The following is a 119,391-nucleotide window of genomic DNA, read 5'->3' as shown; positions in this document are numbered from 1 at the left end:
AGCGACAGCCGCCTGCCTCTCCAGAACGCGGGCAAGAGATTCAGGATGTCGTCCACCCGGCGGGGAGACGGACATGCTGTCATGTTTGTAGTATCCAGGGCAATGCCAATGAATGTGGTGGTCTGGGATGGCGTTAGGCAGCTCTTTTGTGCATTTACCTTTAGACCCAGGCAGGCCATGTGGGACAGGAGCCGTGCTGTATCCTCGGCTGCCTGCGCCCGGGATGGTGCGCACACCAGCCAGTCGTCCAGATAAGGCAGGATCTTCATTCCCCGAGATTGTAGAGGCTTCAGTGCCGCTGCCACAAACTTGGTAAAAACCCTCGGAGAGAGGGAGAGCCCAAACGGCAGCACCCGGAACTGCCAGTGGCGGCCCCGGAAGGCGAACCTGAGAAATGGTCGGTGTTGGCGGGCAATGGGGACATGGAAATACGCATCCGTCAAATCTATGGAGGTAAACCACTCCCTGTGGGCAACGGACTGCAACACGTCTGCCGTGGTCAGCATGTGAAATGGCATGACCTTGAGGTACTGGTTCAGTCCCCTCAAATCTAATACGGGCCGAAATCCGCCGTCTTTTTTCGGAACGAGGAAGTATGTAGAGTAGAAGCCCCTGGGGTGTAACAGGGGGTCTACTGCCTCGATTGCGCCCTTGGCCAGGAGGGCAGATAGCTCCTGGTCCAGTGCGAGGGCCTTTGCCGGGTCGCCGATGATGGTCCTTTTGACCCGGCTGGCTGTGGGGGGCCGGCGTCGGAACTGAAGCTTGTACCCGTGGGTTAAGGTGGTAACCACCCACGGGTCCGAAGCTTGAGCAGCCCAGCGCCTGAGCTGCTGATGGGAAAAATGTCCGACGGCCGGCCCCGTGGGCTCAGCGTCTGCCCCCCCGGCCCCTAGAGGCCCTGGGTGGGGGTCTGCCAGGGTCCGGGGCTCGAAATGTCGGCGAGGGGCCGGTGTCTCGGGAATCACGGACCTGCCCCTGCGTAGGACGCTGGGGGAAGTGCTGGCCCCTAGGACGAGCTGGTGGTAGGCGAGCCCGGGGGGGGTCCGAGCGTTCCCTGCTCCTGTCGGAGGGAGGCCTGTTGGGGGGAGGCATGCGCCCCAGACCTGCTAGTTGCTGCCTGGTCTGCCCGGCCTGAATAGTACGCTCCAGCGCTTCCTGAGCAGCTGGGCCGAACACCGCTCCCGGCTCCACTGGGAGACTGCGGAGGGTTCGTCTGGACGCCTCAGTGAGGTTTGACTGAGAAAGCCAGACCTGGCGCCGAGTCTGGACCAGGATGGACATCATCCTCCCGAGCTCCCGTGACATGAGGCCAAACGCCTCCAGCGACGCGTCACAGAAGGCGACGGAGTCTGCGTCCGCACTTGCACTGCCCTCCTGCAGAGATGCTGAGAGGGCCAGCATTAGATGCGACAGGGAGTTGCCCAGTCTACCGGCGCGCGCTCCCGTGTTGTAAGCCCTTGTTAGCAGGTCATCAGTGAGCCTGCACTGTGGCCGGGGGCATCTAATGTCCCGCCGCAGAGCCTCATCGGGGGAGACGATGAGGGATGCGATGCCAGGTTCAACAGGGGGCATACGGTCCAGGCCCACTGCTGCGGCGTTATGCATGGCCGCCAGCGTACGCCCATCGGCCGAGAGACGGGAGCAGGCCGTCGTGTCTCTCCAGCAGGCCTGTAGCTCACTTATGTAGTCCCCCGAGTGAGGAACGGCGAAAGAGGTGGAGGCTGGCCGGCGCCTGAAGAAGGCGCTAGCAGGGGCTGACTCCGCCTGCTGCGGAATGGCCAGCCGTTGTTGGTCTAGAGCCAAGCGCAAGACGACCCGCATGGAGCTGTCCTCCGTCTCGCTCAGTGAGGCCTGGGCCGAGGAGTGGGAGCCCGGCTCCGAGGCCTGGGAGACATGGTCTCCCCCGTCCTCCCCATCAAACTCACGAAAGTGGGTGGCTGATGCCGCCAGAGAAAGTGTGTCGTCTTCTGGGGTCAGGTGTGGCATTGGAGGCGTAGGCGCCTCTGCCTCCTCCGAAGGGGGATTGGGCTGGCAGGCCATGAGCATGGACTTCATGTGGGCCAGTTCAGCCGACAGCTTCTCAACCTCAGTTGACAGACTGCGGTCCGACCTCTTCTTGGGAGGGGGGGCGGCAGCCGACTCAGCCCGACGTTTAGAACGCCTAGCCTCGGTTGTAGCCGGCTGGCCCGATGGGGGGATTTCGCCCGCAAGCCGTGGCGGTTCCACCTCTGCCAGTCTGGCCGCCCTCAGTGCCCGAGGCATGTAGCTGCAGTTCATGCAGGCGTCGCCGTCCAGTGCCTCCCTCAGATGTTCGGGGCCCAGGCACCTGGGGCAGAGATCGTGTCCATCATCTGGCTGGAGTGCAGCCTCACAGGAGGCGCAATAATGGGAGTTATCCATAGCCCAGAGCGCGGACGCCACTGGTTGCTAGGAGAGAGACCGTAAGCTGGGGGGAGGGAGCGCTTACGCTGCCTGTACCAGCAGAGGCTACTAATAGCTTGGCCGTAGCCCGCTTATGCTGGGAGAAGGACGAATCCAGCAGAGGCTAGTGGTAGCGAGTTCAGGTGACCAGAGCGCTAACACAACTGGTAACAATGAATATTAATAATTAAAGAAAACAAACAGCTATGAGCAGCTGGGCAGATGCAACACAGTCGCTGAGCAAAGCTCGAGAGCTGCTGTAATCTAGCTATGCTTATTTAGCAGGGGCTGATCAAAAAAGCCGCAAAAGAAAAGCACACTAATATAAAATAATAGTGCCAAATTATGCCGTGCCGCGGGCAGGCAGCAAGCTTGCTATCGCACGGGCTAAATCGGAAAAAAAGACGCACAAAATTACACTAGTATACAGAACAACAACTAGCCGTGGATGCTAACCGGAGCGCTCACGCTACCGTTAGCAACATGCAACCTAATGCAGGAGGGAGGAGGCGCGCACGCGACCTTTACCAACAGAGGCTGATTTGATTTATAACTTAATCTTACCTTACGAGGAGTAGGCCGAGGGAATTTAAGAGCCGTCCCCGCCGATGGAGCGACGGACGCCCACAGCGTCCGTGCGGGCTTAGCCCCGCTCAGGGAGAGAAGTCGCAGTTCTTAGAGGGCGAAAATAACGCTACTCCGACCTATGGTCACAGAACTACTAGCGACCTCTAAAAGTAAAGATGATAAAGCAGGTTTGTAATCTGGCTTAGAGCAGATATTTTCGAAACCTGCGCGCGAGAAGAAAAAAGGGACTGACCCCCTGGCGACACCGGAAGATATAGCCTCTTCCGGTTCATCCCGGGGTCACAAGTGACGTCGTTGGTATACGTACTCGAACTGCGCATGCGCGAAGGGAACCATTCAGTGCTTTAAGCACCGCCTCTGGCGGTTAGCAGGGACGAAATAGAACACCCTTCATAATAATCCTTTGTTTCCTCTCTTACAACATGATGGGGTGTTTGATGCCTGGCTCCAAACAGGTATCTGAACAGTTCAGCATTGTTTTTATGAATGGATATTTCACCTCTTTTCAACAACTAGCTAATCTCAGTTTACCAGCAACATGACTGGAGCTGCTCATTGATATGAGACTGACTGTCAGTCACTGTTATTGAGAACGATATAGTCCCAATAGTTGTTGGTGTGACGCCCACGCCCATGGGAGCGCGCGCACAAGTTGCGCGGCACACAGTGCTTTTTTTAATAGCCAAAGACATCTTAAAATAACACAGATGAGTTCCCGGCCTTAATGGGTTAATTCAGGTCTGTTTCACTAAGTATAGAGGGTTTCATTGGTTAAGACTCCTTCAGTTTGTATTCTGCTATGGTGAGAACTTGATGTCAATCTGAAAACATATTGGAGGCCATGAAGTAGAATTGATTTAATACTCACCCCGCGCTAGTTCACGTTCACATTCATCATTCATGAAAAGAGAAAACACATGGTTGGAATGGTTAGAAAACCAAACAGAAAGATTACTAATAATTAGCAAATTGTTAAAGAACCTGAAATATGGAATGCAATAATAGAATGGGTTAAATTAATCAACTATATCAATTATTTTACAAAGTAATAGCTTGCTTCATTAATCATAATGATTCAGCATTCTAATTACAGCATTCTAATTTCATTTATGAAGTGACTAAATGTCAGCTTAGAGATACAATTCTACACTATAGTATATTTTAAGAGTGACACATTTTCATCTGCTATGACAGATTGGTTTATAGTAATATGTTCAGTTTCATAGTAAAAAAAAAAGCAAGTGTTCAGTACTTGAGTCGATCTATTGTCTGATGTCAATATTATTTGCTATTCATGTCAACTGTTTCTGCAGTGCATGCCATTTATTATTAACCAGCCTTGTGGGCACCAACTTGTCATATCTTTAATGTTTCTACAAAACGTTCACCTCCAAACTACTCAGGAATCAAGTTTATCCTCCATAATAATCATCTGATTCATTCATTTAATCTTCCTCAGTATGCCATCATTTATATCTGGTATTAACATGCATTCTGTATCTGTATATGTTAACCCTTTAAGACCGGGAAAGCATCTGTCATTTTAAGATTGTTTTGGCTATTCAAAAATAGCAGATATACAAGCTCATATCGCGGCACCGAGTGCCGCGATATGAGCTTGTAGATCTGCAATTTTTGAAAAATTGTGAACATTTGTGCAAATCTTTGAATATGTATTTTTTAAAGCGAACATTTTTAACTCTGTTACAACTTCCGGGGGTCAAACTCCTGGAACAAAATATTTTGAGGTGGGAGTCCACGGCCAAATACATATCATTTTGGGTGGTCCTTGACATGAAAAAGATTGGGAAGCACTGATATTATAGCAATATATGTTCAAATATTTGAGATAAAAATGTTCACTTTAAAAAAACATATATATTCAAAGATTTGCACACATTTTCATGAAAAATAAATCAATATATTTATATAAATGAAAAAATGGCAGATCTACAAGCTCATATTGCGGCACTCGGAGCCGCGCTATGAACTTGTATATCTGCTATTTTTTAATAAACAAAGAAATCTGAAAGTGAAACGGATGCGTTCCCGGTCTTAGTGGGCTAAGAGAGAGCACATGTTGTGTAATATAGGATGGATTATTGTGATGATTGGAATGTAATCACATGTCTTCGACATACAAGGTTTCCACCTGCCATCTACAATATCACGGTTAATGATAATTAACGATGTGAGTTTGTACATCGGCTATTTTTAATGAAGATATTTGGTATAGAGGGGAAAAGTGGTCCAAGTACAGAGTTAACTCAGGTCTGTTTCACTAAGTATAGAGGGTTTCATTGGTTAAGACTCCTTCAGTTTGTATTCTGCTATGGTGAAAACTTGATGTCAATCTGAAAACATATTGGAGGCCATGAAGTAGAATTGATTTAATACTCACATCCAGCTAGTTCACGTTCACATTCATCATTCATGTAAAGAGAAAACACATGGTTGGAATGGTTAGAAAACTGATACTTCACAAACAGAAAGATTACTAATAATTAGCAAATTGTTAAGGAACCTGAAATATGGAATGCAATAATAGAATGGGTTAAATTAATCGACGATCTCAATTATTTTACAAAGTAATAGCTTGCTTCATTAATCATAATGATTCAGCATTCTAATTACAACATTCTAATTTCATTTGTGAAGTGACTAAATGTCAGCTTAGAGATACAATTCTACACTATAGTATATATTAAGAGTGAAACATTTTCATCTGCTATGATAGATTGGTTTATAATAAAATGATCAGTTTTATAGTAAAAAAAAAAAGTGTTCAGTACTTGAATCAATCTATTGTTTGATGTCAAGATTATTTGCTATTCATGTCAACTGTTTCTGCAGTTCTGGCCATTTATTATTAACCAGCCTTGTGGACACCAACTTGTCATATTTTTAATGTTTGCACAAAACGTTCACCTCCAAACTACTCAGGAATCAAGTTTATCCTCCATAATAATCTTCTGATTCATTCACTTAATCTTCCTCATTATGCCATCATTTATATCTGGTATTAACATGAATTCTGTATCTGTACATGTTAACCCTTTAAGACCGGGAACCAATCTCTGTCATTTTAAGATTGTTTTGGCTGATATACAAGCTCATAGTGCAACATTTGTGAACATTTGTGCAAATCTTTGAATATGTATTCTTTTTAAGCAAACATTTTTAACTCCGTTACAACTTCTAGGGGTCCCTGGAACAAAATATTTCGAGGTGGGGGTCCACGGCCAAATACGTATAATTTTGGGTGGTCCTTGACATAAATGTTTGCTTTAAAAAACCTATATATTCAAAGATTTGCATATATTGCGAAAAATAAATAAATATATATATAAAAAAATGGCAAATCTACAAGTTCATAGCGCGGCACTCGGTGCCGCGCTATGTACTTATACATCTGCTATTTTTGAATAGAAATCTGAAAGTGACACGAATGTGTTCCCGGTCTTAATGGGTTAAGGGAGAGCACATGTTAGTGTAATATGTAAACACATAGGATGGATTGTGATGATTGGAATGTAATCACATGTCAGACCACATCAGAAACTGCTCTGACACACAGAGTGATGTGAGTGGGACGTAATGAGTCCAAGAAAATATGTGTTCTTGTTCCTGAGGTTGTGTGTATGCATTTGTCTTTAACACTTTATTTATAGTTTGTGGCTACAATAATTAGAATATGTTTTATTTGATGATCATTTGTGAGCCTAACTACCATTTAACTGGGTCTGGAAGATCCTATAGCACAGTGTCATACAAACATACATGAGAGATTAACATGATCACATTATTGATGGATACATGCAGTGGTGGAAAGTAACTAAGTACATTTACTTAACTGTACTTAAGTAAAATTTTGAGGTATTTGTACTTTACTTGAGTATTTCCAATTTCCAATACTTTTACTTCTACTCCACGACATCTCGGATCAAAATATTGTACTTTTAGTCCACTACATTGGTTTGAAGACTTTAGTTACTAGTTACTTTGTAGATTTTGATTATTATTATTACAAAACCTACATTAACCACTTCAGCTCTGTATACATTTCGGCCATTTGAAAATAGCCGATCTACAAGCTCACAATGCGTCACAATGCAACACATTGTGAGCTTCTAGATCTGCTATTTTCAAAATATTCTGCATAATGGGTACATTTACTTTTGGTACTTTAAGTACATTTCGATAAGAATACTTTTGTACTTTTACTCAGGTAGATTTTGAATTCCGGACTTGTATTTGTAACAGAGTATTTCTACATTGCAGAATTGAGACTTTTAAAGTTAACACTTATGGCCGTTATATGAAAGCACAGTGTAATGTAAACATGGAAAAATAAACATGATTACATAATTATAAATACATATTGTTGTTGTCGGGCAGAAACCTTGTATCTCCGTATTTTAACTTTTATGTTTGTTATTTCGTAACTGAATGCCTTACTGCATCATCCTACAATGTCACACAACAATTGCAAAAATAGCCGATCTACAAGCTCACAACGCGTCGCACCGTGACACGCTTGCAGATCGACTATTTTTGCAAGTTTTTTTCTTTTTTTTTTAAGTGGTTAAGTTTGGGGTTTTATATTTGATGAAGAGTATTAACAATAGCTTGTGACTAAATAATAACTACATTAGATCCTTTAGAACACAGTCATGTTCTTTTTTTACCATTTCCTGAAAAGTAACAGTTTTGGACATACAAGGTTTCCACCTGACATCTACAATATCACGGTTAATGATAATTAACAATGTGAGTTTTTACATCGGCTATTTTTAATGAAGATATTTGGTATAGAGAAGAAAAGTGGTCCAAGTACAGAGTTAACTCAGGTCTGTTTCACTAAGTATAGAGGGTTTCATTGGTTAAGACTCCTTCAGTTTGTATTCTGCTATGGTGAAAACTTGATGTCAATCTGAACACATATTGGAGGCCATGAAGTAGAATTGATTTAATACTCACCAAACACTAGTTCACGTTCACATTCATCATTCATGTAAAGAGAAAACACATGGTTGGAATGGTTAGAAAACTGATACTTCACAAACAGAAAGATTACTAATAATTAGCAAATTGTTAAGGAACCTTAAATATGGAATGCAATAATAGAATGGGTTAAATTAATCGACTATCTCAATTATTTTACAAAGTAATAGCTTGCTTCATTAATCATAATGATTCATAATGATTCATCATTCTAATTACAATATTCTAATTACATTTGTGAAGTGACTAAATGTCAGCTTAGAGATACAATTCTACACTATAGTATATATTAAGAGTGAAACATTTTCATCTGCTATGACAGATTGGTTTATAGTAAAATGATCAGTTTCATAGTAAAAAGAAAGTGTTCAGTACTTGAATAAATCTATTGAGTATGATGTCAAGATTATTTGCTATTCATGTCAACTGTTTCTGCAGTCCGTGCCATTTATTATTAACCAGCCTTGTGGACACCAACTTGTCATATTTTTTTATGTTTGCACAAAACGTTCACCTCCACACTACTCAGGAATCAACTTTATCCTCCATAATAATCTTCTAATTCATTAATTTAATCTTCCTCAGTATGCCATCATTTATATCTGGTATTAACATGCATTCTGTATCTGTATAAGTTAACCCTTTAAGGCCGGGAACGCATCTCTGTCATTTTAAGATTGTTTTGGCTATTCAAAAATGGCAGATATACAAGCTCACAGCGCGGCACCGAGTGCCGCGCTATGAGCTTGTAGATCTGCTATGTTTGAAAAATCGTGAACATTTGTGCAAATCTTTGAATATGTATTTTTTTTAAGCGGACATTTTTAACTCTTTTACAACTTCTGGGGGACCCTGGGACAACATTTCACGAAAAAAATAATAATATATATATATATATATATATATATATATATATATATATTAAAAAATGCCAGATGTACAAGCTCATAGCGGGCTCATACTGGGTGCAGCGCTATGAACTTGTATATCTGCTATTTTTGAATAGCCAAAGAAATCTGTAAGTGACACGAATGCGTTCCCGGTCCTAATGGGTTAAGGGAGAGCACATGTTAGTGTAATATGTAAACACATAGGATGGATTGTGATGATTGGAATGTAATCACATGTCAGACCACATCAGAAACTGCTCTGACACACAGAGTGATGTGAGTGGGACGTAATGAGTCCAAGAAAATATGTGTTCTTGTTCCTGAGGTTGTGTGTATGCATTTGTCTTTAACACTTTATTTTTAGTTTGTGGCTACAATAATTAGAATATGTTTTATTTGATGATCATTTGTGAGCCTAACTACCATTTAACTGGGTCTGGAAGATCCTATAGCACAGTGTCATACAAACATACATGAGAGATTAACATGATCACATTATTGTAGGATACATGGTTACATTCTGAGCTGAATCTATGTTCTGTCATGTAGACCTGTAAGCTACACTATGTAACTTTATTAGTGAATAAAATGTTATTTTGACCAATCGGTATGGTAGAGTATGTTAATACAATATAACTGGTGGTTATATACACAATGGTGGTGGTTGTATTTGGTCTCCCTGCTCTTATGTTGAGAAATAGTAAGGTCCGACCTACTGGTAGACAAGTGGTACTGCATGAAGGTCAAAATTAAATGTCTCTCCTGTGTAAGGATACAGCTTTAATGTATCCTTTAATATGATTGGATGACTTGTCATCAATGAAGTCATCATCAGGTGTGAACTGGAGCCAAATCACACTGTGATTAGGGATGTCCGATATTATCGGCCGATATTAGCATAAAAATTGATATCGGGAAAATATCGGTATCGTTTTTGAAAAAACATTTTTTTTTTTTTTTTTTTTTTTTGGCTTTATAAATAAGTTACAGGAGTTCTTACTGTATATGGTGTGTGTGATATGAAATTTGAGCTTACCCTAATCACAATAATCCCCGCATATATCGTTATCGGTTGATATCGGTATCGGTAATTAAGAGTTGGACAATATCGGTATATCGGTTATCGGTAAAAAAGCCAATATCGGACAACCCTAACTGTGATCATTATGTTTATGATCAAAATGTCTCAAATCAAATCAGAAAGACCAATAATATAGTCATTATATGAAAGCACAGTGTAATTTATACATGGAGAGATAAACATAATTATAATTATATATACATATCGTTGCTGTCGGGCAGAAACCTTGTATCTCCATATTTTAACTTTTATGTTAGTTTGTTATTTTGTAACCTGGAATAAGAAATGAAATGATTAAATAAATTAGTCTGTGAGTTTGTACATTGACTTTTTTTAATGATAGTCTATATCTATTTGGTATAGAGGGGGAAAGTGGTCTAAGTACAGATTTATCCCATTAAGACCGGGAACGCATCTGTGTAACCACTTTAACCTTTATTTTATACTTTGGCTATTCAAAAATTGCAGATCTACAAGCTCAGAGCGCTGCACCGAGTGCCGCGCTATGAGCTTGTAGATCTGCTATAGTGAAAATATGTGCAAATCTTTGAATGTATATATTTTTAAACAGATTTTTTTTTTTTTCAAATCTTTGCTTCTGGGGGTCCCTGGAACAACATATTTTGAGATGGGGGTCCGCGGCCAAATACATATAATTTTGGGGGTCCTTGACATGAAAAATGTTTGAGAACCACTGATTATAGCAAGTTGTTTTAAAAAAACTGTTAGGATTTAGAAGAGATTTGTAGAATCCCCAGATGCAAAGATTTGAGTTCAAATGTTCGCTGTAAAAAAACTGTATAAAAGATTTGCAAAAACGAATCATGATTTTTCAAAAAGTTGTCACTGTCAGATCTACAAGCTCATAGCGCGGCACTCGGTGCCGCGCTATGAGCTTGTAGATCTGCTATTTTTTAAATAGCCAAAGACATCTTAAAATGACACAGATGTGTTCCCGGTCTTAATGGGTTAACTCAGGTCTATTTCACTAAGTATAGAGGGTTTAAATGGTTAAGAATCCTTCAGTTTGTATCAGGGTTGCATTGCTCATGGGACGGCCTTGCACGCCGTGCAAGAACCTATTAGAACAGGAACACGCGCAGGCACATGCATACATTTAAAACTACTTTAAATTCACACCTCAACAAAGTTAACAAAGGCTGCCGACAGCCGGTTGTCACACCAGCATTAATTAACATAGGATTCACATAGGAATGAGTCTAGATTCATATCCATTGTCCATTGTGTGACCTGTTGTGTAGGTGTTAAGCGACGTGCGAGTTACGTCATTAAAGTAGAGTGCAACCATATACCAAATCAGCAATGCAACACTGGTTTGTATTCTGCTATGGTGAAAACTTGATGTCAATCTGAAAACATATTGGAGGCCATGAAGTAGAATTGATTTAATACTCACGTCCGTCTAGTTCACGTTCACATTCATCATTCATGAAAAAGAGAAAACACATGGTTGGAATGGTTAGAAAACTGATACTTCACAAACAGAAAGATTATTAATAATTAGCAAATTGTTAAGGAACCTGAAATATGGAATGCAATAATAGAATGGGTTAAATTAATCGACTATCTCAATTATTACAATTACAAAGTAATAGCTTGCTTCATTAATCATAATGATTCAGCATTCTAATTACAACATTCTAATTTCATTTGTGAAGTGACTAAATGTCAGCTTAGAAATACAATTCTACACTATAGTATATATTAAAAGTGAAACATTTTCATGACAGATTGTTTTTTAGTAAAATGATCAGTTTCATAGTAAAAAGGTGTTCAGTACTTCATTCAATCTATTATCTGATGTCAAGATTATTTACCATTCATGTCAACTGTTTCTGCAGTCCATGCCATTTATTATTAACCAGCCTTGTGGGCACCAACTTGTCATATTTTAATGTTTGCACAAAACGTTCACCTCCACACTACTCAGGAATCAAGTTTATCCTCCATAATAATCTTCTGATTCATTCATTTAATCTTCCTCATTATGCCATAATTTATATCTGGTATTAACATGCATTCTGTTTCTGTATATGTTAACCCTTTAAGACCGGGAACGCATCTCTGTCATTTTAAGATTGTTTTGGCTATTCAAAAATAGCAGATATACAAGTTCATAGCCCGGCACCCGGTGCCGCGCTATGAGCTTGTATATCTGCTATTTTTGAATAGACAAAGAAATCTGAAAGTGACACGGATGCGTTCCCGGTCTTAATGGGTTAAGGGAGAGCACATGTTAGTGTAATATGTAAACACATAGGATGGATTGTGATGATTGGAATGTAATCACATGTCAGACCACATCAGAAACTGCTCTGACACACAGAGTGATGTGAGTGGGACGTAATGAGTCCAAGAAAATATGTTTTCTTGTTCCTGAGGTTCTTTAACACTTTATTTATAATTTGTGGATACAATAATTAGAATATGTTTTATTTGATGATCATTTGTGAGCCTAACTACCATTTAACTGGGTCTGGAAGATCCTATAGCACAGTGTCATACAAACATACATGAGAGATTAACATGATCACATTATTGTAGGATACATGCAGTGGTGGAAAGTAACTAAGTACATTTACGTAACTGTACTTAAGTAACATTTTGAGGTAATTGTACTTTACTTGAGTATTTCCAATACTTTTACTTCTACTCCACTACATCTCGGATAGAAATATTGTACTTTTACTCCACTACATTAGTTTGAAGACTTTAGTTACTAGTTACTTTGTAGATTTTGATTATTATTATTACAAAACCTACATTAACCACTTCAGCTCTGTATACATTTCGGCCATTTGAAAATAGCCGATCTACAAGCTCACAATGCGTCACAATGCAATACATTGTGAGCTTCTAGATCTGCTATTTTCAAAATATCTTTTTTAAATTTGAAAAATTTGAAATGGGACATTCTGCATAATGAGTACTTTTACTTTTGGTACTTTAAGTACATTTCGATACCAATACTTTTGTACTTTTACTAAGGTAGATTTTGAATTCCGGACTTTTATTTGTAACAGAGTATTTCTACATTGCAGAATTGAGACTTTTAAAGTTAACACGTATGGCCGTTATATGAAAGCACAGTGTAATTTATACATGGAAAAATAAACATGATTACATAATTATATATACATATTGTTGGTGTCGGGCAGAAACCTTGTATCTCCGTATTTTAACTTTTATGTTTGTTATTTCGTAACTGAATGCCTTACTGCATCATACTACAATGTCACACAACAATTGCAAAAATAGCCGATCTACAAGCTCACAACGCGTCGCACCGTGACGCGCTTGAAGATCGACTATTTTTGCTAGTTTTTTTCTTCTTTTTTAAGTGGTTAAGTTTGGGGTTTTATATTTGATGAATAGTATTAACAATAGCTTGTGACTAAATAATAACTACATTAGATCCTAATGTCATGTTAGTTTTTTCCCATTTCCTGAAAAGTAACAGTTTTGGACATACAGTACAAGGTTTCCACCTGACATCTACAATATCACGGTTAATGATAATTAACGATGTGAGTTTGTATATCGGCTATTTTTAATGAAGATATTTGGTATAGAGGGGAAAAGTGGTCCAAGTACAGAGTTAACTCAGGTCTGTTTCACTAAGTATAGAGGGTTTCATTGGTTAAGACTCCTTCAGTTTGTATTCTGCTATGGTGAAAACTTGATGTCAATCTGAAAACATATTGGAGGACATGAAGTAGAATTGATTTAATACTCACCAAACACTAGTTCACGTTCACATTCATCATTCATGTAAAGAGAAAACACATGGTTGGAATGGTTAGAAAACTGATATTTCACAAACAGAAAGATTACTAATAATTAGCAAATTGTTAAGGAACCTGGAATATGGAATGCAATAATAGAATGGGTTAATTAATTGACAATCTCAATTATTCTACAAAGTAATAGCTTGCTTCATTAATCATAATGATTCAGCATTCTAATTACAACATTCTAATTTCATTTGTGAAGTGACTAAATGTCAGCTTAGAGATAAAAATCTACACTATAGTATATATTAAGAGTGAAACATTTTCATCTGCTATGACAGATTGGTTTATAGTAAAAGGATCAGTCTCATAGTAAAAAGAAAGTGTTCAGTACTTGAATCAATCTATTGAGTATGATGTCAAGATTATTTACTATTCATGTCAACTGTTTCTGCAGTCCATGCCATTTATTATTAACCAGCCTTGTGGGCACCAACTTGTCATATTTTTTATGTTTGCACAAAAGGTTCACCTCCACACTACTCAGGAATCAAGTTTATCCTCCATAATAATCTTCTGATTCATTCATTTAAAGGTAGGGTAAATGATTTGCTTTGGTTAAAATAAGTGTTAAATAGCTCTATATTCTGATAGTACTCATTGCTATAGAGTGTTTGTTCAGTAACAGGAGTCTCCCCGTCTCTCCAGCTCTTTAATAAACAGAAAATGCATTTTCGTTTCATTTCCAATTTTATCCAACCAGGACAGAGAACTCAATCAGGATACAGATTAAACAAGTGAAATTGGAAGTCATGACACTAAGAAATTAGCAGGCAAAATTGGAACTGGAACACTATACAAATGAAGCTTAAAAATGGGTACTTTATCCTGATTGGCTGAGATTTGAACACCTACCGGAAAATGTATTTTCTGTTTATTAAAGAGCTGGAGAGACGGGGAGACTCCTGTTACTGAACAAACACTCTATAGCAATGATTACTATCAGAATATAGTGCTTTAACCTTTTAACAAAATGCTTTTTGTTTTAACCAAAAAATATCACTTACCCTACCTTTAACCTTCCTCAGTATGCCATCATTTATATCTGGTATTAACATGAATTCTGTATCTGTATAATATTAACCCTTTAAGACCGGGAACGCATCTGTGTAATTTTAAGATTTATTTGGCTATTCAAAAATGGCAGATCTACAAGCTCATGGCGCGGCACCGAGTGCCACGCCAGGAAAAATATTGCCTAGGGCACCAAATTACCTAGCACCGGTACTGGATGTGAGTGGGACGTAATGAGTCCAAGAAAATATGTGTTCTTGTTCCTGAGGTTGTGTGTATGCATTTGTCTTTAACACTTTATTTATAGTTTGTGGCTACAATAATTAGAATATGTTTTATTTGATGATCATTTGTGAGCCTAACTACCATTTAACTGGGTCTGGAAGATCCTATAGCACAGTGTCATACAAACATACATGAGAGATTAACATGATCACATTATTGAAGGATACTTGCAGTGGTGGAAAGTAACGAAGTACATTTACTTAACTGTACTTAAGTAAGATTTTGAGGTATTTGTACTTTACTTGAGTATTTCCAATTTCCAATACTTTTACTTCTACTCCACGACATCTCGGATCAAAATATTGTACTTTTACTCCACTACATTAGTTTGAAGACTTTAGTTACTAGTTACTTTGTAGATTTTGATTATTATTATTACAAAACCTATATTAACCACTTCAGCTCTGTATACATTTCGGCCGTTTGAAAATAGCCGATCTACAAGCTCACAATGTGTCACAATGCAACACATTGTGAGCTTCTAGATCTGCTATTTTCAAAATATCTTTTTTAAATTTGAAAAATTTGAAATGGGACATTCTGCATAATGGGTACTTTTACTTTTGGTACTTTAAGTACATTTCGATACCAATACTTTTGTACTTTTACTCAGGTAGATTTTGAATTCCGGACTTTTATTTGTAACAGAGTATTTCTACATTGCAGAATTGAGACTTTTAAAGTTAACACTTATGGCCGTTATATGAAAGCACAGTGTAATTTATACATGGAAAAATAAACATGATTACATAATTATATATACATATTGTTGCTGTCGGGCAGAAACCTTGTATCTCCGTATTTTAACTTTTATGTTTGTTATTTTGTAACTGAATGCCTTACTGCATCATACTACAATGTCACACAACAATTGCAAAAATAGCCGATCTACAAGCTCACAACGCGTCGCACCGTGACACGCTTGCAGATCGACTATTTTTGTTAGTTTTTTTTTTTTTTTTAAGTGGTTAAGTTTGGGGTTTTATATTTGATGAATAGTATTAACAATAGCTTGTGACTAAATAATAACTACATTAGATCCTTTAGAACACAGTCATGTTAGTTTTTTCCCATTTCCCTGTTTCACTAAGTATAGAGGGATTCATTGGTTAAGACTCCTTCAGTTTGTATTCTGCTATGGTGAAAACTTGATGTCAATCTGAAAACATATTGGAGGACATGAAGTAGAATTGATTTAATACTCACTCCACCCTAGTTCACGTTCACATTCATCATTCATGTAAAAAGAAAACACATGGTTGGAATGGTTAGAAAACTGATACTTCACAAACAGAAAGATTACTAATAATTAGCAAATTGTTAAGGAACCTGACATATGGAATGCAATAATAGAATGGGTTAAATTAATCAACTATATCAATTATTTTACATAGTAATAGCTTGCTTCATTAATCATAATGATTCAGCATTCTAATTACAACATTCTAATTTCATTTGTGAAGTGACTAAATGTCAGCTTAGAGATACAATTCTACACTATAGTATATATTAAGAGTGAAACATTTTCATCTGCTATGACTGATTGGTTTATAGTAAAATGATCAGTTTCATAGTAAAAAACAAAAAGTGTTCAGTACTTGAATCAATCTATTGTCTGATGTCAAGATTATTTGCTATTCATGTCAACTGTTTCTGCAGTCCATGCCATGTATTACTAACCAACTTTGTGGACACCATCTAGTCATATTTTTAATGTTTGCACAAAACGTTCACCTCCACACTACTCAGGAATCAAGTTTATCTTCCATAATAATCTTCTGATTCATTCATTTAATCTTCCTCAGTATGCCATCATTTATATCTGGTATTAACATGCATTCTGTTTCTGTATATGTTAACCCTTTAAGACCGGGAACTCATCTCTGTCATTTTAAGATTGTTTTGGCTATTCAAAAATAGCAGATATACAAGCTCATAGCACGGCACCGAGTGCTGCGCTATGAGCTTGTAGATCTACTATTTTTTTTTTAAACTTGTGAACATTTGTGCAAATCCTTGAATATGTATTTTTCTTTAAGCAAACATTTTTAACTCTGTTACAACTTCTGGGGGTCCCTGGAACAAAATATTTTGAGATGGGGGTCCAAAGCCAAATACATTCTGCATAATGAGTACTTTACATAATGAGTACTTTTACTTTTGGTACTTTAAGTACATTTCAATACCAATACTTTTGTACTTTTACTCAGGTAGATTTTGAATTCCGGACTTTTATTTGTAACAGAGTATTTCTACTTTGCAGAATTGAGACTTTTAAAGTTAACACTTATGGCCGTTATATGAAAGCACAGTGTAATTTATACATGGAAAAATAAACATGATTACATAATTATATATACATATTGTTGCTGTCGGGCAGAAACCTTGTGTCTCCGTATTTTAACTTTTATGTTTGTTATTTCGTAACTGAATGCCTTACTGCATCATACTACAATGTCACACAACAATTGCAAAAATAGCCGATCTACAAGCTCACAACGCGTCGCACCGTGACACGCTTGCAGATCGACTACTTTTGCTATTTTTTTTTTTTTTTTAAAGTGGTTAAGTTTGGGGTTTTATATTTGATGAAGAGTATTAACAATAGCTTGTGACTAAATAATAACTACATTAGATCCTTTAGAACACAGTCATGTTAGTTTTTTCCCATTTCCTGAAAAGTAACAGTTTTGGACATACAGTACAAGGTTTCCACCTGACATCTACAATATCACGGTTAATGATAATTAACGATGTGAGTTTGAACATCGGCTATTTTTAATGAAGATATTTGGTATAGAGAAGAAAAGTGGTCCAAGTACAGAGTTAACTCAGTCAGGTCTGTTTCACTAAGTATAGAGGGTTTCATTGGTTAAGACTCCTTCAGTTTGTATTCTGCTATGGTGAAAACTTGATGTCAATCTGAAAACATATTGGAGGACATGAAGTAGAATTGATTTAATACTCACCATACACTAGTTCACGTTCACATTCATCATTCATGAAAAGAGAAAACACATGGTTGGAATAGTTAGAAAAATGATACTTCACAAACAGAAAGATTACTAATAATTAGCAAATTGTTAAGGAACCTGAAATATGGAATGCAATAATAGAATGGGTTAAATTAATCGACTATCTCAATTATTTTACAAAGTAATAGCTTGCTTCATTAATCATAATGATTCAGCATTCTAATTACAACTTTCTAATTTCATTTATGAAGTGACTAAATGTCAGCTTAGAGATACAATTCTACACTATAGTATATATTAAGAGTGAAACATTTTCATCTGCTATGACAGATTGGCTTATAGTAAAATGATCGGTTTAATAGTAAAAAAAAAAAAAGTGTTCAGTACTTGAATCAATCTATTGTCTGAAGATTATTTGCCATTCATGTCAACTGTTTCTGCCGTCCGTGCCATTTATTATTAACCAGCATTGTGGACACCATCATATTTTTTTGTTTGCAAAAAACGTTCACCTCCACACTGCTCAGGAATCAAGTTTATCCTCCGTAATAATCTTCTGATTCATTCATTTAATCTTCCTCAGTATGACATCATTTATATCTGGTATTAACATGCATTCTTTATCTGTATATGTTAACCCTTTAAGAATACATCTGTGTCATTTTAAGATTTCTTTGGCTATTCAAAAATAGCAGATATAAAAGCTCATAGCACGGCACCGAGTGCCGCGCTATGAGCTTGTAGATCTGCTATTTTTTTTCAAACTTGTCAACATTTGTGCAAATCTTTGAATATGTATTTTTTTTAAAGCGAACATTTTTAACTCTGTTACAACTTCTGGGGGTCCCTGGAACAAAATATTTTGAGATGGGGGTCCACGGCCAAATACATATCATTTTGGGTGGTCCTTGACATGAAAAAGTTTGGGAACCACTAATATTTTAGCAACATACGTTCAAAGATTTGAGATAAAAAATGTTGCTTTAAAAACATTTACTGTATATTCAAAAATAGCAGATATACAAGTTCATATAGTGCGGCACTGGGTGCCGCGCTATATGAACTTCTATATCTGCTATTTTTGAATAGCCAAAGAAATCTGAAAGTGACACGAATGCGTTCCCGGTCTTAATGGGTTAAGGGAGAGCACATGTTAGTGTAATATGTAAACACATAGGATGGATTGTGATGATTGGAATGTAATCACATGTCAGACCACATCAGAAACTGCTCTGACACACAGAGTGATGTGAGTGGGACGTAATGAGTCCAAGAAAATATGTGTTCTTGTTCCTGAGGTTGTGTGTATGCATTTGTCTTTAACACTTTATTTATAGTGTGTGGCTACAATAATTAGAATATGTTTTATTTGATGATCATTTGTGAGCCTAACTACCATTTAACTGGGTCTGGAAGATCCTATAGCACAGTGTCATACAAACATACATGAGAGATTAACATGATCACATTATTGTAGGATACATGGTTACATTCTGAGCTGAATCTACGTTCTGCCATGTAGACCTGTAAGCTAAACTATGTAACTTTCATGGTGAATATAATGTTATTTTGACCAATCTGTATGGTAGAGTATGTTAATACAAAATAACTGGTGGTTATAAACACAATGGTGGTGGTTGTATTTGGTCTCCCTGCTCTGCTGTTGAGAAATGGTAAGGTCTGACCTACTGGTAGACAAGTGGTACTGCATGAAGGTCAAAATTCTATTTCTCTTGCTCTATTAGCTCTGTGGTAAAATTGTCAGCCCTTGTGCAGGTGACCTGGGTTTGAATCTCGGGTAAGACATGAAAGTTACCGAGTGCAGCTTTAATGTATCCTCCAACATGATTGGATGACTTGTCATCAATGAAGTCATCATCAGGTGATAATACTGATACTATATGGAAAATAATGAAGACTTAGATTACAGTAAACACTTATAGCCATTATATGAAAGCACAGTGTAATTTATACATGGAGAGATAAACATGATTACATAATTATATATACATATTGTTGCTGTCAGGCAGAAACCTTGTATCTCCATATTTTAACTTTTATGTTTGTTTGTTATTTCATAACTGAATGCCTTACTGCATCATACTACAATGTCACACAACAATTGCAAAAATAGCCGATATACAAGCTCACAACGTGTCGCACAGTGACGTATTGAGAGCTTGTGGATCGGCTATTCTTGCTAGTTTAAAACATTTGGAAAGTGTCTAAGTTTGGGGTTTTATAAATATTTGATGAATAGTATTAACAATAGCTTGTGACTAAATAATAACTACATTAGATCCTTTAGAACACAGTCATGTTCTTTTTTTTCCTGAAAAGTAACAGTTTTGGACATACAAGGTCTCCACCTGACATCTACAATATCACGGTTAATAATGCACAGTGACAGTAGATCACTTACATATTAATCCCACAGCAATCTCCTCCTCCTGTTCTCCATGTTTGACCTGACAGATGTAAACTCCTTTATCTGTATATCTGAAGTCTCTCAGTGTCAGAGACACTTTGCCTTTCTGCAGATCCTGGATGTTCAGGGTCAATCTGCCCTCGTAGCCCCTCCCCTCTATCACCTGACCATTCTTATAAAGGTAAATACACTCTGACTCCTTAAACCACCTGATTGTCATGGAAGACGCGCTGGTCTCAGGAGAGAGGTGACAGGGGAGGGTGATATTATCACCTATTCTACCCACAGCATAGCCTTCAGTGACGAGTTTAAAGTCACCTGGAGTGAAGAAAATACAAAGTTAGTGAAGAAAGAATTACTGTTCATTTAAACATAACCATAATTAAGAAGACATGCAGTGATGTAACCAACACTTTACAATGGCACACGCACACACATTCAACAGGTTATAAAGTCAAAGCAGCTCTTTGCTACAAGGAACATAAACATAATTATGATCAAGGCAGAGTTTTGCTTTATCTAATTAAACACTGAATAGGACTGAAATGATTAGAACATCTGATAAGCTTCTGTCTTGGTCTTTATGACTTGAACCAAGTTATGTTATAGTTACTAATGGAGCTCAGCACCTTCTCATATCCTCACTGTCTGACAGAAACCTTGTATGTCCAAGTAGTTATTATTCAGTCACAAGCTCTTGTTAATACTTTATAAACACGTAACAGATCTACAAGTTCACGTTGTGAGCTTGTAGATCAGCAATGTTTTGCTACCTTTGTGTGACACTGTAGTATGATGAAGTAGGGCATTGATTTATGAAAAAACATAAAAAGTTTAAGTATAGAGATACAAGGTTTCTGACTCAACAGGGAGGATATATTAGTGGACGTTAGGGTGTTCATTTAATCCATTTGCCTAATGAAGACCTACATGGTCAAAACGTTGCCCTTATAATACACTTGTTATGGGAGCTTTAACTCAGTGTTTTCTTATTTATTATATTTGACCTCTCTTTGATTTCTGCCTTTTTATCTGACACCTGGCCTAAATACAGACACAAGCCTCAAAGCTGGCACAAGCAGACTGAAGAACACTTTCCTCCCCCAGGCTATAAGACTGATACATAAGAAACAACAATGAACATCTTCTGTGGTATTACGGCCTTGTATGCTGTTTGTTTTTAACTGTTTTTAACTGTTTTTAACTGTTTTTAACCTGCTACTATGAATGACATCCTGTCACATACAGGGAATGTTTTGGAAAAGTTGATATATTTTACACATTTTCTGCCAAAACGTTCAAAGGGATTTGATACTATATGACATGACCTCCAATTACAGCAATTCATTATTGTCTGAGAGTACACATAGAGGATGAAAATGTTGAGTGCGCACACACAATCACACACACACACACACACACACACACACACACACACACACACACACACACACACACACACACACACACACACACACACACACACACACACCTGACAAATAGCATCTTTAACCAACCCAAAGCATATTTTTCATACAACAATATACAGTCATTGTGTTTATTTGTCTAATTGCCAAGCAGCATCTTAACCCATTAAGACCGGGAAGGGAACGCATCTGTGTCATATTAAGATTTGTTTGGCTATTCAAAAATAGCAGATCTACAAGCTGCCGCGCTATTAGGTTGTAGATCTGCAATTTTTTCTAACTCCTATCTTTGTTTCTGGGCGGTCCCTGGAACCAAATATTTTCAAATGGGGGTCAGAGGCCAAATACATATAATTTTGGAAAAAGTTTGAGAACCACCGATATTATAACATACATTTTTTTTTCCAGAAAAAAAAGATTTAGGTAGAAAGCCCAGAAGTAAAGATTTGAGTTACAAATGTTCACTTTAAAAATATAATATATCGAATGACCGACGTCTTTTCCAAAAAATAGCAGATCTACAAGTTCATAGTCAGGGGTGCAATGCTCACAGGACGGCCTTGCACGCCGTGCATGAACCTATTTGACCAGGAGCACGCGCAGGCACACGCATAGATTAAAAACGACTTTAAATTCACACCTCAACAAAGTTTTCAAAGGCTCCCCCGACTCACACCTGGCGAATTAACATAGGAATAAGCCTAGATGCATATCAATTGTCCATTGTGTGACCTGTAATGTAGGTGTTAAGCGACGTGCGCGTCACGTCATTAAAATACAGTGCAACCACGTTCCAATTCAGCATTGCATCACTGTTCATAGTGAGCTGTGAGCTTGTATATCTGCTATTTTTGAATAGCGAAAGAAATCTAAAAATGACAGATTATTTCCCGGTCTTAAAGGGTTAATCCACTGACCAAAAACAGTGTTCTCATGTGAACCCCTTACCCTGAATTAAAAAAAGTAAAGATTTAGAGATGTAAATTTAAGCAAAGGTCTGGCTTGTCTGTCTGTGAATGATAATGTTTATGTATTATTGCTTGACGTGTGAACCACATATCTCCCTCCTCCTCATATCACTATATGATGGTTCATCTATCAGGGAAAAAAACAATAAACTGTGTTGTGACCTACCATGACCTTTGGCCTCTGCCATGTCTCCTGTATAGAAGAGAAATAACCAAATTACCACACCTAACATTCATCACATTTATCTGTACATAGTTTGTGATTTGTGAGCTGCAATCTTCTTCATGAGAATGGAGATTACTTTCTTTGCATTTGGTCACAAGCAGTGGTGTAAAGTAACTAAGTACATTTACTCAAGCACTGTACTTAAGTACAATGTTGACTTGTTGAGGTATAATTACTTTACTAGAGTATTTCCAATTTCCAGTACTTTTTCTTCTACTCCACAACATCTCAGAGATAAATATTGTACATTTAATCCACTACAATTACTTGACAGCTTTAGTTACTAGTTACTTTGCAGATTTAAATTAATATCACAAAACATACATTAACACCTTCAGCCCTATATATATATATATATATATTTGAATAGCCGATCTACAAGCTCACAATGCGTCTCGATGCAACGCATTGTGAGCTTGTAGATCTGCTATCTTCTAAAGATTGTTCATACATTTTGAACTTGTAAATGGGACATTATGCACAATGAGTACTTTTAATTTTTGTATTTTAATTATATTTTGATGCCAATACTTTTGTACTTTTACTCAAGTACATTTTTATAACCAGATTTTTTTTTTTTTACCTGTAACAGAGTATGTCTACAGTTCATACCAACTGTTGTTTTTTGCTCACAAAGCCTGACACCTACAGTGGTTCTGCAGACACATTTCTTCATTATTAAAGGTTGAAAAAAAATAGAATCTCTTACCTTTCACTGCTTGGCATACGCTTTAGACTTGAAAAACAAATTCATACAATCCTCACACATTACTGACTCCTATACAACTAACCAGCGTGAACACAAGTGAGAGTATTAATGTTAGATTCTTATCCCTAGTTAATCATTAACTTCCAAGTAGTCAAGTCATAAAGTGACTGAGGGTTTAAGTCCACTGCTCCACTATGAGTCATCTTAGAGCAGTAAAAGGTGATAATGATTGATGTGGCCTGCGGTAGATGTAGATACATTATAGACACATTGTAGATACATTATAGACACATTGTGCAGTGGATGCTTTGTTAGGTGCAGAGCATCATTTGAAAGTACATTTGTAGAACCTGCACTGCATTGTTCATAGCAGTGATATCTAAACGTTTGCCATGGAAGGCCAAGAGTATTGCAAGTCCTCTTTCCAGCCAAACGCTACATCAGTAATCTGTAATTAGTGACATAAACTGCATGCTGAGAACAACACTGTTTATTGCATTGCTTTATGATGATAGTTTGTACTCTTCCTGTCTGTTTCAGGCTGGTGTCACAGGCAGCTGGCTTATTACTTCTCCCTGCTCTGCTTTCTGATGACTCTGGTCACACTCCTACAGACCCTCTATAGTGAGTAGTGAATACTGTACTTCATGTCTCCTATGTATGTTATATATACGTATGTTACAACTGCATGAATTTGGTAGACATGCCAGTCTACTTTTTTTTACAGCTGTACTGTATCACTCTGGTGTACTCTGGCCTTATAATAAAACGATGACCTGCATAAAACAATCCACGTCAATGCCGTATCAACTTTTAAATGAGCCTATAAATTCATACAGTATCTTATCTTGTCTGATATGCACCACTCCATAGATGACTGATCAAACACATTGCATTATGTTATAAATATGGACTCAATGTTGACTGTTTCACTGTTACATTATAAACATAAAACATTTGAGTACATACGGATGGAGGAATGCAGGTATGGTACTTAAATGGTAAATATGAATTACTATTAATTGGAGTCAAGTAAAAAAAATCAAAACCATTAACATACTGTACAGCAGCCTTTTAGAATGTATTTTTTTTTTGGGGGGGGGTGTCATTTTGTTTTTCTTCGAGGACTTGGCGGGCCGGATTAAGATGGTCAAAGGGCCGGGTCCAGCCCCCAGGCTGTATGATGCCCATGTGTGCTCTATAGTGAGTACTGTACTTCATGTCTCCTATAATAGACTCTATAGTGAGTACTGTACTTCATGTCTCCTATAATAGACTCTATAGTGAGTACTGTACTTCATGTCTCCTATAATAGACTCTATAGTGAGTACTGTACTTCATGTCTCCTATAATAGACCCTCTATAGTGAGTACTGTACTTCATGTCTCCTATAATAGACTCTATAGTGAGTACTGTACTTCATGTCTCCTATAATAGACTCTATAGTGAGTACTGTACTTCATGTCTCCTACTTCTAATCAGGTCATCCTTGAGTCCAAGTTGACGTTTGTGCCAAATGGCACATATCCACACACTGTGGCTGCTACGCTCCACTGGCCTTGATCTCTCTCTCTCTCTCTCTCTCTCTCTCTCACACACACGTTTTAGGACACGTTTTACAACATGATGGGGTGTTTGATGTCAGTCACTGTTATTGAGAATGATAGTCACACACATACACAGGGATGTGCACAGATAGACTCTAGGTGGTGCTAGAGCACCTGCCCTTTGCCCTCTTGACCAGAAGAAAAATGTTTTTTTTTTTCAGTCTACAGCAGGGGTCTTCAACAGGGGGTCCGGGACCCCTAGGGGGTCCTCAGAGTTACTACAGGGGGTCCGCCAAATCTTTATGTGATATGATTTTTCTTTTTACCATAACCGCTCCAAACCTAGCATCCCTTTTCTGAGGAGAACTTTAGCCAAAAATAGCTGATCTACAAGCCCACAACGCCTCGCAGCGCGAGGCGTTGTGAGCTTTTAGATCTGCTAAGAGAGGTATAGGTGTAGAGGGAAAAAAGAGCAGACCAAGTAAACAAAAAAAGTATAATTTACTTGAGCACCTGCCCCTCAAAATGTTTGTGCACACGCCACTACACACACACACACACACACACACACACACACACACACACACACACACACACACACACACACACACACACACACACACACACACACACACACACACACACACACACACACACACACACACAAAATTATGATTAGCCATCAAATTATTGGCTTAGAAATGCGACAAAAACAAAAGAATATCTCCATGGGGTGACTAATCGATAGAAAACAAGTCATTTTGGGGGGTGAACTATCCCTTTAAGTACAATGTTGAGGTACTTGTAATTAACCTATACAGGCCTATGCCATTTTCTTTCTATACTAAATACTTCATCTCAGAGGCAAATATTGTACTTTTGGGGTTTTGAACCAAGAGCCTTCAACTAATCTACTTATACCTCTTGTGCCACAGAGGCATGAAAGACAAAAGTGAGAATGATAAACTTAACTTTATAGACTTTAGATGGAGATTGTAAATGGTCAAAGGGAGGTCTTGAACCAAGAATCCTCTGCTTACAAACCCCTGACATATCTCTTGTGTCACAGTGTCATGAAAGATATGAGTGAATACCACGTTTTTACTGTAACTTCTTCCATTTAAATGGAGAGTGAAGATGTTCCTAACAGTAGTGTTGAACTGCAGACCGCCTGCATTGTCACGCCTGCAGCAGGCCTTGGGTTTATAAAGCCCTCGACACATCTCTTGTTCTACAGAAGCATGCACGCCTGGTGCCAGTGAGCACCAGGCAAGACGTTTGGCGCTGATTAGCCTCAGACAGACACACAGAAAACATTAACAATGTTTATAAAGCAGTGAAATTGTTTAATATTGACTCCAGGCACCAGGCAGAACAAGTGTGCCGTGCCAACACACCTCTGGATGAACATCCATGGATGGATCCATCGATCCATGCCTCGTGCAGAGCCCTGAGTAGAATAGATCGTCTCGCTAAATCATCAGAACATTGGATTTGGTCCCCGGCCTAGGCCTGACTGATTAAATTCCACCTCATGTGTTTGACTGCTATCTTCGTTATGAAAAACACCTTTCATATTTGATACAAACAAACAAAAACGATACTCATTAATTAATTATGATCTCATGACAAATGGTGTTGATTACCGTTAGTGATCAATAGTTCTACGGTTTCAGTCTTGGCAACCCAGCCAGCTGCCAGGTTTCTATTGTACAACCATGATGATGTGTTTGCATCCACCTGGTGCCCCAAGATTAAAATCCAATCCATCCCTTCTAAAACGTTTTCAGGAAAATGACAACTTAATTTACTGTAGAACGATTAAGTTTCCTTTTTCTATGGTCCCCTTTTCTGCAACCAATATGTCTGCCACTGTAAATACGAGGGGAAAACAAATCCTTCTACACCGCTATGCTAAATAAACAGCGTAAAAAGCATACTTACTGTCATTGTCTCCGAGATGTTGTTTTGCACCCTGTCCGTCCGTGTGTCCTTCTGTCTGTGAGCAGCTATTCTCCGGCACCGTTGGCCCGGTCACCGCAAAACTGTGCACACACACTCCCTGGATGCCAATTCAGAACCTCTGGCCCCATTTTTCAGATTTTTTTTTATACTACTCCTACAGATTTTGTACAAACATCACACAAATCGGTGTTAAAAACATCAACTGAACCTTAACTCCATAAAAGTAAATCTAGAGAAGGATAAGGTACCTGGTTCAGTGGTTCCATAGTGTGAGGAGTTAAGCCCTTGAAATAATTGCTACACAGGTGATTACAATTGTAAGAATCAAAATGGTTTATTATCCTTAAACTAGTTTACAATTATTGATGAGCCTATTAACCAACCAGAATGAATTGTCATATACAAAAATAATACTCTACCAGCGGTTACAGTTCAATTCAGAGCTCTGAAGATACACTCCTCTCGAGCTAGTCGAGAAGTTTGCAATGCCCTAATATTATTTTCCAAGCGTTTATATGACTGGCATCTAGATACTAAAACATGAATAAAAATCATCAACAGGAGTCGCTGTTGGTCCACCGTAGGGGATCGAGCATGCGGCTCCCATCCCTTCTCGCGACCCATCGTTGGGTGGGCAAGGACCCCCTCCCTGCTGTCTCACGGTCTCTCACGGCTGCCATGGGAGACGACCTTGGCTCCCTTCAGGGCACCTGTGGGCTGTATCTATCCTCCCTAAAACTCCTGCTCGATAAGAGTTCTATGCAACTTTCATCTGAGTTTGGCTGAAGCACTGAGAATATATTTTAATTGTCTGTTTGCTTTAAACTGGCCTGACTATGGATGTACAGAGAAACATCCATTTCACTTGTTAGCATTACAATAATAATATAAGATAGTTAAGACCACAAAACATTACTAACTTTATGAAATCATTTAAAGCACTATATTAACATTACAGCAGTAGTGTCTCCCTTTGAGGAAGTGTGAGAGATTAAGAGCCTCAAAGGTGATGACCTCATCTCCTAATGCTAGAGTCTTGTCTGCTCAAATGAACAAGATAGCTGAGCTCAAAACAGTGTAACTATATATATATCATTTTGACCTATAGAATTTCCTTTCAGTCCCCCTTCTCACCTACCAAAAAAGGTAGGTGAACTCCAATAAGGGAAATTATGAAGAACATCTACAGTGTTATGTCACAAGTCATTTTCAAGTGTTCATCATGTGTGTCTGGGTTAGGATAAAAGGTTAGGTTAGGCAAATGATTAAAACACACATTTTCCCATGCCAGCTACCAACTGCGAACAGCCAACGCCCCAAAACACCCAAACTGCTCCAGTGTCCCCCTTAGCTGACTGGCTGGGGAGGAAAAAGACAGACAGACAGACAGACCGTCCGATCGACAGACAAAACCTCCTCTAGTTCAACCCCTGGCAAATAAATCAAGCATTTTATAAAGAAAATATAGCAAACACTGAATATTGCTGGGCTCTGGGTAGGGCTCCTTTCCGTTTCTCCTGCGTCTGTTAGAAAAAATAGAGGCTTTCAATGTAATTAGGGTCTGTACACTTTGTAATACCTCTTCTACACATTTTGCTCAGGTCCAGGGGCGTCCCCCTTCAGACCTGTATATGGTCCTCGAATGTTTCGCCTGTGGTTAGTTTGTATGGGGAATGATCACTTAAGTTAACAGATGATTGTACAAAAGTTAATACAATCGCAATGCTTCCACCAACCCCAACTTTTAATTACTGACACTATTGTAATATTGTTTTGGGCTGCTACACCTCCATCATATCTGACTAAATTATTTTTAGCCTGTATTCACTCTCAACTAAACATGCGCTGCGCCATCTGCCACTTGTTAAAAACATTCCTCGTTCTTATTTTTTATTATTATTATATATACTAGACCATACCCGGTCGACGCATATCCGTGGGGGATATGCGCACATGATCTGGCAACCCGGGAGGCGACATTGTTTGACACATAAACGCTAATAAGAAGCTGAGATTTGATGAAATTGAAAAACGGGCTTCACCATCTGAACTTAAGTTCAGATGGTAATGGTCAATGACTGTGGGCAAAATCAGAGCAATTGGTCCAGCCAGTGAGGAGAACCGGGTTGTGACACCACTACATTGTGACACCACTACAGACAGACAGAGGTTACTAGAATTATAGTAGGATATATATATTTTAGAATGATATCACACTCAAATAGGTATGAGCCCACTGCACCTCTTTTTATTAACTATTCATTATTGCTTATAAAGTACATGTTTTTCAAACCTACTTTTTTATATTCAAATATAAAAATGTAAACAAACCACTCCTTATACTTATTATACATTTTATTTCATTACTTCTGATATTTCCTCCTACCCTACAAGACAATTTTAGAGGATTTTAATTCCACTTTTTGTCATATTTCTAAACCTCACATTCCGCACTTACTTATTGAACTTACTAGATGCCATTTAAGTCTTCAAAATCCTTTCCAACATTTAAGAAACATGTAAACACTTCTAATTTATTCCATACTATACTCCGTTGATTTAGTACTCTTCTAATTCTGAACTTTTAATAGAAATACACTAAACTAAACTACTCTGTCTGTTCATAACCTCCACTTGACCTCTCATCTAGCTGACTCACTTGACCTCCCATCTAGCTGACTCACTTGACCTCCCATCTAGCTGACTCATCGTGCACTAAACCCTGAGTGTACATGCATGCACACCTTTACTTTCTTAACTACTACCTCACTTACTTGTAATCTTTGGTCAGGGTGCCAGTCAGTGTACTGTATAGTGTGAATTTTCTATGTACAACAATGTCTCTGTATTGGCCATGTTCATATACTACAGTATGTGTGGTTGCAAGAGTTTTCTCCATTCTGTTCTGTGGACTTTAATGTTGTGCTATAATACATCAGTAGGCTACTTGTCTCTCTCCCCCTTAAAAAACAAAAAAAAAAACTGTGTTTTTTCTTGGTTTTTTTCAAACATACAACTAAAGGTGCACTCTGCCCTACTTTGACCATTTAATAATTCAATTACCAACTTGCCAGAGGAAATTTTGCTTTCACATGCATGGGCCAGAGAGCCTGGTTTAACATCTTCCAGTGGCTCGGTAAATGGTCACGTGACAGCACTCCTCAGTCCCCCTGCCAGAAGACAAATGTACAACAGTTTATGTTTTCCAGAGCAACCCCAAATGCTCAGTCGATACAGTTCCTTCTCCTGCACGTTTCGCATGTGCATTGCAAACAATCCTGCAGCATTGTTTATATCCCAGTTCGTATAGACTGACCCCTTCCCGCCTGTAATGTCACGTCCAAGAGCTGCAGACAGTGTCACAGGCAAATTGTCCAGACCATAAACATCGTGGACCCCCCGGATGTGAACGCAATTATCCTCAGCATTCGGGTTATTTACTTTGAAAAATGGCAATTATAATTTGGCAGTAAGCAATCATACCATCATTATTATTTACTTCCCTCAAACTTTTGCTTCCCTTGTGTGAAATGTATGGTTTCGTATGTGTACTGCCACTTAAGCAATTGTGTGTTGTGTGTGTCCGTGCGTGCATGCACTCTGACCTCTCTCCTAGCTGTCATACCCTCTTCTAATCACTTTTCTCTGCCTTCTATGCTGGTCCTGCTTAACCCTGTAACCGTCCTCCCCCTGCCTTAACACCCCTATAACTGGTCTGTCCCATTCTGCCTCATCTAAAAATGTTGCTGGCTCTGACCACCGTGTGTTCGCTGCCGCCTAGGCTGTATGCAATCACGGGCAAAGTGCCCCATACCATTGCAGTTAAAACACCTGACTTGGGACATGTCACGGGGACCCCTATAACCTCTTCTATAGTCCCCCTGCTGATAAGTGTTATTTAGGGGTTTCAACAAATCCTCTTCACACTTTTTAAGATTGTTTGCTTTCCAACACACTTTTTTCCTTTTCTCTTTTCTTTCAACTTTCTAAAACGGCACACACTTCCTAGCGCAATGAACTGTAGTATGTTATACAATGATTTAACAGTGAACTAGAAAGAGATAGACAGAAGAGATGCGACAATTGATTGATTGTCGCGAGTACACACCCCCCAATGCTTTTCCCCAAATGCAAACTCACATAGCACGGCGCGCTTCATGCGAGGAATCCACCCTTCCCACACAATTGATAATATATGCTACACTCCCCGAGCGTAATAACTCCCCCGAAGTTATTTTGTATGAACCCCTGGCCCATAAATCCCTTATATGTGATTTTAACAGCACTTTATGTGACGACTAGATACCGGATCAGAGTAAAAACCGCACCCGTGCGTTAAAATAACTCACTAAAACTCCCCGAGTCTATCTTATAACCTCCCCGAGATTACTTTTTCGCCCCGGACGACTGTATTGTCAATACCCAGAAATAACAATTAATACCAAACTCCCGGAATCTGGCTATCTCCCCGAGATGTCTTCCCTATCGCCCCTGACGATTTATTCTACTGTCAAATACCCAGAAATTAACAGTTTATACCAAACTCCCGGAATCTGGCTATCTCCCTGAGATGTCTTCCCTATCGCCCCTGACAATAGGATTTGCACAGTTAAAACACACAGCTCAATGACAATTCATTAACACCGCTAAATTTGGTTATAAATCAATGTCCTACAATAGCTAAATTTATGTCAATGCTTTGGAATTACGACAATTGCTTATCTCAGTCAAACAAACTCAGGTTAGAGTGTCCAATCACTGAATTAGTCGAAACAGGTTTCAGCAAACCTTATCTCTCACCCCGGGGCAAGTTTGCTCAGAACCGAGACAAGAAAGTCAAGACCTGCCAAAGGATGTCCTCCTCACGAACCAATACGGGTTTCAAGGCACCAATTGTTAAAAACATCAACTGAACCTTAACTCCATAAAAGTAAATCTAGAGAAGGATAAGGTACCTGGTTCAGTGGTTCCATAGTGTGAGGAGTTAAGCCCTTGAAATAATTGCTACACAGGTGATTACAATTGTAAGAATCAAAATGGTTTATTATCCTTAAACTAGTTTACAATTATTGATGAGCCTATTAACCAACCAGAATGAATTGTCATATACAAAAATAATACTCTACCAGCGGTTACAGTTCAATTCAGAGCTCTGAAGATACACTCCTCTCGAGCTAGTCGAGAAGTTTGCAATGCCCTAATATTATTTTCCAAGCGTTTATATGACTGGCATCTAGATACTAAAACATGAATAAAAATCATCAACAGGAGTCGCTGTTGGTCCACCGTAGGGGATCGAGCATGCGGCTCCCATCCCTTCTCGCGACCCATCGTTGGGTGGGCAAGGACCCCCTCCCTGCTGTCTCACGGTCTCTCACGGCTGCCATGGGAGACGACCTTGGCTCCCTTCAGGGCACCTGTGGGCTGTATCTATCCTCCCTAAAACTCCTGCTCGATAAGAGTTCTATGCAACTTTCATCTGAGTTTGGCTGAAGCACTGAGAATATATTTTAATTGTCTGTTTGCTTTAAACTGGCCTGACTATGGATGTACAGAGAAACATCCATTTCACTTGTTAGCATTACAATAATAATATAAGATAGTTAAGACCACAAAACATTACTAACTTTATGAAATCATTTAAAGCACTATATTAACATTACAGCAGTAGTGTCTCCCTTTGAGGAAGTGTGAGAGATTAAGAGCCTCAAAGGTGATGACCTCATCTCCTAATGCTAGAGTCTTGTCTGCTCAAATGAACAAGATAGCTGAGCTCAAAACAGTGTAACTATATATATATCATTTTGACCTATAGAATTTCCTTTCATCGGTACACAGAATCTCTATAGTCATGTGATCAACACAGATCTGTCCGATTTCCCATATTCCATCCTGATTGCTTAAGATTGGCTTCCAAAGTTTGCAGGACAGATCCGTTTTGAACAAAATGCCTCAAATCATGAACGCAGCGTGCAATTTCCATGACATTTTGCACGCACATTCCCACCAGGCCGAGGAAGAAATGGCACCCTTTTCACATTGGCCTATTATAGCGCTACCAGGAGGCCACAATAACGTACCTGACCTGGCGGAGACCTGTGCTCCGAGGAGCACTTTTTCTAGTTTACAATAAGGCCCACAATGGAAATAAGCTCTCTGGCTTTCTTGTGTTATCCTTATGAACTTTTGTACATACTGTATGTTTCTGCGTCAATATGTTTCTTTATCAGCTCCTGATTTCATAGATGAATACATTCAAGCTTATTTTGTCTGCATCCCATAGTAGTAGTTGCATTATAAAGAGAACAAATAATAAAACGGTTGATGAATCGTCACCAAAAAGCATTCTTGAATTATATCAACAATTAGATTAGATTTATTTTACATATATGTACATTTATTACATGATATATTCAAGTGTATTCTATTCATAATCATTTAAAAGACCAATAAGAAACATTAAAATATTAAACTCTTTGATTTACATTGTCCACAAATTAGCACATTAGATTCAAAGCTAACCATTAAAGGAGCATGCTGTAGTTTTTTGACCCAATGTTGAAAACAAACTACATCATCAGTCTAAGGCAGGGGTTCTCAACCTTTTCAGGCCGTGACCCCCCAAATGATCATTATTTGAACTGGGGCCCAACCCTGATAAGCACTTGGAATGTATGAGTTGAGGCATTACATTTTGTTTGACTCGGTTCCACAGATACATATTGTGAAAATAGCTGATCTACAAGCTCACATATTTAAATTTTTTCCCCTCTTTCTCATATTATTTGACAATTTGGCCAAGGTTTCACCATTTTTTATTGTATAGTTGGTTGATTACTTTTGATACAATAATAGTCTTTTTTCTTAGTTATTTTTTTGAGGTATTAAAAAGGTCTTAAAAGTCCTTAAATGGTCATTTCACTGTCATCTGAGGACCCCCCAAAATCATGTGGGGACCCCCCCTGGGTGGGGGTCCTGACCCACAGGTTGAGAACCACTGGCCTAAGGAGTCATGCTCCTATAATGTGACAAGGCTAAGGTGTCATTAGGCTAGAGTGACACGCTGTCCGGGTTGAAAAGGGACTGAAGTCTGCACTTTGCTTTCTCCTGTAGCACCGAACGCTTCATACCTAGAGAAACATATAAAATAACATAAAACTAACTTTTACATCCTCCAATGCAGGACTTTGAGTTTATTTATTTATTTTACTTTTCATTACACAGAAGTTTTTGGGAAAACGTATCATTTTATTTAAATCAATATTTTTTAATAATCAATTAGATTAACCGTTGCACCGTTGTGTGTGTGTGTGTGTGTGTGTGTGTGTGTGTGTGTGTGTGTGTGTGTGCGTAGGTGCGCGCGCATTACTATACTTGTGAGGACCAAACTAAACTAACAAGAGAAATTGTTGTTTTATAGTTGAAAAACAATTAGCAAAGAAATGTGTGTGTGTCTGATTCCTGTTTGTACATTTTCAGAATGATGGGGGTTCTTGAAATACATGATAAATAAAGTTATAGAACCACAGTGTGTAGAACAGTGTATTGTACTCACAGGCTGCTGTATGAGCTCCAGTCAGCCTTGCTGAGAGAGGCTCTGGTGGTCAGCAGAGCTGAGGTCAGATGAGACTGACTGAGAAGCAGGCCTGATCCACTGGACACTGGAGTCACCTGCTCACTGGATCCACCTGCTTTCTGTCCCTAAAAACAAAAACAAACGTGGGGATTGGGGAAGCAGCATTTAGTTTTTATGAACCTCACATCTGGAACAAACTCCCAGAAAACTGCAGGTCTGCTGCCACCCTTATTTCTGTTAAAACACAACTAAAGACCTTTCTGTTTGCCTTTACCTTTCTTTCCGCTGCCTTTGATTGAGTTGTTTTTCTCTTTTTCTTTTCAGCACTGTAACAGTTCATTGTTACTTCTTTTGTTTAATGCATCCTAATGTCATTGTATAATTGTGTGTCCTTTGCTTGATGCTCTGTGTAAAACGATAGTTACGCATGTAACTACGGTTCTATGAGTCCCGAATGACCGCCAGAGGCGGTGCTTAAAGCACTGAATGGTTCCCCTTCGCGCATGCGCAGTTCGAGTATTGTATACCAACAACGTCACTTGTGACCCCTGGATGACCCGGAGGAGACTATATCATCCGGAAATCATCAAGGGATCTTTTCCTACAGAATCTTCTCGCGAGAACACGAGGATTCTGAGTGACAGAACGCTCTGGCGGTCATTCGGGACTCATAGAACCGTAGTTACATGCGTAACTATCGTTCTATTTCGTCCCTGCTAACCGCCAGAGGCGGTGCTTAAAGCACTGAATGACTTATACCAAACGAGTCACGAAGAATCCTGATTACCAAACTCAAAGAGTAGAATCGGAGGACTCTGGTAAGAGGACCACGCCCAGTGGATGGGGAGTGGCAACATTCACCCAATAGAACCTGGAGAACGTGCAGGTGATGCCCGTGGGGCAACGGCACCAATATCCTCCAGGGGTACCGCTCTCAGGGTAGCCCATGATATGAGGACACTCCTGGTAGAGTGGCACCTGACGCCAGATGGCAGCGGACGATTACTCGGCCCATAGCGTGATTGATGGCATCCACAATATAGTGGGACAGGCGCTGTCTGGAGAGAGCGCAACCTTTGTTAGGGCCACCATAAGAAGAAAGCCGTTCTGACCGCTTAATGCACGCATAAGGTCTGACATAGGCTCTCAGGGCCCGCACAGGGCAGAACAGTTCCAGCTTGCCCATCCACTCTCCTGGTGGAGGGCTAAACTGTAGCCTTATAGGCTGGTTGAGGTGCGAATGTGACAGCACCTTCAGGGAGGAACGCTGTGTTCGGCCACAGAGTGACGCCGTCTGAGTTCCACCTCGGACGCAAGTCATTGACAGACTGGGCGTGCAGCTCGCTGACACGCTTCGCTTAGGTTAAGGCCAGGAGGAATGCAGTCTTACATGACGCCCACTTGGGAGTCATGGGAGATCCCATGCTGGAGTTCCCAGGGCTCTTGGAGGATGTAACCTCAGGGCCCCCCTCGGGAAGAGGGACACTAGACCGTGGCTTCCCCACTGTGGCTGTGCCATTATAGATTCTAGCATGCCAATATGATATTGCTGCTAGTATGTACACTCTTAGAGTAGAAGGAGCTCTTTTATCGGCCCTTGTCTAAGAGGGACTGCAGAAGCTCCAGAAAAGTAGGCCCAGAGCAACGCACTGGGTCTTCACCCTGACCCATACACCGGTTGGAAAACAGCTTCCGTCTGTTATCATACTGTAGCCTGGTGGATGGTGCTCCTGCATTCAGGATGGTGTGCCTGTAATGCACAATCTATGTAATGCGCTTTGGATAAAAGCGCTATATAAATGCCCCATTTACCATTTATGCCTGACTGGGTCCGCACGGCTGCTCAGCAGCGGTTTGGGCCCTCCGGCAGCCAAACACACAGTCAGGGAGGTGTCGAGGATTGGGATGCCAGATCCGACCTCTCCTGTCGGGGAGGCGCCATGGCGCCCTGCGACTGAGTCTGTGCAACAGAGGAAACAAGTCCTCCCTGGCCAGAAGGGGGCCACCAGCAGCATGGTGTGACCCTCCCGAAGAGCTCTCTGAGGCGCTGGTCGTATCAGAGGAAGCAGTGGAAAGGCATATAGAGTGCCTCTGGCAAAGGGTGAGCCAGCACATCCTGGCCCAGAGGGCTGGTTGTCCCCGCAAGGGAGAACCAGAGGGTTGACGCCTCTGAGGTGAAGAGGTCCTCCTCTGCCGCAGAGGCCCCAGGTGGTGTACACCACCTCTGGATGGAGGCTTTTGACAGGAGAGAAAGTCTGCAGGTTTTCCTGCTCTCCCGATAGGTAAATTGCCCGTAGGCTGATCAGGCGGGGGGCTTGGTCCCGCCCTGATTATTTACATTATACACGGTTGAGGTGTTGCCTTGATATGGGCCAGGGCAAGGAGACACTGCTGTGACCTCCTGATATTCCTTTGACTGTGCCGCTTGGCATCCAAGTGGCCTCTCTGGGGCAAGGAAAGGAGGTTTAAGATGTCGTCCACCCGACGGGGGGGGGGGCGGACAGGCTGTCATAGTCATGGCGTTTAAAGCCACATGAATGAATGTTGTGGCCTGAGATGGTTCTAGGCCACTTTTCTCCTAGTCCCAGATGGGCCACGTGGGACGGGAGACGTGCTGTATTTCTGGATACAGAGCCCTCATGTCTAGGGCTGCAGAGGCGCAACTGCCGCTGCCACACACCTTGTGAATGCCCTCGGGGAGAGGGAGAGCCCGAATGGTGGCACCCTGAACTGCTAGTGGTGGCCTTGATAGGCAAGACACAAAAACTGCCAGTGTTGACAGACAGGCAATGGGGACATGAAAGTATGCGTCCTTCAGGTCTATAGACGTGAACCACTCTCTGTGGGCGACGGTCCGCAGATCATCTGCTGTGGTCAACATATGAAATGGCATGACCTTCCTAAACCTGTCGAGTCCCTTCACATCCCAGCCAGGATGAAAAAACGCCTGTCGTTTTTTGTCACGAGGCAGTATGTAGACTAGAACGCCCTGAGGTGTGACAGGGGGTCTACAGCCTTGATGCCCCCCCCCCCTCTGTCGGAGGGAGGCATGCACCGTAGGCCTGCAAGCTGCAGGCTAGTCTGCTCAGCATAGATTGTTCGCTCCAACGCTTCCTGTGCAGCTGAACCAAATACTGCTCCTGGCTCCCCACGGGAGACTACGGAGAGTTCTGCTAATGCCTCAGTCAGATAGGCTGTGAAAGCCAGATTTGACGATGAGTCTGAACTAGGATCGACATCAGCTGTCCCGAGTTAGAGGGATATCAGGCCAGATGCCTTCAGTCACGCATCACCAAAGGTGATGGAGTCAGCATTCACATTGCCCTTTTGCAAAGAAGTTGAGAGGGCATGCATAAGGTGTGATAGGGAGTTGCCCTCACGACCGACACGTGCTCCGGCACCACAAGCTCTTCTAAGAAGGTCGTCCGTCACCCCGCACTGGGGTTGACGGCACCTAGCAGCCTTCCGCATTATGGGACGCAAATGAGGGGTGCGATGGCAGGCTCAATAGCCGGCATGCAACACAGGCCAGCTCTTGTCACGTCCTGCCTGGCTGACAGGGTTTTACCATAAGCAGCGTGTCTCTCAGGCAGGCCTGTAGCTCTTTTGGGTACAGGCATGAGGAACGGGGAACAGCCAGTGAACTCTGAGCTGAGTGGGAGCCCGGCTCTGAGGCCTGGGAGGCACCGCCTTCTGCCTCTTCCTTATAGACGAATCCACAGACGCGCTGCCTGTAGGCGGCCATTGCTGCGGTGTCGCGGTGCGGAGCATTGACACCGCAGCTATGGCTGCCTACAGGCAGCGCGTCTGTGGATTCGTCTATAGTCATGGAAGTGTGTAGGTGAAGCTGCCAAGGAAAGCACCTCATCCTCTGGAGTCAGCTGCATCGGAGGAGTAGGCACTTCGGCGTAAGGCTGAACGATTAATCGTTTTCAAACCGAAATCGCGATTTGAAACCACGCGATTAGCTAATCGCAAAGGCCGCGATTTTTTATTTTTTTATTTTATCATAATAAATAATTGTAATATTAATATTAATCCCAGAGCACCCGCGGGACTTGTCTCCTTCTATCCAGAGTGGCTGCCTCTCTCTACAGGGAGCGAGAGGGCAGCGCCCCCCCCCGCCCCCTCTCTCTCTCTCTCGCTCTGTCCCTCTCATAGAGTTAGGTTAAAGTTTGTCGAGCGGCCGCGTTGCGCAACTTAAGTCCCCGATGCCGCGCGTAGCGGTAAAACATTATTTTCGGTTCGACACAAGTAGTGTAGTAGTAGTGTTGCTCATATCTATGTTTGTTTCTGTAAGTGTAACTTATATTTTTCCCATCATTATTAAACTATTACTGTCGGATGCTGTGATCCAATGTAAACAACTATACGATGCAAAGCACTTCCTGGTCAGTGTTGCCAGGGTTTGAGAGAGAAATAAGCAACCCTGTCTATGAAAACAAGCCCAAAACAAAAGAAGCGACTATGAACTGTATCTTTGTCACTTATGTACAGTGGTGGAAAAAGTACTCAAATGTTGTACTTAAATAAAAGTATCAATACTGCAATGTAGAAGTACTCTCTTACAAGTAAAAATCCCAAATTCAAAATTGACTTGAATAAAAGTAGGCCTACAAAAGTATTGGTTAGTATTTTATTAGTATATTAGTATTTAAGTAAAATGTACTTAAAGTACCAAAAGTAAAAATACTAATGTTTGAAAGCAGATCTACAAGCTCACAACGCGTCGCATCGCGGCGAGTTGTGAGCTTGTAGATCGGCTATTTTCAAATTACCTAGGTATAAAATAGTGGTTAATGTAGGTTTTATAATATTATAATTTATATCTGCAAAGTAACTAGTCACTAAAGTTCTCAAATAATTGTAGTGGAGTAAAAGTACAATATTTGCCTCTGAGATGTAGTGGAGTAGGAGTTAAAGTATTGGAAATTAGAAATACTCAAGTGAAGTACAAATACCTCAAAATTGTACTTAGTACAGTACTTAAGTAAATGTACTTAGTTACTTTCCACCACTGCGTTATGTATTCTGAGTTTTTCACTTCCAAGGAGTAGTAGTAATACAATGTACAGTAGGAGAGGACTTTGCCTTGTGAGACAAAAAAGTGTTAATTTTAGTTGAATGTTAATCTACATAAGCTAAATACTGGATATCAGTAAATATGCTTCTGGAGCCATAAGTGAAAGACTTACTTATTTCACTGCTGTGAATTGTTTACACGAAATGGTAATTATTTGTTTAATTTTATTTTTATTTATTGAACTTCATTTCAGAAAAAGCTTCTCTTCTTGAGCCATAAGTTAATGACAACAAGTTCAATGTTGGGTTGTTTACAAAAATAAGCTATTTCTATTCCAGCTAAATATTTAAATATATACATGGGGAAAAAAGTACTTGGAAGATACATGTTGGAAGCAATGAAGCAATTCATATCTTTTAGTTCTCATCCTTATTTATTAGAATCTAGAACAGTAAATAAATGGTATGCCATTTGGTAATGTTCCATTACTTCCAATTACTTTTTAAACGTACACAGTGAATACTAAACTGAAGCTTGACTTTAAATAAATGTTTAAGATTTTTTTTTTTTTAATTAAAAAAATCGCAATCAAATCGCAATCGCAATATCGGTCAGAAAAATCGCAATTAGATTTTTTCCCAAAATCGTTCAGCCCTACTTCGGCGTCCTCCGATGGGGAATCGGCCGGCAGGCCGTGAGCATGGACCACCTTTGGGCCCAATCAGCAAACAGCCGATCCATCCTGGATGACAGTCTGCTGCAGTCAGACCTTTTCTTCCTGGCACGCAGGGCAAAGGTCATGGCCGTCATCCGGCTGAAGGAGCCCCACACAAGGTGCAAAAGTGAGAGCCCTCTATTGTGGTGTTACCGGTTTCTCTGCACGGTCAACGCACACCAGTCAGAACTAGCCCAGAGCGCGAACGCTACTGGTTGCTAGACTATATTGGCCGTATGCTGGGGGGAGGTAGCGCGTACGCTGCCTGCACCAGCAGAGGCTTTAATTCCAGCAGAATCTTGTCAACTCTCAGATAACCAGAGCGCGAACGTCACGGTTAGCTGGAAATGCTGCTGTCAACTGGACTCTTGAACCTGTATGGTGGGGGGAGGGAGCGCGTACGCTACCTGTACCACCAGTCGAGGCTTATTTTAACACAAAAGGCTTATAATAGCCGTTAGCCAAGCCTGGACGCTGCCATCCATGTAGCTGCGAGTGCATGTTTTTTCTCAATGCAAATGCTTATGTAGCACCTTGAGATCCACCCAATGTAAGTGGATTATAAAATCAGAGCCGGCGCGAACGCTGCTGCTAGCTCGACTTTAGAAACTGTATGGTGGAGGAAGGGAGCGTGCACGCTACCTGTACCACCGGCAGATGTTTACCTACTTATCATTGTAATAGCCGTCCATTAAGTTTGGACACTGCTATCTATGTAGTACAGTAGCATGTGATTTTAGCATTATTTGTAATGCTTATTGTAGCGCTTTTTGAGATCTATCTCAGTGAAAAGTGCATTATTAGTATTTGTATGCTTGCTTTGACCGCATAAGCAAAAACAAAACGTTACCTCCAACACGCTAGTGTAAAGTCCACAATAATGCCGGGAGGAGAGCGCTAACGCTGCCTATCCCGGCAACAAAGGTTGATCAGACGGAGGTTGATAAACAAAAGCTATACACAATAGCTGTTAGTAAGAGTTTGAGCTACAAACTACTTGCAGCTACATCAAAAAGCCCATATGCTGGAGGGAGGGCGTGTACGCTGCTCGTACCAGCTAGGCTACTGTAAACAACTTCTTCACCATTTCAGTGGTAGCAAAAGACCACAGTGGAAAGCTGCTAGTTGTACTCCATGATGGCAGCTTACATGTCAAAGAAGAAGTCCGAGAGAGGATCTCAAATGTGAAACTCCACAAACGATAGCTGTTAATAGGAGCCTGAGGTACAAACTACTTGTAGCTTTATATCATAATAGAGGCCATATGCTGGAGGAAGGGAGCACGTAGCTGCCTAATCAGCAGACAGAGGTTAGAAACCAAAAACAAGCTATTCCACAGTAGCTGTTAATGAGAGCTTAAGCTACAAATTACTTGTAGCTCTACATCAGAATAGAGGCCATGTGCTGGAGGAAGGGAGCGCGTACGCTGCCTGTACCAACTAGGCTATACGCAATATGGCTGAAATAGCAGCTTGAGCCACTGGTAGCTACCAGCTAGGCTAACAACCACAAAGCTATACACAATAGCTGTTGACTAAAGCTTGAACACAAGCTATGAACGCTGCTATAAGCTATACACAATATAGCTGTTTAATAGAAGCTTGAGCCGCCGGTGGCTACCAGCTAGGCTAACAACAACAGAGCTATACACAATAGCTGTTAACTAAAGCTTGAACACAAGCTATGAACGCTGCTATAGATTAAACACAATATAGCTGCATAATAGAGGCTTGAGCCGCTGGTGGCTACCAGCTAGGCTAACAACAACAGAGCTATACACAATAGCTGTTAACTAAAGCTTGAACACAAGCTATGAACGCTGCTATAAGCTATACACAATATAGCTGTATAATAGAAGCTTGAGCCGCTGGTGGCTACCAGCTAGGCTAACAACAACAGAGCTATACACAATAGCTGTTAACTAAAGCTTGAACACAAGCTATGAACGCTGCTATAGATTAAACACAATATAGCTGCATAATAGAGGCTTGAGCCGCTGGTGGCTACCAGCTAGGCTAACAACAACAGAGCTATACACAATAGCTGTTAACTAAAGCTTGAACACAAGCTATGAACGCTGCTAGCAGCGTGCTTATCAATGAAAAAGAAAGAACGTAACATGTTCCTTGAACGTCATCAGATCAAAGGCTAGATCGGGCTTAGAAAGCAAACGTCAGGTTATGTCCAGGCGCCTCAGTGCGGCTGCAGAGTGAGACTAGGACACTCGTTTATGACATTGTGCGTTTGTTCAACACTCAACTCTTAGCAACAAAGTGTATTTCCATACAATAGGCCTATATATTACATTCCAATAATACAAGTAATTCGATCATCTAATCGGAGCGCTCACGCTACCGTTCACAGACAAACAAAACCGTATGCTGGGGTAAGGCGGCGCTCACGCAAGCCTTTACCAACAGAGGTCGTGATCCAAACAGATATAATAATTTGAACGTCATCTTTAGTGCGGACATTACCGCTAACAACAGTGACCCACCTTTTGACCGGAGAGGGAGCAAGCCCCTCCATTGACGGTGAGAGAGATCCGACGCTAACGCGTCCACGTTAAATAACCTCCACTCATGGAGGAGATAAATAAGTCACAGCTCCTGGGGGGCGAACACTCGCTACCCCGGCCGTCCAATACGGCCACGGAGCTACCAGCGACTTTAATAATAAGGTAGGTTGCACACCAATGCATTGCATAATAATGCATTGCAATTGCAACAACTCGATGCAAACCATGTTTGCAACTCGCGCGCGAGAAGAAAAAAGGAAAAGATCCCTTGATGATTTCCGGATGACATGACCTCCGGGTCATCCAGGGGTCACAAGTGACGTTGTTGGTATACAATACTCGAACTGCGCATGCGCGAAGGGGAACCATTCAGTGCTTTAAGCACCGCCTCTGGCGGTTAGCAGGGACGAAATAGAACACATTTAATTGCCTTGTTGTTGAAATGTGACATACAAATAAAATTGCCTTGCTGCACACTGTGCTTCACTGCTTTTACAGAACCGGCTGCTAACCGGCTTGTGTTCCCACCAGTTTATTGTAAACTGGGGGCATAGCTGAATGGTTAGAGAGCCCGTCTGGGGCCAGGTTCGCAATTCCAGGCCTGGGCCAGCAATGTGTTGAATATGACTGGTCGAAGTGTCCATTTCACGGGGGACATTCAATTGTCAATGTCAGTAACAGTTACCCCTTTCTTTTCTTTTATTTTTTTGAATGATGATGTTTCGCTTGCTTTTGCCATTGTTTATGACATCTGCATCTTCCAACCTGTAGAATAGTGACACGCCCACATTGGTTCCGAGTGCAGGGCAAGAGCCATTTTTGGTTCCAGCTCCAAACCAACTTTTAGGGTTCTGAACCAGTTAATTGTCAGTGGAAACACTCTGAACTGGTTCAAAATTAGGCAGGGAAAAAAGAACGGAACCGGTTTAACCCCGGTGGAAAAGTCCTCGCTCCTGTATTAGACCCCTTAACAGACGACGTCACACTGATAAGAACCAGTATGTGTGCAATGAAACCCATTCTATCAGGTCTCGCTAGGACGCGCCTCACTAGCCAACAACACACAAGAGGGGGTTGGGGTGTGCTGAAACCAGCGCACCCTGAAACAACAGGTTGGGAATTGATTGCGTGAAACAATCACCTGTGCGTCCAGTATCAATGTTAGTAAACAAATAATTGGTTTGGGTGGGCTTTTTTCATGAGTATCCTCATGGCATCATTATATGCAACTTGCAACCTTTGCAGTAGAAGTATAAAGTACAAAAACAACTGAAAATACTCAAGTAAAACTCAGTGCTTGAGCAAATATACTTAGTTCATTTCCTCCACAGCTCTCCGGCGCTGTTGTGCACGGTGTAACTCACATTGTCTCTCCTGTGGCTGCTCTTGATGGTTCTGATCTCCTGTAGGAGGCGCTCCATCTGCTCCTGGTTCAGCTCCTCAAAGCCCCTCTGGATGGAAGGCATGTAGGCCGGGGGGAGTCGTACCGACAACCCTGTGAGGTCCTGGCTCATGGAGTTTGGACCAGAGACGCACTGAGAGTTCTGGGGTTTTACAACAAAAGAAGTTGTGTTACAGTGCCATCTAGTGGCTTTCTGGTATTCTTGTTGGTGCCTCTATGCATTCTAAAGGAGATGACGTTGATGATCAGTAATACTCACAGTGGTGGAAGAAATACTCAGTAGATTTTACTTGAGTAAAATGATCAGTACCAATATAGATACGCTGTTAAAAGTAATACGCCTGCATTCAAAATCTTAGTTGAGTAAAAGTATAAAGGCATGGTCTGCTAAATAGATAAATTGTGGTATTGGTATCAACATACTTACAGGGCCAAAGAAAAAAATATTTGTCAAACTTCATCGACAATAGCAGATCTTCAAGCTCACAGTGTGTCTAAAATAATTAAATATGTCAGTAATTTCTTTGTATTTTTTAAGTTATTTGTCATATGTGCCCTGAGCAATTTTTGATTTACGAAGCAACAGAAATCACATTTTTTACTCATATTATGTTCCAATGTTCAAAGCCAAAAACACAAAATCGTTAACCGCAATAGTTTGTGTGATCGTCAACTTAAATTCACAAATGTCCTCCTCTCACCTGTCCAGACGGTGAGGCGTTGTTGTTCCCCAGCTCTGACTCGTAGGAGCTTCCAAAGTAGAGCCTCCACAGGTTGCTGCGGTGGAGCTCGGGTTCCAGATGGCGGTGGTTCTCCGGGAGAAGAACCGCCGCCGCCGCGGCCTGGTCCGGCCCCGCCCCCGCCCCCGGCTCCGCCTCCCCGGCCGAGTCGTCCGAGCCGCTGCTGTGGTTGAGGAAGATCATGGAGCCCAGGCTCATGTCACTGTCTGACCCCGAGGTCAACTCCTGGACGCCACACGGGGAGAATAAAGACAACATTTTTACATCTTAGAGGAGGAGCTGACATGTTTAGTCCAGAGCAGAGGTACAGGCCTGTCACAATTATTACATTATCACCTAAACGCAATTATTGGAGATAATTGCAATTCATTTGCATGATTGTCGTTAACCGTGTCCATGTTGAGAAAGGTTCATACATTTTGAAAGATCTGCTATTTACACTATTTTGTTACAAATCTTTAGTATAAAATATTAAACATGCCGTGTTTTCGCCACAATACAATATTTATTTTGACTATTGGTATCATTCATTGTCAGTCATTTCTTTGTGCATTTAAGTTTCTTGTCATATCTGCCCCATGTAAATTGTTAATTGCAACTATTTGTATGACAATTAATCATCAAGTAAAATTCATAATGGTGACAGCCTAACCAGAGGTACTCAAACTTCTTTTTCTTTTATCCCAGCCATGATGATAAAATGATCATGAAAGCGACATCAGAAAGAGTTGGACAAGGGATAGAAGACATAATGGTGCAGTTTGTTTTCACAATAGACTGGTTAGTGGAGTAGGGAACAAAAAGATAAAATAAATAAAGATATCTGGTGGTTCTCAAACGTTTTAATTTCAAGGACCACCATAACTCTGTGAGGGAATCGTTAAGGAACCGGAATGGTTAAAATCCGAAAAGGATCCCTAACCCCAACGGTACTGACATGTGTGGTGCTGGCTGCCAGGCTGCCGTGTGCCGCCTCCAGCTGTCCGTTGTACAGCAGGGCTCTCAGGTCGGCTCCGGTGAAACGCTCCGTGGCGGCGGCCAGCTGCCCCAGGTCCACGTCATCGGCCAGGGGCAGGCCCGCGCTCAGAGCCCTGAGGATCTCCACACGATCCTCCTGAACCCGCCGCCAGAGGAAGAGACACACAGAGAGAGAGAGAAGGTTTTAAGGTGGTTATAGATCCAGTGTTGATTTCGTCGACTAAAACTATGACGAAAAATGTTCGTCGACTACCTTTTTTCACTGACCAAAACTAAATAAAAACTAAGCTACAATGACTAAAACTAAGACTAAATATATTGACAATTTCGTCAACAAGTACAAACAAGACTAAAATGTTAGTGAGGGACTAGTGGAGAAGAGATCCAGCAGAACTAAAAGACAAGTACATTTAAACGATTCACTCAACTCACAATATTATGATTCTAATCACGATACTACAGTAGGTTCACAATACTGCTACTTTTGATACTTTTGTGTGACGCCGTAGTATGATCAAGCAGGGTGTTAATTTACGAAAAAACACAAAAAGTTAGAATATGGAGATAAGAGGTTTTTGTTCGATATCGACGATATTATAGATATAATAAGTAAATCATAAATATATTAAATGGTTGAAATATGGTGTGCGAATACAGTGATCATTTTGAGTGAATGTATGATGTCAGACAGACCAGGTCTGGGGGAGGGCAGTACTAAAACAGTGATCAGTGAGTGTAATGTTAAACAAACAGACCAGGTCTGGGGGAGGGCAGTAGAGGGACTTGTCCAGTCTACCAGGTCTCAGCAGGGCCGGGTCTATCAGGTCTGGTCGACTGCTGGCTGCGAGCACATACACACCTGATAGCAAACACACACAAAAATATTATCACACAAATTATACCTCCGGTACTTACCGCACCTTATGTCTTCCCTCAGGTACGTACATATGTACCACACCGGATAGATAGATCATTATTTTGATCTATCTATCTATCTATCTATCTATCTATCTATCTATCTATCTATCAAATTTCTCCCACCGTTTTACACCTGTAAACCTGTGCTGTGACAATAAAGTTGATTCTGATTATATGTATTACTGGGGGTTCCTGTTGGCTCAGCCAGTTAGTACACTGTTTCCCAAATTATCAGGTCGCAGACCCAGTTTTATGGGTCGGAACTCGGAAATTAATGTCCCATTTTTTTATCCGTTTGCCAAGGCGGTTCTGAAGCAGAGCAGAGGTAGAATCACATCTCGGTACGATGGGACCCTTATGGGTCTATTCTTTATACTTTCAGAGTTAAATGAACACTCAGGATGTTGCAAGCAGACCATGGTAAACAGTATGTGTTGCTACAGTGTGAAGTGAAGTGAAGTGTTACAGTACCTTGCAGACCCTCCACCCCGTCCAGCTGTGTGAGGAGCTGGTTGACCACGCGGTCCGTCACCCCCGTGTTGTCATGACCCCTCCTGGGGGCCAGCGAGTCAAACTCATCAAAGAACAGGATGCAGGGCCTGGCTGCCTGGGCCCTGAGGGGGGGGACGGGGGGGGACGACAGCACCGTCACCACCACGTCACTGCTACCAGTTTATACAGTTACAGGCAATAAAATAACCCATTCAATCGGGGAAAGCATCCGTGTTATTTTAGATTTTAGCTACAGTATAGTATAGGAGAATAGTTCTTTGGTACAAGGGGGTCCCCAAAGTAGTTAATATAGCCTCACAATCATTTTAACCACTTTAACCATTATTTGATACTTTGGCTATTCAAAAATAGCAGATATACAAGCTCACAACGCGGCACGAAGTGGTGCGCTATGAGCTTGTAGATCTGCTATTTATTTTTTTTAATCTGAGGACCTTTTGTGTAAATCTTTGAATATATATTTTTAAAGCGAACATTTTTAACTCAAATCCTTGCTTCTGAAGGTCCCTGGAACAAAATATTTTTTGAGATGGGGTCCACGGCAAAATACATATAATTTCAGGTGTCCATGACATGAAACAGTTTGAGAGCCACTGATATAGAAACATACTGTACGTTTTTCAGAAAACTGTTAGGATTTTAATTTTTTTTTTAAATCAGCCTCAGGTTTTAATGGGTTAAAGCCTAGAGCAGGGCTACTCAACTTAAGATGGCTCAGGGGCCACTCAGCAAAATACCAAAAGTCCAAGGGGCCGCAAGCTAAAAATGACGGTCCTATTTTCGATTTTCAAGGTTAGGGTTGCCAACTCCCAGAGATTGAAATAAGGGACACCTATCCTGGCCGCGCGGCAAAGCCGCGCGGCCGGAAAAAAATGGGGGTCAAACCCCCCCAAAAACCCGAAATGCATAGAAAACTATGCATTATACCTACAATTGATGTTTGTTTTTGAAAAAAAAAATAGCAACCCATATATTTGAACGGAAATGTATATTTCTTTTCCTGTGCTTAAGGGGCCGCCAAGACGCGGGCGGCGGGCCGCATGCGGCCCGCGGGCCGCGGGTTGAGTAGCGCTGGCCTAGAGTTAGAATAGAGCGGAAAACATGTTAACTGAGCGGATTAGAGAACCGACCTTTGAAAGACGTCCCGAACTGCCTGTTCACTGGCTCCAATGTACTTGCTGAGAAGCTCAGGTCCCTGGAGAGGTAGAAAAAAAAATCTGCTATTTTCTATACTACTAGCTTTTAGATCTGCTATTTCCAACTACTACAACTTTCTACTACTGAGTAGTCTGTGAGATTGTCTCTATGTGTCTATGTGCAGGGAGTTGCTGAAAATGAGAGCTTGTGCTGAGCTACTACCCTGGGTAAATAAAGAACCAAAAAAAAGAGAAAAAAAACTGTCACCAGAAGGTCCTGGTCAAGCCATATACCTGTACTGTACCTTGATGGAGATGAAGTTCATGCCACTGTCTTTGGCCACGGCCCCTGCCAGCAGGGTCTTGCCCGTGCCAGGGGCTCCGTACAGGAGCAGCCCTGAGCAATGACGGATAGGCAGCTTGGAGAACAGGATGGGATACTGCAACGTACAGGAGACACATGCCATTTAAAGTGCACATACTGTAACCAAACATACAACAATTATATATCTTAAGGCTGCATTATGTAACTTTCCTCTTCTACCTCAGATTTGAACCCAGTTTCCAGCGCAAGTGCTGAAATATTTACCATTGAGCTAATTGATCTAATTGAGACTGCTTGCACAAAATTCATGTCAGAGTTTGTGTTTAGGTGAGGCATGACCTTTGACACAATCTAAATGTCTCAGTAGAAGAGCAGGGAGATCAAATACAACCACCGCAATTGTAAAGTTATATTGTATTAACATACTCTACCATACAGATTGGACAATATTAAAATGTATTCATTAAAAGAAAGTTTCATAGTGCTGCTTTAATGTCATGTCTTACTTCAGCTACTGTAGATATACAGACAGACAGACAGACAGACAAACAGACAACAGACAGACAACAGACGGACAACAGACAGACAGACAGACAGACAGACAGACAGACAGACAGACAGACAGACACGTTTCTTTCTTACAAGAGAACATGAGAATTTGTCCCACCGATCTACTGTAACTCCTCGGAAGCCGAGAAATTAGCTTTCTAAAGTTTCACACGAGACAAAAATAATAAAGAGGATACCTGTTTCCGGGCCTAAAAATACCAAGAGTTCCCAAAATCTGCTCTCGGGACAGTTTTTGTACAGAAATATAAAACCTGGCCAAGAGGGCAGCGTGTTCTCATACTGTAAGTGTTTACTGAAATCAGACGTCCGAGTAAAGAAAATAGTTGATTTTTGCAAGTAATTTCCCCCCTTTGTACAGTAAGGGAACTTTTGATATCTTAGTATTTAACATTTTCACATTATCCAACCCATTTAGACCTGGAACACCTATACGTTGTTCTACCTTTCAAGGCAGGAACACCTCTGTGTAATTTTAGTTGTTGCTATATATCGTATATCAACATTTCTTTTTAAGTTTGAATAAAAAATATTTTTTTCAGAAAGTTTGTCAGAATTTAGAGGCCGTTTTTAGAAACGGCCTCAGGTCTAAAATGGGTTAAAGCAGTGATTCTCAACCCCTTTCATTTATTTCAAAGACTCCCAGCATGATATTAATTAATTATGGCATGGACCCCCATTTATTATATGATTTTGAGTCTGGCCCCAATCTATACTGTGAAACCCTCATTATCAATGTAACTTACAGACACGTAAAGGGTCCATTAGGAGGTATCAATCATTTAGCTGGGGACCCCCCTGGAACCCCCTCAAGGACCCCTGGTGGTTCCCCCACACACTCTATATCCCGTTGGTTCTCAAAGTGGGGTCGGGGGACCCCCAGGGGTCCTTGGGGGTGTTCCAGGGGGTCCCTAGCAAAATGTGTTAATATAGCATCACACTAAATTTGAATCACTTTAACCTTTTGTACTTTGGCTATTCAAAAAATAGCAGATCTACAAGCTCATAGTGCAGCACTCTGTGCTGCACTATGAGCTCGTAGATCTGCAATTTTTTGAAAAATCCTGGCACAAAAATATTTTTTGAGACAGGGCAGTCCAAAAAAAAAACATCATTTTGGGGGTCCTTGACATGACATTTTTTTAGAACCACAGCTATATCCCACATGGTTTGACCGTTGTGCAGCTGACCTTGGCAGGGAGCAGGATGGCGTCCATCAGCTGCCGTCGCACGTCTTTCAGCCCCCCCACCCTGTCCAGCCCCGCCCCGCTGGGGGGGGTGTGGAGGTCCATGGCCAACAGCGAGGGGGGCGTGAAGCCCTCCAGAGCCTGCTGGAAGTCCTCCTGAGACAGACACACACCTGAGGACGGACAGACACTGTATTAGTAGTCTCGCGTAGCCAGACAACTATTCCACAATCTCCGAACGCTATATAGAGTCTGGAACTACACCTCCTGAATGCTATATAGAGTCTGGAACTACACCTCCTGAATGCTATATAGAGTCTGGAACTACACCTCCTGAAAGCCAAAGCTGGCACTTCAGTTCCCAAAAATATATTTTAAAATATCGTTACATTTTATTTTTTAATTTCCTTTTCTGCTAAGCATCAAGCTGTATACTGTAGGCTTAGATGATTTTGATTTATATTAGGATAAATTGGCGCGACTGTAAAGACAAAACGGAAGTGGGGAGGAGGCTTCACATCCGCTTTATATTTTAATCATGATCAGAGGCAACAGTGTGGCCACACAAGACTACTGTATTAGTGACGCTAGTGATATATACTGTAGATGATATGGCCCTTTAACCACTTAAACCCTACAGCATACAGTTTACTGTACTACCAGAAGTAGTATGTGGATGTAACGTCGTCGCAAAAAACGTCACATCCGTTCATCCCAACGATGGGATTTTCAGAAAAACAGCTATAACTCAGTTTCTTTTTTTTGCATTGAAAACCACCCGTTTTCAACGGGGCGTAGCCCCAAAATGGCGGATCGCGGTTGGAATGTTGTCATTCCTATGGATACACAGATATCTCCGCCAACCCACGGGGACTATTTCTTTTGGGACACAAATGTCACTTCCACAGCGTTTCAAATATGATCGGATTGAGGTAATTACGCTGGCAAGGGGATAGAAAACTATGTTTAATATCTTGGCAATCAATGTGTTAAAATCAAATCTCTTCCCCAAATAGCCGTGAAACCATGAAACGTCTGTCTTCTTGAACAGACCATATTTATAGAAACGTTACCATGTTTGAATTACATCTCCTTACCAGAAGCTCAATCCTGGACAGCCTTAATTATTCAAGCCATATTTAATACTTTATTGTACGCCAGTGTAATGCAAAAGTGATAATAGATACTGGATGTAATGATGCTCAAAATAGGGCCGCCAGGCTGAAAGTTAACATTAAAATGTGTTAATGTACAGTAGTACGGTGGTTGGTTACCGTGTCCAGTGCGTACAACACTGGCGTGCAAGCTCCTCTCTAGCAGCAGAGCCAGGTCACGGGGCACGTAACCCTCCGTCTCCTTGGCGACCATCCCCAGGTCCAGAGTGCGTAGGGTCTCCTCTGATAGGCCGGTCCTCCTGAGGATCAGACAGCGCAGGATCTCTGCTCTCTGCGTCTGAGGGAAGACATACAGTATATTGTTGTTGTCGGGCAGAAACATCATATCTCCTTATTTTAACTTTTTGTGTTTTTTTCCATAAATTAACACTGTACTTGATCATACTACAGCGTCACACATAAGCATCAAAAGTAGCAGATTGCGACGCATTTACATAAAATAACACTGTAATACTGATGTTAAGGTAAACCTGTTTAGAGCTTACTGTACCCCTCTCTATATAGCCCCACAGTGGGTGAAATATAAGAAGGAGAGCTTACTCAAACTGCAAGTAGCCTATAATGACCGTCTATGAATTCTGTTAAAGAAGCCCAGGAGCACTAGAGCCAGTGAGCTCTTTTGTACTCTGGGTTCACCTTCTTGGCTCTGCTGAGGAACCTGACCTACAAATTCATATGCAGACTGGATTGCTCCTTGAATGGAATAATATGTCTGTTGACAGACCCTGGACGTAGTTCTGTCAGGTACACTTCTACGATAAGAGGACGCTGGCGTGAGTGCCTCTCTTAGTTTTTGTTTTTTTTCTTTTGTGTTGATTTCATACATTTTCATACACATGTACACATGTGTACCTTTTATAATAGAATACATTGACTAGTCTGACTAACAACTTAAGGCCTATTTTGTACTTTGTCGCACAACAGTGTTGCACAGCAATTGCAGAAACAGTCAATATTATGGCCAGATTTGTTCCCTTTAAAATAAATTACTTTTATTAAAATGGATTATTGATTCAAAAAAGAGATAATCAATTAAATCAGTTCAAGTAACTGTTGCTCCCCTAATTGTGTGTGTGTGTGTGTGTGTGTGTGTGTGTGTGTGTGTGTGTGTGTGTGTGTGTGTGTGTGTGTGTGTGTGTGTGTGTGTGTGTGTGTGTGTGTGTGTGTGTGTGTGTGTGTGTGTGTGTGTGTGTGTGTGTGTGTGTGTGTGTGTGTGCGCTGTGTACCTGGTCAGGGGGTTGTATGTGGAGGAAGCCCTGGATGAAGTGGGAGCCCTGCACCTGGGTCAGGGAGCGGTGCAGAGAGTGTTCACTGTGGCTGGAGAGGAGCAGACACACCAGGCTGGAGCGCTGCACCAACTCATCCACTATGTCCATGAGACCTGGAGGCAGACAGGCAGGCAGGCACACACACACACACACAGACACGCACACACGCACACACACACACACACACGTACACACACACACACACACACACACACACGTACACACACACACACACGTTTGTATTACCGTAATACATTTGTGAGGACATCAACATTTTAGTACGCTTGTACAATGTATAAAAGTGACGTTTTACTCTGTGCGATGTGTTTCCGTAGGAGCGCCTCGGGGCCGTGCTCGTGCTCCGGCGAGGTGGGCGCCCCCGTCACGTGATCCAGGTCGTCCAGTAGGACCACGGAGGGCTGCCTCCACACCGCCTGCTCAAAAACCTCCTCCAGAGTCTGCCTCACTGTCTCCGCCCTTTTCCCTGGAGAGTAAATACGTTTGATCGACATGAAAAAATGAAAAACAAGTTTTGAATCAATTCAGGGCAATGAATGATTGGATTGTGGTTTAACCACTTTCAACCTGGCATCCCTATATTGGGCATAGTCATTAATATTTCCATGTGGTGAGCTTGTATATCTGCTATTTTCTCAATCCGTTACACAGTAAAATCCATAGGGTTACCTTCAACACACACTGTACATTTACTGTACGTGCGTGCGTGCTAGCATTAGGCCTGTCACAATTATTACATAATCGTCTAATTGTATTTATTTGAGATAATCGTAATTATTTTGTCATAATGGTCATAATCCTTTCCACGTTGAAAAAAATGTATACATACATTGAAAAAAGCAGAAATAGCAGATCTGCGAGCTTAAAAAGTGTGACTTTGTGACACGTTTTAAGCTTGTAGATCAGCTGCTATTTTCACGTTTTTTTTTATTACAAAGCCTAAAAGGCAATTTAAAAAAAAAACAATTATGTTCCTATGTTCAATGCCTAAAACACAATTAAACGGTTAATCGCAACTATTTGTGCGACAATTAATCGTCAACTTAAATGTTGTAATTGTGACAGCCATAGCGAGCGAGCGAGCGTGTGTGCGTGCGTGCGTGCGTGCGTGCGTATCCTCCTACCTTTGAGCTTTTTGCAGTCCACCACCTCCACATGTGCGTCCAGGTCTTCCCCAGCCTTCCTGCACAAGGCTTTAGCCAGAGAGCTCTTCCCACTCCCCTGTAGAAGAAACACATAACACACCATGTGTACAGTATGTTAGCCCAGTGCTAACCATGCCAGCTAAAGGACAATCTCTTGTCAATCTCTCGGGATGGGGGGGGGGGGGGGGGGTTAAAGGTTACCTTGCCTCCGGTGACGAGCAGCGCCCCGCCCCGGAGACCCCGTCCCGTGGACACCAGCTCTCGGGAGAGCGGACCGGCCTGGAGGCTGTAGTAGATGAACTCAAACCCAGTGGTGATCAGGTCCTTCATCCCACTGGGATCAGAGACAATTTACAATTTAGCAGATGCTCCTATGCAAAGTGACTTACATGTTTTGTGGGGGAGGGTTGAATTTGTTTACAGAAATAAATATATAGATATATTTTTTATAAGTATACCACATGGGAACTCATTTTTACAAATCAGATTTGAACCACATTCCTGGTGGTTTTAAATGCAATTAACCCATTGAGACCTGAAGCCGATTCTACATGTCTCCTAAATCCCAACAGTTTTCTGAAAAACGTATGTTTCTATATCAGAGGTGCTCAATCTTTTTCATGTCAAGGACCCCCACAATTATATGTATTTGGCCGCGGACCCCCATCAAAATATGTTGTTCCAGGGACCCCCAGAAGCAAAGATTTGAGTTAAAAATGTTGGCTTTAGAAATATATATATTCAAAGATTTGCACACATTTTCACGAATTTTCAAAAATAGCAGATCTACAAGCTCGTAGCGCGGCACTCGGTGCCGCGCTATGAGCTTGTATATCTGCTATTTTTGAATAGCCCAAAGTGTAAAATAATGCCTTTTAGCTCAAATCTAAAAATGACACAGTTCCAGGTCTTAATGGGTTAAAGTCTGATTTCTAAAGTCTCAGACTGTACACCTGACACTGATTTACACTTCCATATCATGTATTTCACAAATAAATGGGACTGGCCTGCTGTCTGAAACAAAGCCACAGAGCTCGTACTGTAAAAGCAATAAATTGCACCAGACGACGTACCCGAGAGCACTCAGACAGGGAAGATCTGAATGGAATGCGTCGCCCGGGGATTTCACTGCTGGTGGTGTGTTGACCGGCTGTCTGTCTACCTGGATGTGACCAATAACACAACTGTGATCTTTCAGAACAGACTTAAAACAAAATTCACTTTCACCCATTGCCGTCAAAATGTCTATCCAGAGGTTCTCAAACTATGGGTCGGGACCCCAAGTGGGGTTGAGGGAAGGTGACGGTGGGGTCGCACATTGACAACTGAAAAAAGACAAAATGTATCCTTCCTATCAAGTCTGTTTTTATTGATTTGAATACACTCTTTTATTTAAATGAAGATTCTGGCAGAAACACTTGTATGTAGCTTTGAAACTATGTTGATCAGACACAAAATCAGCAATTTGTAATGCACACCTGATCAGCTCAGAGACGGGTGCGTAGGCAGGGATCAGACGTATAGAATACAATAAAATGACCGGCACATCATCGTCTACACACTAAGCACAATAAGGACAACTTTATCTAGGCAAGCTAGACCTCATTCAGGCATCTGGCGTCTTTGAGATGCCTGAAGAAGGTCTATTGACTGAAACGTTGCCTAAATAAAGTTGCCCTTATTGTGCAAGTGTACAGTAGACGGTGTGCGGGTCATTTTATTGTATTCTATAACTTTGAAACTGGAAAATTGTCCCCCATAAAATGGGATCCTCCTGGTACAAAAAAAGGTTTTGAGAACCCCTGGACTATACTGTACATACAGCAGTGTTGACAGCAAATTTAGATTTCGTTTTAGTCAATAGTCTTTTGAATAAAATCCCATTTAGTTTTAGTTATATTTTAGTCATCTGAAATGTTTTAGTTTTTGTCTGGTTTTAGTCGACAAAATATCATAAGATTCGACTAAATCTACAGTTGATCTAGTCGACTAAATCTACAGTTGATCTAGTCGACTAAATCTACAGTTGATCTAGTCGACTAAAATGTATTTTGTCGGGCCTTGATTGCCTGCTGAAAATAGCCGATCTACAAGCTTGCAGCGTGGAGAGCTTGTAGATCTTCTATTTTCAGAGTGCAACACCCAAGCACAACCAAACATAAAATGACTTGTCTTTTAGTTGTACTGGATCTCTTTTCTACTAGTTCCCTCCCAAACATTTTAGTCTAGTCTTTATTTGTTGACAAAATTGTCAATATATTTAGTCAATATATTAAGTATTTAGTTTTTATTTAGTTTTCGTCAGTGAAAAAAGGTAGTCAACGAAAATTTTTCGTCATAGTTTTAGTCAAAAAAATCAACACTGACAAACAGTAATGTGAATGTTGAAGAAACGGTGACAAAGATTATAAATGTGACTAATCTGGCAGCATGAACAGTACCTGTATGGCTGCCTTGCGTAGGACAGTAGGAGCGAGCAGAAACAGTATGAACAGTACCTGTATGGCTGCCTTGCGTAGGACAGTAGGAGCGAGCAGAAACAGTATGAACAGTACCTGTATGGCTGCCTTGCGTAGGACCGTTGGAGCAAGCAGAAACAGCTGGTCGGGTGGATCGCTCTCTGGCTCTGGCTTAAGCACAGTCAACGCAAGCTCCAGCTTAGCTAAAAAAATAGTCACAAGAAAGAAGGTTAGACATTTCTTTTTTAAGATATATTTGCGGGGCTTTTCTGCCTTTAATGATAGTACACAGTAGAGAGTGACAGGAAACCGAGAGAGAGAAACACACAGCAAAGGACGTCAGGCTCAGGACTCGAACCCGCGACGTGCTGTCAGGCTGCATTAGAGCCAATATGTGGTATGCGCCTTAACCACTAGGCCAGCGGCGCCCCTGTTCGATATCTACTGTATGTACCAGTATGTACTATGTACAGTAAATTTCATGGTTGTTGATTTTCCAAACTCCAGGAGTAGTAACTTATCAGTATGATGAATTATCCTTCAAACCGGTTTCCACTCACCTTCATTTCCGTGTAGAGGGATGACGCTGCAGCGTGTGGTCAGACAGGCCAGCGGTTGGTGGCTCTGTGTGTGCAGCCAATCCAAGAAAGCCGCCTGGATGTCCTCGTCACTCTCGTCTGGCTGTGACTACAACAACAAGACAGGGTGACAAAAGCTCTCAAAGCATCCAATGGCAACAAGCTTTTATCTGCTGCTGCCACACTTGGCAAACTGTTACAATGTTACACTATACACACCAACTAGATGAAATGACTGGTGAGCCATCATTGGAACTGCACTGGGCACGTTCATTAAAGGATAGTTTCAACCAATCATTTGATGACCAGTGGACCGGTAGGCAGCGGTTCCGGTAGGATATACAAAGGAGACTCTTTGTGTCTCCTACCGGAACCGCTGACAACCATCACATTATTGGCTTAGGAATGCGACGAAAACAAATAAATATCCATGAATTCAAGTCTCCATGGGGTGACTAATCGATAGAAAAATGTCATTTTGGGGGTGAACTATCCCTTTCATGAGAGGATCTGGAACTCACCGCTGGTTTTAAGGGCTGTAGGCGAATACTCAAGGCCACTTTACAGGTGGTCTCAACGGGCTTGATCCTCACCGTGGAGTGGGAGCTGATGTTCAGTTGTGTCGTCAAGTGCTCCGGCATCTAAAAAAATACATGTTTCTTGTAAGATTTTGCTCCACTGACCATTGATTGAACTACTGGGAAAGAGCCACATTACCCCACTTTCAATCTGCCGGCCCTATTTTGGTCATGTTATTATTATTGTAGGCGATGACTTTCCAAAAATGACTTTCAAAAATAGCAAAAAATAGCAGATCTACAAGCTCTCAACACGCCACACCACGACACGCTGTGTCCTTGTAAATCGTCTATTTTCACTATTAATCACATGACAAATTATATAGGGCTTAAGTGGTTAAAGTAAGCATATTCATAGTTCACATGCAAGTATGCCTTCCGTCACCTGCATAGGCCTGTCACAATTATTACATACTCACAATTATTTTTGGAATAATCCTCATAATCATTTTCATGTTAAAAATGTTCATATATTTTCCAAAACATAAAAGAAATAGTGGAAATAGCAGAGCTTGTACAGTAGATCGGCTATTTCCACTATTAATGTTTATTTTTAAGTATAAAGTAATTAAATGTGTTATTTGTCATATCTGCCATGTGAAACTTTTTGTTTATGAAGGCTAAAAGCCAAACAGAAATGTTTATTTGTATTCATAATGTTCCAATAATATTCAACAACAGAAACACAATTAAATGGTTAATCGTAATTATTTGAGTGACAATTAATCGTCAAGTAAAATGTCAGTCTGGACAGTCCTACTACACATGCGGTTTGCCACACTCACCCACACTCTTCCACAGTGGATCTCCCCCATGTCAGGGTATCTCTGCAGGCCTCCTCCTAGCTGCTCCATGTGGTGACACACCACGCGGACCACCACGGTCTCCTCCTCATCCTCCTCCTCCTTCTCCTCTCCCACCCTACCTGCACCTGCGGGATCCTTGGAAGAGGCACTCCCAACAACCTTCTTTTTCTCCGTGATCCGCTTAACCCTCTCCCTCCCTTCTTTGGGAGAGAGGACCCTAGAGAGCAGGCCGTAGGTCACCGCGGAGGAGCGGCGGCCTCCTCCTCCGGGCGTCCCGTCCTCCGTGCCCCGCCACCAGGGGAACAGATGAACCACCCCGGCCGCCGCCGCACCGCCGCCGTGGGGGCTTATGGTGCAGACGTAGCCGGGAGGGGCGCGGCACACCCTGTACATGGAGTCACTGACGAGGGCCGGGATGGCAGGGACGGGGGGAGGAAGGTCCCTGACGGGGTAGCTGCCCGTTAGTATGTAACGCATCAGGCTCTGTAGGTCAGCTATGCCGCCCACTGCCCACTGGTGGTTAGGAGGGGTAGACGACGAGGCACTAATGGAAGAGTTAGAAGAAGAACTGTGTCCCTGATGATGATCTCTGGTTTGGAATGACGTCGACGGGCCGGTGGGGAAGTCGAGGTTGGACCGGCGTCTGTGAGGAGGAGGAGGAGGAGGCTGCTGGCCCCCCTGAGCGGCTGGGAGAGGAGGGGGGCCACTTCCCCCTCCCGTGCGGATCTTTGGAGAGACCATTAGCTCTGTGAACTGTTCTAGGCGGCCGTAGGGTACGGATGGCGAGAGAGATGCTACAGGGGGTGATGGAGAGAAAAGAGTATATTTATGTGCCGTGCATGAATGTCGTTCCGACTGTATTGTCACTGACAGGCAGAAACCTCTTATCTCCATATTTTAACTTTTTGTGTTTTTTCATAAATTAACGCCCTACTTGATAGTTTTAATTTAAATTCTTTACTATAATATATATACTTTTTACTCATTTCCTAATAGGCAAATTCTATTTCCTTAAATATATATAATTTATAAAATTTGAATCACTTTCAACCAGGCATGCCATTACAGGCGCAAATTTTATTTTTGTAAATAGCAGATCTACAACGCGGCTAGTTCCACTATGAATTTTTTATTTAATATTCTCGGAGAGAATATTAAATAAAAAATTCATAGTGGGACTAGCCTAGGGACTACACCGAATACAGGTGTGCCTTGAGACTTGACTGTATGTTGGTCCACCCATAAAGTAAAACTGACCTATCCTGATGTACAGTAGATGACAGTCCGTTGGTCCACCCATACGCTACTACCGACCTATCCTGATGTAGATGACTGTGCGCTGGTCCACCCATATACTGATCTATCCTGATGTAGATGACAGTGCGTTGGTCCACCCATACAGTAATACTGACCTATCCTGATGTAGATGACAGTGCGTTGGTCCACCCATACAGTAATACTGACCTATCCTGATGTAGATGACAGTGCGTTGGTCCACCCATACAGTAATACTGACCTATCCTGATGTAGATGACAGTGCGTTGGTCCACCCATACAGTAATACTGACCTATCCTGATGTAGATGACAGTGCGCTGGTCCACCCATACAGGGAACACAGCGTCCTGGAACACCACTCTGATCTGGTCCAACAGCTGCTGCTCCAGAGCTGCACTGTGGAGCTCCTGGGAGGGTATATTGTTACTAATTTACATTTGGGCAATATATCAATATTATATCAATTTTATATTTTCATGGATTAAACTGCTTACCAAGATCTCCCAGTCATCAGAAGACACAGGCTCCACGAACACTTGATGCACCGATGAGACTTGATGACATGGCCTCAGGAAGCCCTGGAGGAAATCATCAGGATTATCACCAATTCAATACAGACAACCGTCTCTTCCTGGTCAAATTATTATAATAAATCAGTGTTTCTCAACGGGGAGGGGCGGTACTGCCCCCTAGAACAGTGGTTCTCAAACTTTGTCCCCCAAATTGGACACTTATTAGCCCGCGGACCCCCATTTGAAAAGATAAGCCAGGGACCCCCATAAGAGAAGATTCTTACGGCTCTAGCCCCAGTTTGACATGCATTAGGCTACGGACCCCTATTTAATGGCATATCTATCCCTGGGACCCCATTTTATATTGTAAAATCAATGTTAATTTAACTCTGAGAGTGTTCCATTTGTACACTCTAAGAGTTACAGACCCAGGGTCCACTTGGTTCCTATCCATCATTTAGCTGGGGACCCCCTGGAACCCCCTCAAGTACCCCTGGGGGTCCCCGGACCCCACTTTGAGAAACAATGCCCTAGAATATCGGGAGGTGCTGGAAGCTATATTCCTGAAAGGCGGGCACTGAGGTGCTGTTGGGGGGGCTTAATGGACCTTGATATTGGGGGGTGCTGGCCCAAATAGTTTGAGAACCACTGAACTAAACTAATTTAGAACATGTCCTACGTAAAGTGTGACCTGCCTGTACATACTGTACATGGTTACAGCTGTGCGTCACGCATTAAAACCACTTTAGCCCTATTTTCAGATTTTCACGCCACGTCAGAATGACTCAGACATAACCATAAACAAACCTGATACGCCCATATATAGGCAGGACCACGTCAGTACGACTCAGACATAACCATAAACAAACCTGATACGCCCATATATAGGCAGGACCACGGCCACGTCAGTACGACTCAGACATAACCATAAACAAACCTGACACACCCATATATAGGCAGGACCACGACCACGTCAGTATGACTCAGACACATAACCATAAAACCTTTATCTTCCTCCTGGGAAGTAATTTAATCACATTCGAACAGTCCCGTTTAAATGTCAAATCTAGTTATTTGGCATTCAGCGAGATGTTGTCTGAATCATATAAGCAATACAATAATAAACAAACATGAATTTTCAGAGCAGGAACTTGGCTTACATTTTAACCCATGATTCAATCCCGGAACGCATCTGTGTCATTTTAGATTTTAGCTATAACCATTATTTTATACTTTGGCTATTCAAAAATAGCAGATCTACAAGCTCATAGCGTGGCACCGAGTGCCGTGCTATGAGCTTGTAGATCTGCTATTTTTAGAAAAATCATCAATCAGCAAATCTTTGTATATATATATTTTTTAAATCGAACATTTGTAACTCAAATCTTTGCTTCTGGGGATGCCTGGAATTAAATATTTTGATATGGGGGTCGGTGGCCAAATACATATCATTTTGGGGGTCCTTGACATGAAAAAGTTTGAGAACCACTGATATGGAAACATACGTTTTTCAGAAACTTGTCAGGATTTAGAAGACATTTGTATGCGTTCCCGTATTGTATGGGTTAACTGGGTGTGGGAAGGTTGAGTGAGAAGTGAACCACTGAATTAAATGAATTTAAATACTTAGTGACCACCCACCTGCTCTCCATCTTTCAGCCCCAGCTTCTGTCCCAGGTGGCGACACAGCGCCACCTTGTGGTCCTCCCCGCTGGAGGAGGAGGAGGAGTTTCCACTTCGAGTCCAACCGAGGAAGACAGGAGAGCCATGGTCCCAGGACAGCTCCACAGCATGCTTCTGGAGACCATAACATGATGCACACACTTTAGAACAGGGGTCTTCAACAGGGGGTCCGGGACCCCTAGGGGGTCCTCAGAGTTACTACAGGGGGTCCGCTGCGAGGCGTTGTGAGCTTGTAGATCTGCTATTTTTGGCAAAAAGTTATAGGTGTAGAAGAAAAAAAGAGCAGAACTAATTTTAGAGGGGGTCCCTGCTTCATCTCTCTCTCAGCTAGGGGGTCCCTGGCCTGAAAATGTTGAAGACCCCTGCTTTAGAACAAGGGTTCCAAAACTTTGTCATGTCAAGGAAGGACCCCCAAATTGATATATTATGTATTTGGCTGCGGACCCCCGTCTAAAAATTATTTTGTGCCAGGGACCCCCAGAAGCAAAAAATGTTGTTAAAAATGTTCGCTTAAAATATGTATACTGTATATTTTAAAAGAAATTCACGATTTTTCAAAAATAGCAGATCTACAAGCTCGCAGCGTGGCACGAAGTGACTATGAGCTTGTGGATCTGCTATTTTTGAATAGCCAAAGTATTAAGAAGAATTAAAAAAATTATTGTGACGCTATAACTACTTTTGCTGAGGACCCCCCTTTACTTTACTGGATTATTTCCAATTTTCAGTATGTACATCTCAGTCAAATATTGTACCTAACCCTTTACTCCACTACAATTATTAGAAAACTTATAGTGAGTTACTTTGTAGATCTTGATTATTAGAAAACATACATAACATTAACCATTTCAGTCCTGATATAAACTTTGAAAAACAAAATATTTTATACATTTGAAAAACTTGTGAAATGAGACATTCTGGACAATGAATACTTTCTACTTTTGGTACTTTAAGTACATTTTGATGCCAATACTTTTGCACTTTTACTGGAGTTCATTTTGAATTCCTGGACTTTTATACTTGTAACAGTATTTCTACATTGCAGTATTGATACTTTTCCACTTAAGTAAAACATTTGAGTAGTTTTACCACCACACTGGTGTCAATAAACGTAAAGCTAACACACAAAAGGTGCCTATTATTATTATTATTATATTATATTTAGAAAACATACCTCGTTCAGGGAAAGATGTGCTACCAGTTTTGATGGCAGGTGAATGAAGCAGTCTTTAGTGTTATTAAAGACCACCGTGACGGGCTGGATCCCCTGATTAACAAACATTATTATTATTATTAACACATGTTTGTCATTGTTGTTCCTTCCAAGCTAGCTGACATGATCACAGTCAGCACAGAGAGCACACAATGATCGATCGATGTGATCAGCGGTCAAGGCCAAAGCAGACGATCTAAAGACTAGTCCTTCAGAATAAGAGCTTTTCCCCGCCGAACATGCAACGCAATCAGCGGCCATTGTACGTCACTAGGCTCTTACTCTGAAATGTGAGGTGGAAGTTAAGGTTTGTTTTCCTTTTTTCTCTCTTACACAAACAAACATGGCGGCGCCCATCAACAAGTCCAGTTGTTGGGACACTCCTGAGGTTTATAAACACCATGAACAACATAAAGTCTGCATTTCAAGACCCAAGTACCGAGAGGGGAGGAAAGATAGAGCCGTTAAGGTGAGAACGTGTAGGTGACAATGGAAACGCAATAATGTGTGTTGCTGTAGTACAGTGGTTTTCAACCTTTTTGGACCCCCAACTTGACAAATATTAGCCCAGGGACCCCCATTTGAAAAGATATGCCATGCAGGGACTCAACCATTTAGATTTCTTGGGGGTCCCAATCTACACTGTATCACCATCATCACTGTTCATTCTGCTTTTTTACCTCTTTTTTTTTTACCTCTACATCTTTGCCAAAAATAGCTTAATCTTTGCCAAAAAAAACGCACTACGAGGCCAGTGTTCATTTAACTCTAACGGGTCCATTTGGTTCCATTTGTACACTCTCAGTTTCAGACATATAAGGGTCAATTTGGTTGCTAACTATTAATTTGGCTGGGGACCCCCTGGAACCCCCTCAAGGACCACTGGTGGTCCCTGGACCACTGGTTGAAAACCCCTGCTGTAGTAGGTCTGTCACTATTATTACATAATCGTCTAATCGCAATTATTTGAGATATTATCGCAATTATTTTTTTGCCTAATCGTTTCCATGTTGAAAAATGTTTCACATTTTCAAATATTAAAAAAGCAGATCTTCAAGCTAGTAGTAGATCTGCTTTTCTCTACATGTGTAAAATGATTAAATAATATGTCAATTTCTGTGTATGTTTCAGTTATTTGTCATATCTGTCCTGTGCATTTTTTGATGAGGAAGCCTAAAAGGCTTCATATGTTCCAATGTTCAATGCCAAATACAATGGAATCGTAAATCACAATTATTTGAGTGACTATATTTAATCGGCAACTTCAATTTGTAATCGTGACAACCCATAATAGCGGCACTTTTATGGCATACATGCTTTTCTCTCCATTATAGTAAACCGCTATTTTACAGATGAGTGAGCATTGTAGTGCCTTTTTAAAATGAATTATGCACATCCATCTATATTGACATTGAAATTGCAGTGGAATTGTGTCTTTAAGGGGATTCTTTCTGCATGTTATTGCTAATTCATTATGTCTGTTGAATGCTGTTGTTTGCCTGCTAAAGATGTCTTTTTGAGGCAATAACAACATTCTTTAAAACGTCTGGTTCTCGATGCTGCATGGGTCCAGGGACCACCAGGGGTCCAAATGGAATAGAGGTGTGGTGGAACACTTGAGAGAGTACACATGGAACATATATCCCTAGACTGGCTGTGATATTACATACATTTCATGTATTCCAGATACACAGCCATAGATCACTCCATTTGTAGACTCTCATAATTAAATACATCTTATTTCACTGTTTTCAACGTAGGGTTTCGGGGACCACCAGGGGTCCAAATAGACCCTTACGGGTCTGTAACTCTGAGAGTGTGCAAATGGACCCATACGGGTCCATTTGGTTCCATTTGCACACTCTCGGAGTTAAATTGACTGAAACATGTTTTTGTTTTGTTTTGTTTTTTACAATACTGTGTTTTCTCTTATCCTCTTTTCAATACAGTAGCAAATGACTGAAAACTCTTTTTATCAATTCTCTTACAAAGATCCTGTATTTTCTTTTTTTCCTGCTGTTTGCATTGCGATACATTTTTTATTAGATCGATTTAAATGGTCATCAGTTTGAATCGATTTTAATTGATGTACGATAAATCGTTTCATGCCTATTAAAAAGCCTTTGTAATGATCATGTAGGATGTATGTGAACCGTCTTATTTCATACGATGTCTCTGCCCACACCCAGGTGTACACCATCAACTTGGAGTCCCGCTACGTGATGGTGCAGGGGGTCCCGGCCATCGGCGTGATGACAGAACTGGTGCAGCTGTGTGCTCTGTACGGCGTGGTGGAAGAGTACCGACCGCTGGACGAGTACCCTGCAGAGGAGTTCACAGAGGTTTACCTCGTCAAGTTCCAGAAACTCACCAGTGCAAGGTAAGCCATATAAATAAATATATATATATATACCCAGCGATTCCAGGATATTGCAATTAGGCCTCCAAATAATTGGCAAAACACACATTTTGTTTATGATAATGTAATATTAAAAATGTAATATAAAACTAAAATGTTTTTGGTATTTGTTCCTTTTAAAACCTTGATACTGATAAATAGTTTCAAATGTTTTTTTTATTTGAGCAAATTACATGACAGTAGTCAAAAATATACAACAGTATACAGTACATGAAAGTATGTACTGTACCTGCAACACTGAATGCTCTTTTTCACTTCTTTTGCACACTATCAAAAACAATGCAAAGAGAAATGCACATAATAAAATAATTCAAAGAAAATAATAATGCAAGTCATGGTCCTGATATTTATCACATGGAGATTTTTTTTTTTTTTTTTTTTTAACCCACGATTTTGTAACCCTTATTTTTCACCCGGTGCCAATTTTCTAAGTGATCCTGGGCACTACACTCCCCTCACCAGCCTAGGGAGGCCAGGGCCGAGCTCATGCCTCCTTCAATGCATGAGAGCCAACTGACCTTCTTGTCACCTGACAGTCACATGGAGAATAATGAAGAAATAAAGAATAAAGACTGCCATATCAGCTTGATTTAATTAAGAGAGACCTGTCATTTTGGAAAGAATCAGATTTTCACTGTCCATATAGTTTCGGACATACGGGGCACTGTCAACTAAACAGGTGATTTGCACATGTTGTTTAGTCTACTTGAAGAAGTAAAGTGAGTGTTGTCGTCCTCTGTTTCAGAGCAGCCAAACGGCGCATGGACGAGACCAGTTTCTACGGCGGCGTGCTACATGTGTGCTACGTTCCTGAGCACGAGACCGTGGAGGACACCCGCCTGAAGCTGCAAGACCGAAGGCGCTATGTGAACAGGACTACTCAAATGATAGGTAACTGAACGACTTGAACCATACCTCATATGTCCAAAACTGCTACTTTTCAGGATTCAAATTCAAAAGTAGCAGATCTACAAGCTCCAAACGCGTCGCTTCGCGCCGCGTTTCGAGCTTGTAGATCTGCTACTTTTGATGCTTTTGTGTGACGCTGTAGTATGATCAAGTAGGGCTTTAATTTACGTAAAAGCACAACATTTAGAATATGGAGATTTCTGCCCGACAGCAACCATTTGCTAAACGTATGCTTGCTATTCATGAGTCACTGACACTGTGGTTTTCTCATTTTGTCTACAAAGCAAGGGAAAAAAACGAGTGTACAGAAGGGGACAAGGAGGCCACGGCGTCGGACAAGACCACAACACCACAGAGGACAGCGTCAGCGGCACACCATCCGAGGTCCGACGACAACGGTACGAGACAGAGTTCCAGCTCCAGCCGCCACGTAGATCGTAGCTCCGTCCGCAACGCTGCAGGAGAGAGTTCGTCGACGTCGTCCAGCCGTTGTGGAGGCTTTCCTCTGTTGCCTCTCCCCCCTCAAGAAGAGTATCATTACAGACATAACAGCACAACATACCACCTGCCTCCACAGACGAACCCACACAGGACTTTACCCACAGAGGACAGTATGGGGACATTACATAACGCCGTCGTCGTTGATCAAAAACAGCCGCCGACGCAGAGCCCCAGCACGGGTCATCATACGCCGTTTAGTAAAGGAGACGGAGGCCGCAGCAAAAGCAGGCCGACCCCAGAGAAACCCCCGTCGATCAGATTCGTACCGAGGACGACACACTTGGAGAACAGGAAGCGTAAAACGGAAGAAGAAGCCAAGAGCCACTTGTCGTCGTTGTCGCCGTCGTGTGACGTTACGGGGGACAGCGGGGGGCCGCTGATCGGGCCAAAGCTACCCGAACCCCCGAGAATGGACATGGAGGACGCCTCGCTGAACACCACTGTCGACCGCATCCGGAGCACCTTGCAACAGGTAGCCTTTTTGTGCCTGACGTTCTGATGTGAATTCATTACTAGTATACCGGATTTTTACGTGGATGCCAGCATCATGTCACGTACCGAATATAGCAATCTACAAGCTGACAAGGCATCTGCTTTGTCAGCTCATTATAGTTGTGGTATGAACTTCAGTTACAATGATTTTAACCAATGTATAGTTATCATGCTTGGCGTGAACTTGATTGAGAACTTCTCTCATTGTGTTTTAGGTGGCGTCAGTTCCTGACATCAAGCCGGCGCCGAAAAAGATTAAACCACGTCGTCGGATTTGATTGATGAGGCTCGTTCAGGAGGACTCAATGCTGGACATTTCACAGAGATCTTTGGTTGAAAAAATAATAATCAACATTTGTAATTTGTTCTTTTAGTCAAAATATTTTATTTACAAATGGGAGTGTGGCTTCAGAGGTATGTTTCTATTAAATAGATGAAAATACACTATTGTCTTCAAGTTTGAAATGCGAGCTGCTCAAATGCAAGTGTATTCTGGAATAGAAGGGGAAAAAAACAGTGTGAGAACTCTTTCATGATATTGTTGAATAAAATAATTCAGTTATTCCGTTTTTCAACTTGGAGGATTTACTGTATCATTACCTTGGCATCGGGGAGGCAGTTTCCAAATGCTTCCAGCAGTAGATTCTCCTCTCTCACTGCCTTGTCAAAGTCTGCATAAGACAGCCTGCTGTCGTGGTCGTGATCCTGTGAACACGAATACAGAAAAGTTACGAAACGTCAACTCTTTTTTTTATTTGAATCCTGAAAAGTAACAGTTTGACATTTTCGACAGAGACGATATGCAGTGGTGATCTGTTACTATAACTGTCCCCGGCCTAGACCCCTACCCGAAAGATTATGGACTCACTATGTGTCCTGTCAAACTGGCTAGGAACTGAACCCTCGACCTGTTCATTCATGTTCGTCACTCTCGACAGCATCAGCCAAACGCCTAACATGAAAATGTTTACATGACACTAGTGTGTTTTGATTGGTTCTCCCGTAGTCCTCCTCACCATCTTCTTGAGCGTGATCTCCACCAGGTCTTTGATTCCTTCGTCAGGGTCCTCCTCCGTGGGCTGTCTGATCAGGCTGTTCTTCAGCATGTGGAACATCTCCTCCCTGGAGATGTAGCCGTCGCCATTCAAGTCATACACCTGGAAGCAATCTGACACACGCAAATACCACTGTTGTTAGACAATAGTGTGTGTGTGTGTGTGTGTGTGTGTGTGTGTCTGTTTGCTTGTATTACTATACTTGTGAGGGTCATGCAGTATATACAAATATAGTAGGTTTTGAGAAGGATAAAAGGTTGATTTATGGTTTTAAATTTAAAATAAAAAAATATATATATATTTCGAGTTAGGCTTACAATTAGGAAAAGGTTCAGGTTAGGGTGAGGATTACGCATTTAGAGGTTAAGTTTAGGGGTTAGAGTTGGAGTAATGCCTGATGTATAAATAGTTGCACGGCAGTGTCGCACACTGAAAATAGCTGAGCCACAGGGTCACAACGCGTTGCAGCTCGCCACGTCGTGAGCTTGTAGATCAGCGATTTTACAAATGGCAAGACATTTAAAAATTGCTTTTGTCCAAAAACGTTTGTGTGTGTGAGAGAGAAAGTATAGGCAGGTGCATTGATAAGTAAGATTGGTCCATTACATTTAATTCTTTCATCCAAGGTCCCACGAAGAAAGATGGACAGTCCTTCAATCCACTCCCTGGCGCTGACAAAGCCGTCATTGTTCTTGTCAAATGCATGGAAGACTGGGAGGCATAATGATAAAGAACTCAGTTTTGAGTTGTCTTTTTGCAGCACTTAACGATCACATTTTCACTGTCGGGCAGAAACCTTGTATCTCCATACTTCATCTTTTTATTAATTGTTTTACTTAATGCCCTGTTTGTGTCCCGCAAAAGTATCTGAAATAACAGATCTACAAGCTCACATGTCACATCTTTGAAACGTTTTGCCTATAATGACATGGCCAAAATAGAGATGCAAGGTTGAAAGTTGTTACAGTAAGTGTGTGTATGTGGGTTTTATACATATTTAACCAATGAAAAGTATAACGTCTGTCGGGTGGAAACCTCATATGTCCAAAACTATTACTTTTCAGGATTCAAATAGAAAAATAGCAAAAGTAGAAGATTTACAAGCACAAACTTTTGTGTGACATCGTAGTATTATCCACTGTATAGGGCGTTAATTTACGAAGAAACGTAAGAAAGGTTAGAATATGAAAATAAGAGGTTTTTGCCCGACAGCAATGATAAACAAAAATGTGTGACGTAATCACTACATTGGATCCACTGGAAACAAATGTTCTTTTCCCGATTTCTTGAAAAGTAACATGTCCATACAGTTTTGGACATACAGGGTTTTCTGACCAATGGCGACAACATTCAAAAATCAAATGTCAAGGTTTAAAACTGGACAACAGACAGACAAGGCGTACTGTTGTACCTCTATCCATGATCATGTCGTCGGTCATTTGGAAGGTGTTGTGCAGGATGTTTCTGAACTTTCCTCTGTCCAGACCGTGGACCGTCCTCCCCGACACACTCTGATCTCCCACCAGGCCATTGAACAGCCTGATCAGACCCTCTGCCTCCGTTTTATTGACTGCATCCACACAAGCAGACAGACAATTTACAATTTAGGCATTTAGCAGATGACTTACATTAAGCAAGGGTAAACGCATACGTTCAAATGCAGAGGGACAGTGTATTGCTTCAGTAAATAGGATCACGAGTAAAACAAGAACCTAGCATCAGTCTAAACAGGTTAAATTGGTTAAACTTGTACATTACAAATATAGCTACTTAAAGGAATTATTGTTTTTAAATAAAAAACAATGTTTTTTGTTAAAATCTTAAAGCTCTTTATTCTGATTGCTACAAGAGTGTGTGTTCAATAACAGCGGTCTATACCCTACTCTCCAGCTTGTTTGTTAATAAACAAAAAATACATGTTCAGATGGGCTGCCAATTTCATCCAATCAGAAGAAAAAGTACCAATATATCAGCTTCAATTTCACAGTGTTCCACTTTCAATTTAATTTGTCTGCTCATTTCTTTGTGTCCTCACTTCCAATTCCACTTCATCATGTATCCTGCAGGCCTACATTATGTGTTCTCTCTCCTGGTTGGATACAATTGGTGTCCTGACCTGAAATAGCCTACTGTTTAGTGCTTAATAAAGAGCTACAAACAGCCTCTATAACATCAATGAATGATTGCTATCAGCATAGATCCATTTAACCCATAACTATGCATTTAACACTCATCTTAACTAAATAAATCGCTAACTAAATAAGGAAAAAGAAAAGGTATGTATTCCCAAGTTGGAAAGGGCTGGGGACTATAATAGCCAGTGGTGGAAAGTTACTAGTAGGCTACATTTACTCAAGTACTGTACTTAAGCATTGTGAACTTGTAGATCTGCTATTTTCAAACGCTTTTTATACATTTGAAAACTTGTGCATAATTAGTACTTTCTACTTTCTACACCTTTGTACTTTTTACTCAAGTACATTTTGAATTCCGGACGTTTACTTGCAGTATTGATACTTTTACTTAAGTAAGAAATGTGAGTACTTCTGTATCCCCAAGTTGGAAAGCACTGGGGAGTGGGGACTATATAATAGGTGGTTTTAATTTAAAAAAAAAAAAGGAACAATGGTAATCTTGCTGATGTGAAAGCTTGACTAATCACCATCACATGCTTATATTGAATACTTTAAAAACACAAAGGTCAAATAATACACAGGACCTGGACCTCAATGGAAATAAGCCCTGGGCTTTTGGGGGTTATCCTTTTAGGACCCTTTTGTATAAATCTGTACCACTGGACCTTTTTTTGCAAACTGTTAATTAAGTATTCAATCAATCAATCAATCAATCAATCAATCAATCAATTCAATACTCACAGTGTTTGACTTGTTTAGACAGCCTTTCAGCGAGGTTTTGGATCAGCTTTCTGTTCATAGCAGACATTTCTTTCATCTTACGTCGGGTCGTAGGTTGTTGAATGATCAGGATAGTCGCGGCGGTGGCTGAATGCTGCAGACTTGTTTACGTTCCTTCACCATGGCAACAGCGCCCTCTACGTCTACGGCTACGTTAGAGACGTCAGGGTCCACATGCAGTACAGTATTTTGCCCAGCAGAGGGTACTGAATACACAAAAACTACCATACACCCCAAAAGAAAGGCATGAGACAATTATGGCTCAACTAGTTTAGTATATAATAGTTACATTGCACACAGGCCACTTAGTTTGTGTTATTGAGATGTGTATAAAACAACTTTTATTTTCAACCGAGTCAGTGTCTTACCTCTTATCAGCTTGGTAGACCTGCCTGTTTAAAAATGTTGACAAAATACTGGTTGAAAGAATGGCTGTATAGGCCTCATTAATCTAATGTATTGACATAATGAAATTGCAGAGATATTAATAAATGGATACTGGCCAATTTTCTGAATTTCTCAGGACCACATTAAAATGTCCGTGGGCATTCCAAGCGTGAAATTGTTACCATGATGAACCATTTAACTGTAATGTCACAAATGCATTTTTTTTAAATGGACAGGGCTTCCTCGAAAAAAAAAAAGATTTTGTACCTCTAACGGATTTTACCTGTATAAATAAATAAAACTTTTTTTTTTAAAGAAGAAAAAAAAGCATCCCAAACTCATATTCTCTCCCAATACCACCAGGTGAAAAAACAGTAAGAATATTGTTCTTCAGTCCATGTTTATTCATTAATTTACAGTAGGATTACAAACACGTCTTCAGCCTTAATTCATTCTTACACAATAGACAAATGTGAATTATTAAGTGAAATGCATATCGTTGCCGTCGTCGGGCAGAAAAACCTTGTATCTCCATATTTAAACGTATGTTTTTTTGTTTGTTTTTTCAATAACATTTATGCCTTACTACTTCATCATACAAGAGTGACACACACACACAACAAGGCAGATCTACAAGCTGTGAGCTTGTAGATCTGCTGCTTGCACTGTTTTTTGAACAATTTGAAAGTGAAAGTGCTTAAAGGTATGACGGGTTTTTACAAATATCTAACCAATGAAAAGTATTAACAAGCGCTTGTGATGAAATAATAACTACATTGGAGCCATTGGAACGCAGGTTCTTTTCCACTCCCCATTTCCCTGAAAGGTGAGGGTTTTGAACATACAAGGTTTCCTCCTGACACTTGATTAAAATCGTCGCTGTCGGGGCGAAAACCTCTCATCTCCATATTCTAACTTTTTGTGTTTTTTCATACATTAACGCCCTACTTGATCATACTACGGCGTCACACGAAAGCATCAAAAGCAGCAGATCTACAAGCTTGAAATGCGGCGCGAAGCGACGCGTTTCGAGCTTGTAGATCTGCTGCTTTTGCTATTTTTGAATTTGAATCCTGAATAGTGACAGTTTTGGATGCAAGCCCTGTTTTCCTTCCGGGCCACGCCCCCCTTCGCCCCTAGTCGGGCGATAATTTACGATTCTGTGCCTATCGGTACATAACTCGGACGGGGCTGAGTAGGCTCAAGCGACCTTGGCAACGTTCGGCATGGCACTTAGCACGCTCGGTGGTGCCTCTCGTGGCTCAAGTTCGCTTGAGACTGCGCCCCCTCCGTCGCGGTCCAAAACTATACTTTAATCGGTGAAAGAAAAAGTAGTCCGCGGTTGCTTGAAAAAGTCATGTCTTAAGCGGGAGTCGAGCCCGGGAGGTGTGTGTTGTTGGGAGTTTAATGATTAACGAGGCACTGCGAGCCACTGAGGCCAGTGCTGAAATCGGGTATTCGGGCTGTTATTAGAATCTGATAACGCACACCGTTCCCCAACTCTTCTAATGTAGAGCGAAAGAAGCCCCGCGCCCTGTAGGGCCCCTACGGTCAGGTAGGATAAGCTGGTGCGCGTCCCTACGGTCAGGTAGGATAAGCTGGTGCGCGTTTTGGACCTACAGTATGAGGTTTCCACCCCGACAGTGACAAATTTGTTCTGTTCCTGAGCCATGGCCACTGATTCCTATCACAACCCCCCACTCACCTTCTACTATAGCTATTTGTACACTGTAAGAATCCTTACTGTTGGTTTAATTCAGAGAATCTCTGAGTTAAATGAATGTGTATTGTGTGTGATGATGTACATGATGTATGGGAGAGAGAGCTAGAGAGAGAGAGAGAGAGAGAGAGAGAGAGAGCGAGAGAGAGAGAGAGCGAGAGAGAGAGAGAGAGAGAGCGAGAGAGAGAGAGAGAGAGAGAGAGAGAGAGAGAGAGTTTATGTACAGTAGTCCGCGAGCTTAATTGTGTTTGCAGTGTTTAGCACGATAAAATCCATTGTTAAAATCGACCCGAAAGGGTCCTTCAATCTTTTGTTTCTCTCTCCGTTTGTGTGTGTGTGTGTGTGTGTGTGTGTGTGTGTGTGTGTGTGTGTGTGTGTGTGTGTGTGTGTGTGTGTGTGTGTGTGTGTGTGTGTGTGCGCGCGCGTCACTCAGGCCTGTGTGTGAGGTTAGTTCTGATAGCTAGTGTGGTGTCGATCCAGTGGTTGGGGTTCTCGATCATGGAGTTCCAGACGGCCACCTCCTGCTCCGTGGAGTCCATCCAGCTGACGTCCTGCCCGTAGCTCTGACCTGCAAGCACACGCACACGCACCATGCACACACACATTTAAAGGGATAGTTCACCCCCAAAATGTATTTTTCAATCAATTAGTCACCCCATGGAGACTTGAATTCATGGATATCTGTTTTTGTCACATTCCTAAGCCAATAATTTCATGACCGGCAGCGGTTCCAGTAGGAGACACAAAGAGACACAAAGAGAGACACAAAGAGAGCTTGTAGATCAACAACTTCTGGTGACTTCATACGGTACAGAATGATGCTGTGCTTTCACAATTTCACACAATGAATAAAATCATCTGTGGTCATTTAAAAATAGGCCCAAATGGACCCATAACTATCAGTTTAATTTAACCTGAGTTAAAATTAACCCAGAAGTGTCTTAAATACTAATTTGGGGAAAGTGTGTGTGCGTGTGTGTGTGTGTGTGTGTGTGTGTGTGTGTGTGTGTGTGTGTGTGTGTGTGTGTGTGTGTGTGTGTGTGTGTGTGTGTGTGTGTGTGTGTGTGTGTGTGTGTGTGTGTGTGCGCGCGCGCGTGCTTTGGTGTACTACGAATACCGAAAATAGACGTGACTACAGGGTTAATGTGGTTAACAGTGAGCATTTAACTGTGCAGTACACACACTGCTTAACACAGAGGAAGTACAGGATATTGTACAATGTACTGTATGTAGACATCAGCACAACATGATGTGAAAGTTATGTTCCCACAAAATCATTTCCTGTTTGTTATTCTTGTGTACTATTAACCTAATACTAACAACTTGTGTAGTACAGGTTTTTTTCTTCTGTACTGCACAATGAGCATAGATGCATATTAATTGTCCATTGTGTGACCTGTAGTGTAGGTGTTAAGTGACGTGCGCGTGACGTCTTTAAAATAGCGTCCCACCAGCCACCAGCATCACTAACCAAATCACCAATACACAACACTGGTGATTATGTTATTTGTTATCATGCTTTGCATGTCATGACTTTACACGTCATGGCCTTTGGTGCCCACTAGAGGGAGTGAAACACCAGGTTTGGGCAGTGTGAGGACCAAAAAAACTCAACACTGTTCTGGTCCTCTTGAAGGAAAAGGGACATTTTCATGGCCAAGGAAGTTGTTTAGAGCTAAGGTTCCAATTAGAGAAAGATTCAGGTTGGGGTCAGGGTTAGCATTAGGCATTTAGGGGTTTGAGGATAGGTTTAGGGATATGGTTAAAAACAACGGGCCCGGCCCGCTGGTGGGTGTCAAAATATTTTGTTCCAGTGACCCCCTAGAAGCAAAGATTTGAGTTGCAAATATTCGCTTTAAAAATTTTTATAAATATATATAAAATGTCACGATTTTTCAAAATACAAGTTCATACCGTGGCACTCGGTGCCGCGCTATGAGCTTGTATATCTGCTATTTTTGAATAGCCAAAGTATAAAATAATGACTACGGCTAAAATCTAAAATGACAAAGATACGTTCCCGAATTGAATGGGATAATACATGCACCCACACACACATAAGAGAGAGCATGCAGTAGTAAGACTGGGTACAATTACAATAACGATATGCTTTGTACAGATTTCTGTAATCTGATTTCAGATTACAGTTTCTAATGTTAATCACCCTGTAGCTCAGCCACTTTGGAGCTGCTTTTAGCCTTTAGACGTGTTGGCCAGCGGTCATTAACACCTGAACAGACACACACCTAAGCCTTCCCGTCGGACGCTACATTATCACCTGAACAGGCTACTGAAGTGAACATTCTTGCTAGCTCCAGCCCTTCCTCCTGCGTTTCAGAAACGCTAGCTTGTATTTTTTCGTATATCAAATTTTCTCAGAGGGCATACTACGTGTATATAGGGCATAGCAGTGGCGGACATTTTCTGGTTCCATCGTTCCAGACCCCATTAATTTTTCCCATAGAGATTTCCAAAAATATTTATATCAATTATTTTAAGCCATGGTGAATCATGACCATAAAACGTTTGATTCTGTGAAGAAGAAAAAAATGGAAAACCGCAAAACAAAGGGTATTTATTAAATATAGTATATCATATAATGACTTTTTTTTTCTTCACAGAATCTAATATTTTATGGTCATGAATCACCAGGATCCTGGATGGCTTGATTCTAGGCTTAAATTAATTTATATAAATATTTTTGGAAATCCCTATGGGAAAAATGAATGGGGTCTGGAACGATGGAACCAGAAAATGGCCGCCACTGCTATGCCCTATATAGCCTATATTCATAGAACACACTACAGCCCCCCCCCCCCCCCCCCCTCACCCCCCACCCTCCTCACCTGTCCCGGGGCTGAGGCGCATCCCTCCCAGGCAGTGCGTCTTCAGGCCCTCGCGGTGCCACACGGTCAGCTCGGCGCAGGCCTCTCCCAGGTCGCCGCTCTGGAAGCCGTCGTACACCATGGTGTGGTTGTAGGTGGGGCTGATGGAGCGCTTCACCATCCGCGTCTTCTGGCCGCTCTGGCGGCTGGCGTCCGGCAGGATGTAGCTGGAGGAGGAGGAGAAAAACAGTGGGGTTAAAGCCTTTTTTTAAAAACTTTGTTGTATGACGCACGCAAGACTATAATCGTCTCTGTCGGGTGGAAACCTCCAAATCAGTCCAAATGTGTTACTTTTCATGATTCAAATTCAAAAACGGCAAAAGTAGCAGATATACAAGCTCTAAACGCGGCGCGAAGCGACGCGTTTAGAGCTTGTAGATCTGCTACTTTTGCCGCTACTTTTGCCATTGTATATGAGCTTGTATATCTGCAACTATTGCTGTTTTTGTGTGAAGCTGTAGTATGATCAACTAGGGCAACACAAAAAGTTAAAAATATGGAGATCAGAGCTGCGCGACAGCAACGAGATGCATAAAGGTCTATGTTCAATGGGGCCTATTTTCGCCAGTGCGTTTTACCCATTATCCCTAAACTTCTTTGCCATTTTTCTGCTAGACTTATTTCTGGCTGCGTTTGCCCACTGCCACAGATTTTTCATTGTAAAAAAAAAAAGTACACAGGAGCCGAGATACTCCTTTTTTTTCTTTTTGAAAAATTAAAATTACGTTTTTTACGTCAGTGGCAGTATTGGTAAACGGGAATAATTACGTTTATTACGTCAGTGGCAGTGAATGAGTTCAAAACATTTTCAAATAGTTAAAATAGCCAATCTACAAGCTCACAACGTGTCGATGTGCATCGGCTAGTTGAACTATTTGAAAATGTTTTTAAAAATAGTTTTTTAAAAAATGGCTACATATGTAGGTATGTATGCATATATGTATCTTACTCTACTAATATCAGTAATATTTACCTGTTCTGCTTTTTCTATATTCTATATTCTTCTTCCCTTTCCTGAAAACTACAAATGATGGGAACCTTTATTGAAAACGAATTTCACCCACTTATTCACACCTGTAAACCTGTGATGTTGGAAGTTGATGGCGTCATAAATAGCTCTTCAAGCTCGTAGAACGTGTTGTGAGTTTATTGATCCGCTTTTTGGCACTCGACACCATTGCACAATAACGTATAAATCAAGCCATAATAATACTGCACTCAAGTTATGACAGCCATTAGTATTTGTTTTATCTTATCCATCCATCTTCTCTTTCTTTCAGGCAGTGCTCTGCACTATGTCAAACATTAACTCATTAAGTCCGGGAAAGCATCTGTGTGAGTCATTTTAAGATTTCTCTGGGCTATTCAAAAATAGCAGATATACAAGCTCATAGCACGGCACCGAGTGCCGTGCTATGAGCTTGTAGATCTGCTATTTTGGAAAAATCATGAACATTTTTGCAAATCTTTGAATATAATATATATATATGTTTTAAAGCGAACATTTTTTACTTTGATCCGTGCTTCTGGGGGGGTCCCTGGAACAATATATTTTGAGATGGGGGGTCCGCGGCCAAATACATATCATTTTGGGTGGTCCTTGACATGAAAAAAGTTTGAGAACCACTGATATTATAGCAACATATTTTTTTTTTTTTACTGTTAGGATTTAGAAGACATTTGTAGAATCCCCAGAGAAAAAATCATGATTTTTCTAAAATAGCATATCTACAAGCTCGTGGTGCGGCACTCGGTGCCGCACCACAAGCTTGTAGATCTGCTATTTTTGAATAGCCTCAAGAAATCAAAAAAAAAATGACACAGATCGCTTTCCCCGGTCTTAATGGGTTAAGAAGCGGAATGGGGCTTTAATCAAAACGATTCAACCATGAGTTCACATTATCAGAATGTAATTATGCCCGTTTATCGAACATGTTACATTATTTTTTCCCGACTGAAACTCTCAGAATTCTCTGAACTAAACCCAGTTCCCGTAATATAAAAGCCTGTGTCAGTCACGGGACCTTGAAGAGACGGGAACCTCAAAAAGAAATAACTGCCTCTTCCAGGACAGAATGGAGCCTCCTTTTTCCCGCAAGCGGAGAAGAGAGAAGAAGAGGAGTCATGACACCCGAGTGTTTTCCTCACAAACAAGAAGACGTTTCAAAATGTCAACAGACTGTGTGTGTGTGTGTGTGTGTGTGTGTGTGTGTGTGTTGGGTGGAGGAGGAAGATCTGTAATTAACCCATTCAATCCGGGAACGCATCTTCTACATGATATGTATTTGGCCGTGGACCCCCATCTCAAAATATGTTGTTCCAGGAACCCCCGGAAGCACAGATCGGAGTTAAAAATGCTATTTTTGAATGGAAAACAAATCTTAAAATGACACAGATGTATTCCCGGTCTTAATGGGTTAAAGGAAGCTTAAGCTTTTGCCACATGGTCTCATTTACAGCAGGGGTCCCTCTGTGAAAAGTATGACACGTTTGTGAGCTTTTTTACACATGCTATTCTCGGCGTGGCTTAAAATCGGAGCCACGGCCGGTCCCATGTGGATCCCGAGGATCTACATGATTCGATTTGTATCGACGTGAGAACGATGGCTTCTATTTCAGCGTGATAACTTTCCAGGAAGAGAAAGGCTGTTACTTTCCAATAGCTTGGAATCCCCCCACCGATGACGTCATTGGTAGGCAAGGTTTCTGAACCAATGAGACGCACAGGGAAATGGGGGGCCATTATATTGAGAATTAGTGAGGACCAATTATGTGAAGACTTAAACCATAGTTGACCGGGGTCCCCCAGGGGTCTGTACTTTGTCTCACAACACATCGTCATTTTCCAATTGCCCAGAATAGGGACACTATAGGGTTTAAACTAAGGATGGCACCAATGTGAGGAGCTGCTTTAGATTCTAGCTGAAGAGGGTGGCCTGGTGATAGCAGGATTATCTCTGATCAAAGAAGTGTGGCTGAATTAAGCCCACAACACCATCCATCAAGGTCAGACCAGTGAACCCTCTTGCGCCCCCTACAGCTGATAAATCTTAAGTACTTTGTGATATGACCCACTCGGTTTCATGGCTCAGCACAGGCTTACATTTGAATCTCCAACTCACAATAATCTGCTATTTTCAGTGAAGATATTTGGGGTCAATGAAGTACCTGTATGTTGTCTCTGTCGGGTGGGAACCTCATTACGTCCCCAAAAAATAGCAAAAGCAGCACATCTACTGTACAAGCTCAAAACATGTCACTTCGCGTCACGTTTCGAAGTTTCAAAGTTTCAAAGTTTCAAAGTTTCAAAGTTTCAAAGTTTCAAACAAAGTTTCAAAGTTTCAAAGTTTCGAACTCTGCTACTTTTGATGCTTTTGTGTGAGAGGTTTCTGCCCGACAGCAACAATATACAGTAGGGATTGTACAAATAGAACCAAATGGATGGGTCAATTTCGTAGAATTTTGTACACCCCGGCCTCTGAGTCATATGACCACTGTGCAGACCTCCACACTCGCTCACCCACCTTCTGATAAATGAATCCACCGGTCCTCCTTTGGCGGACAGGAGGCCCTGCGCCTCCCTCAGCCAGATGTGGAGCTCTCCTGTCTGAGGAACACCACCTCCTTCACACACACATGTGTACAACACACACACACACACACACACACACACACACACACACACACACACACACACACACACACACACACACACACAGGACATCAACATTTGATGGCAGTTCTAGAGATGCCATTTTTTGTATCATTCTTTAGCCATTTTAACGCTAACCCTAAAGCCAGAGTTATACCTTAGCAACGCAGTGGTGTCAGGCATAATAACCCCTAAATATAACCTATAATCGTTGCTGTCTGGCAGAAACCTCATATCTCCATATTTAAACTTTTTTGTGTTTTTTGGTAAATTAACGCCCTACTTCATACTACACTAGTATGAAGTAGTATACTACAATACTACAGCGTCACACAAAAGCATCAAAAGTAGCAGATCTACAAGCTCGAAACGCGGCGCGAAGCGACGCGTTTCGAGCTTGTAGATCTGCTACTTTTGATGCTTTTAAATTTGAATCCTGCAGAGTAACAGTTTTGGACATATGAGGTTCACACCCGACAAGAGACGAAATGCCTAATCCCAACCGGAATCCTTTTCATAAATGTATAAGCCTAACTCTTAATTAACAGCCCCCACTGCTCCTGATAGTTTGGCTGGGTAAATGCAGACGGATACATTTCATATACCGAGCGGAAATCGTGACAATGACTTGACGTCATATCGCCCCAAAACCTTAAAAGGCAGTGAGTGTGTTATATAGGCTCAAGCAGCTCGATGCGGTTAACGCGTCTGTATGACGCACGTGCAGTAGTTATGGTGGTGGTGCACTGCATTCACACTCACCCTCCGAGCCCGCTGGGGTGAACTTGATGGAGAGAAAGACGGTCCCACGACTGCTAATGGAGTCTGGGTTCAACTGAACCTGATGGGAAGAAGGAGGTGGGGGGTGGGGACAAGAGAGAGAGGGAGAGAAAGAGAGAGAGAGAGAGAGGGAGAGGTTACTGCGGTGGCATGAGTAAGCAAGACAGCACCGACTCCACAGGGAGAGAGAGAGAGAAAAAGACAAGAAAGGAAAGCAAAGGAAAAAGTGGAGAACACATGGAGGAGGAGGAGACTAAGGTTACATAAAAGCTTAGTTGTAATTCACACAGCGTGCCTCTCCGTCTCTCCCAGACAGAGAGACGGACAGAGCTCACCTCCTAGTACAGCTCGTCTTCCACACGACGTCTGTGTAAACCAAGACAACCAACCGCTACTACCAATACCTGGACGTCCTGTTGAGTGAGCTAGAGCAGTGGTTCTCAACCTTTTCAGGCCGCGACCCCCCCCAAAATAATCATATTTAAACTGGGGACCGCCTAAAATAATCATATTTGATTTGAGGTATTACATTTAGTTTGACTTGGTTCCACAGATAAATATTGTGAAAATAGCCGATCTACAAGCTTACAACGCCTCGCAACACGAGGCGTTGTAAGCTTGTAGATCTGCTATTTTCACAATTTTTGCTTGTCTTTTATTATTTGACAATTTGGCCAATGTTTGACCAGTTTTCTTTTTGTTTCTTTCTTTTTTTTCCGTCCTTTTTTTTTGGGTATTAAAAAGGTCTTAAAAGTCCTTACATTGTCACTTTACTGTCATCTGGGGACGCCCCAAAAATCCCCCTGGGGGTCCCGACCCACAGGTTGAGAACCACTGAGCTAGAGAACATCTGAAACCTACAGGTCGCGTGCATCATGTCTGTACACAAATGTATAGCCTACTCAACAACCTCTTTATTATTAGGTACGCCTCAAGACAAAAAAAAAAGAAGAAAGACACGCCATCTCCGGTTTACGTCCTGTATATGTGTGACGTAGGTGGCCACTATACTAGTGATGCACGGGCCGACCCGTTGCCCGCAGGCCCGCGGGTGGGCAACGGGTCAAGACGGGTCAAGATTTCAGACGTAATTATCGCGGGGCGGGCGGAGCGGGTCAATACACGAAAAAAAAGAAAAGAAAAAGCATTCTCTCCCCTGTTTTATCTCTCTCTCCCTCTCTCATCCTATGCCGTCTCTCTCCTCCTGGGCTGGAATCATGAGCTTGTGTTCAATGTGTTGCTTATTTGATCAATAATGCACAGCTGCCTCTAATGATATCCCCGCTGCAGGTCAACTTTATTTATTTGAATGTCCCTTATGTCTAGGCCACTCGCTGTATCGTTGAATGTTCTCTCGTGTAGCCTACACAATTATAAAGGACAGGAAAAATATGTGAATATAATAATAATAATATAATGGTTCCGTTCGCATCTCTCTCTCTCTCTCTCTCTCTCTGTCTCTAGTAACTAGCAACAAGTTTTCAAATAATTGTAGTGTTAAAAGTACAATATTTGGATCCGAGATGTAGTGGAGTAGAAGTAAACGTATTGGAAAATTGGAAATAAGTAAAGAACAAATGATGTACAGTTCTTAAGTAAATGTACTTGTACTACATTACAAAACAGTCATTTAGCAGACGCTTTTATCCAAAGCGACTTACAATAAGTGCATTCAACATAGGTAGGGAACGAAACTACTAATCACCAGAAGTCTTAAGAGCATTCTCTTCTAAAACAAGCAACTAAGAGCATACCTAGCGCTAAGGTAAACGTGCAATAATATCAGCTACCTACTTTCTACCTACTTTACACCACTGCACCTACCCGTGGTTGCAGGTCGTGCCAGAGGGGCTGTGTGGAGGTCCAGTCCCAGGAGGCCAGGGTCAGCTCCACCTCGCCCAGGAAGACGTTCCTGCCCAGGGCCTCCGCGTGCCACACCGAAACGTTCAGCGTGCGACTCTTCATCTCTGCCTCGCTCATGCTATACTGTAAACACATCACGATGTGTCAATGTAGGAACGGATCATGTTACGTATAAAAAGGTGATTCACAGCGTGATGGCTTAAATGCAGATACCTAATTTCACTGTATGCAAATATACAGTGACAAATACCACAAAGGAGTGTGGACTATATTATTATACACTGTAATAGCCTCACCCTGAGTGTCTGGTCGTAGACTGGGTTTAATGTCTTCTTCCGGACGGACGTTTTCTTTTTACTGTGAGACGACTTGTCTGGCAACAGATAGGTTTTGACATATCTGTAACACACACGGAAATGTGATGTATATTGTCAGCATGAGTTCAATGCCACACTTCTGCAAGTATTTAGAGTAAATCCTTGCAACACAAACACACTTATGCTCAAGTATTCACAGTAAATGCTTGTTACACACACCGACGTATACACAGATGCATTTAAAGGCCCCTGGGGGACTCCGGTTAACGAAGTAAAGGGGTTAAAGACAAGGGGTTAAACGTTCCTCCAAACACACACCGCACACTGACTACAGCTGAGGGTCAGCTGAGTGAGAGCAAATAAATCTCCATACCATACTGGGAAAGAACTGCATTTTCTCACCACAATTAGGACATATGCAGCTTTTTGATATGTACTGTAGGAAACCCCACCAAAATAGGCGATTGACTCCTTTTCCCACTAAAATTTGTCTTGTTTTCGTTTCAAGTGTGTCACGTTCAACACAGATAATAACAAAACTCTCAATAAAAGGATATCAGTCATCGTATCTGTCATGAGGTTCTTTCACTAGAAATGAGTGTTTCATAGAAAAAAGTCATTGTTGTGGCTGCAAGCTCTCTCTCTCTCTCTCTCTCTCTCTCTCTCCCTCCCACTCTTTTATTTTACCTATGGGGCGGAATCTACCAATGCTCTGTCAATGCAAATGCGTGGATTCGAGTGAAAGTTGCGCAAGACCATGAATCCACACAATTGTATTGACAAAGCATTGGAAGATTCCGCCCCATAGGTATACAGTATATAAATAAAAGTGCGGTGTGACTGTGCCCTTACTTTGAATGAATTATTTTTTACTTTGGACTGAAAAGATAATGGTAGGTTGGTAATCTGTACTCGCACACTGTGTGCGTAATTTATTTTTCCAGTTCGCACATTTTGGGGGCAAATGTGAGTGAAATACTGGCACTGCAGAGCAGGGATTCCAAAACGTGTTCATCTCTAGACCCAAAAGAGAAAAGTATCAATTATGCCCCCCCTCTATTTATTTATATTTTTTACAAATCAAACTGCAGACAATCCACAGAATAATTATGTTCAACAGTAATAAGCGGGTGGCTCTTGAAAGTCATTGAATCACACTCCCAGAGTTTAACACTGGTAAATTAACGCTGGAGGGGTCCCTGCATGTGTTCATTTGATGTCTGTTGTACGTGCCTGCAGACAAAACAAACCTCGTAAAATGGTATTTGAGTCAACAAACTGCGTTCTTTCTCCCGACGTGACATCAGTCGTCCCCGGGCATACATGTACAGTCATGAAATAGAACATAGTTGCTCAATCTTTCTTATTTTCACACATAAAACTGCTAGATTAAAACTTTGTGCTTAGAATTTGGTGCTGTTTTTCCATAGTACTGTATGTGTACAGTGATTGACAGCATGCATGAGGTCGATTAGTTGAACACACTGGGTGTTGTCTAGCCTGGCATGGTCAGACTAATATCACTGCGTAGCTATTAGTCAGGAATCTCTGTGTGGAACCTGCATGTCCGAGGGGCAAATTCAAAAAATACTGGGCTCTGATTGGTCTCTCACAACTTCGGAGGGAGAGCAATTAAATCTCTATTGAGAAGGGGCCAGACCTAATCTGCCGAGGGATTTTTTTTTTTTGCAATGGCAGATTGGTCTGGAACCAGGCTTGGTGTTGTCCTGTCACAACGCCCAGCGACCAAAGTGAAGCAGCGATTCAAGCGCCTATTCAAGCTCGAAATATTTTATTTCTGTGGGAACACACAGCTTAACTACAGCCTAGCTCTACAGTACTAGCTCACAACGCGTCCACACGCTGTGAGCTTGTAGATCTGCCATTTTCGGTGCACAACACGCGAGTATAAATCAGACATAACCCTTAAATCTGACCCTTAAGGCATTTGTAGAATCGGCCTTAGGTCTTAATGGGATAAACATAAAACAACTGCCATTTCTCCTCCGAGGAAGACCAGGAAAATGGTCCTCATCTTCTTTGTCAAATTCTACTATACTTGTGGGGACATCTAAGCCCAGTCACAAGCATAGCCATACAAAGCGCAGTGACTCACGGGTCGGAGCGGTTCTTGTGTGCGGGCGCCAGGTCCTCGCAGCGACACACGCGGATCCGTAGCTCCTCCTTGTGCGCGTCGTGGACCAATGAGAACTGGATGCGACCTCTCACTTCCACCGTGCCAAACTCCCCGGAGCTGAACAGACTCATCATGCTGCCACTGAGCTGTGTGCGCACACACACACACACACACACACACACACACACACACACACACACACACACACACACACACACACACACACACACACACACACACACACACACACACACACACACACACACACACACACACACACACACACACACACACACACACAGAGTGCCCAAGGGGCAAATAGATCCTGAGTCATTGTCCTTTGCAGAGTCATCGTACATCAATGGTATGTGAGTGAGCGTACTTGTATTACTGTACTTGTGAGGACCAAATGTCCCCACAAATATAGTAGAATATGAGAAATAGACATTTTTTTATGGTTGAAAAAAAGATTTTTAGAGATACGTTTAGAAGTTAGGTCTAGGGATTAGAGATAGAGATATGCCTGATTTACACTAAGTTGCACGCTGGTGTCGTGCACAGAAAATGGCTGATCTAAAAGCTCACCAACACACATACTGTAGACTGACTAGATTTCAGTTTTAGATTTGAGGTTAGAAATGGGATTTTAATGGCATTCATAAAATCACCATCAATGTCCTCACAAGTACAGTGAAATAAATGAAGAAGTGTGTGTGTGTGTGTGTGTGTGTGTGTGTGTGTGTGTGTGTGTGTGTGTGTGTGTGTGTGTGTGTGTGTGTGTGTGTGTGTGTGTGTGTGTGTGTGTGTGTGTGTGTGTGTGTGTGTGTGTGTGTGTGTGTGTACCATATAACTGGAGTGTAGGCTACCGACAGAGCTGGTTGTTTTCAGGGGAGATGGATCCAGATGTGTCTCACCACTGGAGACAGAGTCAGTGTCTGCATCATGACCGTCAGAGTCTTCCTACACACACACACACACACACACACACACGCACACGCACACACGCACACACACAGTTCTCAGATACATTGGCGAAATCTATCGTGTGGCTACTATGGTTACCTCGATATACGTGTTAGCAGGGGCGCCGGAATGGAATATGACCTGGGGGGACACATCAGACAGGGACACATGATGTTGACCGTGCGCGCGTGTGTTGAAATTAAATAAAAATGATACTTTTCAGGATTCTAATTCAAAAATAGCAAAAAGAAATTCAGGATTCCAATTCAAACATAGCAAAAATAGCAGATCTACAAGCTCAAAACGCGTCGCGCTGCGACGCGTTTTGAGCTTGTAGATCGGCAATTTTTGCTACTTTTGTGTGAATTAGGTCAATGGTACGGCATTAATTTACAAAAAAAGTTAAAATACGGAGATAAGATGAATGCAATGTGGCCCTCTGGAGTGAGTGTGGAAATATAGTGGCCCTCTTCACCATCAAAGTTGCCCACCCCTGATCTAGAACGTGTGCGAGTGTGTGTGTGTGTGTGTGTGTGTGTGTGTGTGTGTGTGCGTGCGTGCGTGCGTGCGTGCGTGCGTGCGTGCGTGCGTGCGTGCGTGCGTGCGTGCGTGCGTGCGTGCGTGCGTGCGTGCGTGCGTGCGTGCGTGCGTGCGTGCGTGCGTGCGTGTGTGTGTGACGCAATCACCTCTGTTTCTCCTCTGTGGCCGTTACTTCTGCTTATACGCTCTGGTGAGAAAAGGAAGGATGAGATTTAGAGGAGGGTGAAACCTTGCCGCAAGCAACTCTTACAGTACATACTATTTTTAATATCTGGGAGCTGCAATACAAACCCTTGACAGCCCATACTGTACATCCAAACAGAAAAGTCTGATGTGATTGTATTAAACAATGTTAAAACTCACCAACATTGCAGCTTGAATTATCCTCATTGTATCTGCCAAGTTTTTGTTTAACCCATTAACCCATTAATCCACCCTGAGGCCGATGAAAAAAAAGTTTTCTAAATTTTAAAAGATACATATATATTCAAAGATTTGCACACATTTTCACGGTTTTACAAAATAGCTCTTAAAATAGGTCTTATTTTTAAAGTGAACATCTGTAACTCAAATATTTGCTTCTGGGGGGGTCCCTGGAACAACATATTTTGAGATGGGGGTCGGCGGCCAAATACATATAATGTTGGAGGTCCTTGACATGAAAAAGTTTGAGAACCACTGACAGCAACATTCAGAAGACATTTTATAGAATCGGTCTGAGGTCTTAATGGGTTAACAGAATCAGATCTGACTTTTCTGCTTGGATGTGTAGGCTGTCAACGGTTGGTATTGCAACTCTAGATTCCAGATATTAAAAATAGGATCTAAGAGTTGCTTGCAGCCAGTGGTGTAAAGTAACTAAGTACATTTACTAAAGTACTGTACCTAAGTACGATTTTGAGGTACTTTTACTTTACTGAAGTATTTCCAATTTTCAGTACTTTTACTTGTACTCCACTACATCTCAGAGGCAAATATTGTACTTTTACTCCACTACAATTATTTGGAAACTTTAGTTACTAGTTACTTTGCAGATATAAATTATGATATTATAAAACATACATTAACCACTTTAGCCCTATTTTATACCTAGGCTATTTGAAAATAGCAGATCTACAAGCTCACAACGCGTCGCATCGCGACGCGTCGAGAGCTTGTCGATCGGCTATTTTCAAACATTTTAGTACTTTTACTTTTGGTACTTTAAGTACATTTTGATACCAATATTTTTGTACTTTGACTCAAGCTAATTTTGAATTCCGGACTTTTACTTGTAACGGAGTACTTCTAAATTGCAGTATTGATACTTTCACTTAAGTAAAACATTTGAGTGCTTTTTCCACCACTGCTTGCAGCTAGGTGAAACCCCAGGATGATCTGCCAGTTTACTTTCAAGTTTTTTTATGAAATATCGGAGACCATTAAGGTTTTATGGAAGATGCTTCTGAACATAATTGCTATAGTTTGACCACTTCAAAAGGTCTATTCTTAAAATAATAACCGAAAATAGCTACAGACGCATTTAGAGCTTGTCGATATTTTTAGCTATTTTCGCTGCGTAACATACTTCCATAGAAGACACGCTGGCTTCTATGGAATCCAAATAACTGATATCAATCGTGACTGAGAACTTTAATATATTGTTTTCTGTACTTGATACTTTTACTCCACAATACATCTAAGAGGAAAAATAAAGTACTTATTTGACAGCTTTAGTTACAAGTTACTTTGTAGATTTGATTGGGATTATTAACACAAAAACATGCATTAGCCACTTAAGCCCTATTTTATAACTTTGGCTACAAGCTCCTCGACATGTTGGAGGCTATCTTTGACAAGAAAAGAGGTGCTTACTGTACACACTCTGGTGAGAGAGGAATGATGAGATTTAATTAAAGGGGGATGAGTTTAGTTTTCCAGTTCAGGTGAAAAGTGAAAACCACAGCAGTAGGTGAGCTTATGGCTGGCTAATAATAAGACTGACCTGGCGTAAGCAACACCAGCTGCAGCTAATCAAAATGAATAATGGGTGTGTTTAGATTAGGCTGACCACTGGCACACCGAGGCCATGGGTATGCCAAAATCTAACACACCTCATTATTAATGTGAGTGGTTGCAGCTGTGTTGCTCACTGGCATGCCATGTTTTTACCCTTCTGACGAGCGATTATTTAATGGTAACTAGATTCTACCAAGCCCCGCCCTGCCTGCCTTTCGATTGACTGAATGCAAAAATGCAAAAACAAAGACAAAGACAGCCCAAAACCCTAATTCTTCAACTGGTCTAGTGGAGGCGTAAATCGCTGAGCATTGGACTGCCGACCCCCAACCCTCCGTGATCGAATCACGCTGCCGGACAGACAGACAGACAGTGTGCTTCATACCTGTGGATGAGGAGTTGCCGTTCACGTCCTTATGAAGCTGGAAGTGAGAGACATTACTGATACAATGAACTATTCCTTCACATGTGAACACACACACACACACACACACACACACACACACACACACACACACACACACACACACACACACACACACACACACACACACACAAACACTTTACAGGTCACAAATGGAAGGCACAGACCTTGGGTAGTGGGCCTTTAGTTCTGGGCGAGGGTTCAGGTGGGAGTCGCTCATGAGCCCTGAAACACCAGATGGATGTAAGAAGATTGGAAATGAGACACACACACACTAGTCTCGCGTAGCCAGACAACTATTCCACAATCTCTGAATGCTATATAGAGTCTGGAACTACAACTCCCAAAATCCGAGAGAGGAAACTGGCACTTCCGTTCACAAAAATATATTTTAAAATATCTTTACATTTTACTTTTTAATTTCGATTTCTGCTAAGCAGCAAGCTACATATACTTAGATGATTTGTATTTATATTAGGATAAATTTGCGCGACTGTAAAGTATAATATAATAATTATTCTACTATGGATTGCAGTAAAAATCCTCAATATACCAACCAAGCCCTATAATAGCCAATCTACACTTTATCTCTTGTAGATCTGCTATTTTCACTACTTTTGTGTGACACTCTTATATAATGAAAAATGTGGAGACACATGGTTTCTGTCCGAGAGCAACGGTTTCTACGCTGTCAGAGACGTCACTGACCCCGCTGTTGTCGTGTCGTCCTCCTCCTCTAGCCTGGTGGACTCCGGCTCAGGAGAGAGGCTGTCACCAGGGGGCGCTCTGACCGCGGCCTCCTCCGTCTGTCCGTTGAACAGTTGATTCAGAGGTACGTCTGTATAGGGACACATCACAGTACAGTACAGTCATCATGTGCAGCAGGGCTCCTCCATGTGTCCTGTTGTGTCTGTCCATGGACAAAGACATGGACAAGGCAAGGCTTGTCCACGTCTGTGGCATGTCTTGTGAGCTTGCTTGTAGATCTGCTATTTTCGAAACCCGATTTTATAACTTTGACTTTGGCACTCTAAGTTTGTTTGGATGCCAATACTTTACATTTAAGTCAAATTCAAATCAAAGCGCTCGGTTGGCGCAGTGGTAACGTCCCTGCCCACCACCGCGGAGGTCATGGGTTAAAATCCACCGTGGTGCATCTGGCTTTGTCGAGCGTCTATGCGAACACAATTGGCCCGTGTTCGGGGGAGGGAAGCCGGACGGGGAGGGTGATAATCGTCACTGCACATACTCCTACGGGCTGGGGGGGGGGGGGGGAGTGTTGGGCGGGAGGAGTAGGAACGAAGGCTCTACGTCCTCCTGGTGGGGGCTCCTCACTGGTAGGTGAGTCAGTGGGATACAACAGCAGTGACAACACAGAGATGCGTGTGGGGAGGAATTAATTGGCATCACGACTAAATTGGGGAGAAAAAAAGAGCACCGACAGGACTTTTTACTTGTAATGGCGCGGTCACACCGCACTTTTATTTTGACCTAAGGGGCGGAATATGCCAATGCTTTTTCAATGAGAATCGCGTGGATTGATGGTCTTTTGCACATCTTTCCGCGCGTCGCGCACACCTCGCGTTTATTTGAAGCAGATAAATTGCTCGAGACAGATCATGCTACTTTTCCCCCCCTCTGTCCAATCGTGTGAGTCGAAGGTGGCTACGGGGAGGGTCCTGAAAGTGAGTGACATGGTGGGTCACTGGTTACTGGGACAGAATGCGCTGCCAGCTACTCCGTTTTTTTAGAATGCGCTGGGCCGCTGGCTGCAAAAAAAAAACTGTCTACTGCGCACAACCCGAGTTTAACAGCGGGCAACCATATTTTGGTGTGACCGTGCCCTCACACCTAACAGAGTATTTCTGTATTGAGGAAATCGACAAAGAGGGAAGGATCAAAGTCGAGAAAGACAGAGAGAGAATACTTCTTGCACCGCTGGCATGGTACGGTTACCAAGGTAACAGCCTTAAAACTGGAATATCACTATGACAACAGCCAAGTGCGAGTGCCCCCCTCCCCCCCCGTGCCTCATAGAAACTACAGTAGGATACCAGGTTAACAATGCACTAGCAGTAGCATCTGTCTAAATAACATACATTCTTAACACAAGAAACAAAAAAACAGTGACCAAGATACGCCTGCATGTGTGGCACACACACACAGTAGCCATATCTTGGTTCTCAGTCTCTCTAGGCTGACCTTTGCCCTTGGTCCTGGTGCTGCGGCGGCGCATGGAGGCCTGCACCAGGTCGACGGCCTGCCTGCGATGCCGCTTGCTGCGCTCCTCGCTGAACCACGCCCCCGACAGAGAGCGCAGACGCATCGGGTCCTTCTCACTCTGCTCCAGTTCACTGCAGGGGTGCACGCACGCGCACACACACACAAGCAAGCACACACACACATGTTTAAAGGTACAGTAAGTGACATTGTTTTTTTAACCCCATGCAATCCGTGTCATTTTAGATTTCTTTGGCTATTCAAAACATAGTAGATATACAAGCTCATAGCGCGGCGCCGAGTGCCGCACTATGAGCTTGTAGATCTGCATTTTTGCTAGTCTTTGAATATATGTTTTAAAGCGAACATTTGTAACCCAAATCTTTGCTTCTGGGGATTCTACAAATGTCTTCTAAATCCTAACATTTTTCTGGAAAAAAACATATGTTCCTATATATAAGTGGTGCTCAAACTTTTTCATGTCAAGGACCCCCACAATGATATGTATTTGGCCGCGGACCCTCATCTGAAAATATTTTGCCCTAGAAGCAAAGATTTGAGTTACAACTGTTCACATTAAAAAAATATATATATATATTCAAATTGCACAAATGTTCATGTTTTTAAAAAAAAATAGCAGGTCTACAAGCTCATAGCACAGCACTTATACGTATATATCTGCTATTTTTGAATAGCCCAAAGAAATCTAAAACATGACACAGATGCGTTCCAGGTCTGAATGGGTTAAAATAAGTGTTAAATAGCTCTGTATTCTCATAGTAATCATTGCTATATCAACCCCTGTTTGTTTTGCATTAGGCTACGGACCCCCCCCCAGTTACCAGTCATTTAACTGCGGACCCCCTGGAACCCCCTCAAAGAGCAATATTTGCCTCTGAGATGTTGTGGGGTGGAAGTAAAAGTATCGTAAATTGGAGATACTCAAGTAAAGCACAAATACCTCAAAATTGTACTTACTTGAGTACATGTACTTTGTTACTTTCCACCACTGATTGGAAGTGGAACACTATGAAATTGAAGCTGATAAATGGGTGTAGTGATAATAGCCCTCACACTGTCTTATAGCCTATATTTGATGGTGGGAAGCAAGTAGATTTTTAGCACATAATATACTGTGATAAGTTCAATGCTAAAGACAAGAAGAAATAGGCCAGAGACAATGACTGACATGTAACACAGGCCGACAGCCAGAGCAGAACCACACCCATGACATGGAGAACCTGTGTACACCTAAACGTACAAGCTGAAACCTGCTGTGACAGCCAGGTGCCCATAACACCCAGTATGAGGCGGATGTGATTAATCCATTAAGACTGGGAAAGCATCTGTGTCATTTTAAGATTCATTTGGCTATTCAAAAATAGCCTATCTACTAGCTCACTAGCTCCCCCCCCCCCCCCCTCCATCTCAAAATGTTTGTTCCCCCCCCAAGTAGCAAAGATTTGAGTTACAAATGTTCGCTTTCAATTCAAAGATTTGCACAAATTTGATGATTTGATGACATTGAAGATGTTTAAAAAATAGCCTAAGGAATCTAAAATGACACAGATGTGTTCCCGGAATGAATTGCCATGCTGTCTGATCTATTATACAATAATATATGGGATTATTGAAATCATTTATTATCAGATTTGGTCTCATTGCAATCAGTGGTATCGTATGTGTTTACACACACAACAATTTTAAATTGAAGGGGGGACATTTTCTTAACCACTTATATACCATAATTCACAATAAAATAATAAACAGCAATACACTATAGAAACAATACCCAACACATAAAACAAGCTAGCTACCCTTAAGAGCCAGCTAGTTAAGGGTAGACTAGAAACAACGAACCGTAGGCGGATTATGAAACAATGGGCCCCTGGCACAAACTTGCCATATCACATAAAGATTTGGCGGACCCCCTGTAGTAACTCTGAGGACCCCTAGGAGTCCCGGACCCCCTGTTGAAGACCCTGGTCAAGAGGACAAAGGGCAGGTGCTCTAGCACCACCTAGAGTCTATCTGTGCACGTCCCTGCACACGCATATAGGCTACACAGAACACCAACACCATATTATTAACACACCAGCATCTCAGCAATATTTTACAGATAACAATATTAACAATGCCGTTTTGCATTTGCTTTTTGCCCCTCTAATGTCCTATAGATAAACTGTCTGGATAAACAAGCACTTAAAAGGCATTATGATGGTTTCTTACTTATGATTCATGACATCTACAAAGTCAAGGATTAGGATATTCCTTCAGTTTTCAGTAGGAGCCTTGGGGCTCAGTTATTGACATACTGTATTCTGCATATCTTGTCAAAGGGCTCACTGTAGTCTTTCAAAATTATTAATAACAGCGACAATACATGCAAAGGCTCATGGCTAGATCTCGGGGGGCCCCCTGAGCTCTTGGGCCCCTGGGCCTGGGCCAAGTAGCGGTACTCCAACCCTGGATCGGACAGTCTACTTACGTATCATGTATGTATACAGTATATGTATTTAAGTCAGTCTTACCAGAAGTAGGGATAAAATAGATCCCCACCAGGCAGCCACCAGCCATAACAATTAATGATCAGCCTAACCCCCTAGCAAATCCAAACCTGCACACACACACACACACACACACACACACACACACACACACACACACACACACACACACACACACACACACACACACACACACACACACACACACACACACACACACACACACACACACCAAACACAATAAAAGGTCCATTCATTGTTTTTGCTTAACACCAGACATATGGAATGTTCATACTTCCTCAGAACCACATGACTGTAACCGTATTAACGTATATAGTCTGTGTGGGTGTTGCTGATTAGCATTGCTGAATGGATCAGGTGGGGGGGGGGGGGGCGAGGGATAAACGTTGACCTCTCACCTGACTCGGCCCTTGTCGCGCTGGCGGAGCTCCTCGTCGCGCGTCAACACCGCCAAGATGGAGGCCTGCTCCTCCTCCGTCAGGTGGTTCAGGTCCAGGACGTCCTCCCCCTCTCCCTCCATCCCTGACACGCACGCACACACACACACACACACACACACACAATTTTATTAAAGTGTCAAATCACAACAAGTTGTCTCCAGACACTTTACATGTAGAGCAGAGACCCGACAGTCCCACCCTGAGCAAGCAATTTTGTTTGCACACACACACACACACACACACACACACACACACACACACACACACACACACACACACACACACACACACACACACACACACACACACACACACACACACACACACACACACACACACACACACACACACACACAGGAATAAGAAGCAGAAGCAGAAGAACGCGGTTCCTATGGTGCAACCTTGTTACGTTTGATATTTTAGTGTATACTATATGCTCAATATTGTTACTGTACTGAGGCTGCACATTTTACACGTGCTTAATGAAGACACATAATTGAGTTACTTTCTGTTCTGGTTTCATCTACTCTTATATAATATAGCATATGGTCTCTGTCGGGTGGAAACCTCATACAGTATGTTACTTTTCAGGATTCAAATTCAAAAATAGCAAATATAGCAGATCTACAAGCTCGAAACGCGGCGCGAAGCTTGCGGATCTGCTACTTTTGATGCTTTTGTGTGACACTGTAGTGTGATCAAGTCGGACATTAATTTACGAAAGAACACAAAAAGTTAGAATATGTAGATAAGAGGGTTCTGCCTGACAACAATATTCATTTGAAATGTTCATACTGTATTTGTATGATAAAAAAAATGACATGATTTTATGTCAAAGACTTCTGGTGCACGTCAGCTACTTTATCACCAACAGTCCTCCTGTCACAGAACAGTGTACTAAACTGTAATATGATAAAATATGAATTACATTCAACAATTTTACATACAAATTGAAAGCCCTACATTAGCATTTACTGGATAGCTTAGTACTGTAGGTAAATCAGGGCATATGTGCTAAAAGAGGAAGCTGTGTGTGTGTGTGTGTGTGTGTGTGTGTGTGTGTGTGTGTGTGTGTGTGTGTGTGTGTGTGTGTGTGTGTGTGTGTGTGTGTGTGTGTGTGTGTGTGTGTGTGTGTGTGTGTGTGTGTGTGTGTGTGTGTGTGTGTGTGTCTTACGCGCATGTGTGCACGCATATTATGAACAAAATAAACAAAAGCAAACAACAAATCACAGTTAACATTTCCCCCAAATAGCTTAACTGTATCAACAGTATTTAGTTATAGTTGGTCCTTTCAATGTAAGAACCAGCAAAGCATAAAATAGGAAGTGTGTATCTCTTTGTTGCATATTGTGTGTATGTTACCAGAGGAGGTTCTGGACTATTTATGAAATGAACTCAGTCCACATCATCTGCCAGGAGTCTGAAAATGTATTTTGGCGGGCCGTGATGGCGTCATAATGCCTTATTTTACACTTGGTTGCATGCTGAAAATAGCTGAGCACAACACCAGAGCGCAACCAAACATAAAATGACTTGTCTTTTAGTTCTACTGGATCTCTTCTCCACTCGTCCCTCCCTAACATTTTAGTCTAGTTTTTTTTTGACAAAATTGTCAATATATTTAGTCTTAGTTTTAGTCATCGTAGCTTAGGTTTTTATTTAGTTTTCGTCAGTGAAAAAAGGTAGTCGACGAACATTTTTCGTCATAGTTTTAGTGGACGAAATCAACACTGGTCAGCTCCTCTTCCGGTTCAGCGCTAGAGGTGGTACTTGACTAAAGCCTCTAACCCAGCCTCTAACCCAGCATCCCTCTTCTGAGGTGAACTTTACCCAAAAATTGCAGATCTACAAGCTCACAACGCCTCGCAGCGCGAGGCGTTGTGAGCTTGTAGATTGGCTATTTTTGGCAAAGAGGTATACAGTAGGTGCAGAAGGAAAAAAAGAGCAGACCATTTAAACAAACTAATTATAATCTGAAACGCAATTTTACACAATATAGAGGGGGTCCCTGCTTCATCTCTTTCTCAGCCAGGGGGTCCTTGGTCTGAAACCGTTGAAGACCCCTGCTCTAATTAGAGGTTTAAATGTAAGACTCAGGCCCAGGAAGCCCCATGAGAGAACAACTGTATTGTTAAAAAAAAAAAATCAATTCAAGAGTTTTTAGCCAAAGTATTAAAATAGAATTGAAATGGTTTAACTGTTCTTCATTTTGCTGCATGGGGAGAGACATGGGGGTCCCCTCCCTGGCCTGGACCCCACTTTGAGAACCACTGGTGTTGTGTAGAGCATTGGTTCTCAAAGTGGGGTCCGGGGACCCCCAGGGGTCCTTGGGGGGGTTCCAGGGGGTACCCAGCAAAATGTGTTAATATAGCATCACAATAGTTTTAACCACTTTAACCTACTTTAACATACTTTGGCTATTCAAAAATAGCAGATCTACAAGCTCATAGCGCGGCACCGAGTGCCGCGCTATGAGCTTGTAGATCTGCTATTTTTGAAAAACTGTGAAAATGTGTGCAAACCTTTGAATATATATATATATATATATTTTTAAACAAACATTTGTTACTCAAAACTTTGCTTCTGGGGGTCCCTGGAACAAAATATTTGAGATGGGGGTCCGCGGCCAAATACACATCATTTTTGGGGGTCCTTGACATGAAAAAGTTTGGGAACCACTAGTGTGGAGGATGTGACCACACCTGGCTGCAGGGGGCCCACAGCAGTGCCGATTACAGTGTTCTATTTCACAACATAGCCTACTGTATATTGTTATGATTAAATGTCACTTCCATCACTGTAGTGGACAGGTGAAGATAACATGTTCAAAGTGGTAAATATTTGGCCGCGGACCCCCATCTGAAGATGTTTTGTGCCAGGGACCCCCAGATTAGAAGATTTGTGTTTATAAAAATATATAAAATTATTCAACACTTTCAAGATTTTTCAAAAAATATTCAAAAATAGCAGATGTACAAGCTAGCTCGCAGCGTGGAACGAAGTAACGCACTGTGAGCTTGTATATCTGCTATTTTTGAATAGCCAACGTATAAATTGATGGAGTGGTTGAAATGATTGTGATGCTGTATTAACACTTTTAGCTGGGGACCCCCTTTGCTGGGGGGGGGGGGGGCTTGTCCACTTGCCCACTTTCAGAACCAATAATCTAAGGCAAACCAAATGTTGTTTCTACAAACATCTCCAATTTGTCAATAAAATATTCTCCCCAAAGTGTTTTAGATTGTGTGGCCCAGTTTTGGTCATTTTAAGTTGCCATTCATTACAAGATGTCAAAAGTGTATTTTCTATGTTTTGGTTTAAAAACAAAATACAAAATAGGCTACCTGTGACAAATGTTGTATGTCTACATTCTTTGGTGTTGTGTTTTGAATTTGATACAATTGTTTTGTGTGTGTGTGTGTGTGTGTGTGTGTGTGTGTGTGTGTGTGTGTGTGTGTGTGTGTGTGTGTGTGTGTGTGTGTGTGTGTGTGTAGCGCATGCGCCCAAAATGTGTCTCGACAAGCGGTTGTTAGTGAGGCGTGTTTATCAAACAGGATCTGAACGCAACTCTCTCTCACACACACACACACACACACACACACACACACACACACACAGTTCACAAACTCAGCACACTTGCACCACAACACAAGAAGAAGGATTATTGTTAAACACGTTGTTGTTCTGTCCACACACAGGTGTCTAGTCAGTGGTGGAAGAAGTACTCAGATATTTTAAGTAAAAGTATCAATACCACAAAAATATAAAAATATAAGTAAAAGGCCTGTGTTCAAAATGTTACTTGAGTAAAAGTACAAAAGTATTGGTATCAACATATACTTAAAGTACAAAAAGTAAAAGTACTTCAGTACTTTCCACCACTGTGTCTGGTAGACTCCCTTGGTAAATAGGACAGTCAACTGCAGCGCACGCGCACGCACACACACTCACACCGCGAGAGACAGGACACCTGTTACCTTGCTCTCCCTCTCTCTCTCTCTCTCTCTCTAAAATGTAAAGTCACATTCAGAAGAAAAGGACAATAATACTAGGCCTACCTTATTGTTGCGTCACGGCGCTTGGAGCCACATCTATGTATGAAGTTATACTATGTTTGTATTGAAGCATTCATACATACATACATTCATAAGTAAGTAAGGTTCTCTAGCAGTGACAGAGTGCTTGGGCTGAAGTTTGAGTTGACACGATTCAACAAGTGAGAACACGCCCCCATCTCTCTCTCTCTCTCTCTCTCTCTCTCTCTCTCTCTCTCTCTCTCTCTCTCTCTCTGTGCAAGCTTAGCTCAGGCAGGAGCTGTTAAACATGAGGCAGGAACTCAGGAACAAACAAAACGTTAGCCTCTGATAGCACAAGTAATTTTTTGGGCAAATTGACATTTCTGCTTAACTCTACTCTCCCTGCTGCTTCATTATGCCTTATTGCCTATGTCCTCAGGCTATCAATGCTTGTTACAATGTTAAAATTATGATTTTGGAATGTAAAACAGTTACATTCCAAAATCTAACTCATTATAAGTCAACTTTCTGAATACCAAAACGCTCGCCCCCGGGGCAAATTCACCTGGTATTCCTAAACGTAACCTCAGTAAACAATGCCTAAACCTAACCTTATTCTTAAACGTAACATCAGTAAAACTATGCCTAAACCTAATCTCATTCCTAAACGTAACCTCAGTAAAGTATGCCTAAACCTAACCTTATTCCTAAACGTAACCTCAGTAAACTATGCCCTAAACCTAACCTTATTCTTAAACGTAACCTCAGTAAAACTATGTCTAAACCTAACCTTATTCCTAAACGTAACCTCAGTAAACTATGCCTAAACCAACCTTATTCCCAAATGTAACCTCAGTAAAACAAACCTATGCCTAAAGTAATCTTATTCCTAAACGTAACCTCAGTAAAACTATGCCTAAACCTTATCTTATTCCTAAACGTAACCTCAGTAAAACTATGCCTAAACCTTATTCCTAAACGTAACCTCACTAAAACGCTGCCAAAACCTAACCTCATTCCTAAACTTAACCTCAGTAAAACTATGCCTAATCGCTAACCCTAAACAAACTTATTTCTAACCTTATCCTCACTAAAACAAATACAAAAATACAAGAACCGCTGGTCCGCCAAAAAATTGGGGCGAGCGTGTTTTGGGGCAAGTCTTCCGGTTACCAACTTTTTGACTTAGGCAGAAATTATTGAATGTAACAATTCGTGATGCAGGGGGAAGCAGCAGTGTCAGGAGAGTAGAGTTAGGCAGAAATAAATGACTTCAATCATTAGGAAAAAAACAAATTTAGCCTAACCTAAGTCAACTATGACTTAGGATAGTGATTATTCATTTCTAATTATCTGAAAACTTAAAAAATATGACATAGGCAATTATATATGTGTGTGTGTGTGTGTGTGTGTGTGTGTGTGTGTGTGTGTGTGTGTGTGTGTGTGTGTGTGTGTGTGTGTGTGTGTGTGTGTGTGTGTGTGTGTGTGTCAGGGCAGCCAGTCTGCTATAGGGTGGCTCTTGCACACACACACACACACACACGGATGTTTTTCCACAGGGAGGGATGTTAACATTTTATTCCTTGCGGTTGACCACACCTGCAAGCTAAATACACATATCAAGCATTGCTTGCGCGTGCACACAGCTTTTCGCACAATTTACGCACAGCTGCATGGTGGAAATGTACATAAACTAACCAGCAAAACCAGCTTGAACATGTGATGATGATGTATCCCTATAGAATTGACATTTCCGTGCGTGTCTGTGTGAGTGTGTTGTTGGGGGGGGGGGAGGGAGAGGGACACCTCATCCCGGGGAGAGAAAGAAGACCTATTCAGCCTTTTGTCAACAGACTTGGATCACAGCCATGCTGTTGCCATGGGTCTGCCAAGTAGGGATTCCTTTATGTGGGCCCAGTCAGCCTCAACCAGCCTGGTTCAGTGGACACGTGGGTCCAAACAGGCAGGCGGTGCCTGTACCGGCACCGTACCGTACCGGTGGTACTGGTACCCCAGCTGGCCTCCATCATCACAGGATGTACAAGTTTATCTCAGTCCGAGCAGGGGAGTTCAGGTCATCAGTCATCACAGCAGAGCCAATTTGGGAACCCATTCGTTAAAAAATGTTTTTTTTCCCTCTGGAGGCGCCAGCACCACCTCCTTTGTTGTGTAGAAACAGGAACTCGGTTTGGCTGAATTGGCTCCTCCCCTTTCTTAGTCCACTTCCTCTCCGGTGCTTCTGTGTTTATTACTACGAACAACAACACTACGTGTTTGAGGCAGTGGTGCTGACAGATTCTGTAGTTAGCACTTAGCAGAGAGATTACAGCAGAGCAGAAAGGAGACAAGTCAGGACAGGATTACACATAGAACCCCCCCCCCCCACCCAAAATATTCTGCACATTTTTCCACTGCTGCTAAAGGTGTTTTTACCTTTAGCTGCACTGCCCAACTTTATTTTAAACTTTATTCTTCTATTTCTATTTATTTGTTGTTGTTTACATCCAGTATTCTCATTATCATCTTGTTGGTCTTGTTAACACATTTCTAAACCTGTTTAACCCCCCTGCCCACCCACCCCCATAACTCCTTACGGGTCCGTTTGGTTCCATTTGTACAATCTGAGTTACAGACCCATGAGGGTCCATTTTGGTTCCTAACACACCTCATTTATCTGGGGAACGCCCTGGAACCCTCTCAAAGAACCCCACTTTGAGAACCACATGTAGGGCTGATTGTGCAAAAATAACTGTGATTATCTCAAAGAATTGCATTTAGGCGATTATGTAATTGTGACAGGCCTAACCACTGGTCTGCAGAACATGTCACACCAACATTTGTACCTCTTCAATGTTCAATCTTTTAACCACTTAAACCCCAACATCCGTATTGTGGGCAAAACCTTAGGAGAAAATAGCAGAAAAAGAGAATTGAAAACTCAACAAAACAGCAGCTGTGGTGACATGCCTGCCCATGTTTCTTTCTGGCCGCAGCAGGGAGATCAAATCTACCATAGGCTTTGTACAAAGTTCAATGAATCATCAAGAAGAGGAACAGAAGTGTTATAAATTTACAGTATGTTCTGGGGAAACAGATTAAGTCTAATCAGAAGTCCTGTAACTCTTTCTTTGGTGGCAGCCATATACGCCACACCACAGCCATATCTGTTTAATCACTGCTGGCACAGCTTGACCTCAGCAAATATTCACACAACACACAACACGCCTACTGCATGTTCTCCTGAATCTCTCACACAGAGAGAGAGCCTGTTGTTAAAATGTTAGTGCTTCCTTGTCTAAATGCAAAGACAGACACAAAGAGGATTATGTTACCATTTTAATCCCCAAAGTATGAGTTTAGTCAGTCAGGCAGACAACACATTTTAAGCAAGGTTTTTTTATTTATTTTTGTGGCATCACAAAAAAAAGAAAAGAAAAAGAAAAGCCAAACACGCCTTGAATAGAAATATATACTATATATACTATGTTTAACCAGCCTCACATCAAATGACTTTGATGTATTTAATGTAAAGTGCAACAAAACCCAAACAACCCAAAATCTGTGTGAAGCCTGACATCTGCTGGTGAAAAGCGGGGCACTGAACTGGCCAGTTCAGTGCTTTTTGAGGCTTCACAATAATTTCAGGTTTTAAATGGAGGGAGACAGAGTGGAACTAATGTGCATACCATTACCATATAAATATAACTGTGAGAGTTCAAAATGGAAAGTCTATATATATAAAAAAAGAGACTCAAATATTATGTCCATGGACAATTTCAAACAAAACACACACAAAGGCAAACCAAGTGAATAGTGCAAGGGCCACATTGGAAGTCTTAATAGAGACAGATTAGCTGCGAATAATTGTTCAAGTGTGACTGTGTGTCTATGCCTATTTATTCAGTTGTGTTCAGACTGCCAAGGGTTCTTGTAGAGAAACACTTTCGCCCAGGTAGACAGGGTTATGAGGTTAGGTTTAGGCATAGTTTCTGTGAGGTTAGGGTTAAGGTTAGGTTTAGGCATAGTGTTTGTGAGGTTAGGGTTTGGGTTAGGGTTAGGCATAGTGTTTGTGAGGTTAGGGTTTGGGTTAAGGTTAGGGTTAGGCATAGCGTTTGTGAGGTTAGGGTTTGGGTTAAGGTTAGGTTTAGGCATAGTGTTTGTGAGGTTAGGGTTTGGGTTAAGGTTAGGTTTAGGCATAGTGTTTGTGAGGGTTAGGGTTAAGGTTAGGTTTAGGCATAGTGTTTGTGAAGTTAGGGTTTGGGTTTGGGTTAAGGTTAGGTTTAGGCATAGTGTTTGTGAGGTTAGGGGTTGGGTTAAGGGTAGGTTCAGGCATAGTGTTTGTGAGGTTAGGGTTAAGGTTAGGTTTAGGCATAGTGTTTGTGAGGTTAGGGGTTGGGTTAAGGTTAGGTTTAGGCATAGTGTTTGTGAGGTTTGGGGTTGGGTTAAGGTTAGGTTCAGGCATAGTGTTGTTTGTTAAATTAAAGGTTATGGTTTAGGCACCACCTGGGCGACACACCAAAGAAAGATGGAGTGCCTGACTGATTTGAAGGTCAATAGAATGTCTGTTTGTTGAAAGTCCGGGATTCGAACCCGTCTCCCGTGCAGGACGGTACACTAAAGCCAAACATTTCAACCCACAAGCCTATAAAGGGTAATCCCCTTTGGCCTTGGGGGAGATATTAGGTTTCAGGCAAAAGCTCTGAGCCACTATAATACTACGATCATGTTTTTTTTTTAAACTTACACTGAAGGGAAATGAAGAGTTAACAGTATTTCAACTAGTGTGAACCGGTCCCTGAACCAGTGGCTATCCACTATCTTCTCCAACTGATGACTCCGACTTTTGTCGGACTCATCAGTCTCATCTAATGTTTATCAGTGTCTGTCAATTCATTTTCTAACCGGATTATAACATTTTTACAAAAATCACTATCTGTACAGAACGTGTATACATGTCAGCAGAATCAGATTGCAAATGTGTGTGTATTACCACCACGTCCTCTGGTGTGTTTGTCCTGGTAAACCTTTAACCACTTAAACCCCATATGGTTGAGCGGAGTGCCTCAGGGCTCTGTACTAGTTTTCAGTTTTCTGATAATGTGGAGAAAGCTTTCGCTGAAAATAGCCGATGGACAAGCTCACGCGTCGCCACATTACAGATGCTGGGGTGGTTGACATAAAGGCCATGGATGTGTGAAGGCTGGATATAGCCCGGAAAACGTTCTCTGATTTGTCGAAAGGCATAAATGGAAGCTTAAAAACAAGTTAACGGAGTGTGACCCTCTCAAGGTGCATTTGTGCAGTAATAAAAATGTAACATGAATCACGGAATCGTCCATACAGCTCATTCTGTATTCTCTCTTTTTCTCACTGTCTGGTCTCTGGTGAGACCGGTGGGATAGGTTTGGTTCGGCAGAGACAAATAGGGTCCAGTACAGCACTGGGGTTTTCAAAGTGGGGTCCGGGGACCACCGGGGGGGGGGGGTCCTTGGGGCGGGGGTTCCAGGGGGTCCCCACCCTAAATGATTGATAGTTTAGGAACCAAATGGACCCCGTTACGGGTTCTGTAACTCCGACAGTGTATATGAATGGAATCTAAAGGATCCATTTGGACCCATTGGGTTCGCAGAAGAATTTGGTACAAAGAAGAAGTGGATAAACCAATGGGAATACTAAGGACAAAAGCGTCATTTAAATGTTAAAGTAACATACCACATGAACACTGTCAACACACAAGAACAAACACTAATGTTGCACCATGCAATACTGTAAGAAAAAAAAAACGGACGAACGCCCCAGTCATTTCCCAAAAGCCATTGTAATAAACCAGTCTAACACACACACACACACACACACAGGGGTGGAGGTGGGGGTGGGGGGGGGGGGGCACCAATGTGTACAAATCCCGCATATGATAGATAGGATGGTGGGGGTGGGTGGGTGGAAGAAATCTCCTTATCGTCAGTCAGCACACGATGAGTCACTCCTCTGCTCTCTCTCCACCACTTTGTCCTTCATCCTCCTTCACTGTGCTCCTGGCTGTTCTCTGCAGAGAGAGAGAGAGAGAGAGAGAGAGAGAGAGAGAGAGAGAGAGAGAGAGAGAGAGAGAGAGAGAGAGAGAGAGAGAGAGAGAGAGAGAGAGAGAGATAGTGGAAACAGATGGGGTAAGCGAGGAACAGAGAGAGAGAGAGGAGGGGGGCATCCATCAGCAGAAAGAGAAGTGAGCGTGCTGTACTGTGTGGATCGTGAGGAATGTAGTACATTCCTCGCGCCACCAGAGGCTGCTGTGGCCAGACGGGTCAGACAGGACAGATCTGTGTCATGCCAGGACATCTCTCTCTCTCTCTCTCTCTCCACTCAATATCTTCATTAGGTTATCGTCGCTGTCGGGCAGAAACCTCTCATCTCCATATTATTCTAACTTTTTGTTTGTTTTTTCGTAAATAAATGCCCTACGTGATCATACTACAGTGTCACACAAAATTCTGAAAAGTAGCAGATCTAGAAGCTCGAAACGCGGTGCGAAGCGACGCATTTTGAGCTTGTTGATCTGCTATTTTGCACATTTTTTATTTGAATCCTGAAAAGTAGTTTTGGACATATGAGGTTTCCACCCAACAGAGACGTTATAGTTTTTACTCCACTGCAAGTATTTGAAAAAAGATACGTAGCCTGCGAGGTTAGTTCAGGCAGTATATACTCGAGAGGTTACACACATGCTCATCACTATGTGGGTGCAAGACCCATACGTCACACATGGCAATCAGCTGACCATTTGGGCGGGTTATTTAAGTTCACCTACATCTGCGTTCCTTCCGCTGTATTGTGTCCCTGGTTGTTGCTATATAGCTGTTTGCTCCCACCACCAGTGGGCTCTGCTATTGGTTCTGTTCACCATGGGGGGTTGTTATTGTATATCTATCCCCTTGCTCTTCATGGTTAATGATGGTTGTCTAATTGTGCTGAGCAGGGAGAAAAATTTAGCAGAGCCTGAACGCCAAGATAAAATATTTAAGCCACAGTTACTTGTATTCTCATTCTGTAGTATTGGTTCAATCTATTTGTGACGTTATCTGACTGAACTTAAGTTATAAGTTACTTTGGAGATATAGATTATTATCACAAAACATACACTATTAACCAATTAAGCTCGTTTTATTCTTTGTCTATTAGAAAATAGCCCATGTACAAGTTCACAAAATCCCGCATCGTTGTGAGCTTATTGATCTGCTATTTTGACAATTGTTTAAAAAAATTGTTTTAAAAAAAAGAGTACTTTCAATTAAGTATAGTATACTAATTCCTCCCCACTCACAATGTCTGTGTGTTGCCACCAGTGTTGCCAGATTCTGTGAGAGAAACAAGCAACCAGGTCTAGGAAAACCAGCCCAAAAGAAGCTGCTATGGGCCACATCTGCACTTTAACATATACATCAGTTATTTGAAAATAGCAGATCTACAAGCTCACAACGTGTCGCGATGCGACGCGTTGTGAGCTTGTAGATCTGCTATTTCCAAATCAAATTTTGCGGGGAAATTCTAATGAGCAGATCTGGCAACCCTGGTTGCCACTGCTGTTGTATCCTACTGACTCACCTGCCAGTGAGGAGCCCCCAGCGGGAGGACGTAGAGACTCCGTCCTACTCCTCCTGCCCTGACAGGTGCTGCCCAGCCTGCCCCCCAGCCCTTAGGAGTACATGCAGTGATAAACATCACTCTCCCCACAACATGTCAGGCCAATTGTGTTGGTGTAGACACTCAACAAGTATATTTTGATAGTTACTTTACTCTACTCAACTATTACTATACAGGACTTTCTTTTACTTTTAACAGAGTATTTTCATATTGTGGTATTGGTATTCTTTACTTAAAGGGATAGTTCACCCCCAAAAATGACTTTTTTTTTTTGGTACAAATTCTGCATAGCCTGGCTCCAGCATAGATATAGAAACCTAGATACCTCATTGGCCTCTGCAGTTCGTTGGAGCAACTCGTATCGCGGCCGCCATTTTAGCGTAGGCAAACAAGTGACTACTGGCCAATAACAGCGCTCACAGGGCGTTGACTACTGGCCAATCACAGTGCGTCTTTTACAAGACTCGTCAGAATCTACTTGTCCCGCCCCCACCTGCCTCTGATTGGCCTACCGAACGCCGCCCTTCTGTGACACACGCGGAAGCTTGCCTACAGCTTGCCTACGCGAAAATGGCGCCCGAGATACCAATGCCTCAGAGCCGAAGGAGGCGTCTACCTTTATATGTCTATGGGCTCCAGACCCTGAATCGCTAGCCACGCTTCAGGGGTCTGGTGACGTTGTCGAAGGCCTTTTTTTTTCCCCGGTTGAATCTAACCGGCCCAATGGGGATGGGGATGATCCAGTATATGAACCAATCGCCAAAGAGTCCTACTTTGGCCACGCCCCCATCTCAGGAAACGGCTGCTACTGAGAGGAACTTTCAGACTGAATAATGCATGGGTGTCAGGTTAAATTCTGTGTACTTCTAGCTTCTTCCATGCACTACTACTCTGTGTGTCCATGCATGCATGCACTCACATGGGGTCGTAGTTTGCTTGCTCTTTAGATTTGAGGAATTTCATGGCGAAGAAGCCCCCCGCCTGCAGGGTCAGCACCAAGATGACGCCGCCGATGAAGCTGGACATGTCGAACTTGGCCTGGGAGAACTCACCTCCGCCACTGGAGTCACTCCCATCACCTGAGAGAGAGAGAGAGAGAGAGAGAGAGAGAGAGAGAGAGAGAGGAGAGGGTCTGCTAAAGCGCTATACATAACTCCTTTTTCCTACAATTATTTTATTATTATTTAAAAAGACTTTCCAAAAATGAATGTTGATGTAATTATTATAAAATTGGCCTCATGGTGGCGCTATACCAGGACAATGTGTATACTTTTGAATGGAGGTTCTTCCTTGGCTTACTGGGAGTGTGCATTCTCTGGACCCATCAGTCTCTCACTGATGGGTCCAGCAATGCTTGTGGCATTATGTGCAAACGTGCCCCTCCCACAAACTTGTCAATTGTCAAATCGTTGCCAAACAAAACGGAATTCGAAAAAATCTGGCAGATACATCTTGATCACATGACTACAGAGATAATGTGTTACAATTTGGTTGAGGTTTGGACCAAATCGGTAGGAGTAGCAGCAAAAACTGTGCAAGGGCGCGGTCCCACCAAAAAATGGTTGCCCGCTGTTAAACTCAGGTTGTGCGCGGCTGACAGTTTTTTGCAGCCAGCGCATTCAAAAAAACGGAGTGACCCACCTGTCACTCACTTTCAGGACCCTCCCATGCAACAGCTACAACCAATTTCTCTATCGCAAGAACCATGTCGCTTCCTGAGTCTTGGGACGGTCCGCCTTCGACTCACCCAATTGGACAGAGGGGGAAAAGCAGCATAGGTGTGCGCGACACGCGGAAAGATGCGCAAGACCATGAATCCACACGTTCTCATTGAAAAAGCATTGGCAGATTCCGCCCCATAGGTAAAACAATAATGCGAGGAAAACGCAACATGTTGGAACACTTGTCATGTGGAAATGGTCGTGGCTTATTTGGGGAGTTCCGTAATGATCCAAGAAATCCAAGGGAAAATAATTTTGATTGTAGGACCTACGGTTCAAGAGCTACGGGCCAAAACGTGAATCGTCACGTTATAGCGCCACCATGAGGCCGATTTGAAACATGTTGGGCATTTCATCCTGGCCCTATAGTGGGAATGTGCGTGCAAAGATTCAAGGCAATCGAACGCTGCGTTCATGAATTGAGGCTGATTTTGCAGAGGCTTCAGTCTCTATTGTTATTCGGCTACGAGTGACTGGAATTCTAATCACAGCAGTCATAGCAGATGACTGTATTGCTGTAGGGGCCATTTATTGTAAGAAACTCAGCTGCTCTTATGAGAACAATTTCACTACGCAGATGTTTGACGCAAGAGAGTGGGGGAAAGGGAGGGAGGGAGGAAGAGAGAGAGAGAGAGAGAGAGAGAGAGAGAGAGAGAGAGAGAGAGAGAGAGAGAGAGAGAGAGAGAGAGAGAGAGAGAGAGAATAGCGGGAAGAGGATGGATGGAGGTGGTGGGTACCAGCACACTTTAGCGGTCGGTATAATTTACCTGAGTCACCATCAGTTGCTCCGTCACCCCCGGTCTCTACCACTGCACACACAAAAAGGAACACACAGAAGACAAGGTTAATGGCTAGTCTCCCGGGCCTGACAGCTATACTCAACAATGTTTGAATGACGCGCGTGTGTACACGTGTATCTCTGTCTCTGTCGGGTGGAAACCTCATATGTCCAAAACTGTTACTTTTCAGGATTCGCGCGGCGTTTCGAGCTTGTGGATCTGTTACTTTTCATACTTTTGTGTGACGCTGTATATGATCAACTAGGGTGTCCATTTACAAAAGAAAACACAAAAAGTTAAAATAGGTTTCTGCCTGACAGCAATGTGTGACCTGCTCTAATGAATTCTTCTGTTGAATTAATGTGTGTTTGCAATGCACATGTCTGTGTGCAGAATGTGTGTGCATAACGTGTGTGCGTGTGTGTGTGTGTGTGTGTGTGTGTGTGTGTGTGCGTGCGTGTGCGTGTGTGCATGCATACATGCATATATGTATATGTCTGTTCATATTTGTGTGTCTGGGAGTAACTGTCTGCACACAGACTTACCTCTGTGTGTGTGTGTGTGTGTGTGTGTGTGTGTGTGTGTGTGTGTGTGTGTGTGTGTGTGTGTGTGTGTGTGTGTGTGTGTGTGTGTGTGTGTGTGTGTGTGTGTGTGTGTGTGTATGTCCATGTCTATGTCTATGTCACGTGTAATGTATGTGTATGTCACATGTACTGTATGTGTATGTGTATGTGTATGTGTATGTGTATGTGTATGTGTATGTGTATGCGTATGCGTATGCGTATGTGTATGTGTATGTGTATGTCACGTGTACTGTGTGTGTGTATGTCACGTGTACTGTATGTGTGTGTGTGTATGTCACATGTATGTATATGTGACAGAAGCCTTAGAATACTGTGTGAGTCAACGGTTGGTCAGTGACGTACAGACAGGACAGGGGTCTCGAAGCGTGTCTCTAATGGTGATAATATGCCAAGCGTATACGTACATTGTACATACGTACACTGATGTATTTTTATTGTCCTATTAGCATCCTATTAGACAGCTCGTGCTGTTCCTCTCTGTCTCTTTCTTTTTTTATTACCTACGCATGCTGCACGCTGTCTGAAGGAAGCTGAACACAATAAGTGTCACTCTTATGTGCCTTAAGATGTAGCGGCAAAGTACATCCTTGAACCTTGAACATCAGACCTTGGGTCTTCAGTGATTCTCAAGCTTTTTTTCTCATTTAAAGGACCCCCAGTTTGATATGCAGTCGGCCACGGACCACCCAATTTGATACGATTTGCTATCTCTGCGACCCCAATCTACATTAACCCATAAGACCTGGAACGCATCTGTGTCACTTTAGATGTCTTTGGCTATTCAAAAATAGCAGATATACAAGCTCATAGCGCGGCACCGAGTGCCGCGCTATGAGCTTGTAGATCTGCTATTTTTGAAAAATCTTGAAAACATTTTTTTTTTTTTTTTTTTTTTTCAAAAAACATTTAGGATTTAGATTTTTTTAAAGAATGGCCTCAGGTCTTAATGGGTTAAGGTCTCAGTGTTAATTTCAAGTACAAAATGGAGCCCTGGTAAGTACGTAAGTAAGTAAGTAAGTAAGTAAGTAAGTAAGTAAGTGAGTAAGTAAGTAAGTAAGTAAATCGTGCCTTTCACAGACAACGACAGGTTTAAAACACAATTGTATATAAAACAAATGAATGAAATAAGCAGTCGAACATCCAATAATGAGGACATGGCAACGAGGACGTGACACGACACAAAAGAGTTGCGCGTAGAATTACGTAAACGCCTGTCTGAACAGGTGGGCCTTTAACAGTTTTTTTTTGTTAAACTGTCAACAGAGGGCTCAACTCTTAGGTCCAGGGGGGGAGGTTACAGTATTATTCCACAGTCGGTGGGAGCAGCGCACGGAAAGGCTCGGATAGCTTTGGTCTTTAGCCTTGGGCTGAGGGTCTCAGTGACCTGCTGGCGACGTACGCATGGCGGAGGTCGCATATCATTGCTGTCGGGCAGAAACCTCTTATCTCCATATTTTTAATCCTATATTTTATCCTATTTTTTCGCCCTATACTTGATCATACTACACTACAGCGTCACACAAAAGCATCAAAAGTAGCAGATCCTCAAGCTCGAGACGCGGCGCGAAGCGACGCGTCTCGCGCTTGTAGATCTGCTACTTTTGATGCTTTTGAATTTGAATCCTGAAAAGTAACAGTTTTGGACATGTGAGGTTTCCAACCCGACAGAGACGATTATACGATACATGCAGGCGCCTGATTGTGGAGAGCTCTGTACGTGATTACAAGAATATTTTTCTCATTATGCCAATGAATTCCTCCCCACACACATTTGTGTGTTGTCACTGCTGTTATCACCTACTGACTCACCTGCCCCCCCCCCCACCCCCAGCCTGTTGTTGTACCTGCAGTGACTAATATCACCCTCCGTAACTATAATCTTATTGCTTCTGGGGATTCTACAAATATCTTCTAAATCAGTGGTTTTCGACCAGTGTTCCGGGTACCACCAGTGGTCCTTGAGAGAGTTCCAGGAGGTCCCCAGCTAAATGATGGATAGGAACCCCAAATGGACCCTTATGGGTCTGTAACTCTAAGAGTGTACATATGGAACCAAATGGACCCGTTAGGGTCCATTTGGTTCCATTTGTACACTCTCAGAGTTAAATTAACATTGATTTTATAATATGAATTGGAGTCCCAGAGATAGAAATGCCATGCATAGCCTAATGCATGTCAAACCTTGAAATTAAAATGGTTGAGAATCACTGCTAGAGCCGTAAAAATCGTCTCTTATTGGGGGTCCCTGGCATATCTTTTCAAATGGGGGTCCCTGGGCTAATGTGTGTCAATTTGGGGGTCCTTGACGCAAAAAAGGTTGAAAACCACTGTTCTAAAACAGTTTTTTGAAAGAATTATACATAAAGTTGCTATAATATCAGTGGTGCTCAAACGTTTCATGTCAAGGACCTCGCGGACCCCCATCTAAAAAAAGATTTTTCAGAAATAGCAAATCTACATAAATCTACCTTGTATATCTGCTATTTTTTAATAGCCCAAAGAAATCAAGAAAAATGACACAGATGCGTTCCCGGTCCAATGGATTAAAGACTAGAGGAAATCTAGCCTTTGCTGTAATCCTGGGCGCTACTCTCCCTCTGCCAGCCTGGGGGGAGCCCCGAACTGAGCTCATGGGGGCTTATAAATAAACGATGTGCTTTATAAATACAATTTGAGTTGAGTTGAGCCAGTGTTATATGAACTTGGACTGTGATGTTTTGGATAAGGTCACCTGAGCACAATTCATATGAACTTGGACGGTGATGTGTAGCAGGTTACCTGAGCACAATTCCGATACTCTGGTCCAACTGCAGTTCATGGAAGTGTCCGTCTGGTCGCCTTGATCCGTCACGCACAAGCCTGTATCGTTACCTGAGACATGGAGACGGAGCATTTAGTGTGCATCGTTATTATCGCGCGTGTGTGAGTGTGAGTGTGTGTGTGTGTGTGTGTGTGTGTTTGTGTGTGTGTGTGTGTGTGTGTGTGTGTGTGTGTGCCTGCCTGTGTTCCTGGTATTAGTGAATAATGTATCTCTTTAGTACGGACCAGGCAATCTTATACTTTACAGCAACGATCCAGTTACCATCAGAGCTTAATGTGCGCGTGCGTGCGTGCATGTGTGTGTGTGTGTGTGTGTGTGTGTGTGTGTGTGTGTGTGTGTGTGTGTGTGTGTGTGTGTGTGTGTGTGATAGAGGAAGAGAGAGATACTGTAGTGTGTGTGTGTGTGTGTGTGTGTGTGTGTGTGTGTGTGTGTGTGTGTGTGTGTGTGTGTGTGTGTGTGTGTGTGTGTGTGTGTGTGTGTGTGTGTGTGTGTGTGTGTGTGTGTGTGTGTGTGTGTGTGCGTGCTTGCATGCATGCGTGTTGCATGCGTGTGCGTGCCGTGCGTGCGTGTGCGTGTTGTTGTGCATACCATCAGGACAGAGTCTCCAGACGCAGCCCGTCAGGTTCAGGATGGATTCTCCGACGCACATGTCACATGACTGAGCCTGGGAACAGTCTGTCCGGAGAGAGAGAGAGAACGAACGGGCCTGTCAGTGAGTCACAGCCGCTGGTCAATCACTTTGACTGACTCAAACGAGCAAAGGGACGAGTGGCGGCTCCAATGAGACACAGCTAATCGCCACACAGGCCGATGGCTCTCTAAAACCTTTTTAGTTTCAAAGACCCCCATGACTCTGAGAGTGGAACGGGACCCCCAAAAGGACCCGTTACCGGTCCGTTTCGGTTCTATTCGAACACTCTCAGAGCTACACACCTGTAAGCAGTGGTGGGAAAAGTACTCATCTTTTTTACTTAACTAAAGGTATCAATACTGCAATGTAGAAATACTTTTTTTTAATACAAGTTAAAGTCTGGAATTCTAAATTTACTTGAGTAAAAGTACAACAGTTTTGGTATCAAAATGTACTAAAAGTACCAAAATGTATGTTTTGTAATAATATACCAGTCTAGATATACCAGTTCACGTAAGAGCAGTGAACATGGAAAAACTGCATTCATGTATTATGCTCCACACAAATGGAACAAACTTCAGGACTCTCTGAAACTGGTGCGATTGGTCTCAATAGAGACATGCAGGGTGCTTCTTGAGGACACACTACATAGTGACTCTGTTTCATGTAACACTGTTTATTTGCATCTGATTTTAAATCTCTGTGTTGTTATCCATGTCCTCACTGAATTGTCTGATTCACCGCCTTGTAATGTGATTCAAATGTTTGTTATCAGGGCGTCCTTGAAAAAGAGAGCTTGCTCTCAATGGGTTTCCCTGAATAAATAAAGGAAAAAGAAAGAAAGAAAGAAATAATAATCAAAATGTAGTAACTAATAACTAAAGTTGTCAAATAATTGTGGTGGAGTCAAAGTACAATATTTGCCTCTGAGACGTAGTGGAGTAGAAGTAAAAGTAAACATTTTACTTAAGTACAGTACTTGAGTAAATGTACTTGGTTATTTTACACCACTGCCTGTAAGGGTCCATTTGGTGAACCCTGAGGGTCACTGGACCCCACTTTGAGGACCACACTTAACAGCTAAAGATAATCAAGCAATTTTCTCTGTCTGAAACCTATACTTAGTTGCCTGGAGTCCCCCAGGGCTCTCTATACTAGGCCTCTGTACTTTTTCCACTCTACATTAAAGGGATAGTTCACCCAAACAATTACTTTTTTTCTATCAATTAGTCACCCCATGTACACTTGAATGTTAGAGAGCGGTACAAAGGAGAGATACAAAGGAGACTCTTTGTGTCTCCTACCGGAACCGCTGCTGGTCATCGAATTATTGGCTTAGGAATGTGACAAAAACTAAAAAATATATCCATGAATTGAAGTCTCTATGGGGTGACTAATCAATAGAAAAAAAGTCATTTTGGGGGGTGAACTATCCCTTTAAGTAAATATCTTCTCAGAATGTTAGCCCCAGAATAGCAATGCTACTGTATAGCTAGAGGGTTCAGGTGGTTAATTCTCATTCGCCTCTAACACGTTCTCTGTGGAGACATGTTGAGACAGATCAAACACAGTAGAGCTTATGGTCTTTGTCGGGTGGAAACCTCATATGTCCAAAACTGTTTTGAATTTGAACAGGGTTCAAATTTAAAAGCATCAAAAGTAGCAGATCTACAAGCTCGAAACGCGTCGCGAAAGTAACTAAGTACATTTACTCAAGTACTGTACTTAAGTGCAATTTTGAGGTATTTTTTACTTTAATTGAGTACTTCCAATGTTCTGTACTTTTACTTCTACTTTAGTTACTAGTTACTTTGTATATTTTGATTATTATTACAAAACATAAACCACTTCAGCCCTATATACATTTCGGCCATTTGAAAATAGCCGATCTATTGATCTGCTATTTTCAAAAGTTTTTTATACATTTGAAAACTTGTGAAATGGGACATTCTGCATGATGCATACTTTTATTTTTGTACTATAAGTATATTTTGATACCAAGTACATTTTGAATTCTGGACTTTTACTTGCAGTATTGATACTTTTACTTAAGTAACAAACGTGAGTACTTTCCCCACCACTGCGCTGTTGTAGTATAATCAAATAGGGCGTTAATTTACGAGAAAAAGACCCACAAAACATTATACAATATGGAGATAAGAGGTTTCTGACCGACAGCGTCGATATCTTCACAGCTGGGGAGAGAAGGGGGAGAGAAGAAGAACTCTCTGGAACAGAGAGAACTCTGGAAACAGAACGTATACTGTAGGAGAGACGAGGAATTCAAGGAAAGGAGACGGATAAGGTTGCTGTGTGTACGGCCGGGTGGAAATTAATCCAGTGCAAATGTCAGAAAGGTGGAACGGAACCCCCTTACACAACAAGGCCACGGAAGCATAACAACACCCACGGACACACTCGCAGAAGAAATGCACAGACAGCCGATTCACATCACAATGCAAATACAGACACGACGTAGACAGGATAGGACCACAATGGAAACAAGTCCCCCGGATTTTATTTTGTCCTTTTAGCCTTAAAGGGGTAGTTCACCCCAAAAAAATATATATATATATCAATTAGTCACCCCATGGAGACTTGAATTCATCGATATTAGCCAATAATAGCTAATATTACTATTATAATTATTGGCAATAATAGCCAATAATTTTCCGGTAGGACACACAAAGGAGACTCTTTGTGTCTCCTACCGGAACCGCTGCCGGTCGTCAAATTATTGAATTCAATGTCTCCATGGGATGACTAATCGATTGAAAAGAAGTATTTTTGGGGGTGAACTATCCCTTTAATGTCTGACTGAACCACGTACTGTTTACATTTCTGACAAAGTATTCAAGCAATCAATGGATATGGAATAGACTTGCCCCGTACATACCTGACTGGGAGTACGCAGCGGTCACCAGTGTCATTAGCAGCAACGCGGAGCAGAGGGCCTTTGGGAGGACGAACCCTCGCATCCTGACAGCTACGGCCCAGCGGAGTCAACAAGGACAAAACCCTAGAACTAATCGATGATGTAATAAAAAAGAATCGATTAATAATCCATCCCTATTTTTGACACGTCATTATAGACGAAAGGTTTAAAGAAACGTCAAAGAAATTCTAAAATAGCGACAATTGCAGATATAAGACCTCACAATGCATCGCGTTTGATCGATCGAATCGATCAATTGCTATGAGAAATAGTTGATAATTGCAGCCCTTACCTGGGAAGTAGGGATACGGGATGAAACAGGTTTTTGGGTACGTTGGTTCTGTGATGCTGTATTGAGCTGTCAAAAGCCGTCCAGCGGAGATGACAGCCGGGGAAATGGATTCGGGCACACAGACACGCAATGACAGCGGACACAAGGAGTGGTGTAACGCACAGAGGGGACGAATGACAGCAGACACAAGGAGTAGTGTAACACGAGCTATACACCCGAACCTGGTTACCCCGGAAACCTGCCGGCACCGGCACTGCCCTCCTGAAATGAAACACCACCCTGAAACAGACTGACACCTGTTTACCTCAACACTGAAGATATTCATGTTCACACACACGAGCGCACGCACGCACGCACGCACGCACGCACGCACGCACGCACGCACACTGACACATGCATACACACAAATCACCACACACAACATACACACACGTCACCCACACACACCCACCCACACACCCACACACACACACACACACACACACACACACACACACACACACACACACACACACACACACAATGCACGCAAGCAACACAAAAGGGTCACAAAGTCCAAACACACATGCATGCACGCATGCTCACACGATGCAAATCCATGATGCATGGCATGCAATTACTGGATCTGCACTGAAACTGCAGCGCTTGTGTGATGAATGATGCACGTCTTTTCCAGTCACCCCCTCCCCCCCTCCCCCCCGTGTAAGGAAGGCACACCCACACTTTCTCCCACAGGGACACTATCTTGCACCTATATTGGACATACATGCACACACATTGCATGTATCACTACATGTCCTACACATATGTACAACATAATGGTGTGATAATTTATTATGTAAATGTACATGTTCATGTTTATTATCATTAAAGAGGTCAAAGTCTTTTAGCCTGACGCCTTGGTCTTACGTGAGGGGTAGGCCTTCAGCAGTGGCCCTCAAACATTTTCAGGGACCCCCAAATTGATATGTTTTTTGGCCACGGACGCCATGGCATCATCTGACAAGATTCTCCAAATGTTTCAAAAATATCAGCTTTTTCTGATTTTTTCTGCCAAAGTACAAAATAGGTTTAAAGTGATTAAACTGTTCCTCGCTTTGCCAGGGACCCCCTGGAACCATCTCAAGGACCCCACTTTGAGAACCAATGGCCCACATTCATCAATCATGGGCATGACATAAATACCACAATCCCACCAACACTGGTGGAGGTTCAGACAAGTGTCCCCTTCACTGAGACACAGGGCATAATGTATTTCTCTTGGCAGCGCCGCCATCTCCAAAGCCTATAAGGTTACATAGTCTGGCCTCACGTCCAGAAAGGGTTTACATAAGGTGGGTGGGGTCGGAGGGGTTCTCTTCTCTTCTCTCACAAAGAAAGAAGAGAAGACGTGAAAGGACGTGTAAGGTAAACCCTACTGCACCAACCTCATCTGTCTCTGTCTCCTGCAGCAAACAGCGCCCTCTGCCGGCAACAAGGACGCAGGACCAGCCAGGTCTTCGCTGCCGTGTCAGGTGGAAACCTTGTAAAAAAAAAAAAACTGTTATTTTTCAGACAATGAGGGAAAAGGGTGTGTTCCAAATGGGTTCAATGCAGTCGTTATTTCAATATGTTCTTGTTAATAGTTAATACTTTTACTCATGCTCTCTCTCTATCACACACACACACACACACACACACACACACGCACGCACGCACGCACGCACGCATGCGCACACACACACGTGCATGCAGGCACACAGCACACACAAACCACTTTCACATTCATTTAAACAAAAATGGCTAAAATAGCAGATCTGCAAGCTCACGACTTCGGCTATGTTTTGCTACTTTTGTATGAAACTGCAGTATACTAGGAAATGAATGTACAGGGAAAGAGGGGGGAAAAAGGTTTAAATATGGATATACGAGATTTCTGCACTTACAGCCGGTAGAGTCTATCGCCTGGGAGGACCTTCATTATGATTGGATAATTGGTTCCCCGGGCAACTGCTGGTTTTGTCTGCCAATATCTAGGCCTATGATGACGTTTTGCCCACCATCTCTAGTTCAGCTGTTTTTAGCCCTTTTCATATCAAGGTCCATTATTTATTCGGCATTATGAGCCACTAAGGACCACCGTTTGATGACATTTAGACTCTCAGAACCAAGACTTAGAATATTTCGTTGTTTTGTCCACAATTCCATGCTGTAAGGATGTGGTAACATGGGAGAGATAACAGGCAAACGTTGATCAAAATAACAATTATTTGATTAAGTAATGCAGATGTTTAACAATAATGTAACTCTTGAGAGCATATAATGAAACCAAATGGACCCGTAAGGGTCCATTTGGTTTCATTTTACACTCTCAAGAGTTAAAGATCTACCTAATAAGTCCATTTGGTTACCAACTCTCCATCATTTAGCTGGGGACCTGTTATATATAAGCTGTTGCCCTGACAACCAACCAACCAACCAGCACAACCTCCCGGACTATGGGATGTAAACATCCAATGACGTAATAACTAATAATTATTCAGCTCGAGTCCTCTTTTTTTTTCTTCCCTTTTTTGTTTTTTTCTCGGGGAGCACCGGAAGCGGTGTGTCCTTATATGGCATTAGCAGGATGAGATCCCCCCACCATCGTCCCATTGGTATGCGCATTGATTCTGGCCACGTAGATAGAAGACCACCACAGCACGGCATCTTGCAGCACCCACGCATGCCCTGTTAGACGGGGGAAGACCACACTAGTGTCGATGAATGAATGATGAATGCTGTTCTCTCTGAGAATGTGTCTTCTCTCACCTGTGAATAAATCACACAATGTGAGTCAGAGACACTTTAGTTTTCAAGGCCGTTTCTTTTTGATACCCAGTGCTGCTGTGACAGCTAAATACTAGGGTAGACCATTTATTCTTTTTTTCTGTAAATATTCTTACTGCTCCTAGCCTATTGATGATTTATTGTATATTATAGGCTGGTTGGCTATCTATTGTATGTCTTTTTATGTCTTGATGAATTGAATACATAGGACCACAACGGAAACAAGCCCCTAGGGCTTTTTGTGTTATCCTTTTAGCATTATTGTATAATCGTACCTCTGTACTTTGTGCAAACTGAGTATTCGATCAATCAATCAAGACATTGGTATGCAGGACTTGGGACTATACACAAGTGCAATACTGCATTATGGATCAT

General features: G+C 42.0%; 6 protein-coding genes and 2 long non-coding RNA genes across 11 annotated transcripts; 2 read left to right on the top strand and 6 right to left on the bottom strand.

Annotated features, from left to right (window-relative positions):
- Positions 1 to 10,591: 10,591 nt before the first annotated feature.
- Positions 10,592 to 23,939, bottom strand: LOC311062437 (myelin-oligodendrocyte glycoprotein-like). The gene is made up of 4 exons (XM_084081478.1): positions 23,829 to 23,939; positions 23,060 to 23,086; positions 20,493 to 20,816; positions 10,592 to 11,407 (listed from the first exon to the last, which is right to left on the bottom strand). Exons 2-4 carry the CDS (start codon positions 23,079 to 23,081, stop codon positions 11,391 to 11,393), a joined length of 363 nt encoding a protein of 120 aa, XP_083937604.1. The 5' UTR covers positions 23,082 to 23,086; positions 23,829 to 23,939; the 3' UTR covers positions 10,592 to 11,390.
- A 9,772-nt stretch (positions 23,940 to 33,711) lies between these two features.
- pex1 (peroxisomal biogenesis factor 1) lies at positions 33,712 to 63,787 on the bottom strand. Of its 4 annotated transcripts, none has more exons than XM_084081493.1 (24): positions 63,611 to 63,787; positions 62,395 to 62,550; positions 60,736 to 60,819; positions 60,534 to 60,648; positions 58,945 to 59,759; positions 58,103 to 58,222; positions 57,564 to 57,690; positions 57,100 to 57,206; positions 55,618 to 55,706; positions 54,746 to 54,878; positions 54,524 to 54,620; positions 53,695 to 53,865; positions 53,340 to 53,494; positions 52,213 to 52,390; positions 50,942 to 51,111; positions 49,165 to 49,299; positions 48,854 to 48,918; positions 47,682 to 47,824; positions 47,048 to 47,151; positions 46,252 to 46,428; positions 45,276 to 45,539; positions 44,525 to 44,716; positions 34,896 to 35,014; positions 33,712 to 34,470 (listed from the first exon to the last, which is right to left on the bottom strand). In XM_084081493.1, the coding sequence occupies exons 1-24, from the start codon at positions 63,716 to 63,718 to the stop codon at positions 34,386 to 34,388; spliced, it is 3,909 nt and encodes a 1,302-aa protein (XP_083937619.1). In that variant the 5' UTR covers positions 63,719 to 63,787; the 3' UTR covers positions 33,712 to 34,385. The 4 variants fall into 4 exon arrangements, with proteins under 4 accessions (XP_083937619.1, XP_083937617.1, XP_083937618.1 ...); XM_084081491.1 differs by having other exon boundaries at positions 34,896 to 35,041; positions 44,537 to 44,716; XM_084081492.1 differs by having other exon boundaries at positions 34,896 to 35,041; positions 44,537 to 44,716; positions 57,564 to 57,684.
- A 204-nt stretch (positions 63,788 to 63,991) lies between these two features.
- On the top strand, positions 63,992 to 68,523 carry rbm48 (RNA binding motif protein 48). The gene is made up of 5 exons (XM_084081495.1): positions 63,992 to 64,118; positions 65,839 to 66,029; positions 66,814 to 66,959; positions 67,262 to 67,950; positions 68,186 to 68,523. Exons 1-5 carry the CDS (start codon positions 63,993 to 63,995, stop codon positions 68,246 to 68,248), a joined length of 1,215 nt encoding a protein of 404 aa, XP_083937621.1. The 5' UTR covers position 63,992; the 3' UTR covers positions 68,249 to 68,523.
- clxn (calaxin) lies at positions 68,373 to 71,977 on the bottom strand (the record flags this gene model as incomplete). The annotated part of the gene is made up of 6 exons (XM_084081496.1): positions 68,373 to 68,462; positions 68,571 to 68,675; positions 68,987 to 69,138; positions 69,632 to 69,736; positions 70,437 to 70,595; positions 71,902 to 71,977. The coding sequence occupies 6 exons, from the start codon at positions 71,975 to 71,977 to the stop codon at positions 68,424 to 68,426; spliced, it is 636 nt and encodes a 211-aa protein (XP_083937622.1). The 3' UTR covers positions 68,373 to 68,423.
- A 733-nt stretch (positions 71,978 to 72,710) lies between these two features.
- LOC311062155 lies at positions 72,711 to 74,052 on the bottom strand. The gene is made up of 2 exons (XR_014602470.1): positions 73,944 to 74,052; positions 72,711 to 73,905 (listed from the first exon to the last, which is right to left on the bottom strand). It is a non-coding gene; the product is annotated as an uncharacterized lncRNA (long non-coding RNA).
- Positions 73,761 to 74,350, top strand: LOC311062154. Its single transcript, XR_014602469.1, has 3 exons — positions 73,761 to 73,882; positions 73,916 to 74,137; positions 74,225 to 74,350. It is a non-coding gene; the product is annotated as an uncharacterized lncRNA (long non-coding RNA).
- Positions 74,146 to 98,991, bottom strand: LOC311062153 (synaptotagmin-like protein 1). The gene is made up of 15 exons (XM_084080988.1): positions 98,853 to 98,991; positions 94,753 to 94,876; positions 91,809 to 91,960; positions 90,315 to 90,444; positions 89,774 to 89,831; positions 89,568 to 89,604; positions 87,331 to 87,371; positions 86,525 to 86,641; positions 85,661 to 85,827; positions 83,524 to 83,626; positions 83,189 to 83,350; positions 81,347 to 81,425; positions 80,457 to 80,556; positions 76,894 to 77,099; positions 74,146 to 74,615 (listed from the first exon to the last, which is right to left on the bottom strand). Exons 2-15 carry the CDS (start codon positions 94,872 to 94,874, stop codon positions 74,473 to 74,475), a joined length of 1,617 nt encoding a protein of 538 aa, XP_083937114.1. The 5' UTR covers positions 94,875 to 94,876; positions 98,853 to 98,991; the 3' UTR covers positions 74,146 to 74,472.
- Positions 98,992 to 104,768: 5,777 nt separating this feature from the next.
- Positions 104,769 to 116,352, bottom strand: cd164l2 (CD164 sialomucin-like 2). The gene is made up of 7 exons (XM_084080833.1): positions 116,209 to 116,352; positions 115,878 to 116,006; positions 112,939 to 113,025; positions 112,308 to 112,400; positions 108,934 to 108,975; positions 107,365 to 107,524; positions 104,769 to 104,856 (listed from the first exon to the last, which is right to left on the bottom strand). The coding sequence occupies exons 2-7, from the start codon at positions 115,957 to 115,959 to the stop codon at positions 104,835 to 104,837; spliced, it is 486 nt and encodes a 161-aa protein (XP_083936959.1). The 5' UTR covers positions 115,960 to 116,006; positions 116,209 to 116,352; the 3' UTR covers positions 104,769 to 104,834.
- Between the last annotated feature and the right edge of the window lie 3,039 nt (positions 116,353 to 119,391).

This window comes from Gymnoscopelus microlampas (genome assembly GCF_963454915.1).
Source record: "Gymnoscopelus microlampas genome assembly, chromosome: 15".
NCBI classification, from domain to species: domain Eukaryota; kingdom Metazoa; phylum Chordata; class Actinopteri; order Myctophiformes; family Myctophidae; genus Gymnoscopelus; species Gymnoscopelus microlampas.
This window is presented reverse-complemented; position numbering and strand designations above follow the sequence as displayed.

What these genes read in the sequence shown, in the direction of transcription:
- LOC311062153 (XM_084080988.1), bottom strand. Translation starts at nt 94,874, where the DNA reads ATGGAGGGAGAGGGGGAGGACGTCCTGGACCTGAACCACCTGACGGAG. An exon ending in TCTACGACCAGACACTCAGG is followed by an intron (nt 83,351 to 83,523) that starts GTGAGGCTATTA and finishes ATGTGTTTACAG; the next exon opens with TATAGCATGAGCGAGGCAGA. An exon ending in GTGGATTCATTTATCAGAAG is followed by an intron (nt 77,100 to 80,456) that starts GTGGGTGAGCGA and finishes CTCCTCCTCCAG; the next exon opens with CTACATCCTGCCGGACGCCA.
- pex1 (XM_084081491.1), bottom strand. Translation starts at nt 63,718, where the DNA reads ATGTTTGTTAATCAGGGGATCCAGCCCGTCACGGTGGTCTTTAATAAC. An exon ending in TACAGCCCTTAAAACCAGCG is followed by an intron (nt 57,691 to 58,102) that starts GTGAGTTCCAGA and finishes TTGTTGTTGTAG; the next exon opens with TCACAGCCAGACGAGAGTGA. An exon ending in ACGGAAACACATCGCACAGA is followed by an intron (nt 53,495 to 53,694) that starts GTAAAACGTCAC and finishes GTCTGCCTCCAG; the next exon opens with GTCTCATGGACATAGTGGAT.
- LOC311062437 (XM_084081478.1), bottom strand. Translation starts at nt 23,081, where the DNA reads ATGGCAGAGGCCAAAGGTCATG. An exon ending in GGCAGAGGCCAAAGGTCATG is followed by an intron (nt 20,817 to 23,059) that starts GTAGGTCACAAC and finishes TCTTCACTCCAG; the next exon opens with GTGACTTTAAACTCGTCACT.
- rbm48 (XM_084081495.1), top strand. Translation starts at nt 63,993, where the DNA reads ATGGCGGCGCCCATCAACAAGTCCAGTTGTTGGGACACTCCTGAGGTT. An exon ending in GGAAAGATAGAGCCGTTAAG is followed by an intron (nt 64,119 to 65,838) that starts GTGAGAACGTGT and finishes GCCCACACCCAG; the next exon opens with GTGTACACCATCAACTTGGA. An exon ending in CAGGACTACTCAAATGATAG is followed by an intron (nt 66,960 to 67,261) that starts GTAACTGAACGA and finishes TTGTCTACAAAG; the next exon opens with CAAGGGAAAAAAACGAGTGT.
- cd164l2 (XM_084080833.1), bottom strand. Translation starts at nt 115,959, where the DNA reads ATGCGAGGGTTCGTCCTCCCAAAGGCCCTCTGCTCCGCGTTGCTGCTA. An exon ending in CGCTGCGTACTCCCAGTCAG is followed by an intron (nt 113,026 to 115,877) that starts GTATGTACGGGG and finishes CTCTCCGGACAG; the next exon opens with ACTGTTCCCAGGCTCAGTCA. An exon ending in AGCAACTGATGGTGACTCAG is followed by an intron (nt 107,525 to 108,933) that starts GTAAATTATACC and finishes TCTCTCTCTCAG; the next exon opens with GTGATGGGAGTGACTCCAGT.